Source organism: Bos grunniens, chromosome 14 (genome assembly GCF_055505025.1).
Source record: "Bos grunniens cultivar Pamir isolate PY7600 chromosome 14, Bosgru_T2T1.0, whole genome shotgun sequence".
Lineage (NCBI taxonomy): Eukaryota > Metazoa > Chordata > Mammalia > Artiodactyla > Bovidae > Bos > Bos grunniens.
In genome coordinates this window covers 60,799,823-60,944,001 of record NC_141178.1, presented here as the reverse complement: position 1 = coordinate 60,944,001, position 144,179 = coordinate 60,799,823, and the positions used below count along the sequence as shown (strand labels likewise).

Below are 144,179 nucleotides of genomic sequence, written 5' to 3'. Positions count from 1 at the left end.
TAACCATGGTCACCCTCTTGTCTTGCTGTTTAGACAGTGAGATGACTTCTGAGATATCATCTGAGATGCGACTTTACTAAATAAACATATTTTACCTCATTCAATCACTCATCTCCCCATGTGAGAAATTTCCCTCTGTGGAAACAAATTTAAAAGACCCTTTATCTCTAATTCCCCTCTGTCAAAGTCAGCACAGTGAGAAAATCATATCAAGTACAGTTGATCCTCAAACAACGTGGGGTTAGGAGTGTTGACCACCCCCCTTGCCCAGTCAAAACTCTGACTATAACCTTCAAGGCCATGGTTCCCCACATCCTTGGGTTCAACCACCTGGGATGGGCCGTGAAGACCGGCAGAGTTCTCTGCTGGAAAGAATCCACTGTAAGTGGATCCACACAGTTCAGAAACATGTTGTTCAAAGATCAATTGTAGTAATATAAATGTCAACTAGAGATACCTTCAGTCAATCTTTGTAGGTTTTGAGTAGACATATAGCATAGCATGGGCCTCCCAGGGGCTCAGATGGTAAAAAATCCACCTGCAATGCAGGAAACCCAGGTTTGATCCCTGGGTTGAGAAGATCCCCTAGAGTAGGAAATGACAATCCACTCCAGTATTCTTGCCTGGAGAATCCCATGGACAGAAGAGCCTGGAGGACTATAGTCCACGGGGTTGCAAAGAGTCGGACATAACTGTGCAATGAACACACACAGACACACACACATATGGCACAGACTGTTTCTGAGTGAGGCATGTTAGTCATCCATGAGGATGTTTAAAATCTAATTTCTTAGTATTCCATCTGAAATTACCTACCTGATTGAAACCATACCAATCATACAGCTTGTTTAGGCTGTTTTCTGTTTCAGCCAACTATGTCTCACTAATAACTTCTCATTTGCCACCATCCAATCGCCTCTTCGCTTGTAAAATATAGAGGACACCAGCTCTATAGAGATTCATGAGTAAAGCTTTCCAGGACTTCCCTGGTGGTCCAGTGGTTAAGAATCTGCCTCCCAATGGAGAGGACACGGGTATGATCCCTCCTAGTTTTTCCTTCAGGAAACTAAGATCCCACATGCTCCAGGGCACCAAAGCCTGTGCGCCACAGTGAAGACCAAAAATAAATCAATAAACTCATCCTTTAAAAAAAAGATTTCCAAATGTTTCCAATATTATAATCACTATGTAAATGCAAGGGACTAAAACTCTGGTATTCTTCTCATTCTTCCCTACATGGCATTACAGCAGAATTTCACACACACCAAAGCTTGTTTTGTGTCTTTATTTGTCCATCTTTGCCCAGAGGCCAAAACCAATAAAACTGAAAATGTAGCTTCACAATATCCTTGCAACCAAAGGGGCCCTCTGCACTTGTGTTTCTGATGGACAAAGACGTGTGTGTGTTTCAGACACAAACAAACGTACGGACAGTTACGGGAGGGACAAAGGAGCTAAAAATGGAAGCAACGGCCAGTCCGGAGCCCCGTCTCCATGACACCAGCACAAACAGGGTAGAAGCCTTAAAAAAGCTGTGACCATACTGCGATGCATTGTTAAGCAAATCATGTTTTGCCTTCTCTGAAAGGATGGGGTTTCCTATCGTCTTATTTAGGTTTCTCATTTTTCCACTATTGTTTTTAAGTGAAATGGATGAATTGTGTCAGGGTATGTTGTTTTCCAAACAAAGCCCCAAGCACAGACACGTTCTTCTCCCCCACGAGGTTCATGCGGACTTTTTATTTAAGGTGGCAATACCATGGGCTTCCCTGGTGGCTCAGCTGGTAAAGAATCTGCCTGCAATGCGGGAGACCTGGGTTCGATCTCTGGGTTGGGAAGATCCCCTGGAGAAGGGGAAGGCTACCCACTCAGTATTCTGGCCTGGAGAATTCCATGGACTGTATAGTCCATGGGGTCACAAAGAGTCAGATACAACTGAGCGACTTTCACTTCACTATATGCTCCAAATTCAAAAAAGGTCTCAGGATCCTAGTTATCAGTTCAGAAAATGAATATGAACAATATATATAGAGAGAGTATCATATTTCAATAATATGACCTCTCCTACAAATGCCTTTAATTCAAAGAAAAACAACACAGATTTTTTTCATATTTCAGTTTTAATAAAATTTACAGCTCAAATTAATGCAAATAAAAACAAATTCTGAATAGATGTATTAAATATTATTAAATTATAATTATAAAAGGGGACTTCATACATGATTATTCAACAAGCATGTTATGAAAACTCATACCCAAAATATCATTTCTCTTTGGCATGATCAGACATAATTTACATAATTAAATATATAATTCATACATATATAGAATGTTAGCCATATAATAAAATAACACATATATAGCAAAAATAAAGTATAATAGCGTAAATTTTAATATTCTATTTGCAATATATGAATTGAACTTTGCATTCAACATTTTCAAATTTCTGTATACACGAAGATAAACCAGGGAAGATCTTGTCTTACGCTTGGACACAGATCACCAGCTATTTCTGAGAAGTTTCTTATTTCACTCATCTTAATACACCATAAAATTAGAAGTTTCATCTCTTTTTATGTTTAGTATGATCCCAGATACTTTTTTTCTTTCAAATTAGATTTACATTCTTAAGAAATGCCTGTGAGAGGGAAGAAGAAAAAATGTTATTTATGACCAGGTTTTTATCCTACTTACACATATGCACAGTTTTAATATAGCTATATTTTTTTTTGCTTAAAGAATCTGTGGACTCTTAATTTATAGTGTAACCCTGAGGGTGTACATTAAAGTGTGTGTGGAGCAGGCGAAGGGTTTATCCGTACTTTTAGAAAGTTCGTTTTTTTATTTATTTTTCAAATTTGTTTCTTGTCCATACTGCACGGCTTGTAGGATCTTGGTTTCCCAACCAGGGATTGAACCAGAGCCCTCGGCACTGAAAGCACTAAGTCCTAACCACTGAACCACCAGGGAATTCCCTAGAAAGTTTAAATGATGACTTCCAACACTGAAGTTTTAATGAGACACCTGCATCAGCCAAAAAATGAACTTGGCATCACCTAAATGACGCAAAAATATTCCTAAAATGTATTCATCTGTAATACTCTAACACCTTGTTAACTCCTTGGAGACAAACCATCAGAGATGACTCCTGCAGAAGACCTCACTAAATCTCCAAACTCTGCAATTTCAAAAGGGCCTGTTTATCAGCTCTGTCCTCTATGAACCTTGTCCAAGGAGAATGTAAGTTTGCATTTAATATTTTAAATTATAATACTTGTTTCTTTGAGAACTTTTCCAGTTATTATGTTGCCTTTTGGACTTTATATAAACTTACTCATAAGAATTATTCATAAGCTCGATTTCTTAATCTAAAAAAGGGCAGCTTTTTAGTTCAGCAATTTTCAATATGCAGAATTGAGTGCCAATTATTATTATTAATTTATCACTGCTTTTAAAATAAGAAAAGCAACAACAGTAGGTCAGAATTGTCTCAGTAAAGGTCACCACAAAACTATCAGATGGAGAAGTAAATTCCCATATAGTTATTTGAGATAGAATAAGTTATGATCAACCTAGACAGCATATTAAAAAGAAGAGACATTACTTTGCCAACAAAGGTCTGTCTAGTCAAGACTATGGTTTTTCCAATAGTCATGTATGGCTGTGAGAGTTGGACTATGAAAAAAGCTGAGTGGCAAAGAATTGATGCTTTTGAACTGTGGTGTTGGAGAAGACCCTTGAGAGTTCCTTGGACTGCAAGGAGATCCAACCAGTCCATCCTGAAGGAGATTAGTCCTGATTGTTCATTCGAAGGACTGATGTTGAAGCTGAAACTCCAATACTTTGGCCACCTGATGTGAAGAGCTGACTCATTTGAAAAGCCCCTGGTGCTGGGAAAGATTGAAGGTAGGAGAAGGGGACAACAGAGGATGAGATGGTTGGATGGCATCACCAACTCAATGGACATGAGTTTCAGGAGTTGGTGATGGACAGGGAGGCCTGGCGTGCTGCAGTCCATGGGGTCACAGAATCAGACATGACTGAGTGACTGAACAAGTTATACTGGCCAGATTAAGATATTCACTGCTGCTGCTGCTAAGTCGCTTCAGTTGTGTCCAACTCTGTGCGAGCCCACCAGGCTCCCCCGTCCCTGGGATTCTCCAGGCAAGAACACTGGAGTGGGTTGCCATTTCCTTCTCCAATGCAGGAAAGTGAAAAGTGAAAGTGAAGTCGCTCAGTTGTGTCTGACTCTTAGCGACCCCATGGACTGCAGCCTACCAGGCTCCTCCGTCCATGGTATTTTCCAGGCAAGAGTACTGGAGTGGGGTGCCATTGCCTTCTCCAAAGATATTCACAGATACTTCTAGATTACAGGTTCTCCAAGACGCAAAAGCTGAGGAGTCAGTGGCTTTAAAAGGACTTGTCCATGGTCCTGATACACTGACACCACCCCCCGACACACCCCCAAAATGTTGACTTTGTATTACACTGGAAAGAACAACAAAGATTAGAAAGATCTTTGCCCGGAAATGAATACCTTTCAGTCTTTCCCATAGATTCTATGAAAGTGAAAGTCGCTTAGTTGTGTCTGACTCTTTGCGACCCCATGGACTACATAGTCCATGGAATGCTCCAGGCCAGAATACTGCAGTGCGTAGCCATTTCCTTCTCTAAGGAATCTTCCCAACCCAGGGCTCAAACCCAGGTCTCCCTCATTGCAGGCAGATTCTTTACCAGCTAAGCCACAAGGGAAGCCCTGGTGGGGCTTCTATAATTGTAAACAAATGTTAGAATTTACATTTGATTTATTTAGGTCATACCAATACTTTATTGCTCTAGAGCTCCAAGGGTAATTTAGCCAGAATGAAAATTCTGACTTACCATTTCACTCTGGCAAAATATATACCAGAGCAAACAATGCCTACATGTTCATCATGTGTTTGATTATTTGCTTTTCCTTCTATTCTTCTAATACTGTGTCTCTTATCTTAACCTGTATTGTATAAATCAAAATTCTAGGGTCCTACTTTTATTATACTGTGTCTACTTTTAAATTATGACTGTATCTATTTTGACCAGTTTTTTTTTAAAGGTAGACCGTTAAATAGTTTTGTTCATCTCATGTATATTTGCATGTGATATGAAATAACATCAAATTTGAAATATTTTTAAAAATCACTCAGGAACAGTAAGGTTGCCAAAAAATCTGTTTCTATTAATTCAATCATTGTTGAGGACATACTTTTTTATTAATTTAATACACCATTTAGACCAGACTTTAACACTAAGTGGAAAATCCACAGATTAAGTTCACTAGGTGGTGCTAAAATCAGCTTCCTGGGGTTTTTTAATTGTTCAAAATTTCTTAAGAAATCAAGCTGTTAAACAGAAAAAGGAAAATTGATAAATACATACTCACACGTAGGTCTTCTCTGTCTGCGAGCACAGAGGACTCACTGCTAGTCTTTTTAACAATCTAGCACATCTTTTGTAATCTAGGAAAAACATTTAAAAGACAATTATGTGTACAGTTACTACAAACGTGGGAAAAGCTGTGTTAAATTATTGTCACTAGTGCTTAGTAATGATAGCTATAATTTAATAAGCATCTAATAGAGCAAGGACTTAACTGGATTTTCTCACTAATTCTCCTACTGATGTAAGCAGCAGGATGCTATTGCTGTCTTCACTGTAGAGATGAGAAAACAGCCTGAAAATGTTAAGAATCTCATAGCTAGGATTCAGCTTCATTCCAAAGCCCAAAGTTTCTCCACCAGGCTGAGCTACCACTTAATCATTCTGCCTAGATGTCAACAGGACTCATCCTCCCTAGTCATCAAACACAAGCATTTTTGAAAAACTTACAACAACTCTGACTCAACATCCTGGGTAAAATTAAATATCCCTCAAGATGACCAATTTAGTTTAAGAAAAAACTACAAAATGTTTAAAGTTCATTGTCTTTGAAAAGTAAGTTTAGACTGAGAAAGGAATTTAAAAACAGGCAACGAGTTACCATACTTAATCACGATTTAGATAAAGGAGAGCATTTAAATATTATGTTTAGAATTGCTACTCAGTTCAGTAACTTAAGTATCAAAAAAAATTCATTAGACAACCTTTAAAATACATGCTACCATTATTCAGGTAAATATCTATTACTTGTTATATAAATGATGTGATATGAAACTATTTACTTTTTTAAAAACTTATGAGGAAATTTTTACTTATACTTTATGGTCATTTTTTTTTCATTTATATGAGACTGCCTTATTTGTGCCAAGGAATTTTTTAAATGATAAAATGTTTAAATCCTGACAAATACCGTGGTCCTTAAGGAAATCTGGCTCTTTTCAGATTTGTCTGAAATAGTCCCAATTAGAATGTGGTTTCATTCCTTTACAATGTCAACAGCACATACACACACACACGTTAAGTGTGAGTACCATCAATATTATAAACAGCACGTCTTACAATATTTAGTCTATTATTTCCCACTCATAGACAGTTGAAGTTTAAGATTACATGCATCTACAGTTGGATAAAGTTTTTTGGGGGGCTGTGCCAGGTCTTAGTTGGGATAGGATCTAGTTTCCTGACAAGGGATTGAGCCCCAGACCCCCTGCACTGGGAGCACGGGGTCTTAGCCACTAGGACTAAGGAAGTCCCAAAGAATTTTTTAAAAGAACGAAAACGACCCGAGCTACTTACAAGCTGGCGTCGAGCAGTCCCTGGTGTTATGATACAGCCTGTGGAAGTGTTTGCTGCACTCAGCTGAAAACGTGACTGGCCCTATCGGACAGGAAAAGAACGGTTATGGTAAACGTGGTGTGTTTTCCAAACAAACTCCCTAGCACTTTCTGCATAGTGATGATATCCCTGGTTTACATCTTCCCATGCCCTTAAAAGACCTTGCCTAAGAGCACATCTTCCCCCGACCCAGACTCTGGAGGAGGCAATGAGGTGTGTCTGTAAAAAACAATCAAAATTCACTTCACAGTCTCAACAACTCACATAAGAGAACCTTCAATTTCAGAAAAACTCTTCAGAATAATTAAAAGACAAAAGCTCTAGATAGGAGAGGGAAAAAATCTGCAGAGAGCAAATTAAGAGGACGTGAAGAATGAAAAAATAAATATCTCTGGTTTCTACTTCATGCTCTTCAGTTTTGTATTTAACAGGAATGAAGTTTCTATGCAGGGACATTTATTCCACTTTCTACTTAGATTGATTTGTGTCTTATAAGCGACAAGGACTACTGTAAAGTGGACAGGGTATTGAGACTTCCCTTATCTTTCCCCACAAACCAAGACAGTCCACACCAAAATTCATCCCTATGTCTGAAGTCTGCTTTTATGGAAGTGGTAGAAGGAGAGCCCAGAGTGCCGATAGAGAAAGTTGCTCAGTTGTGTCCAACTCTTTGTGACCCCATGGATTGTAGCCCACCAGGCTCCTCTGTCCATAGGATTCTCCAGGCAAGAACACTGGAGTGGGTTGCCATTTCCTTCTCTAGTGGATCTTCCTGACCCAGGGATGGAACTCGTATCTCCTGCATTGGCAGGCAGGTTCTTCACCACTAGGAGAAGACTAGGAATGGAGTGAAGGTGGGGTGCACAGTTCACAATGATTAGGTGACTTGCTAGAATGTGGGGCACAGGATAACTGTAATGATTCACCAAGTTGCATGAAGAGCCCAGGAGTGCCGTGGGAGGGAAGCCACATGTACTGACCAGGTGACAATGGGCCATCAGGAAGTCTGCTCTGCCCTGAGCGAAACACCTCCACTGTGCTGCTGGCCGGGCAACATGACTAGACCCCCAGTGTATCACGGAGAGCTCGTCACATGACTCCACCCACCGATCCAGCCATACTCTGCCCCTGGCCACACACACTCTTGCCTAAATGGCCCGGGTCCTGTCCCAGATCACACCACGTATTCAAAGGATTCCTTCTGACCAGAATGCCTCTCTGGTAAGGGAAAATTCTACTCATCCTTAAAGCCCACCTTACACGTTGTGTCCCCGACAGCTGTTCCTCATAGTCTTTGGCAAAACCATCCACTTCCTGTGTCTCCCTAAACTCTGCTTACACTTCTATCACTCACCCAGATCTGGTTTATATCGCATTAATACTAGGTAATGGGATTTGTCCACCTTCCTGAACCAACTGTGAGCCTCTCACAGACATTTATCTTCAAATCCTCACTGCTTCATGAAGTAATCGGCATACAGTCTTTTTATTTAATTGAACCACTGATAAAGTTCATGCTTACCTGTGAAATGCTTGATGAATTTGTCTTTTAAGTTCAAATCTCTTGGGAATATTTCTGAAAATAAAAAAAGAAAAACTTTAAAATTTCTCGAATGTGTCTTCTTCATTAAAAATAACATTAGAACCACTAATTCAAAAGAATAATTTAGTAATTTTAAATATTTGAAAATAGTGATTTAAAATTTTAAATATTTTGTAATATTTAACAATGCAAAATATTGATTATATTTTTTAAAGTAAAAAAAAATTAGGTGAAATTTTAATACATTGTTCAACCTGCTGCTGCTGCTGTTGCTGCTAAATCACTTCAGTCGTGTCTGACTCTGTGCGACCTCCTAGACGGAAGCCCACCAGGCTCCCCCGTCCCTGGGATTCTCCAGGCAAGAACACTGGAGTGGGTTGCCATTTCCTTCTCCAATGCATGAAAGTGAAAAGTGAAAGGAAGTCTCGCTCTGTCGTGTCTGACTCTTAGCGACCCCATGGACTGCAGCCTACCAGGCTCCATTGTCCATGGGATTTTCCAGGCAAGAGTACTGGAGTGGGGTGCCATTGCCTTCTCCATCGTTTAACCTAGTAAGTCCATAATATAATCCTTTCAATGTGTAATCAATGTTTCCCAGGGGGCACTAGTGGTAAAGAACCCATGCCAATGCAGGAGATGTAAGAGATGCCGGTTCAATCCCTGGGTCAGGAGGATCCTCTGGAGAAGGGAATGGCATCCCACCCCAGTATTCTTGACTGGAGAATCGCATGGACAGAGGAACCTGGAGGGCTACAGTCCATGGGGTCAAAAAGAGTCATACATGACTGAAGTGACTCAGCATGCATGCACGAAAGAAGGTGGTCTATGTTTTTTATACTAAATTTTCAAAATTTGAGGTGTATTTACCACTCACAGCACATGTCAGTTTGGACCAACCACCCTGCAAGTGTTCAGCGGTCATAAGTACCCAGTGGCTACCATGCTGGACAGTGCAAAGATAGAATGTATCCTTCATTCCTCTGGTAGCTAATGACAATGGTATAAGAGATTCCATGTACAGATGGATTAACAATAAAAAGATCCCTAGGTAATGCATGAAAATTATCCTGGAGCAACTTGAATAACCTCTCATCTCATTCATCCAATTTATGAAAATTTCTAGTTTTTATTTAACCAAAACAGTTACCATCTGCCACCCTCATCAATTTTAAGTTTACAATAATATATTTTTAAAGGAACAGATTTGCATATTATGTATATAATGTTGGCAAGCTTATCTCTTGTTCCTGCTTCTTATTTAAAAATGAGCAGAGATCATGTGAAATAATAAAAAATCATAACACAGAACAACTAGAAAATAACAAAAAATGTGTTTTAGTGATTGCTTTTACCTGCATATAACTTAATATCTTACCAAAAAGATAATTTGCTCTGCCATGATCAATTCCATACAAAGCCGTGTTGGTGGATCCTTGGTACCTTCTGAGGTGCTGAAGGGTGTTACTGTGTGCTTCAATCCACCATTTTTATGAACTTGAACTGAAATATTTGTTATATAGTTCCTTGAGTTACCATTTCCTTTAAAGAGATGACATGCTTATTCTGCTAAGTCACTTCAGTCCTGTCCTATTCTTTGAGACGCTATGGACTGTACCCACCAGGCTCCTCTGTCCATGGGATATTCCAGGCAAGAATACTGGAGTGGGTTGCCATGCCCTCCTCCAGGGGATCTTCCTGGACCAGGGATAGAACCCCCATCTCTTATGTCTCCAGCGTCGGTGAACAGTTTCTTTACCACTAGTGCCACCTGGGAAACCCCAAGTTTCTTCTCTTTCCCAATATATTGGGTTGGCCAAAAAGTTCATTTGGGGTTTCCCATACTAGCCAATGGAAAACCCCGAATGAACTTTTTGGCCAATTCAATATTAAAACAATTATACTTTCAAAAATAAGAACTAGATTTATTACATCAGGGCTGAAAGAATCACTGAGGGAAAATATAAGTATTTAAAACAATTCATATGTAGTAGTAGCTCAGTTCCATGGATCTCTGGGAGTTGGTAAGAAATACAGGATTTCAGGCCCAGATCTAAGAGTCACTTTAACAAGAACTCTTAGGAGAGTCATTTGCATGTTTGAGAGCTGTACTCTAGATCTTCCAAAAAAGACAAAAAACGTCTTGAATCCTCAGCACTGAGTTCCTTCATAATCAATACGATATAATATTACTAACTAATGCATTTGTCGTTTGTGCTTAGTAGAAGACAAAAGACAGAATTCTTTCCAGTAAAAATCTGCCATCATTGGAGGGAGGGGTTGTTGATGGTGTTTTGAATTTTTATCACTTCCTTACATTCAGGTACAAACAGATGCTCCAAGCTCATCCCGAGTCATCTCCTGTCCTGTGTTAGCATCAGTCATTTCTCCGAGGAGCCCCAGTTCCTCTTACAGAGCATGGTATCAGAACCAAAGTCTGGACACCGGGTGATGTACTTGCTGCTACTGGGACGTGGCTGCTCCCAGGCCCTCACAGCTGACAGTCCAAGGACACATGTGTGTCATATGTGTGGGTGCCCTGATTTTTAATACTTTGTTTCTTCAGTTGCTCAGTAGTGTCCTAATCTTTGTGATCCCATGGACTGCAGCCCACCAGGCTTCCCTGTCCTTCACTATCTCCAGAAGTTTGCTCACACTCATATCCATTGAGTGGTTGATGCCATCCAACCATCTCATCCTAGTGTCTTTTTATACAGTGGTTTTTAATATACCTAGTGTTCAAATTATTTAAAATTGTACCACAATACTTAATGGATGGAATCCCAGCTGAGCTATTTCAAATCCTAAAAGATGATGCTGTGAAAAGGCTCAATATGCCAGCGAATTTGAAAAATTCAGCAGTGGACACAGGACTGGAAAAGGTCAGTTTTCATTCCAATCCCAAAGAAAGGCAATGCCAAAGATATTCAAACTCATGCACAATTGCACTCATCTCACACCCTAGCAAAGTAATGCTCAAGATTCTCTAAGCTATGCTTCAACAGTACATGAACCGAGAACTTCCAGATGTTCAAGCTGGATTTAGAAAAGGCAGAGGAACCAGATATCAAATTGCCAACATCCGCTGGATCATAGAAAAAGCAAGAGAATTTCAGAAAAACATCTAATTCTGCTTCATTGACTACAGCCTTTGACTGTGTGGATCACAACAAACTGTAGAAAATTCTTCAAGAGATGGGAATACCAGACCACCTTACCTGCTTCCTGAGAAACCTGCATGCAGGTCAAGAAGCAGCAGTTAGAACTGGACATGGAACAACACACTGGTTCCAAATTGGAAAAGGAGTATGTCAAGGCTGTATATTGTCACCTTGCTTGTTTACCTTATATGCTGAGTACATCATGCAAAAAGCCGGAATGGGCGAAGCCCAAGTCAGAATCAAGATTGCCAGGAGAAATATCAATAACCTCAGATATGCAGATGACACCACCCTTATGGCAGAAAGTGAAGAGGAACTAAAGAGCCTCTTGATGAAAGTGAAAGGGGGGAATGAATAAGCTGGCTTAAAACTCAGCATTCAAAAAACGAAGATCATGGTATCGGGTCCCATCACTTCATGGCAAATAGATGGGGAAACAATGGAAACAGTGACAGACTTTATTTCTGTGGGCTCCAAAATCACTGCAGATGGTGGCTGCAGCCATGAAATTAAAAGATGCTTGCTCTTTGGAAGAAAAGCTATGATAAACCTAGACAGCATATTAAAAAGCAGAGACATTACTTTGCTGATAAAGGTCCATATAGTCAAAGCTATGGTTTTTCCAGTAGTCATGTATGGATATGCGAGTTAGAGCATAAAGAAAGCTGAGTGCCAAAGAATTGATGCTTTTTAACTGTGGTGTTGGAGAAGACTCTTAAGAGTCCCTTGGACTGCAAGGAGATCAAACCAGTCCATCCTAAAGGAAATCAGTCCTGGGTGTTCATTGGAAGGACTGATGCTGAAGCTGAAGCTCCAGGATTCTGGCCACCTGATGCAAAGAACTGACTCATTGGAAAAGACCCTGATCCTGGGAAACATTGAAGGCAGGAGGAGAAGGGGATGACAGAGGATGAGATGGTTGGATGGCATCACCAACTCAATGGACATGAGTTTGAGTAAGCTCTGGGAGTTGGTGATGGACAGGGAAGCCTGGCATGCTGCAATCCATGGGATCGAAAAGAGTCAGACATGACTGAGCGACTGAACTGAACTGAACTTGATAGAATACGTTTTTGGAATGTACAGCATCTGTAATATTTCACTGATGATACTGCAAAGAATTTAGGATTCAGATTTGTTTTGTCTTAACAAAGAAATAGATGCAAAGACATCACAGAGGAAAAGGGCCTGTGAGAGGAGGTGAATTCTGACAGTCAGAGGCAAGAGAAGTGTGTTCCTGGGGCTGGTGGCAAGGCAGAGGCAGCAGCTGCCAGTCTGTGAGGAGCAGGACCAACCCATGCAACCTGAATCCTGTGAGAACCCCAGAAAGGAAGAGAGGGCAGGTCACAGGGGACTTAATGTCCTGCCATCAAGAGAAGTTAGGACTTCCCTGGAAAACCCAGAGAAACCGCTGCTTATCTGTGACAGGAGGAAATAGTCTGGTGCTACAAAGAATATTCATTTGTAATTGTTCATAAATGGCCTTTACATCCCTGCTGTAAGCCTCATGCCAGCAAGGTTTTATACTAAAAAAAAAAGTTGTAACACAAATCTGGTTCCATCAGTCTGCAGAAGAATGTACTGTCACCTCTTGAAAAGGCAAAGCCTTTCTATCAAAACTCTCAAAAAGCCCCTCATACTTCTGTTTCCCGTGTGTGTACATGTATGCATGCATACTAAGTCGCTTCAGTCGTGTCCGACTCTTATACGACCCTATGGCCTGTAGCCCACCAGGCTCCTCTCTCCATGGGATTCTCCAGGCAAGAACACTGGAGTGGGTTGCCATGCCCTCCTCCAGGGGATCTTCCTGACCCAGGGATCGAACCTTTGTCTCTTATGTCTCCTGCCTTGGCAGGTGGGCTCTTTACCACTAGCGCCACCTGTTACACATTGCACACCAATTCTTTCTCCCAAGTTCCTCCAAACTCCCTCTAGTCCCACAACTGCCCACTTTCTCAGTCAGCCAACCCTGTCTTTATTTCAGTAGAGGATACCCCAGTGCTCCCCTTCTTCTGCAGAATTCTGGGCATGATGCTTTGCTCCATTCTGCTGGCGTGATGGTGGAACAGTGGAGAAGCCAGGATGCCAGTAATGAAAGCCCACCGTCTATTCTGAGGCCCCAGCAGGGGGCACTCCTGGCGCTAGGCAGACAGCCTGTCTTGAACCAGGGTGACTGATGGGCAGGACAAGACAAAGGCAGGACCAGACTGCTGAGACGTTCGGGGTGGACAAGTCTAACACGAGTTCCTTCAGCACGAGAACCAATCATGTTGGTTCGTTGTGTTCCCACACCCATCAAAGTACGTCCGGTGTGTGCTGAGCGGCTAAATGACTGCAAGACTGCCGCCCTGTGCTCCGACCTCTCAGGGGGTACAACCCCCAGAGGCGCCTCTGCTCCCAGCCTAGGCGGGCATCTCCACGTGCGCACAGGCTCCAGAGACACCTCTGAGGGGCTTCCTCTTCCTCCCCAACCCCCCACCTACCCCCTCACTCCCACACACCCCCGCCTTCCTGCCCTGCGCGCGCCCTGCATCCCAGCGCCCGGTCAGTCCTCCTAGTCTCAGGCTTCTCACGTCTCCTGCTCTTTCACCCGCCATCCTCTCCACCTCGGTGTCCCCCGACGTTGGCTGCTACTTCTCCTTCCCCATCCACCCATCACTACTCCATCACTTGTTGGGCAACTAAGTGGTCAGGATCCTGAGCGCCCAGAGCTGATTCGGGAGCCGTGGGCAGCGTGGGAGCGGGGAGGGGGACTCAGCTAAGCATCCCCAACCAGCCCCCTCGCCAGCTCCAAGGGGCTCAGAAGAGCGTCGGGGCTCCAGACGCCGGTGATCTGACTTTATTCCCAAACTCGGAGAGACCGGCACGAGGCCCTGCGAGGTGCTGACCTGTCCTCCGGCCTCTGCCTCTGGGACGCAAAGGCAGGTCCTCGGGCTGCGAGCCCGCACCCCCAAGGCCTCCCACACCGGGAAGGGCAGCTTCGGGCTGGTTCTTCTGCCAGATGGGTTTCTGGTCACTAAAGTCTCGGCTGCGGTACATCTAATAATCTCATGACCTCCTTCCCTGAGCGCCAGGTACCGGCAGCGACGCCTATTCTCCGAGGTGCACTATCAGGCTGCCCCAACCCAGCGCCGCTCGGGGCCGTCGGAGCCCCCCCGCCCCAGGCTCGGCGCGCGGGGCTACTCACCTGCGCTTCGAGAGGCCGCGGGGAGGGACGGCTTCGGCTCCTCGCCCGCGACGTGCGCGCCCCTGCTGCCCCCGGGCCTCCCCTGCGTCCCTCGTAGGGCCAGGACGAGCGCCAGCAGGAGCAGCGCCGGCACCGGGGCGCCTGGCCTCGCCGGTCGCATGGGCGCGCGGGAGCGGCCGGAGAGCAGGCGGGTGCCGGGCGGAGGGTCTGCTCCCAGAGGACAGACGGCGGGCGACACCTGCGCGCCTCGGGGAGGGACGCAGGGCGCGGACGCAGGACGAGGACTCGGGGCTGCCGAGGGGAACAGGGCAAGTCCCAGAGCGCGAATGCTCACGGGTACGCGCAGCCTCTCCGACGACCCAGCCTTGGCTCTGCGGGTGTCCGGGCTCCCTGCGCAAGGCCCACTCTGTCTACCGCCGCGTCCAGCCCACCCGGCTCGGGACAACCGGCAACTTCCCGGTCTGGACCGCGGAGAGTAGCGCGGGAGCGGCGCGCGGCGGCAGAGACGCGGCTCCCAGTCTGAAAGGTGTGGGTCCCCGGAGCTTGAGCCCCGCCCCCAGCCCCGCCCCCAGCCCGGAGCCCCGCCCGCTCCCCCGACCTGGGCCTGGGTTGGGAGAGGGTGGAGGACAGCGGCTCCTTCCCGCCCACCGCAGACCCGGGCCCTCGGCCCAGCATGGTACCCCTTGCCGCCACCTAACCGTGCGCTCGGGAGCGCAGTCCGCCGGGGTGGTCTCCTTAAGACAAAGACCTCCTTTCCAGCCTCTGGTGGATGCCCACGAGAGAGAATGAGATTAAGTCCAGCTGTTTTTATTAAAATAAAATGGGCATCTCTCATCAAGGCGTGTCCCGTGAATTATAGAGGTTCTAGACATTTCATTAGCCCTCTTTATTGCTTTATATTATGTATGTTAAAAAGTTTTGAAATCGCTGGCTAATTAGTTGGTTGCTTATTGTCTCCTCAGACGCAAAGTGCACACAACTGGTGGAAGAGGGGAAGAGTAACATTAAACATTCCTGCAAAGACATCTTGTCACTCACAAATCCCCAAAAGTAATCCCAACTTTTTCAAGTGGTTTTTCTAGACTTGGTGTTGCCAAAATGTCCGGAAAATCACGAAAACAAAGCAAGCCTTACAGTTCAGTTCAGTTTAGTCCAGTTCAGTTGCTCAGTCGTGTCCGACTCTTTGCGACCCCATGAATCGCAGCACACCAGGCCCCCCTGTCCATCACCAACTCCCGGAGTTCACCCAGACTCTCTATAAAATCGTGGCTTTGAGTGAAACTCTTGAGAGCACAGTGTGTTTTCCACTGGGCTCCATCTCTGGATGGGGAAGATCCCCTGGAGGAGGAAAGGGCAACCCACTCCAGTATTCTTGCCTGGAAAATCCCTTGGACAGAGGAGTCTGGTGGGCTACAGTCCACGGGGTGGCAAAGATTTGAACACGACTGAGTGACTGAGCAGGCATGCACACACGTGTTGCAGGTGACGACTGATGCTTCCTGTCACTTTACTAGTAAAGAGGCACAAGAATCTGGTATTTTCACAGCAAACACAGCAGCGAGAGAATCCACCGTGGGACACATGGCCAAAGGATCTCAGTGAAAAAAAAAAAAAAGAAAAAACAGGGTGTGGTCAGGCCCTGGTGAAGGGGAATAAACTCACAGCTCTACTCAAGGGAAATAAGACAACATTAGCAGTGCAGAGATATTGACAGGTGTTAATATTGCAAAAATTAATTTTAATCAGAAATACAAGTTGAGAATGACTGTGAAAATAGTGGGAAAACTACAGTGTGAAATGTCGCTGGTGGAAGAAGAGACACAGAACCAACAGTGAGACAGGGAACCCATCACCTATTTGTCAGTGAAAAATCACTCGCCAACCTTGTTCATCTTGTAGCTGAAAGTTTGTACCCTTTTCCCCAACCTGTCTCTATTTCCCCCAGCCCCCACCCCCTGGCAACAACTTTTCTACTCCCTGTTTTATGTGTTTGACTTTTTAAAAAATTCCACATGTAAGTGATATCATGCAATTTTATCTTTCTCTGCCTGGCTTATCTGACCTAGTGTAATGCCCTGCAGATCCATCTATGTTGTCATAAATGACAGGGTTTCCTGCTTTTTCATCTTCCTTATCCGTTCATCTGTTGTTGATGGACACTTAGGAGGCTTGAGATCTTGGCTATTGTGATTAATGCTGCAGTGAATATGGCAGTGCAGACCTGTCTTTGAGATACAGCTTCATTTCCTTTGAGCGTATACCCAGAAGCAAGACTGCTGCGTCACATGGTAGTTCCATTTTCCATGCTGGCTGCACTTATTTTGAACCAACTGTGAACCAACGGTGCACAAGGATTCCCTTTTCTTCATATCCTCACCGACACTGTTTATTGCCCTTCTTCCCTGATAGCTCAGTTGGTAAAGAATCCGCCTGCAATGCAAGAGACCCCGGTTCGATTCCTGGGTTGGGAAGATCCCCTGGAGAAGGGAAAGGCTACCCACTCCAGTATTCTGGCCTGGATAATTCCATGAACTGTATAGTACATGGGGTCACAAAGAGTCGGACACAACTGAGCAACTTTCACTCACCCTATCACAGCCATACTCACAGCTGTGAGATGATCTTTCACTGTGGTTGTGATGTTAAAATTTTCCCTGATGATCAACAATGAGCATCTTTTCATGTATGTGTTGACCATTTGTATGTCTTCTTTGAAAAATGTCTATTCAGTTCCTCTGCCCATTTTTATTTTTTTTTTTGTAGGTTCCTTCTATGCCCATTTTTGGAAGAATTTTAGTCATAAATAGGTGCTAAATTTTGTCAAAGGCTTTTCCTGCATCTATTAAGATGATCATATGGTTTTTATCTTTCAATTTGTTAATATGGTGTATTACATTGATTGATTGCGTATATTGAAGAATCCTTGCATTCCTGGAATAAACCCAACTTGATCATGGTGTATTAGCTTTTTGATGTGTTGCTGAATTCTGTTTGCTAAAATTTTGTTGAGGATTTTTGAATCTATATTCATCAGTGATATTGGCCTGTAGTTTTCTCTTTTTTGTGTTGTCTTTGTCTGGTTTTTGTATCAGGGTGATGGTGGCCTCGTATAATGAGTTTGGAAGTGTTTCTTCCTCTGAAATTTTTTGAAAGAGTTTTAGAAGGATAGGCATTAGCTCTTCTCTAAATGTTTGATAGAATTCTCCTGTGAAACCATCCGGTCCTGGGCTTTTGTTTTTTGGGAGATGTTTGATGACAGCTTCAATTTCAGTGCTTGTAATGGGTTGTTCATAATTTCTATTTCTTCCTGGTTCAGCCTTTTAGATTGAACTTTTCTAAGAATCTGTCCATTTCTTCCAGGTTATCCATTTTATTGCCATATAGTTGTTCATAATAGTTGCCAAATAATATTGCCAAATAGTTGCCCATTTTTAAATCAGGTTGTTTGGGGAGCAGGGGGCGTTGGTATTGAATCATGTGAATTTTTAATGTATTATGGATATTAACCCCTTACCAGATATATAGTTTGCAAGTGTTTTCTCCCATTCCATAGATTGCCTTTTCATTTGGGGGGTGGTTTCCTTTGCTGTGCAGAGCTTTTATATTTATATAGTCCCATTTGCTTAATTTCCTATTTTGTTGCACTTCCTTTTGGTGTCAAATCTAAAAAATCATTGCAAAGACCAATGTCAAGAGATTTTTTTGCTATGCTTTCTTTTAGGAGTTTTATGCTTCCAGATCTTACATTCAGGTCTTCAATCCATTCTGAATTGATTTTTGTATATGGTGTAAGACGGTAATCTAATTTCATTCTTTTTGAACATGGCTGTCCAGTTTTCCCAACACTATTTATTGGAGAGAACATCCTTTCCCTAGTGTATATTTTTTGCCTCTGTACCATAAATTAACTGACCACATATTACTAACGACCCTTTATTTATAGGTTCTCTATTCTGTTTCATTGACTTGTGTGTCTGTTTTTATGTCACCACACACTGTTCTGATGACTATAGCTCATAATAAAGTTTTACATCACATCAGGAAATGCGATGCTTCCATTTTGTTTTCCTTTCTTTATCTTGTTTTGGCTATTCATGCTCTCAAACATTTTTAAAAGATAGATTTCTAAAGGCACTAGTTGTCCAGTGGTTAGGACTCAGAGCTTTCACTGCCAAGGGTCCAGGTTCAATCTCTAGTTAGGGAAGTAAGATCCCACCTGCAAGCCATACACTATGACCAAAATAAAAGAAAAAAGATTAAGTAAAAGACACAATTGAAAAACTCATTGCTACACTTTCCCAAAATGATCAATAATGTAAACTTAAAATCATCATCTCTATATGTATTTTGTACCTTCTTTTACAACAAGGTTGTTTTTTTTGACCAAAGTGAATAGAAATCCTACTTCCGGTCAGCTGATATTACCGATTCAGGGTTGTCTGTTAGAAATTCAGGACCTCGATTCAGTTTTGAATTCAGGGAACACAAAAATCTGGGAGAACTTCCAAGACAAAGCATGTCATGGAGTTTGTGGACCCAGTGAAGTGAAAGTCGCTAAGTCATATCCAACTCTTTGCAATCCCATGGACTATACAATCCATGGAATTCTCTAGGCCAGAATACTGGAGTGGGTAGCCTATCCTTCCCCAGGAAATCTTCCCAACCCAGGAATCGAACCAGGGTCTCTTGTATTGCAGGCAGATTCTTTACCAGCTGAAAAGAAAAGGCTACTAGGGAAGCCTTATGGACCCAAGCCCCTTCCTATAGAAATAAAAGCTTTCAAGCTCATTTCTCTCTAGAACGAGGTGTATTACATTTCATACTCACCTTTCTCTTTTTAACTATAATCCCTTATACAACTCAATTTCTTTCATAGCTTCTTTTCCTGCCTATATTAATGGAATTCTGTACACACACATACTCTAGACTTTAAGACTGTTACATAATATTTTACTGTCTGACTTGACCTAAACTTCATTCAATATAAATATAGTTTGAATTGAGCAATAGCATATTCTGTAAATATGATGGAAGTATGCTCCTGCAATGCAGGAGACCCAGGTTTGATCCCTGGCTTGGGAAAATCCCCTGGAGAAGGGAATGGCAATCCACTCTAGTATTCTTGCCTGGAAGATTCCTTGGACAGTGGAGCCTGGTGGGCTACAGTCCATGGAGTTGCAAAGAATCAGACATGACTGAGCGAATAACACATACACACACGCACGCGTGCACTTTTGCCTACCTGTGTGAGCAACATTAAGAATTCACGATAATCTTCACAAAATGATTGATTTATCTATCTGATGCTCGAACAACACAACTTGGTCAGCTGCAAGTATGTCAGCAGTCTCCTTTCCCCTCCACTCTCCACGAACACCTGTGACAGCACTGAACATCCTTGTTTACCAGCACCAGCGAAGGTGCCCTGACACATCTTAAGTTCTCTGATCCTTCTGTGTCAGGGAGAGACCTGGAACCAGCTGTTTCCCAGGAGGCTTTGATGGAGATGAGCCATCTTGCTCCACATGAGCAAGCATGGCGGGTGGGATGACACAAGCTGAGTATCAAAAACCTAAGTTTCAGAGGTCAGAAGTTCAGGTTGTTGTTTCCACTCTAGCTATAGTAACTTTAATAAGTTCCTTAAACTTATTCTTCAAATGTGTGCTTAATTTTGACTTTTCATCTACCAACCCTTCAGAGTTTTTGCTGTGGTTCATGCAATTATATAACAGGACAAGGAAGACAAAAAGGAGAATATCAGTAAGGTGATTTATACCAAATGAATAAGTAAGAGGCATATTTATGACTAAATTTCCTGTAACAAACTAGTCTTGTGACAACATGCAGTTTCTATCAACCATTTAAGCAATGTTTATAATTAACAAGCTTTGGCATTAATGAGTTAAATTATGGACAAAGACTCTCCCTTCAGTTCAGTTCAGTTGCTCAGTCGTGTCCGACTCTGCGATCCCATGGACTGCAGCATGCCAGGCTTCCCTGTCCATCACCAACTCCCGGAGTTCACCCAAACTCATGTGCATTGAGTCGGTGATGCCATCCAGCCATCTCATCCTCTGTCGTCTCCTTCTCCTCCCTCCTTATCTCTACACAAAATATCAGGAAAGTAAGACAAAGAATCCATAGCCTGTGATAACTGTGACAGCCAATCTCATTTACCATCACAGAGTCAGATGAGCAGACAGGTAACAGCAGGCTTTTTGTCCATCTGCTGAGTGGCAAGTATTCCATATTTCTTATCATCTTTGGAACAAAAACAACTTACAGCCTAGCACATAGCACAGCAACAAAATAAAGAAAAGACATATAGGTCTAGGGATATTGGAAAATTGCTTTCTCTCTGTGATTTCTCTCAGGTCTCTCTACATACTTTGCCCATACATACCTTTATTTTTATTATTACTAATTTTTTTGTTGCGCTCACTCTCTGTTGCTCCACACAGCATTCTCTAAGGGCTACTCTTCCTTGCAGTGTGCGGGCTTCTCAATGCTGTGGCTTCCTAGTTGCAGAACACAGGTTCTATGTGTGCGGGCTTCAGTAGTTGTGGCTCTCAGGCTCTAGAGCACAGGCTCAGTAGCTGTGGTACATGGGCTTTGTTGCTGCACGGCATGTGGGATCTTCCCGGACCAGAAATCGAACCATGTCCCCTGCATTGCAAGGTGGATTCTTAACCACTGGACCCCCATGGAAGTCCCCATGCTGCTGCTGCTGCTGCTGCTAAGTCACTTCAGTCGTGTCCGACTCTGTGCGACCCCATAGACGGCAGCCCATCAGGCTCCCTCGTCCCTGGGATTCTCCAGGCAAGAATACTGGAGTGGGTTGCCATTTCCTTCTCCAATGCATGAAAGTGAAAAGTGAAAGCGAAGTTGCTCAGTCGTGTTCAACCCTTAGCGACCCCATGGACTGCAGCCCACCAAGCTCCTCTGTCCATGGGATTTTCCAGGCAAGAGTACTGGAGTGGGGTGCCATTGCCTTCTCCGGGAAGTCCCCATACATACCTTTAAAATCAAGGCAAGGCCAGAAGAGAATTATCCAGTATATTGGTACCACGTGATTCTCCTGGGTGATATAGGCTTCCTGACTGCCCGCAAATGGTCTCCACTGAAGAGTGGACCTCACAAGATGTTGCTTTGAGGACACACAAACACATATGACTGTGCTGTCCTAAGTGGCCACCACTCTGGACACATGGGGCTCTTTAAAGATGTTACTAAATGATGTCAGAATTATGAAAAGCTTAATTTGTGTGACTCCTCTCACAAGTGTTTAGTCTGAGCCACCTTTATGTCACTTTTATGATTCTGAATCAGCTAAGTGGCATACTTAAATAAAGTGGGAGGACAAAGATAGTACTTATAATTCTCTAGCAAGGGCATCATCATGAGCTCTGTTCATACTTTTGAGCTGAGATACACAGATACAAAGACACAGAAACAAACTGCGATGCTCTTAGGCGAACATTTGAAGCATTACAAACTCTGAAACTGTTTATGTCCTGTGCTGCGTGCACATAAACCATCCAAGTGATTGGGGATAATTCAAACCAAGTAAAAGATTGGAATTTGAAAGCATTTAATAAACTTTTATAATGTGCAATGTCACACAGAGCAAAATGAATTACAAGACAGTGCTCTGATCCTGAAGGAGAAGCAACATAGTATCTGTTAGACTGGACTTGAAGCAATAAACATTAGTCACGGGTCATGCATGGTACCAGCAGGGAGTAGCTGCAGTTAACTGAAGTAAAACTTAGTTGGTGGAACGGTGGATAAGACTCCACCAGCCAATGTGGGATGACAGGTCTGATCCCTGATCTGGGAAGATCCCACATACCTCAGAGCAGCTAAGCCCCGCAGGCCACAACTACTGAGCCTGTGTTCTAGGGCCCAGGAGTGACAACTACCGAGCCTACACACTGTAGGCTCAGCCCACACACAGTAAGCTCAGCCCACATGCCCTAGGGCCCATAATCTGCAACTAGAGAAGCCTGCACACTGCAGCAAAGAGCAGCCCCCACGTGCCACAACTAGAGAAACCCCATGCAGCAACAAAGACCTAGTGCGACCAAAAATAAATAGAAAAAATTTTAAAAACTGTTAGAGCTTAAAAAAAAAAAAAGAAGAAGAAGTAGACTATAAGATAGAGTCTAACGTGGCATTTCTAGGAAATGGGCTCCCCAGGGAATCTACCTGGATGTATATCCCAGCTCTACACTTCATAGCCGGGTGACCTTTAGGGTACCTCACTCTCTCCAAGCCTCTGGTTCCTCCCTGCATAACAGGAACAACCCACTCACACACTCACCCACCCACAATTAACTCAATTTAATTTTAGTTTCCTTTAAAATAAATACAAATGTAGAAATCCCAGGATGGCCAGAGGCCAGCTGCCATGCGATCCTGTAGTTCAACAAGAACAATTTTCAGTCCTCTGCTGGCGATGTGAATGATGTTTTCATTTCTTTGGATGAGACTGATCTCCTTTTGAGGAAGTGGCCATAGCAGGCTCTTGATGGCAAATAATGTCTGCTGGGCTTCCCAGGTGGCTCAGACAGTAAAAAATCTGCCTGCAATGTGGGAGACCCAGGTTCAATCCCTGGGCCTGGAAGATCCCCTGGAGAAGGAAATGGCAACGCACTTCAGTATTCTTGCCTGGAAAATCCCATGGACAGGAACCATGGTGGGCTACAGTCAAGGGGGTCACAAAGGGTCGGAAATAACTGAGCGACTGACACTTTACGGAAGGGAGAGGTTGGTTCCTCTCCTTAAGATTCCTCAATTAACTCTCAAACCTGTGTGTTAGAAATGCCACTGACATGTGAGGCTGACGGCTGTCTTGAGCACACTGGACCTGGGAGCCCCTCTTCAGACCCTGTGTAAAGCTTCCTCTGTGTGTGTGTCATTTTTGTGTGGACCACCTACCACCACCATCTCAGCCAGTGACAAGCTAAATTCAGTTCAGTTCAGTTCAGTTCAGTCGCTCAGTCCTGTCCGACTCTTTGCGACCCCATGAATCGCAGCACGCCAGGCCTCCCTGTCCATCACCAACTCCCAGAGTTCACCCAAACTCATGTCCATTGACACAGTGGTGCCACCCAGCCATCTCATCCTCTGTCGTCCCCTTCTCCTCCTGCCCCCAATCCCTCCCAGCATCACAGTCTTTTCCAATGAGTCAACTCTTCACATAAGGTGGACAAAGTACTGGAGTTTCAGCTTTAGCATCATTCCTTCCAAAGAACACCCAGGACCGATGTCATTTAGAATGGACTGGTTGGATCTCCTTGCAGTCCAAGGGACTCTCAAGAGTCTTCTCCAACACCACAGTTCAAAAACATCAATTCTTCGGCACTCAACTTTCTTCACAGTCGAACTCTCACATCCATACATGACCACTGGAAAAACCATAGCCTTGACTAGACAGACCTTTGTTGGCAAAGTAATGTCTCTGCTTTTGAATATGCTATCTAGGTTGGTCATAACTTTCCTTCCAAGGAATAAGCATCTTTTAATTTCATGGCTGCAGTCACCACCTGCAGTGATTTTGGAGCCCAAAAAAATAAAGTCTGACACTGTTTCCCCATCTATTTCCCATGAAGTGATGGGACCAGATGCCATGATCTTCGTTTTCTGAATATTGAGCTTTAAGCCAACTTTTTCACTTTCCTCTTTCACTTTCATTAACAGGCTTTTTCGGAGAAGGCAATGGCATCCCACTCCAGTACTCTTGCCTGGAAAATCCCATGGATGGAGGAGCCTGGTAGGCTGCAGTCATGGGGTCGCTAAGAGTCGGACACGACTGAGCGACTTCACTTTCACTTTTGGCTTTCATGCATTGGAGAAGGAAATGGCAACCCACTCCAGTGTTCTTGCCTGGAGAATCCCAGGGACGGGGGAGCCTGGTGGGCTGCGGTCTATGGGGTCGCACAGAGTCGGACATGACTGAAGCGACTTAGCAGCAGCAGCAGCAGCAACAGGCTTTATAGTTCCTCTTCACTTTCTGCCACAAGGGTGGTCTCATCTGCATATCTGAGGTTACTGATATTTCTCCCGGCAATATTGATTCCAGCTTGTGCTTCTTCCAGCCCAGCATTTCTCATGATGTACTCTGCATATAAGTTAAATAAGCAGACAAGCTAAATTAGTCCCTTCCAATTCTCCTCCTAGGACCTCACGTTGCATTGAAACAGGTGAGCAGTCAGCTGTCTTGCGTATAGTATCTTTTAAACCATATCTTCAATTTTTCCAGCCTGAAGACAGGGCATTTACTTTTTACTCCCCTGGTTACTCTGAATGGAGCTCAATACATATTTGGGGGTGGGCTGATTGGAGCAAGTGAGAAAGATCAACAGGATTCCTCCCAGTCTGTTTCTGTGCAGGACGAGGTTAGAATGGGCAGCTTATTCACCATTAGGTGGCAGTGGTGACTTAATTTCTGGACAGATGATTAGACCAGAAAGGCAATAAATTGCCAAAAATGCCTGATTTCACTTTTCATCCCTTTATTGTGTTTTCCTTCAGCCTCCAAGGCCCTCCCCAGCTCTCTGAGCTCTCTATGCTGCTTTCACAACTGTTGTAGTTGAAGGAGCTCCCTCAGCTAGAATTCTCTGACTCTTCCAACTCTGGGGTTTCTCCGAAATCATGTCCATCAGGACTTCAGTGGTGGCTGAGACGTTAAAGAAACTGCCTGCAATGAGGGAGACTGGGTTTGATCCCTGGGTCAGGAAGAACCCCTGGAGAAGGGAATGGCAACCCACTCCAGTATTCTTGCCTGGGAAATCCCGTGGACAGAGGAGCCTGGTGGGCTACAGTCCATAGAGTCGCAAAGAGTCAAACACAGCTGAGCGACTAACACGTCACACTTTCACATTCATAGAGGCTATAAACTGGAAGAGGTCTCTGAAATCAAGATACAGGGGAGCAATTTTATTTCAACCAAAAGAATTCATGTAAATTCTCTTTGTTATTACAAGTCATAAACAAACTCATTGATTGTCATCCTTAGCAATGAAGGAGATTCATTCTTGTTACTTGAGTCTCCTGAAGAAAATACTACCTTCTATTTAAATTAAAATGCTTAAAAATGACAGGAACAATGGGGGAAATGACTTTTACTGCCTCAAAGGACTATCAATTTACTTGCTGTTTCTAGTTTTATTCTATTTCGCAGCAGAAAGAATACTCATTTACCTTAAAAAAATTGAAAAATATTATTTGTGGTATATAGATAGAAATATTATTTATGGCTTTAAATAAACCATTCACGGGATGGTTTATTTCTTATGAATGGACTCAGTGCCACCAGTTAAATTAATGAATGTTTTCTGAGTGAGGTCGATGGTTGGGCTGAGAACACGCTTAGGGGGAAAATCTCCAGCCCTCCGGGGATGCTGTGCTCGTTAAACCTACTGTAAAAGTTTGTTTAAAGTTCCATCTTCTATCTTCTTAAGCAGTCTTAACTATAAAACCAATCCAAACCCTTTAAGGAAAAAAGGGACCTTATGTATCTGCTAATCTCCATGTAAATCTCACAAGGGTGATTAATATGATTACTTAAACCCAACTGTCCCAAAAAGGGGTTTTTGACAGTTTTACGAGGGAATTAGTTACTCTCTATTTTACAGCCAGTCTTGTCCTCCCAGCTGCTCAGTGTCTTTCTGGGGTGTCTGCGGGCTGGTCCTTCCCTCCCAGCCCGGGGCCAGAACCTGAGCTGCAAGTCCCCCACAGAGGACACCTTCACCCCAGCCTCGTCCCCTTCACAGGTAAATCCCAAGGTCATGCCATGGACATCTCACCTGAGAAGAATTTCCTTCTCTGCTCTGCTTCTCATCTGCAATTCTCTGGGTAGATAAAACATGTATGGAGTGAGGATAGTGTTTCTGTCCCTTGAGCTGTGTTACTGCTGAATAGCCTTATTCCTTTCATCACCCTGGACAGGTGTTCCTGCATCTCTCACCCTGCCTGGAAGCCTCAGCACTGAGGGTTGAGACATTCATTCCTCTGATCTGTTCAGACATTACTTTCAGAGTAAAGATTTACACATTTTCAACTCTGTCCTGAGTGGTAGTAACTTTTTCCCTCTCTGGAGCAATCCAAACATCAGGTTGATAGCCCCAGGAAATTCGTATACACTACAGACAAGAAGCATTGTTTCAGGTTTTCATGATGATGGCTATGGCAGCCTCTGATAGCTTATGATTTTATACAACTCTATGGATGCTTTTGAACTGTGGTGTTTGAGAAGACTCTTGAGAGTGCCTTGGACTACAAGGAGATCAGACCAGTCAATCCTAAAGGAAATCAACCCTAAATATTCATTGGAGGGACTGTTGCTGAAGCTGAAGCTCCAATACTTTGGCCACCTGATGTGAAAAGTGGACTGATTGGAAAAGACTCTGATGCTGGGAAAGATTGAGGACAGGAGGAGAAGGGGGTGATGGAGGATGAGATGGTTGGATGGCATCACCGACTCAATGGACATTAATTTAAGCAAATTGCAGGAGATAGTGAAGGACAGAGGAGACTGGTCTGCTGCAGTCCATGAGGTCACAAAGAGTTGGACATGACTGAGCCACTGAACAACAACATTGATGATTAATAATAGGCTTGGATTTTAGAACACTGGAGCCAAGCAAATGTTTGAATTCATGCTTTGTATCCAAATCACAATGGAAAAACTTATATGCTATTCAAAGAAATCATCTATTAAATTTTGAGTTTCCAAGGAAGTGGCCTGCTAATGAAGAGAATAGATTTTAAGTCATTCATTGCAGGAAGAACTCTGTCAAATATCTATTGCATGAATAAAATCTGCAGAGTTGAAAAAATTATGTGTTTGTATTAGATTTTTCATACATTATTCCTCAGGTCAAAGAGATTTGAATTTAGATGTAGGATAGAGACTTGCTGCACTCTGCATGTAAATAGTAGCCAAATTCAAAGAAACAAGGTTAATTTCATATGCTCTTTTGGTGACCTAATTATTAAAGCAATTGCTACCTTTGTAACCGGTACTCATCGATATCAAGCAGATGAGAGGAAACAGCATCTTCAACTTGGTTACCCATCATGGAAACACCACACTCACTTTGGCAAGATGGTGATTGTTGTTTTCAGTGGGACCATCCCTGACAATTCTGAGACTGTGCCTAGTCTCACCTTCTGCCACTAGGAAACACGTCCAGGCATATTTTACAGGAGCAGATGGTCAGTAGTAATATTCGTTTCCTAAGTGTGTCACTCAAAATCGACATGTCCTTTCACTTATCTGTGCCCTTATTGTACCATTAGAGGAGTTTAGACTGCTCAGTTAGGGCTAGGGTTAGGGTTTGGGTGTGAAATCCATCATTGAAAGCACCTCTCAGTCATGGGATATTGTTTCCACTGCTAATACCTGAGCTTTTTATTTTTTCTGACATCGTCAGCAATTTGTGTTGAGGCCTTTTTGTACCTCCAGATTAACATACCTCAGAATGTTAATAATGTTAATAAGGCCTTTTTAATAAATTGATCTTCAGGAATTTAGGAGAAATTAGAATTTTTAAAAAAAAACACCAGTCTTGGAACTAAATATAATCTTCTTGTATGAAAATATCATTCAACTGTGATGTTATCCTTGTACACTAGATGTTTAGCCATTATTACTACTACCATTACAACTAAGCCCATGCGCTACAGCTACAGAAGCCCGCGCACCCTAGAGCTTGCGCTCCAAAACAAGAAAGCACCCCACTCACTGAAACTACGGAAAAGCCCTCGCAGCAACAGAGACCCAGCACAGCCAGAAATAAGAAAAATAATAAATAAAATTACTTTATAAGGAACTTTAGTCTTAAACATAAGGTAATTTAAAAATTGCTCATGAACAACACAGGACATGTAGAAAACAGACGTTCCTTGGATGCGTTCAGTGTTAGCCTTGCACACACACGGCCTGCTTTGGCCACAGAAGATAAGCGCAGGCGTCTGTGATGTTTAAACTCAGGGACCCCTTTCTGGAGGTGCGGCCCATGGCCACAGTGAGCTGGACCATAGGAAAAGTGAAAGAAAGTGAAGTCGCTCAGTTGTGTCTGACTCTTTTGAGACCCACGGACTGTAACCCACCAGGCTCCTCCATCCATGGGATTCTCCAGGCTAGAATACTGGAGTGGGTTGCCATTTCTTCTCCAGGGGATCTTCCCAATCCAGGGATTGAATCTGGGTCTCCTGCATTGCAGGCAGACGCTTTATCATCTGAGCCACCAGGGAAGTCCTAGACCATAGGGGCAGGCTGCAAACCATCTCTGCCTTCCAGGCTTCCTTCCTCAGGGAGGTGGCAGCCAGTGAGCTCACGGAGACAAGATGAATTTGGAAGAAGACACCGAGGACTAAATTTCCAAGGACAGAGCAAACAGGGCAGCCTGGGCGGAGTCACCCAGGACATCTACTACAGTGCCTGACACCCGGGAGAGTCAGTCACAGGAGCTCAGCACACAGGCCTGCAATGGCTGTTCCTGTAAGTTCAGAACATTGGATGCTTGAAAAAGGATAGTTTCCTGAAACTCCTCAAGGGCTCTGCCCAAACAACTGGTCCTGGACAGATTAATCCAAATTTGAGGAGGAAATTCCCTGACGATCCTGTGGTTAGGATGCCATGCTTCCACTCATGGGAAGTGGGTTCGATTCCTGGTTGGGAAACTAAGATTCCTTGTGCCATATGATGTGGCCAAAAAAAAAGAAAAGAAAGAAACCCAAGTTTGACAAGATTGACCCAATACTATTGAATTTATTAAGATACTTAATTATACTTTTTTTAATATAAAGAAGGCTGAGCATCAAAGAACTGATGCTTTCGAACTGTGGTGTTGGAGAAGACTCTTGAGAGTCCCTTGGATAGCAAGGAGATCAAACCAGTCAATCCTAAAGAAAAATCTACCCTGAATATTCATTCGAAGGACTGATGCTGAAGTTCCAATACTTTGGCTACCTGATGCAAAGAGCTGACTCATTGTAAAAGACCCTGATGCTGGGAAAGATTGAGGGCAGGAGAAAAGGGTGACAAATGATGAGATGATTGGATGGCATCACCGACTCAATGGACATGAGTTTGAGCAAACTCTGGAAGATAGTGAAGGACAGGGAAGCCTGGTATGCTGCAGTCCATGAGGTCACAAAGGGTCAGACATGACTGAGTGAGTGAATAACAGCAGTTACACTTTTTGCTCTCCAAATTCAGGGTCGGAGCCCTGAGAGTTCCCACAAGCATCCGCATGTGATGTGACTAGCATGTTCATGCAGTAGGTAGCTCTAAAACACTAAACACTAAATGGAAACACACAGAGCAGAAGGAAGAAATGAGAAAGAAAATGGTAGGTGAAGGGCAGGCTTGGATCCATCTATAACAAAGAATGATTATCAAAGGTTTCAAAGTCACAAGCAGAAATAAAACTAAACTTTGTGAGAGAACAATTTAAATGCTTCTGAAAAGCTGAATTCTCCTGGAAGACAAATTAAAATCCACCAAGAAGTGGATGGAATTAAACTATTAAGTAGGTGGAATTAACTATTAAGGCAACTGGTAGAGGCCATCTATGGGGTCACATAGAGTCGGACATCATTGAAGTGACTTAGCAAGCAGCAGCAGCAAAGGAAATAATCTGTAATTTAGGCCAGAGAATAAACAGCCTGCCTGCCAATGCAGGCACATAATGAGATGTGGGTTCAATCCCTGACTTGGGAAGATCCCCTGGAGAAGGGAATGGCTACCCACTCCAGTATTCTTGCCTCAAAAATCCCATGGAGAGAGAAGCCTGGTGGGCTATCGTGCATAGGGTTGTAAAGAGTTGGACACGAATGAAGCAACTTAGCATACACACGAACAGTTTTAGTTTCACCTTTCTCATTTAATACCCTCTTTGCAAAACTTAAAAAATAAAACAGGTTCCAATTTGTTTAAAAAATTTCTTGGCATCTGTTGTAGTAATTGAGCTCAGTCATGTGATGATCTTAGAAACTTTCTTATTAATTTGTAATTATTTTTAATTGTATAAAATAGTAAGCCTTCATCATAGTTGTAGAAATATTTCTTTGTGAGCTGTTGGCCATTTTATTTTGGTTATTCCATTCACTGAAGAGACTTTTTCATTAGCACAGACAAGTTTATCTTTTTCTCTTCCTTTTATAATTTCTTTTTTGTAAGATTAGAAAGTCTCCCCCTTCTGGGTGGTGACAAACATTTAACTGCTTCACTGGGCTTGTTTTTAAATGGCATTTGCATTTTCTATTGGAGAAGGAAATGGCAACCCACTCCAGTGTTCTTGCCTGGAGAATCCCAGGGACAGAGGAGCCTGGTGGGCTGCCATCTATGGGGTCGCACAGAGTCGACAGGACTGAAGCGACTTAACAGCAGCACATTTTCTATCCTCAGTTCATCTAGATGTTATTTTGGGTGAGAAACAAGGTTGATTTTTTTTTTTTTTTTCAAGCAAGCTAGCTGTCTCCTCTGACTACATGTATGAAGTGTGTTGGTTTGGCTAAACTGGCCTGTTTCCTCTGCTGCTTTAGAAAGATCTGGGATTCCGCTTGTCCCTGGGGTGTGTTGCGGGCTTGGGTGATGGGTTTAGCTGAGGGCAGGGAGAGATGCTAGAGGTCTTGTCCAGGGTTGAGATAGGAGATGCCAGCGAGGGGCACTTTGTGGGCTTCCACCAGTGCTACCAGGCACCCGGACAGTGACCAAGGAGGCCCCTCAATGTGGGGAGGGGGCTGCTTTAAAAATGCAGATTAAACCACCCCAACTTCTTGTCCTTTCTCCATCATCAAAGACATGGATCTGCCATTCTCTTTCATGCACACACCTCCTAGGCTACACACTACATCATTTAAGTTTCAAAATTGGACAGATCATCTGTCCTGAACCCCAAGTTTTTCTGGCATGTTGTTAACCACGGGCTGCACACTTTAAAGTGCCAGCAATAAGAAAGCAGAGCCTTCCCATTTTCTTGCTTTGAGTTCCCCTCTTCAAGCATGTTTATCTTGTAAGAAGACAGGGACCAAGAGTTCTGTTGTCTAAAACTGCATCAGACTTCATACCAAAGGCCAACAGGCACATGAAAAGATGTTCTACATCGCTAATAAATAGCAAAGTGTGAATTAAAACTACAATGAAGTATCAGTTTGCACCAGTCAGAATGGCCAGGAACACTTCTACACTGTAGGTGGGAATGTAAACCAATGTAGGTGGTACAACCACAGTGGAGAATAGTATGGAGGTTCCTTAAAAACTAAAAATACAGTTACCACAGGATCCAGCAATCCCACTCCAGGGCCTATATCCAGAGATACATGGTCATCCCATCCCTTTTAAATAAAACAGTGTATGCCAGGAGCCGGCATATTGCATATTGAGTGCATATTGCATATTGAGTGCAGCACTTTGCACAGCATCATCTTTCAGGATCTGGAATAGCTCAACTGGAATTCTATCACTGCCAGCGTGAGGAACTCCGCCCGCGTGGCAAAGGTCATGAGGAAGGAGGCTCGTCATCCGCAAAGGCGGGATCGAGCCTCAGGAGTCCCCCTGGAAATTCTCGAGTATCTACCCCCCCAAACCAGAGTCTGCCTACTTTCTGCTTTGTGCTCTCACCTACACCTCTGACTTTACGGGGGGCTGTCCCCCACTACCTCTCTCTGAAAAAAGAGTTAGCTTACAGCTCCAGTTAATAATTCCTGGGTGTGACAGTGTTTCAACCTACAAACTCCTTTGGAAATCCTCTAGCCTGCCTGAATAGGTTTTTCTGGCCACATGTGATTGTTCAGAGCCTCCCAACTGTGAGAGGCAGGAGATGTTCTAAACTGTCTAAACACAGATTCCTTTGAGTAGTTAAAAGACTGATTAGAAATTGTATTGGTGAAGGGTTTTTCACTTATTGGGCCAATGTTTGCTGCTAAGTCTCCATACTCCTTACCTACTGTGTCCTTGGCAGTGTATTGATTGATATAATAGGTGTATAGAAATGTAAATAGTAGCCTCAATGTTTGTAACCTTGGACCCTTGAGTTAATTCTTTTCTTGATTGAGCCCACCACACCTTTGCCCTATAGGAATGCAGCTTTGTCCAGTGCTTTTTTGGAGGCTGGTGCCTGACTTTGGAATAATCACCTTTAGAGAAAAATAAGTTTCTTAAAATGTTAACAGGCCTCCTGGCCAGAAGATGATGTAAATCACCTGAACTTTTGCATACGATAAGTTTGAAAGTCTGGCTTCGATTAGAACCAGGAACTGCTGTCCTTGCATGACTCCACCCCTTCCCCCATTATCCTCTATGCATAACTTAAGGTATAAAACTACTTTGGAGTGTGGGCCTTGTTCACCGAAACTTGGTCTCCCCATGTCGCGCTCTCTGTCTCACTCTGGCTGAGTCTCCATCTGGAGCGCGGAACCCACCATGCTTACTAATTATGCTTGGGCTTCTAAGATCCGACTGAGGAGGCCTCAGTGTCTCCTCTCCTTCGGGAGAACGGAAGGACACCTGCGGCCTACGTAAGTGGTGCAAACTTCTTGTCTTGAAGTTTTATTGGTCTCCCGCGTAAACCAAGCTACTCAGCCTCTTTTCTCCACTGAAATTCCTCACTGAGCTATCCTCATTCTATTACTCTTTATATCCTTAATTAATGTTTAATTAAGCAGTTGTTTCCTGATCCTCGCCGATGCTGTCTCTCCTTCGAATACCCTGGATCAGCCAGGGCTGGTCCTCGGCAAGTGTGTATATTTTAATTTGGTCATACTTGAACTTCATTTAAATGGAATCACTCATATGTAATCTTTTATATCTGTTGTTTTAATTCATTGTTATTTCTATGATATTTCTTTATGTTATGTGTACCAACAGCTCATTCTTTTAAGATGCTATGTAATATACCACTGTGGGCTTCTTGGGTAACTCAGCTGATAAAGAATCTGTCTGCAATGCAGGAGACCCTGGTTCAATTTCTGGGTCAGGAAGTTCCCCTGGAGAAGGGATAGGCTACCCAATGCAGTATTCTAGAGCTTCTCTGGGGCTCAGACAGTAAAGAATCCACTTGCAATGAGAGAGACCTGGGTTCAATCTCCAGGTTGGGAAAACCCCCTGGAGGAGGGCATGGCAACCCACTTCAGTACTGTTGCCTGGAGAATCCCCTGGGACAGAGGACCCTGCTGGGCACATACCACTGTGTGAATATACCTTGATTGATTTATCCATTTTTTATTGAAAAATAGGTAAATGTTGAAAAATGTTTATGGAAAAACATTTTGATTGTTTCCAGGTTTTATCTATTTACATTATCTTGTGCATCTTTGAATAAACGTACACACTCATTATTCTTGGATAAATCCTAAGGGTGAGATTGGGCTTCCCTGGTGGCTCAGACAGTAATATCAGCCTGCCAATGCAGGAGACCCAGGTTCAATCCCTCAGTCACAAAGATCCCAGGAGTAGAAAATGGCAACCCACTTCAGTATTCTTGCCTCGGAAATCCCATGGACAGAGGAACCAGGTGGGCTACAGTCCATGGGGTTTCAGAGTCAGGCACGACTGAGCGACTAACACACACAAGGGTGAGATTGCTATGCCAGTAAGGAAGAGTGTACTTTCAAAGGATCCTGCCATGTTTTCAAACCCCTTCCCCACTTCTCCCCCCAACAGGGTTGTTGCTGTTGTTCAGTTGTGACCCCATGGACTGAAGCATACCAGGATTCCCTGTCCTTCACCATCTCCCAGAGCTTTCTGAGACTCATATCCATTGAGTTGGTGATGTCCTCCAACCATTTTGTCCTCTGTTGTCCCCTTCTCCTCCTGCCTTTAATCTTTCCCAGCATCAGGGTCTTCTCCAATGAGTTGGCTCTTCTTTTCAAATCAGGTGGCCAAAGTATTAGAGCTTCAGCTTCAGCATTAGTCCCTCCAATGAATATTCAGGACTGATTTCCTTTAGGACTGACTGGTTTGATCTCCTTGAAGTCCAAGGGACTCTCAAGAGTTTTCTTCAACACCACAGTTCAAAAAGCACCAATTCTTCAGTGCTCAGCTTTCTTTATGGTCCAACTCTCACATTCATACATGACTTCTGGAAAAACCATAGATTTGACTAGATGAACATTTGTCCACAAAGTAATGTCTCTGTTTTTTAATATGCTGTCTAGGTCATAACTTTTCTTTCAAGGAGCCTGCAGTCACCATCTGCAACGATTTTGGAGCCCAAGAAAATAAATGATCTTACTGTTTCCATTATTTCCCCATCTGTTTGCCATGAAGTGATGGGACTGGCTGCCATGATCTTCGTTGTTTGAATGTTGAGTTTTAAGATGGCTCTTCCACTCTCCTCTTTCATCAAGAGACTCTTTAGTTCCTCTTTGCTTTCTGCCATGAGTGGTATCATCTGCATATCTGAGGTTATTGATATTTCTCTTGGCAATCTTGATTCCAGCTTGTGCTTCATCCAGCCCAGCATTTCTCATGATGCACTCTGCATAGAAGTTAAATAAGCAGGGCAACAATATACAGCCTTGATGTACTCCTTTCCCAATTTGGAACCAGTTCGTTGTTCCATGTCCAGTTCTAACTGTTGCTTCTTGACCTGCATACAAGTTTCTCAGGAGGCGGGTAAGGTGGTCTGGTATTCCCATCTCTTGAAGAATTTTCCACAGTTTGTTGTGATCCACAGTCAAAGGCTTGGCATAATCAATAAAGCAGAAGTAGATGTTTTTCTGGAGCTCTCTTGCTTTTTCTATGATCCAATGGATGCTCACAATTTGATCTCTGGTTCCTCTGCCTTTTCTAAAATCCAGCTTGAACATCTGGAAGTTCACGGTTCTTGTATTGTTGAAGCCTGGCTTGGAGAATTTTAAGCGTTACCTTGCTAGAGTGTGAGATGAGTGCAATTGTGCGGTAGTTTGAACATTTTTTGTCATTGTTTTTCTTGGGACTGGAATGAAAACTGACCTTTTCAAGTCCTATGGCTACTGCTGAGTTTCCCAGATTTGCTGGCATACTGAGTGCAGCACTTTTAACAGCTCAGCTGGAATTCCATCACCTCCACTAGCTTTGTTCATAGTGATGCTTCCTAAGGCCCACTTGACTTTGGATTCCAGGATGTCTGGCGTTAGTGAGTGATCACACCATTGTGGTTATCTGGGTCATTAAGATTTTTTTGTATAGCTCTTCTGTGTATTCTTGCCACCTCTTCTTAATTTCTTCTGCTTCTGTTAGGCCCATACCATTTCTGTCCTTTATTGTGCCCATCTTTGCATGAAACGTTCCCTTGGTATCTCTAATTTTCTTGAAGAGATCTCTAGTCTTCCCCATTCTATTGTTTTCCATCTATTTCTTGCATTATTGGCAAGATGGTAAAGTAGAAGGGTGTGTGCTCATCTTCTGTGAAAACTCCAAAATTACAACTCGCTGATAAACAACCATCAATAGGATAATGTTGGATCCCACCAAAAAAAGATAACTGACATCCAAGCCCAAAGGAGAAGCCCCAGCAAGACAGTAGAAGGGGCAAAATCATATTTAGAATCAAACTCATACCTGCCAGAGATGCTTGGAAGGCTCAAACAAAACCTTGTGCACACCAGGACACAGAAACCACACAGAGACTGAGTCAGACCTGTGTTTGAGTCTCCTGTGAAGAAGTTTAAGCATCAGCAGTGGCCTGCCGCAGGGGCAGGGGCTCTGGGTGAAGGTATCTGGCCACACAGCCTGTGGCATAAGCCCTCTTGGAGGTCGCCATTAACCCCACCATAGAGCTGCCGAGCAGATGATCCAGAAACAGCAGAACAATTATACTAAAGAAATTCTTGCACTGTGAAGAAAGTTCTAGGACCCATAACAAATTTCCCAACCTGGGAATCTGGCAAAAGGACTGTGAACTCCCAGAGAATTTGACTTTGGAGGCCAATGGGATTTGATTACAGAACTTATACAGGACTGGGGAAACAGACTCTTGGAGGGCACAAACAAAACCTTGTGAGCACCAGGACCCAGGAGAAAGGAGCAGTGACCCCACAAGAGACTAACCCAAACTTGCCTGTGAATGTCCAGGAGTCTCTGGTAGAGGCGTGGGTCGGTGGTGGCCTACTGCTGGGTCAGGAGCACTGAATATGGCAGTGCATGCAGGGGGCCTTTTGAAGGAGGTCATCATTATCTTCATTAACTCAACCATAGTTTGGTCTCAGGTCAAACAACAGGGAGGGAACAGGCTCCACCCATCAACAGAAACTTGGACTAAAGATTTACCGAGCATAACCTTGCCCATCAAAACAAGACCCAGGTTCCCCCCCAGTCAGTCTCTCCCATCAGGAAGCTTCCATAAGCCTCTTATCCTTCTCCATCAGAGGGCAGACAGACTGAAAACCACAATCAAAGAAAACTAACCAATCCGATTACATGGACCACAGCCTTGTCTAACTCAGTGAAACTATGAGCCATGCTGTGTAAGGCCACCCAAGACAGACAGGTCATGGTGGAGAGTTCTGAAAAAAACATGGAGAAGGGAATGGCAAACCACTTCAGTATTCTTGCCTTGAGAACTCCATGAACAGTATGAAAAGGCAAAAAGATATGACACTGAAAGATGAACTCCCCCAGCCGGTAGGTGCCCAATATGCTACTGGAGAAAAGTGGAGAAATAACTCCAGAAAGAATGAAGAGGTGGAGCCAAAGTGAAAACAATGCCCAGTTGTGGATGTGATGGGTGATGGAAGTAAAGTCCGATGCTGTAAATAGCAATATTGCATAGGAACCCAGAATGTTAGGTCCATGAATCAAGGTAAACTAGAAGTAGTCAAACAAGAGATGGCAAGAATGAACATCGCCATTTTAGTAATTACTGAACTAAAATGGACTGGAATGGGTGAATTTAATTCAGATGACTATGATATCTACTACTGTGGCCAAGCATCCCTTAAAAGAAACGGAGTAGCCCTCATAGTCAAAAAAGAGTCTGAAATGCAATCTTGGTGCAATCTCAAAAATGACAGAATGATCTCTGTTCGTTTCCAAGGCAAACCATTCAATATCACAGTAATCCCAGTCTATAACCCAACCAGTAATGCTGAAGAAGCTGAACAGTTCTATGAAGATCTACAAGACCTTCTAGAACTAACACCCCCAAAAAGATGTCCTTTTCATTATAGGGGGCTGGAATGCAAAAGTAGGAAGTTAAGAGATACAGTAACAGGCAAATTTGGCCCTGGAGTACAAAATGAAGCAGGGCAAAGACTAACAGAGTTTTGCCTAGAGAAACGCACTGGTCATAGCAAATACCCTCTTCCAACAACATAAAAGAAGACTCTACACATGGACATTACCAGATGGTCAATACTGAAATCAGATTGATTATATTCTTTGCAGCCAAAGATGGAGAAGTGGTAACTCCAGTCATGAAATTAAAAGAATGCTTGCTCCTTGGAAGGAAAGCTGACAAACCTAGACAGCATATTAAAAAGCAGAGACATTACTTTGTTGACAAAGGTCCATCTAGTCAAGGCTATGGCTTTTCCAGTGGTCAGGTATGGATGTGAGAGTTGGACCATAAAGAAAGCTGAGTGCTAAAGAATCGATGCTTTTGAACTGTGGTGTTGAAGAAGACTCTTGAGAGTCCCTTGGACTGCAGGGAGATCAAATCAGTCAGTCCTAAAGGAAATCAGTCCTGAATATTCATCAGAAGGACTGATGCTGAAGCTGAAGCCCCAATACTTTGGCCACCTGACCCAAAGAACTGACTCACTAGAAAATACCCTGATGCTGGGAAAGACTAAAGGCAGGAGGAGAAGGGGGCGACAGAGGATGAGACGGTTGGATGGCATCACCAACTCTATGGACATGAGTTTGAGCAAGCTCCGGAAGTTGGTGATGGACAGGGAAGCCTGGCGTGTTGCAGTCCATGGTGTTGCAAAGAGTAGGACACGACTGAGTGACTGAACTGAACTGATTTCTTTGCATTGATTACTGAGGAAGGTTTTCTTATCATCTCCTTGCTATTCCCTGGAACTCTGCATTCAGATGGGTATATCTTTCCTTTTCTCCTTTGCCTTTCACTTCTCTTTTCTCAGCTATTTGTTAGGCCTCCTCAGACAACCATTTTGCCTTTTTGCATTCCTTTTTCTTGGGGATGGTTTTGATCACCGCCTCCTGTACAATGTTAGGAATCTCCGTCCATAGTTCTTCAGACACTCTATCAGATCTAATCCCTTGAATCTATTTGTCACTTCCACTGTGTAATCATAAGGGATTTGATTTAGGTCATACCTGAATGGTCCAGTAGTTTTCCCTACTTTCTTCAATTTAAGTCTGAATTTTGCAATAAGGAGTTCATGATCTGAGCCAGGGTATGAGTTCCAATTGTCCCACTTCTTTGTAAACACTTCTTAGTCTTTTGAATTTAAGCCAGTGGACTGGGTGTGCAGTGGCACTTCATTGTGGTTTTGGCTTGCATTTTCCTGATAGTTAATAATTTAAGCGCTTTTTTAGTCACTTATTGGCCACTGGTTATCCTCTTGTGATGATCCCATCTAGTCTTTTGTTAACTTTTACATCAGTTTTTTTTTTTAATTGCTCTGTAGTTCTTTATATAATCTAGATATGAGTCTTTTGTTGGATGTAGGTATTGTAAATACCTTCTCCCAGTCTATGACTTGCCTTTTTACTCTAATTAAGAGTTTTGTTTGTTTGTTTTTTCATGAACAGTAGTTCTTAGTTTCAATGAAATCCAATGTCTCAGTCTTTTAATTGGTTTTTTTCAGTCCTTCCCCAGAGGAGATAAGATATTTTTCTATAGTGTTTTTCCTAAAAGTTTTATTGTTTTGCCTTTTACATTTATGATCCATTTCAAATATGTTTTTTATGCTTCAAATAGATTTTGTGCATCATCTGCAGTCAAGGCCATGATGCATCTATTTTCCATGCAGGATCTTTTGTTAAGAAGACCACGCACAACTGTAAGAAGGAACTTACAGTGACCTGGGATAGTTAGGGAGTTTGGGGTGGATATGTACACACTGCTGTATTTAAACTGAATAACCAATAAAGACCTACTGTACAGCACGGGGAACTCTGCTCAGTGTTGTGTGGCCACACGGATGGGAGGGGTGTTTGGGAGAGAATGGATGCATGTGTGTGTGTGGCTGAGTCCCTTTGCTGTGCACCTGAACCATCGCAACACTGTTAATCAGCTGTAATCCAATACGAAACCAACAGCCTAAAAAAGAAGACCGCCCTTTCCGCACTGAGCAGCAACGGCGCCTTTGTTGTAAATCAGGTGACTGTATACATGTGCGTCTATTTCTGGGCTCTGTTTCTTTTCCACTTTATCCTGTGAGCAGAAACCGGGACTGAATTTGTGAGGCCAGAGATAGGCATTTCCCAAGATGCTATTTTTAGGAGAAGACGTGAATGCTTTTGCTTTGGTAGAATTCTTTGGATTCTTTTCCCCAACTTACTTTCCATCTCTTTATAAGGACAAAGGTGGCAGTGAGCTCCAGGCCAGGCACTGGCAGGCATTTTTTATTACGAATTTTATTACGTCTACTTTTTCTAACAGAAAAAAAAAATTAACAATATAAAGTTTAATATGTCCCTTAACCCAATATCCAGAAAGCAAAATGAAATTACACAAATGCCTGTGGAACTTGTATTTTGCATTATTCATAATTCATTTTCTATATTCCTGATAGTGGTGGATCAGACGTTAAAGAAATCTGCCTGCAATGCAGGAGACCTGGGTTCCATCCCTGGATTGGGAAGATCCCCTGGAGAAGGAAATGGCAACCCACTCCAGTATTCTAGCCTGGAGAATCCCATGGACAGAAGGGCCTGGTGGGCTACAGTCCATGGGGTTGCAGAGTCAGACATGCCAGACTAACCGTTTCACTAGAAATGCTGTAAAAATGTCTTGAAACCTCAGAGAGAAAACAGCTAGTGCTATAACGTGGGATTTAAACTTTTCCTGTTTTTTTATGAGTAAAAATATCACTACATCAGTTTATCTTTAATCCTGGCATTTAATACAGTGTTATAGACAGTCACGCTATCTCTGTTTGCAAATTATCTTTTAATGAGAAAAGCACACTTTAAGCTCTTGCTTGTGAATGGCAACATTAGCTACAAGAAATATTTGTATGTATTTTGATTGTGACATATATATTTTGTGAAATATTTGTAAGAAATAAAATTCCATGCACTTTGTAAGATGAAAATTAAAAAAAAAAAATTGCATGATGCTCACAATTTCTCTGGTGCACCCAGTGGAACTAGTTTATCAAGTTCAATTTTCTACAAGTTCTGGGTCACTCACACTTCATATCTCGTGAAAATGTCCAAGTCCATCTCAGAATGTGCCAAGTTCCAGAGTAGGTTCAGCAGTATGCGCAGCTTTAATGGAGAAATGACGGATTTCTTTTTTCCTCCTCTCCCTGTGTTTAATTGAGACTCCCTGTAGCAGGACAGTTCTTCCTGTTAGAAGAGGCTCACTAAGCAGGCAACAGTGAACACACTCCTTGCCTGACAATCCCTACGCTCACACATGGTCTGCCTGCACTGTCTCTTACACAGATCAAAATCCAGGATTCAAAATATGGCTTTTACTGAATCACAGGGGAGTCCAAAAGTTGAACCATTGTAAATCAAGGCCCATCTGTATACTCAGCCACTACAAATCAGCATGGGTTTTGCTTTATACCAGAACCACATCTGCTCTCTGCCTTTATTTATGAACATGGAAGAACCGTGACTATGGATTTTTTTTTTTTTTTTGCCATACCTCGAGGCTTTCAAGATTTTAGTTCCCCAGCCAAGGATTGAACCCACACTCTTGGCAGTGAAAGCGTGGAGTCCTAACCACTGGACCACCAGGGACTTCCCTTAGGAAAAAGCTTTGTGAGAAGTTATTTAGAAAACAGAGCAGCACTGACACACCTGTATTAAACAGAAGGAAAGTGATAGTTCAATAAGAAGGCAGCATTTATGCTTGAAAGTTGAGAAGCTTTTTCAACATTTGTTATATCCACAAGTCTGCTCCTTGTGGGTGTGCTCAGTAGTGTGCGACTCTGCAACCCCATGGACTGTAGCCCACCAGGCTCCTCTGATCGTGGGATTGCCCAGGCAAGAATACTGGACTGAGCTGCCATTTCCTTCTCCAGGGGACCTTCCTGACCCAGGGATTGAACATGCGTCTCGCATTTCCTGCTTGGCACCACATGGGAATTCCCACTCTACTCACTAGGAATTATCATTTCATTCATGTTGTGAAGTCTCAGCTATCTCAGCTAATACTCTGATCACTGATGACAGTAAACGGCCTGTTAGTTTTTCAAGAAATCAAAACTTTGTAAGTTTGAAAGCCTTCTGCTGTTACAAGGAGTGCATGGTGTCTTGTGTTATAATGCGTCAATGTAGAAATGCTTTGTGGAATATCAGGTACTACAGTTAGAAGGTGACCTCTAATGTTCTTACTTATTACATGATGATACTTATTTATAAGGCATCTCAAAGTATTTTTAAATTATGCACAATTGCTTTTAGTTCTAATTGGTAACAAAAAGAACCATCTGTCTGGTAAGATTTTGAGTGTCACAGAAGACAATGGCTCATTGCTCTTCCATGTTCCCATGTACTCCTCAATGTTACAAGCTAAATCTGAGGGATATTCATGAAAATGTTGTTATTTTTTTAAAAAAAGGATCTAATTAAGTGTACGGTGGCATGAAAATAAAGGGGAAAGTATGCACTTTTGCTGACCATGAGTTGTCATCGCTAAGTTGTATCTTACTCTTTGCAACCACATGGGCTGCAGCATGACAGGCTTCCCTGTCCTTCACCATCTCCCAGAGTTTGCTCAAACTCATGTCCATTGAGTCAGTAATACCATCCAATCGTCTCATCCTCTGTCACCCTCTTCTCCTCCTGCCTTCAATCTTTCCCAGCGTCAGCGTCTTTTCCAATGAGTCGGCTCATCGCATCAAGTGGCCAAAGTATCAGAGCTTCAGCTTCAGATGAGTCCTTCCAATGAATATTCAGGTTTGATTTCCTTTAGGATTGACTGGTTTAGATAGACGATGTACAACTTGTTTTAAAAGTGATACCTATTAATACATAGGCGGTGACATCTCCATACTTCCCAAACAGTGAGGAAGAAGAGAGAAGCCTGGAGCTTAAAATTTTGACTGAAATTGCGGAAAACTCAGGCATCACATAAGCTTGTGAGATTAGGCTTTCCAGTTCCATAAGAGTTCACTTTAAGAACTCATTCTTTAGGAAACCAAACTCATGGAAGATGCCTGGGCTGGTTAAGGAGACACCTACTGGCCAAACAGAATTCCAAAGAGATTACAAATGACAGCCAAATTAATTATCCACTATGGCCAGTACAGGAGTTAGTTGGGGGCATTTCTAAACTAGCCTGAGAAAAAAGCATTACAATATGGGTTTGGAATCAGACCATCAGAGAAGCATCTGTACCATTAGGGTCCACAACACTGCAGAGACCCCTCTGAAGCAACACTTGACATTTGTCAAAGTGAAGTGAAGTCGCTCAGTCTGACTCTTTGTGACTCCATGGACTGTAGCCCACCACGCTCCTCCATCCATGGAATTTTCTAGGCAAGAGTACTGGAGTGGGTTGCCATTTACTTCTCTAGGGGACCTTCCCAATCCAGGGATCGAACCCGGGTCTCCTGCATTGCAGGCAGACGCTTTACTGGAGTTCCCCAAAGTACTGACACTTCCTAAACTGCCTTAAACCCTAGTGATGGTGAAAACCCTAGGACTTCCCTGGTGGCTCAGACGGTAAAGCATCTGCCTACAATGTGGGAGATCTGGGTACATTAGAGAGGACTGGTTGTATATATGTGTATATGTACATGTCATATGGAGGTTTGTTTCCGCCAACACTGGAAGTGATGCTGCTATGAAGCCTCACCTATTTTAAAGTGAGACACAAACAGGTGGGGCTCAACCTCCCTGGCGTCAGAAGCACCAAAGAAGTCTATAAACCACATAGCTTCTAGCTGATAGCGTGTCTCACCAGTGATACGCCAGGAACCATTTGAATTTCCATTTTACCCATGAACACTGTAAACTGTGTAAAGTGTTCTCACAAATTGTCCAAAGATGGCTGGTTTATATTCTAAGAGGATGGCTAACATAAAAGCTGTCAACTAATGGACATTAGTAACAGTTTAAACTGCTTCCCAGTTATTAATAGTAAGTAAAAGGGTACATTTATGAAAATTAGATTTTAAAATCATGTGCTTTAAAAAAAATCAAGGATATTTACACCTAAACATTAATGGCCAATAGCTACTTCAGTCTTAACTTCAAAAATACATGTGATGCTTTAAAGATTGTATGTATGTAAAATACATGCATAGAAAAAAAAAATATATATATCTCCAAGTCACTGAGCCAACTTGAAGCATAGGAGTAGCTACACACACACAGACACAACTTCCTGATGGCTCAGCAGGCAACGAATCTGCTTGCAACTTGAAGCACAGGAGTAGCTACACACACACACACACACACCTTGAAGCACAGGAGTAGCTACACACACACACACACACAAACTTGAAGCACAGGAGTAGCTACACACACACACACAAACTTGAAGCACAGAAGTAGCTACACACACACACACACACACAAACTTGAAGCACAGGAGTAGCTACACACACACACACACACACACACACTTCCCGATGGCTCAGCATGTAACGAATCTGCTTGCAACTTGAAGCACACACACACACACACAACTTGAAGCACAGGAGTAGCTACACACATACACACACACATTTTGGGCTTCCCGATGTTTCAGCAGGTAACGAATCTGCTTACAATGCAGGAACCACAGATTTGTGTTCAATCCCTGGGTCAGAAAAACCTCCTGGAGAAGGAAATGGCAATCCAGTCCAGTATTCTTGCCTGGAAAATCTCAAGGACAGAGCAACTGTTAGGCCAACGGTTCACAAAGAGTTGGACATGACTGAGTGACTATTATTAATGTATGTGGACATATATTTACATATAAACTTATTTTTGTAGTATATATATTTTGCATATTACAAAATAGTTATATACTATACTAATTTTGAAGTATATAAATATATAAGTATATACTTTGAATTTATACTTAGTTACATATATATGTACTTATTTTATACTTAAGTATACATACACTTACTTACATAAATATATATTCATACTTGTTTTTAAAGCATACATGTGGCGCTTTAAAGAGTGTATATAAAAATATTTTTATTAGATTTAATTGGAGGTTAATTACAATATTGTATTGATTTTGCCATACATCAACATGAATCCACCACGGGTGTACACGTTCTCCCCATCCTGAACCCCCCTCCCACCTTCCTCCCTGTACCATCCCTCTGGGTCATTTATATATGTCATTGGCCCAACTTGAAGCACAGGAGTAGCTGTGCACGCACACACACACACACACACACATATATATATATCAAATATCTATAAACATACATGGATATTATATCTATGCAGCTACTTCTGTGTTGATTGGCTCAGTGACTCAGGGTGACCAAAAGACTGGTAGAAGTGATGTGAAGTCTTCTAAGCCTCTGACTCTGCTGCCTGCCCCCTGCCACTTTTAGGAATTCTATGGCCACTGCTCAGAAACAAGGGTACTCTGACAGGACATATAAGGAAGTAAAAGCACCTGGAGGGCCTGAGCAATGTCATGGAGCTCCCAACCCAAGGTGAGCTGACAGATGAGCACACCCACGTGAAGCAAATCAATGTTATCATAAGCCACTGTTCTGGGTGAGCAGTCACCAAATACTTGACACAGCAACCAGCAGCCAGAGTGAGGGGCAGAGCACTTGGCACTGCTGCCTGACGAGGCTGGGAGAACAGGGAAGTGCCTGAGAAGGCTGGAAAAGAAAAACTGCTACTGGAACAGAAGATGGAAAGATGCTGACTGACGTCTTTTAGCAGCAAGGTAACTGGCAAAACTAACAAACACGTTTCTGGCTAGGAAAGCTTTCCAAGAAACATTTGCAAGTGTCCACTGATTTCCTTCAGTTGTGCCCTGGAAGAGAGATGAAATAGAGAAGCAGTTCCTTTGCAGGAACAGTTCAACAGAGATACAGGCAACTCAGGCTCTGTAAGGGGTGGTGGTGGTGGTGGGTTCCACTTTCTCCAGAGCTCAAAAGTCTCAAAGTGATAACAGGTTTCAGAGCCATTCTAGCTGTGCATCAAAGGAGATTTTCAAGAAACTGACAAGATGACCTACCAAATGGGAGAAAATATTTATAAATCATCTAAATGTAGAATCCAGTATATATGAAGAACTCTTACAATAATAAAAAGAAAACAAACAAACAAAAATGGACAAGAGTGCTTGAACTGGTATTTCTTCAACAAAAACACAGAAATTCCCCACAAGCACATAAAACACCCACTTAGAATGGCTACTTAAAAAGAAGTCATAACGTAAATGCTAACCAACTAAAAAGTAATGTACTACACAGGAATGACAGCAGAAAAGGTTCTTGTAAAGTAACTACATCTTCCTTTCATATGAGAAAGTAAACTGACATTATAAAAATGCTTTATCCAGAAATACCAATTTAGTCATATAGCTTAGCACATCAAAGTGGCCAAACAAGCAAAATTACCTCTACCTGGCAAAGTTGGGAAACAGGACAGGGGTTTAAGGGCTTCCCTAGTGTCTCAGACAGTAAAGAATCAATCTGGAATGTGGGAGATCCAGGTTCGATCCCTAGGTCAGGAGGATCTCCTGGAGAAGGGAACAGCAACCCACTCCAGTATTCGTGGCTGAGAAATCCCATGGACAGAGGACTTGCCTAGCAGGCTACACAGTCCATGGTGTCACAGACAGTCAGACATGAGTAAGCGACTTTCACTTTTTTCACTTTAAGGGCATATTTTTTTTTTTGAAAGCATGTGCATGTTTTACACCATGATGATTTTTAATAAAAATAAAATTTGTGTAATTTTTGCTCATTCTGGTCTTAGTATATCCAGGTACCTTTACAAAAATAAAACCATCCACATAATTCTTATGTGCTTGAAATATACTGGCATCTAAATGTGACTTAAACTTTCATTCTTACAATAAAGCTACATTTCTATTCAAGTTTGAATAGTGAATTTGCAGGTTCTGATTAGACAAAGAAGAAATCTTTATAATAGCTAACATATATAAGTACTTAGTCTGTTTATCTGAAATTGTTCAAAGCCCTTTACATTTATCATTTTCACCACTTAATTTTCTAAAATAACCCTGAGGCAGGTTCAGAGTTTATGCAGCTTGCCCAGATAAAGTCAGACCTGGGACAGAAGCTTGGGCACTCTGATGTCATGGCTGGCCTCACCCACCCAAAGAGGGTGGAAACCCAACCAGGCTTCATTTCTCTTCTTTGTAACTAAGAAAACCATACTTTCTTTTTGTTTGCTTTATGAAGGCATAGGTAACCGCTGATAGCATGGATAAAGAATAGGATGTAAGAAAAATGATAAGCAACAAAAGTTGACATTAAAGAGTGCCACTCAGGAGAGATCAGGTTCAGCCCGCATTCCACAGCATGACTCTGAAATTTGAAGTCAAAAAAGCCCACCGGGCAGATTCACTCAGACCCAAGAACACCTTGCTCAGCAGACCCACCCTTACACAGAGCTCTTTGCTGGTGATGCTGTCTGCGTGAGGATGCAATGGAAGGACTGAAGAGAAACGTGAAATCATTTGTCCATTTATTCATTAATATGTTGTCAAATTCAGTTTTCTATACACTATGGTGTTTATTCCATTTTCTGTACTATTAGATATACATATTTAAAAAAATATTTAACTTATTTTTATGAAGAAATTAAATACTTTCTGGAAAAAAAAAAAAGCCATTTTATTACTGTTCTCTAGCAACAAACCTGAAACAAGTCCCAATCCACTCAGGCAGCTCACTTAGATGCCTCTGTTCGCGGCATTTATCTGAAGACCGGGTTTATACAATTCTACTCTACAGAAGGCTGTTTGACCCTGTTACATAGCATACAGTTAAAGAACATTTTTGTAATAAACATGTTTCTCTTCGATATGATACAGAACAAGTTTTTCACACTTCCCAGCAGTCACTCAAATATATTAAAAATGTTTCCATCTTTAAAAGGCACACACATTTACAGGTTCAAATCTTTATTGTTTTAAAATTCTACATGTCTTTTACAATACAACATTTTGTTATTTAAATGACCTCTAAATGGTTAATGTACAATGACTATGCTTTTTCTGAAACTGAACCATGAATTACGACCTCGTCGATATGATTCTTCTAAACAGAGTACAAAAGTGTTGGGAGGGGCTGTGTGCCACTTGGAGACCACCCCCAGCACACACCTCCTTGGAAAACCCAGGCGACCATCTGCTCAAAGTGCTTCTCAAGACTGTAGATATGCCTGATCTTAAAGTCAGTCAATTGAATTAGAGTTCCTTTTTGTTTTGAAACATCAAAGGGCATTTAAAAAAATAAATGAAACAATTTGCTTTAGTAATCTACAGAGGCAAACAAAACCATGATTATCTGCATGCAGGAACACTCCTCTTTAAATAGTTCTGAAGAATGTATACATTTTATAAAGAATGTGTTAAAGAGTGCAAGTCTTCTGATATTGGCTTCACAAAAAGACAAATGCTGGTACAGTAACTAACACGGACTATCTAAGTTCAAGCTAATGTATATGTAACAGGCAATTAGCATGGCTAATCGTAGGCCACAATGCACAGGGTATGCCCTTTGAGATAATGAACTAGTTTGGTCCCCATTTCTAGAGTTACTTGGGTAGAAAAAAACAAAACCATTTTAATTCAGCTCAGAGTTTTGATGAATTTATTGTTCCTAAAGTGTAGCCAGGTAAAAAGTAAATGATATACACCAATGAAGTACATTGTCCTGTTGACTTTTATATAAAAAGATGGCCTGCTGTTTTTGGAGTGATGAAAGAGCACTGTTGGACAAACCAGGAAAACGTCACAGAAGGTCTCAATTTCTTCCGCAAATTATACTTTCTTATTCCATGACACAGCTTTCACTCTGTAAAACTTTGTCCCCAAAGGAACTTTAAATCTGTTTTGTGCCTAAGACAGAAAGAAAAGGGTGATTAAACCAAAGTGCCTAAGTTCCGTCCCATCACACTACTCAAAGCTGAATTACTGGGGGGTCTTTATTAGAGGACACCTGCCTCCTCCCCATATGAGTGGAGACTCAGCCACTAATACTGAGGCAAGAGTCAGTGATCACTGATAAAGATACGGTGCCAAGTGAGCTGTATGTTATTACTATGAGCATCAAAGAGAAGTCCAGCACCACCCGGCTCGAGCCCTGCTGGTACACGGGGCACAGAGGAGGGTCGGGAAGCTGCTCACTGGAGGTCACTGAGCCCACAGCACTGACACTGCCCACATCACAGTCAGGCGCATGCTGAGCCAGCAACACTTCACTTGTCTCTCCTCAGTGAGGGGCACTGAGAGTCAAGACGCATCAGCTCTGCCAGCAGACAGATTCATCACCAGCTCCTTTACTGCACAAGAAGCACCAGCAACTCAACACAGAACAGTAACTTGCTGTAGTTTTCCTGTACAGGTTGACCGTTTGTTGGTAATCTAGCTCTATTTTCAGAAGGCAAGTAACACAAATATTCATAAAACTGCTGGTGCAAACTCACATTCACGAAATTCAAGGCCTGACTCAAGTGAACTAAAAGGCCAGGACTAGCACTGCTCCTGACTTCTACATGACACAGCCAGAGAACCTTCTTTCAACTCCAGGGTCTGCATCCCACCATGAAGCTTACCTTTTTGGCCTGGCAGTACTCCTTTTCCATCACTTTCCCAAGGACCCACGGTCTTCGAGACGCACCTGAAGCTATGGAATCATATCATTAATTTCTTTTTGAAAGTACTATTATAATTACTCATGAAAACCAAACTGCCAGAATTAAAACAGACTGAGGACCTTCTCCCAAGTGAAATCACAGAAATGCAAAATGACTTATAAAACAAAACTGGATTCATTTTCCTTTAAGTGCAGATGGTAAGTAAATCAGAAGCAAACAATCTGAGTACAAACCAGGAACAAATAAATCCAGGTATTCTAAGCAGCTCAGCAGTGCCACCTACTGTAAGTGCAGACACATGACCTGTTCTGCTGCTGAAAAGAAAACTGATTTTCTAGCTTCAAAGCAAAGCACTGCATTTTTATTTCTGGCACCACAACACAAACAGTCAGTGCAAAATAAATACCTAAGAATGAAAGAACATCTGAAGGGACTACTTTTGTGAAGGGAAGGAAAAAAATGTGGAAGGAAACAGGATGAAAAAACTCATGTCACAAGCTGAGAGATGCAAGCTCATTCTCTTAAAATTCATCAGAAGTTGTCATTAAAAAAGTTGATTCCAAAAATATTTGACCAATAATTTATCTGTTTAGAGTAAAACCTCTGAAATTCCCAAGAGAAGATAAAACTGATTTTATTCTATAAACATTACTTGGCAAGACGTAAATTAACAGATCTCCTGAATAAACCATCAGAAACAAACACAGACACAGGGACTGGTTTACTGGAAGACAATTTTTCCACAGACAGCGGTGCAGATGGTTTCGGATGATTCAAGCACGTTACATTTACTGTGCACTTTATTTCTATTATTACTGTACCAGCTCCACCTCAGATCAACAGGCATTAGATCCCAGAGGCTGGGGACCCCTGGTCTGACACTAAAGTCCAAGGAGTGACAAGTACCCCTGGTCAAGGCCATAATACCCTGGTCAAAAAACCACAAAAAAAAAAAAAGAAAGAAAGAAAAAACTTAAGTTCACGGTTTTCCACGTATAAAACTAGTAAACTAAACTGCAACTGCCTTGTCTCACTTTCTGTGGTTACACTCTATATAACCCACCAACAACAGGCACAGAGGCAGTGGCCAAGTTAAAGAACTGACATCTGACCGCTCCAAACAGGAAGGGAAGGGAAGTGAAGTGAAAGTTGCTCAGTCCTGTCTGACTCTTTGTGACCCCATGAACTATACAGTCCATGGAATTCTCCAGGCCAAACAGGAACATCAAACCAAATGGATACAGTCTTTCTATTCAGGCAAAGTATTTCAGGGTGTCTATTATGTTCTTTTTGAGTTCTTTTAAAGGCCAATGTACCAGATAATTGTACATTATACCAGACAATGTACCAGATACTAACCGCAACTTGGTATATTTTAACAAAGCTCATTGCTTTGAAAAGAAAATGAAAGTACTGACAATAACGAAAAAGAAGGTAGAAACACAGAATGATATATTGCACAGAAGAGACATTTTATAATTTAAAAGAATTTATTGTCGCCAAAACAAGCAAAGTGCCCTTATAAACCAATGAGCACGTTATATTCAAGCTTACATAGGTATGAGCATTTTAACAGTACAATCCTGCTGTCGCCAGGGCATGAGATAACTGACCCGACTGCGTTAGCTGCACTCAGGCTGAACTGTCAACAGAACCCAGAAAAATAATCTGGATAATGCAGACCGAATACAAACAAACAAACAAAAAAGCAGATGGAAGCAGAGCTCTCTCTTGCCTGTGTAACTGACACAGTTAGACAAGCACACACCGGGTTTATGTCTCAGTGTGACACTTACCGCCCTCTCCCGGCCTGAGGTCCAGGGCGGGCAGGGACTCCGCGTGCAGGAAGTACAGGGTGGGGCTCACCGTGAAGAGCACATAGTTGTCGTGGCGCTCGTCCAGGATGATGAGCACCAGGTCGCCCACCTGGAAACTGAGCAGAGGAAAGCTTCAGTCACCTGAGAAGCCACCATCTCCCCCTCAATGCTCTGCTCGCGGACTCTGCAGGGCCCAACCAGTTCAGCTATCAATGCAACAGCAGATGTCTCAGCTACATGACTGCTCACACAGCTGCTCACAGGAGTGCTGGACATACACGTATGTTCAAAGGGTAACACGAGCAACTGTCAGAGACCAACATAATCTACTGGTTAAGAAAACAGCCACACACCCACCCACACACACACACACACACTCTCACACACACACACACAGCTTGGGTGAGGAGGAAAAAAAATACCCAAGTTCACCTAGTTATAGGAAGAAGGTACTCATCCAAACCCACCATTTTACAACCACGCACACAAGTAGACGGAGCAAACGCACAGTCACGTAAGGAGGGAAGCGCAACTTGTCCAGCAGTGCTGCTCCAGGCTCTGAGGAGAGTCCCCTCAGTCTGGAAGGAGAGGCAAGGAAACCAGGTGTGACGGCCTGAGGTTTCAGATGGCTTCTGTCTGTCTCCTCAGGGTCCTTCAGAATTGTCTTCGCAATACCAGTTCAAAGTTAATCTGGATCTCAGACAATAGTGGTCCTGAACCTGATAAATCATTAACATCACTAGGGAAACTCTACAAAGATAACAGTCTCTCCTTCATTAACTGTTTATCTCACAATTAACTGCCTGCCTAAAAGAATAGGACCAGATACGTTCTGGACAAACATCAGAAGACAACGCCTCTAAAGGGAAGGTGGGCTTCTCGGAGATGGTTTTTGTGTTAAGCTCATCTCTCTCATTTTTGAAAGACTGTAAGTTGATTTGACTTGACATACAGCTGGTAGGGAAAGACAGATACACCCAGCCCTTTCAAATCACTCGGTTTAATGTCAGTAACCCAGACACTTGGTTGATAGATCCATTACAGAGAAAGTCTTGTTTATTTTTTAAGTCAATGCTGATAAGCAGTGCATTATTGATGTGTAGCATATCAATAAAACAAAGTCTGAGAAATAAGCAGAAGAAGAAACACCGCAACTTAAAAAATCAAGAGTTTCCCATCTAAAATGAAAAAGATGAAGGTGGTAAAAGGGATTTAAAAGAGGTGGCAGCAACTGAAGAGGCTTCAGGAATGCAATGTAAGTGACAATTAAAGCTAGGACAGGAAGGACTTCCAATACGATCCCAATGTCCTCAAATCCCAATGCAGGAGACACAGAAGACCCAGGTTTGATCCCTGGGTGGGGATGATCCCCTGGAGATGGAATCCAATATTCTTGTCTTGGGAAAGCCCATGGACAGAGGAGCCTGGTGGACTACAGTCCAAAGGATCAAGAAGTGTTGGACATGACTGGGCACAACAACATCCCCAAAATAACACAGAAAAACCTTGCTTTTCAATTAAAAAAATATTAATTATGAATGAATGTATAACACTCTGCTGACTAAAACTGAGGTTGAAGGGCTACAGTCACTGAAACACATTTTCATGAACAATTCAGTACTATTCAATTTGGCAATTTTTTTTCACAGAAAAAAATCATAAAAAACAAAAACAATACTTACTCTCTAATGGCTATCTTCTCAGAATGCCTCGAGGATACGGAAGACATGCTCTGAGACATCTGGAAGAGAACAGTTCAAAGGTTATATGAGTCAAGTGCTCTCTCCGGGCACTTTCTAGGCCTGACTGCAGACACTTCTTCCACTATGATGTGTGGTCACGTCTGCATCCCAGCTTTCAGGGCCCAAACTCCCACGCTTCATTAACGTAATGCCTTTCCTTTAACAGTTACTATCAGTGTACAAATTTATCTACACTTCTACTTATGCTATTCTTAATCAAATTTGGCTGGATTAAAAACTGGATATAGAATTATTTTATCAATAAACAGACACTTAACCCTAACAAATATCAGAAGGAAGAAGCTGATGATTTCAGTTAAGAGTTTACAGCCCACGATTCTGAGCGACCAGCAGCCCAGGAAGGGCTGCCGACCATCCTCCCCTGCAAGCATCCAGGTGGGAGAGGGCGGGGCTAACCGGTCTCAGTCAGGCTTCAGCCCACTTCTCACACTGTTACTTGAAACAGGGGACGTGGGTCCCAAGGTCTGGGGGCCAGAAACGATGGCAGGGATACCTAACTCTCCCAAGCAGAGTGGCCCAACTCTAGTCACACAAACCAAGGACAGATAAATGGCTTTCCGTCTTAAACACTTAACAGCACCTACAGTGTCCTATGCACTGCCGACTGCTCTGGGAGCACAGTGCACGGTGACAACGCCCTCCAAGCAGAGCGTCCTCCCCCAGGGAGGCAGCCCAGAGCACATGGGGAGCCGCTGTGGCAGCAACTTCTCCATGTCTTCCTGAAAGGATGTGCTTCACTTACAAACAGCAAATAGCCTTAGAGCTGCTGTGGTCATAAGTTCAGGACTGACAGTTTGCAAGTTGTGGAAATAACGTGGAAGTTTTGCTGCTCGAGTTAAGATAGGCACATGCAAGAAACTGGATGCCTCCTTACAAGACACTTTACTTTAAAATAACTCCACTCTAATCAGTGCCTTAAGGTTTTCAACACAGGCCTCAAAACTGCTCCCACTTCCTCATAAATCGTAATCATTAGAGTATGAAAAATGAAGCAACTGGTTTATGAAAGCACGTAAGACTGACTTGTAAAACTGATTAGTCAACAAAACCTACCAGGCATGAATTAATAAACCATACAACTTTCTGATCTTCTTAATGAAATGTGACCCAAACAGTTTAAATGTCAAGATCAACTGGGCGAGAAACCTTACCAGTCTCTGATTTAACCGCTTGTTCTCTTCTTCTTTCAACTGTAGTGTCTGCAGAGAAGAGAAAAAGAGATGATGGTTTATGCTCATAAATACTCAAATCCAAACATAATGGACTAACGCTGATCTCTAGTATAAAAAGATCTTGGGGACATTCTTTTCTAGGGAATCTCTCCAACTGTTTTATTTACTGGCATAAAAGACAATTGGAATAATTTTTAGGTATACTTCCTTAAGTCAGGTGTTCTCAAAGCTTAATCTACATTAGAAGCCCTTGAGGACTTGCAAATACACACTAACTATCGAGATCTGTCCCCAGAGGCTGTGTTAGGAGGTGTGGCCCAGGAGGTGGGACCCACAGTTACTACACACAGGCAAGCAGACGTGATGACCCTTCACTAACAATAGCACAGGGGAGACCCGAGCAGCGAGAGTACATGTCTGTACAGTTCAGACTCCGAATCCTCAGCAGTTATCTTGTGGAGAGCAAAAGAGACTGTAAAAATCTTCAAAGCCTAAGCAATGAAAAGTGCTCTATGAACAAAGAAAGGCAAGTCTGCAATTAAGAAAGAACCCCTATTGCCATTTTTTTTTCTCTTCACCTCAATCAATCCCTATAAAAAACCTAACTTTTCTTCATTATTCACATATTCTATTTTTGCCCCATTTTGGAAAATACTTAATTTTTGAAAATTAGTATGCAGAATTCACACTTAAACTTTGTTGCTGAATCCTGAACTGTTACCAGCCACTAGGATCAGAGATGACAGAGCTTCTCAAAAATAACCACAAAATAACCATTAAAAAGATCTAATATATAAACACAACAAATCCTGTTCTCATGTAAGGTTGCTTCACTGTGATCCAGAGTGAAGGTCTTTACCCACTATGCTTCAACACAGACAAAATGCACTTACTCGTTCCAACAGCATTATCCGCTGTCTTTCTTCAGAGAGCACGTGGACGTTTTCTCTAAGAGAAAATGACTTACTTTAGCCATATTGATAAATAAAACTGTAACATACTTAGAATGCACAATGAGGTGGTCTGAGACACGTGTACTGTGCACCGCTAATCCACACCCCCCTCACCTCACATGACTACCTCCTCCCTGCGCCCACAGTCCTGGGGAAACCATGCTCTTCCTCTCCACTTCTACCTGTATGACTTTCATTTCAGATTTTATGTGTAAGTGACCACTCCATCTACCACGGCCTCAGCCCCATGAACACACCTGAGCCTCTGGTAACCCCTGCTCCCCGAGGCCATGGGCTCAACCCTGGAACCCCTGCCGACACCAGTCCAGCAGCCCTTCCTGGCTACCCGTGGACGCTGCAGGGACACCAAGGCACCTCATGAAACACGCCCATATGGGCTCCCACAGATAACCAGTGATGTTAACACTCACTGTGCTATAAACAATCCACCGGGTCCAGCTCTCAGGTCCGTGGGCTGCGGTCACCACCGGGGCTGCCCAGCCCTCCCACCCTCAGTGCTGGCTGGCCATTCTGAACAGGAGGATGGAGCACTCACTGGACAGACATCGTGCTGGTCTCCATGGCTGAGTCTGGCCTCCCCTCGGCAAAGGTGTCCAGGGCCTCCACCGGGGGCTCGGGTGCACAGGCCCCATACAACTCCGGGGCTGCAGCCACGCCCGGGGAGGGCACGAAGGCGCCGCCCCGCAGCCGGCTGACTTCCTCCTCCAGTCGCTTCTTCTCCTCCAGCAGACGCGCGCGGTCCTCAGACAGGGACTCGATCAAATCTGCAGCCGGGGTTGGGACAGAGTTAGCCATGGCACACATTGGTCAGAGCCAAAGGTGCCACACTCCTGAGGCCCGCTCACCTTTGTCCCGCTCCTGCTGCTGCATTGTGCTCTTGAGCTTATCACTGAGATCATTGATTATGTTTTCTTTCCTCATTTTCTCTCTCGTTAAAACAGTGTTAAAATTGGTCTGGAACAACAGAACAAGAACCACTCACATGATCTGTACACACAGCGCAGTGGCAGACACAAAAAACACACTGCATCTATTTCTGGTGGTACGTCTCAACATGGAGAAGAAAAGTATCATACACAAGGTGACATTTACTTTTAAATAAAAATGCCAGCTCATCACATGGATAAGAATTAACAGCACATAAATTAGAAGAAAATTTCACAGCTTAGAGAAAAGAAACTCAAATGTTACCCATGTAGTAGTATCAACACTTTCATTTGCAAAAATTAATGTGATGTGAAGACATTAAATGATTTTGACAAGATCAGGGAGGAAGCTAGGAAGTCAGGAACAGAATTTACATTTCTTCATTTCTAAACTAGGACTGTTTTCTTTTTGAAGTACTCATGTGAAATAATGACTGTTAAAAAGAACATGCTTTTAAATATGAAGATACGTAGCAAATACTACCAAGATCAATGTAGGAAAAGTCACACTTAAGACAGCAAAAACCTCAGCTACACAGACACACTTGTTAACCTTCTCAGTCCGGGAACCCACACACCTGCTGCTCAGCGATCAAAGATGTTCGAACATTCTGCATCTCCTCATTCTTCCTTTTCTCCTGCTCTTCAAGTTGTTCTAGAAACTTAGCTTTTTCTTCCTGGAGCTTTTCTTGAAGTTCAGCAACTAGGCTTGAAGAATCTTCTCTGGCAGATTCCATGGCATGACTTTAAAAATTAAATACAGTATTACATTTTCCCCCCAGTATTACAGATATAATCACAAGTATACCAAGTATCATAATTAGATGACACCAGAAATGCTAAACATCTTCCTTTAACCTAACAGTAGTTAACTGGTGTTAAAAGATCTTTCTATGTCAACTCTCGCTTTTTATCCACCAGCAAAAGAGAAACAAGTGCCAGGGAAAAGCCTAATACAGACCACATCCTCCCAGCAGTGGGGTTGAGTGGTTATAATCCGATATTCAGGATAATCAGTTTCTACAGCAAAAGGCAACACTGTCAATATAAAAATCAATATACTTCAAGAGCTCAGCTTCAAATTCTAGTTTTACTTTTCCTGTAACTGCCAGACACAGGACTGAGAGTTGAATTAAAAATACACCTGCAGAACACATCTGTTGAAGAGCTTTCATTTTTTAAACAGGCTTTGGTTCATTTTGTTAGCTAATGAATAGGTAACCTTAAACTAAAGTGAAACTTAAATGTGTACACAGCAAACTGACATACGCCTAAATTCAGATTCACTTCTCTCAGAACCTGCTCACCTCCAAGGGGTGCTGAGGGGCTGAGAGGCGAGGTCAACGAGAAAGCACAAGCCCAGGCTGCTGCTTATTTTATCTGCTTTCAACCTCACAATCCTCTACATCCGAATGCTTGTCAAGAAGTAGATAATCTCATCCAAGGTGTTAAAATATCCCCGGCTCAGGAGAAAGACTGTAAACATTCCCACACTATCTGAGCAACCAAGTCAGTGAAGGGTTTTAAATGTACATTTATTCAATTTAAAAGGACACTTCAATGTTTTTCAATGTTTCTCCTTCGGGGCTGGGGAGGAGGGGATTAAAAATCACAGGCAGCGTCATTTCAAGGTCACTGAGGAACCACAATGAAGCCAGGGACTTTGCTCACTAAGAAAACGGACTTAGGATAAAATAAGCCGAACGCAGGGCTTACATGTGAGCAACTCTTCATACTGTCTGCCTAATGTCTACTTTGTGCAGGTTTAAGTGACACGCCTTGAAGAAGTACCCCCTACAGTTACAGGGTAAGCCAACTACTGTGGGGAAAACAAAAAGCCAAGTTCCAGGCAAGTAGGCAGGGCAGAGGGAAGAGAATGAGGTTACAGGCGAGGGGGCAGCAGGTCACAAAAGTCTAACTGGACTACTCTAATATACAAGATGAAGAAGCAATAAGGTCCTGTTGTACAGGGAACTCTATTCAATATCCTGGGAAATGCCTTAATGGAGAAGAATATACATATGTTTAACTGCATCACTTTGCCACACAGCAGAAATTAGGATAACAATGTACATCAACTATTAAAATGCTAACTGTGTCCGACTCTTTGTGACTCCATGGACTGCAGCCTGCCAGGCTCCTCTATCCATGGAATTCTCCAGGCAAGAATACTAGAGTGGGTAGCCAATCCCTTCTCCAGGGGATCTTCCCGTTACTGTAGGCAGATCCTTTACGGTCTGAGCCATGGGGCTTCAGATTATACTTGTGTCAATGAAATACATTTTTTAAAGTTAAAAACAAAGTAAGTCCCTGGCAATCCAGTGGTTAAAACGCCATGCTTCCAAAGTAGGGAGCATAGGTTTGATCCTTGATTAGAGAACTAAGATCTCACATGTGCTGGCATGACCAAAAATAAATTTATTTTTAAAATTAAAAAAAAAAAAAAGGAATTAGCAACTACTTGAGCTATCAGGGCAAGACACAGTGGGTGAGCTATCAGGGGCATGAGCCATGATAACCCACAGCTTGTCTGTCAGTACAACAAGATTTCTAAGTGTACAGCAGTTCAGGCACACGGGACAGCCTGTCCAAGGTGAGGGTCAGGATTTCTGAGACCCAGAGGCAGGACAGAGCATATCTGAGTTGCTGCTCCAGCTACTCCACCGAATACCTGTGCAGCCCCTGCTGTGGGAGCACTCCCCGCCTACCCTACCCCACCACCACCCCCCACCGTGAACCCATGCAGCTGCTCTACCAAAATGGACACTGAATGGAGCTTTGGCAAGTCCTACGGGAGAACCATGGTTAAGGCCCTTCGGATTCTGAAGCAGGGAACCTGGCTTTAGGCTTTTGTACCTGGTCTGTGGAGACTTGACCCCTGCCATGGTCTCCTCAGTTACCATAGAGTGGACACAGCCTCACTCCTGGAGCTAGGACACTCAGGTGACACAGTGGACACAAGGTGTGGTCCACACGAGTCCTGACAGCACTGGGCAGGTACGGAGGGGCTTCCATTCCCCCACAGCAGCCACGGCGAGCCTGCAGGAAGGATGCTGCAGGAGGGCCCGGTGTCCAGAGGATTCTCAGAGGGCTCCAAAGCACGATGAGAAGGGGTAGGATGAGAGGGGGTGCAATGTCTGGGCAGGACCCCACAAGGACCACAATCTCTGACCGAACACTGTGCACCATACCCATCACTGGCCCCTGGAGGACCCTGGTGCCGCCGGCCTACCTGGCCTTCTGCAGTGACTGCCTCGACCTCTGCATCCCCCAGGCTCTAAGGACACTCAGAGGTCCAGTTCCTCTAAGAGCCTCCAATCCCTCCAGAAAACATTCTGTTTTCAAAACAGACTTGGAGGTTCAATTGTGCGCCAGGTTATGAACAGTATACAGCAGATAGTCAATCACAAGAGGCTGGGTAAAAGTGATAAGCAGCAGCTGGAGGTTAAATTACATAAAGCACATACACCTATACAGATACTCTCTTGGAAGAATTAATGATAGAACCAACTAATGATGCTCTAGAAATTGTTTATTAGGCCACAAACCCCCTCAATAAATTTTAATGAGTAGGAATACCAAAGTCCATTTTCTCCGATCAAAGGCAGTAACATCAGACAACAACAATAATAAAAAAGCAAAAAAACCCACCACTGTATAAAACCCAGAATTTAACATTATCTTTTGAATCACAGAGGAAATAACTGAGATTGTAATATCAGAAAATAACAACCAGGAAGCTGGAGTCCTAAACGTTACTAACTGCTGCTCTTTTATACATTGTACATGATTTTAAAAGAATGAAAATCAGTAACTTTCAAATGAAGAATTCAGGGAACAAACTACAAATAAACCGAAAGGAAATTTATATGTTAAAAAAGGGGGAAAACGATCCTGAAAACATTTGAAATTTTCAAAACTTATTTGTCTTGAAATCCAAAATACGAATCCATTTTTAGAGGCCATCCCAGTGGATTTACAGTCTGTTATTTCTTTCAAATGTTTTTAAGTAACATGGACTATTTTAAAAAGGACATTTTTACTTCACAAATATCTCAATGGTTACTTTTACCTGAGGTAAATGAGGAAATTAAGGTACTGTGATTACAAACACAATTAAAATTTGAATCACCAGACTTTAATTTTATGATTACAGACTGAAGTTCTTTCTTACCTTTTTGCTAATTGACTCTCAAGATGTTTAACTTTCTCTAACAACTCTTTCTCAACAGCTTCTCTTTCCAAGTGCATTTCTTTTCTGGCAGTCTCAATAGCAGCTTCTTTTTCACAATTAAGCCTCTGAACTAGCTGTTCTCGGTCCTGTTCCTGTCTCATGACAAATTCCTCTTTGTCTTTCTCTAGCTTCTGGATAATAGCTTTGTACATATCCTCTTGCTGGGAGATTTTCTCATCTTTTTGTTTTTCAAGAGCACTCAATTCTGAGTCCAATTTACTCTGCAGTTCAGCTAATTCTTCTTTCAGGCCTTTTTCTATTTCAAATGCTTGCTGATACAATGATGTCATTTTGTTTAAATCAGTTGTAAGCCTATCAGATTCTTCTTCATGTCTACTAATTAACTCGGAAATGCACTGATCTTTTTCAACTGTCATTAAAGTTCTCAGCTCTGCCAAGCCCACCTGATAATTTTCATTATTGTCGTGAATCTTTTGGTTTAGTTTACTGATCTCTGCTCTCAACTGTTCAGTCTCTTTTTCGAAGAGAGACTGCAAGGTCTTCTTCTCCTGGGTTCTGCTTTCTTCCAGCAACATTTTTATCTCATCAGTTTCTGCTTCCTTCAGAGCCAGCTCCACCTCTAACTTACATCTCATGTCCGACAAATCTGAAACCTTGAGCTTTAACTCCTGGAGCTGCTGCTCCTTCTCCTGGATGACTGCAGCATGAGAATCTTGGATCTGCTCGATCCTCTGCTGGTTTTCCATCTCTAGTTTCTCCAAGCAGAGCCTGTGCTCGTTCATGGCCTTCTCCAACTCCTGTGTGTGACGGACCTGCAGTGTGTCCTCCAGCTCCTTCAGATGACTCTGCTCCAGGCGCTGGAGCTCTGCCCGCAGTAGCTGGAGCTTCTCGTCATTCTCCACGTGGAGCTTCCTCAAGTCCTCCAGGGCAACCTCACGCGACTGCCGAAGTGCTTCCATCTCACAGTGCTGGGCGTGCACTGTGCACTCCATCTCGAGCAGCTTCTGGTCCTTCTCTTTCTGCAGGCAGATGACAGCTTCCTTCTCATGCTTGACCAGAGCAAACTCATTATCCTTATTCTGCAGCACCTCCTCCAGGCATACCAGGTCCCCCCGCAGCTTGGTGATCTTGCTCTTGTTCTCTTCACTCTCCTTCACCAGGGTAGCGAGCCTGCCCTCGTACTCGCTTTTTAAAGACTCTAGTTCTTTTTGATGTTTTTCATATAGTGTTATTTCCAAAGAGTGCTTTACTTTGTCGATAATGCTTCTTATTTCTACTGCTGTACACTGCAAGGAATTGGCAAAGTCGCACTGTTCCTTCTGCACGAACGTCCGGAAGTGGCAGAAGTCCTCCTTCAGGGTCTGAATGCTGAGGTGCGAGTCGTGGGCGGACGCGCGGCACCTCCCCAGCTGGACACTGAGGGACACGCGGTCGCCCGGGTCCTCCTGACCAGGGGCACTGGTGTCCTGCATCCGCCTGCTGTCAATGGCGTTGATGACAGAGGAGTAGAGGGACTCCACCATCATCTCTGGGCTCTGCGGGTCACTGATGGGGTTTGGAGACGATAGCTGCTCCTCTATGACAAACTCGTTCACCGCAGACATAAAGTCCGACTCAGGACTTTCTGCTAGTGAATCCAAGTCTAAGGAGGCCTGGTGGAGAGTATGCTCTATATTTGGATGGGGGATAGTCTCAAAGTCGAACGTGTGGGCATCAATGCTGTCTGGTGACAGCTCCTCTAAGGGGCAGACTGCAGGACACAGGGGATCCTGCACGGCGAGTGGAGGCGGTGTCCTGGGTGAGGTAGTGGTTGTGATTCCTGTCGCGCTTTCCAGCCGGGGCGAGGAAGCCGACTGCGGGGACGTCTGACTCGCAGAGGCCTGGAAGAGAGAGGGACAGGCTGACCGAGCTGCGACACCACAGGCATGCATGCTAACGGGGCGAACCACTGCAAAGAACTGGATTTGCCTTTTGTTCACTCAGCAGGTCTGTAATGGTCTGTGACATTTCATCCAAACTTTGTGCTGCTTTTACCAAATTATGCAGAGCAAGTACATGCTGGTGGAGAGGTTCAAAGTCACAAAGTAAGGGAACCCTGAAACAGAGCGCAACCAAATTAGACTTCTAATTTCTTAATGAGAAAGGGATAACTACAACCAAACATTGTAATCTGTGCCCAAAATGATTCTCTATCAATCAATACCAAACAAGCTGAAGAAGACTAACACATACCATGCAACAACACAGATTACTATCAGAAAAAACTAATTTCATGTACGGCATTTCTTTTCTTCTACTTTATCATCTTCATTTTCTGATCTTTATTTTCTAATCATTTTTATATTCCCCGCAAGCTTCCCAAAGCAGCCATGGAAGAACCAGACTATCATGAAATCCTCCTGTTCTGGAGTACCCTGCAAGCACTGGTGCTCTTCCCACCACCCAGGGCAGCGAGAACATCCCAAAGTGGGAACTACAGGCATTTACCTGAGGAATGGCTGAACTTCAGAAGGACAAAATGATTGCAGAAACTGTAAATCTTTTAATGAAATATCTGGAAGTTCACAGTCAAACTTTCGAGGCTTCTGTGTCTATATATATAAAAAAAAATTACCAAAAAATATACAGGATAATTTTGTATATGATTTCTTACTATATACTGACTATACTTACTATATTTCTTGTTATAAATACTGTATTTCTTACTATATAATTCAATACAATAAGTAATTAAAAATGCTTCAAGTGATCTACTCATCCCATAGAAACAGAGTAAGATAATCAACTACAAATGAAGGACTGCTCAATGAGAAGACCATCTCCCGAGTCTGAAACAACAGGGATGCCGGGCTTGCTCCCTCTCTTGTCTGCTCTCAGCATCTTTTCACAGAACACTGCTGTTCCCAACCTACATTAAAGGAACCCATCTGTCTCGCTACCACACAGGCTGGTCCCAAATTTCCACGTGCCCGACTGCTCGGTCAGCACAGTCCTGAGGCCCACCCTGGCCCTCCATCTACTTTTGTCACCACTGGTGTGTGGTGCTGTTTTAAGGCAGCAAAGACTTTCTTTCTAACATAAAACTTCCTTCCATACCCTTGACTCCAACTTTTCATTACATTTTCCAAAGTATGAAATCTTAGTCAATTGCAGCTTCTTAAAAAAAAAACAAACATCACCTACCATTCTTTTTATTATTGCTGAGAAATGCAGCTTTTAAGACAAGGCCATGGCCTTAGTCATGACTTATGCAGGGTTCCCCAGTGAAGGCGTGTGTGTAGGAAACCCTGCCTGTTTGCAGACACACAAAAACACAACGTCTGTAGCCCTAAGGAATCCTGTAGCACGAAACACGTGTGACCGTGAAACAGCGTGTGTGAAGAGAAAACGTGTGTGAGGAGAAAACAACGTGTGTGAAGAGAAAACGTGTGTGAGGAGAAAACAAACAGACAGCACTTCTAAAACTTATTTGACCACGGAATCGTTTTTTGTTTTTTTTTTCATATAATAAAACTAGTGGTCCCATTCTGGTTTAGAAATACAGGGACCTTATATTTCATGGCTTCGATGAAGATGACCTGATTGGGGATTGTCCAACATGAATGAAAGAAAGAGAAGGGGGAGGGGGAGGGGAGGGCGGGAAGGAGAGGAGGAGGGAGACAGATCCAGTGAGGGGAAGAGACTCCGTTCCCACCCATCTCAACAGTGTCCTACGACGTCACCGTTCTGAGCAGAGAAGACTCCTGACCAAAAACTATGAATTCATCTTAGAGTCAAAAACACCGTAATTTTGATTAAAAATCTGTTTCTGATAAGTATCTCCACTTCTGAAATAAAGGTCTGAACACACAGGACTTAGTCAAGTTAGAAAATAAATACGTACACAAAAGGATGGGGGCCAGGAGTCCAATCCCCTGAACAGACGATTTCTTAGAAAAGACTTCCCTGTGTAAAGAGATTAACATGCAGTTACTCTACAACTTCAGCTGCATGATGTACTCATAACTACAAAATAAAACCAGCACTTTTTCTTAAAAAATGTTAAGTTATTAATAAAGAACACTTACTAAATAATTTCCCAAAGGATTCCCTTTTTGACTTCTCAGCCTCATACAATTGCTTTCCGTCCTTGACTAAAGCACCGGCCCACTGAGGAAAGGAGAGCACGTATTAGCATCAGCACCAACTCACTGAGGCCCAGACACAGTAAACACAGCTCAGCCTGCGTACCTCCCTGTAGTGTTTTATGAACATTTTTCTCCTGACAACCTCAACAACAGCTAAGCAGTACATCTGAGGAACTGTGCTCAGAGCTTCTACGATCTTGACTCTTTCTAAGAGCTCGATAACCAGGCGGAGCAAAGCCTGCAACTTCTCTCCATCCTGATCTGCGTGGAGCATCACAAAGCAACACCACCTGCAGAATGAAATCGAGATGCAGAGACTCTGAAAAACCATCCATGCCCATGGTCGTCAACCGACAAAGAGTCAGTATGGTAATAAAATCACACCATCACTTCGGAGAAATACAAAGCATCAACTCTCAACACCCCAAACCAGCTGCCTGAGAACGACTTACTTGAGTCTGACATGAAGATTATTTGCGAGCTCCTGTTTGGCAGTGGTGCACTTCTGTTTAATGTCCAACAGCTTTCTATGGTTTTGCAACATAATCATCAACTGATTTGCATGACTCAGACACAAATCAGGTAGCACAGATGCATCCTTCAAGTTTTCAGCTCTCATCTGATTAGCTAAAAATCCCTTTGAGAGAAAACATTTTAAAGGATATAAACTTTCATTAAAAACATGAACATTCGTTTAAGAGGAACAGCTTCATATTAGACACAAACTGTTCTCTCAAATAAGATTTTAAAATCTCCTACTTTTCCGAATGTAGTAGATTGGGTCCACAGCAAAAGATTCAGTTTTTAAGAAATTTATGCTTATCTAATTCTGTTCAATTTTCATGCTTTAAAAAAAAAAAGAGAGAGAGAGAGATCCAGGAAGATAAAGTAACCTGTCCAAGGACACAGCAGGCAGATGAGAACCAGAACCTGTGTGACTGTATACCCCTGCTAGGCCGCTGTGCAGTCAGAGTGCAAGGAAGTCACACAGGGCCACTGACTTTACAACAGATTTAATCTAATCAGTGATACTCAACAGTATACACTTCTCCCAATAAAGTAACAATCTTTGATGTTGACTACATCACTCACTGAAAAGCCATTCCCCACTCCAGTAATCCTGGGCTGTTGTACCTTATTCCACTGACCTGTGTGCATGTCTTCAGAACAATGATTTCCACAGTATTATTTTGTAGGAAAAATAATGATTAGACTCTTTTCTTAGCTATCCTTATTTATTTCCACAAGGGAGCCTTGCATCTTTTTGTTAGGTAAGGATTGTGCTTAGGCTGTAGATTAATTCAGACACACGTGTCAAATCCAACAGCAAACAATTAAAAAAAATAAGTCTAAAGACATCTTGATGAGTCAGTATAGTGACAGCTTTCTTCTTGCTCTATTTACTGAAAAGTTAACATGCTAAGGAAGTTTCGGGGTATGCACATCCATGTTACTATCACACCTGCCGCCGTACACAATCGCATTTGTAGGGCTCAGGCTAGGACAGCACACGTAGCTTCTTTCTGTAGTTCTCTCTCTTTACTATTTGATGTTTTTCTAAACATCATGAAGGTAAATTTAGGTTTAAATGATTTGTTAAAGTCAAGACGGTTCAATATCTGAAAATAAGACAATTTTAATAATAATAACGTTATATGTTATTTTTCTTCCAATATGTTGCATGATGCTTTTTCTGTAATTTAGTTAAAAAAAAAAAAAAAACTTACTGCTTTAATCTCCTTTGATAAAATCTTAAGAGGTTTTCAATGCTTTTTACTGAATCCAAGGAAAATACTGCATCAATCCACAATCCATGGAGTGCAAGCTCAACGCAGGAGAAATACAAAGAAAGCCACAACTCGCCACGTCACAAACTGCTAAAACCCAAACCAAAGGCAAACGGCTACAAGTGAATTACTAACAGCCTAGAATTCCCTATCAAGAGAAAATATCCTTGAGAAACAAAGGATTTTCCAGTGACAAAACCTGAATTTACCACAAGCTAGAAAACACTAAAGAATACTTTACTGTAGAAAAGTAGTGTAAGTTGCTCAGTCATATCTGACTCTGAGACCCCATGGACTGTAGCCTGTCAAGCTCCATGGGGATTCTCCAGGCCAGAATACTGCAGTGGGTAGCCTTTCCCTTCTCCAGGGGATCTTCCCAACCCAGGGATCTAACCCAGGTCTCCCACATTACAGACAGATTCTGTACTAGCTGAGCCACCAGGGAAGCCCATTTTTAATGTATGATAGACTTTAATACATCAAAGATAAATGTGTCATTTAAAGGGAAGACTGCTAATACATTAAAAAGACTATATTATGATGTATTCCAAGAATCCAAGGATGGTCAAGATTAGAAATAGATTGTACCTTCCTTAACCTTATAAGACTTTCTAATAAAACAAGGGGAAAAAAAAAAAACCAACCTACTACAAACATTGTAATGGTGAAATGTCAACCATTTCCCACAGATCAGGAATTAACCAAGGATGGCCAGTATAACATCTATCAATACTCAGCACCGCACAGGGTGGGGGTGCCGTCGGGTGGGGACCCACTCAGTGCAAACACAAGATGGAGAAATCAGTTAAGGAGGCTGGATCCAAAATTAAGGGAAAGGAAAAGAGAATCTGGTAGTTACAAGATGAATTCAGTCTGTAAACTATAAAAACATTATAAATATTTCAAACATGTTGAAAACTTACAGAACATCACCACATGGAGAAAACTTCCAGGTCAGTCACTCTCCACAATCCCACCACCTTCTCATGGCTATAAATCTAATCTGGTACCAGAGTTTTTGGAAGTGAAAGTAGCTCAGTTGTGTCCAACTCTTTGCGACCCCCATAGACTATACAGTCCATGGAATTCTCCAGGCCAGAATACTGGAGTGAGTAGCCTTTCCCTTCTCCAGGGGATCTTTCCAACGCAGAGATCGATCTCCCACATTGCAGGAGGATTCTTTACCTGATTTCTTGGAACACGGCATTGAACTAGACCTCCTAAGGCTCCCCATTTTCCTGAGGCGGGAGCAGGAGGTGCTCAGGGATCACGGACAGGGGCTGTGGGCGTGTGCAGGGCTCCCTACCGCCCAGTGCAGCCTTAGCTCAAACCTCTGAACATGAGGAACCGGCCTCCTCCTGTCCTACCAGAACCAGTAATACCACAGTTAACACTACTCACGGGTGACATGGAAACACAGGGCACAGCAAACGAACAGTGCATATAAAAGACTAGTCTAGAAACCACAAATCCCCTTTCCCGAGACAGGTCTGCAGTAAGCACCTGAGCGAGTTCTTTCTGCTCATTGACCAGTCGGCCGCAGCTGGCAATCATCTGGTCCAGGGCGTACAGCCGGTCCTCCAGGCCCTTGATGGCTTTCATGTTCTGATTATCGAGATTGGCAATAGTCTGACGGCATTCGGCCATAAAGGGTCGAATGATCCGGGGATCAAGCTGAGTGACATGGAAATATGTATGAATGAAATTTTCAGCCAAGAGCTTAAAATACATTTCACACTATTTTGATCTACAACTTCAAAAAAAAATAAAAAACAGTGATAGTAAAAATTATAGAAAAGTGGAAACATGAGAAATCAAGATTATATTTTCATAAGGTTAAGAACAGGGTAATTACAATGTTATAAAACCACAATTATTACTGATTATGTTGGGATACTTAAGCAATCTAGTTCCAGGCATACACCTTTCAACTCAAGCCACAATTCATTCAATTCTCAACAGCCCACCGAAAATGCTATTTTCAAGATCTTATGCAGTAGGGCAAAATTAGTAACAAAAACATATTCTTTGGTCATTTCCTATCTAATCAATCCAACCTCCCCCCTAAAACATATCAACATCTTCAAACTCCCTCCCCTTGGCAATATCTTTATTTTCAGGTTGTACTCCTCCAGCAATCTGTTTCATCACCTATACTTTCTTGCTGTGTAATCTCCCCTGTTGCTGGACTTTAATTCTGCAAGTTTCCTGGAATTTGTGTAATTCAAGGAACCCAAACACTTCTCTCCACCTGCTCCTCTCGCCTTGGAATAACACTGCACACTGGTGTCTTCCATGTAGACGGCCCTGCACTGGCTGCTCTCAGGGCTCACACGTGGCCCACTGGAGACCACCTTCTCCGGGACCCTGCTCCTCTTCTGCCTCCTCCATAAACAGGCGATCCCAGGGGGTTCTGTGCTGTGGCACATTTCTACTGCTTCTCACAGGGTTTCAGCAGTAGCTGCAACCAGAATAAGTTAACTCCCAACCTTTTCAACCCTTTATCTTCCCACCAGTGTCCAGTTCATGTTTCTGCCTGTCTGCTACCATCTCCACGTGGACATCAGCCACGATCACTGGCTCATTAGAGCTGTCCTCTGCTCAAGTTCCTAAACAACTTCCTTCTGCCCAGAGACACAGAACTGCAGATGAACGAATCCTGAGTTTCTCCAGCTAGGTCTCTGTTCATGCTGACTGACCTACCAGCTACTGAAGCACACCTCTGCTTACTGTGAGCAGTCCCGTCAAACACATCTTCCCAGAACACTACCAGCTGAGGGACCATAAATTATTTATTTTTGGTACAGTGTTCAGCACGCTGACAACACATGTAAGCAATTAAAAATGAACTATTCCACAGTTACCGAGAATTCAGCTGCACTTCTAAGATCATGCAGACGTCAATAGCCAAACACGGGAGGCACCTGCCTTGTATGACAGCTAACTAAAATGTGTGCATATGTGAACATTTTCTATTTTCATGGTGAGTCCAGTGCACACATTTCCACCAAAGTACTGACTAGCTATAAATTATTAGGGTGACAAAAGGCTATAGAAGATGACTAAAACAGATTTCATCTTGGGCAAAATTACGACACATAAAACAGCAGTGACTTAAGGAAGAAAAAAACTCCGGACCATATGCTGTTACGATGTTCCTGTATTTCCTAACTCACTGAGAGAACAGCACAACTATACAGACGAACATGGAAGAGTGTCTTGAGACTCACTCAATTCTGTAGGTGTAAATGAATATGAATTTTCATCAAGCCAGACAAGGACTACTGTTTCTTCTCCCTTGTCATATAAAGTGAATAAAACTTGAGGCTTTGCTAGATTTCATTCAAACATGCAAACACACAGCCATCTGTAAGCCCTTTAAAAAGAGGTTCCCATGGCCTAGAGGCCTGTTCTCTGAATGATGTAAAACTACAAAAAATGACACTTCACTCACTCTATCACAAGCACATGACTGATTTTCCATAAAAATAATTTTCAGGCTACTAAAACGTCAATAGTTTGAATAGAACACTAGCTTTCATTCATTTCTGGCAGTAATCTTTGCATAATATATTCCACACTTCTCTACCCAGGCAAATGTCTTAACTGAAGATTTCTTTGACAACAAATAATGAACGGCCAAAATGAAAGCCACGCCCACAGGATGTCATCAAGGATGCGGGTACTGAGAGAATGGCGACTCAGACTGCACTCCGCCTTCAGCAAGAACAGAACGCTGCTGTTTCCAGGCACCCAGATCCGTGTGGCCTTTCTCCCAAGAGCCAACCACAGACCAAGCCTCTGTCCAACCAACTGAGAAGTTCACCTTCACACTGTTTCATCTGGTCTGTCTCATTGACACACGTGCCCCACCAACTTCCTCTCAGGCAGCCAAGATTTTCTACCACTTACTGATCAGGTCTGAAGAGCTTTATTCCAGATTTATGCCCCAAGTTTAAAAGCTTTTATAAGTGTACTTGGGGAGAGCATAACCCTAAGCACAAGTCACTATGATTACAAAATACGACTAAAAAACAATGTCTAAGTTCTGACTTTTATCTCAGGTGAATCTAAAATCACTTCTTTCAAACATCAGAGGCCAGTTGCGAAGGTAGGGTGGGGACCCGATTAGAAAGAGGCCCACAGGGTTTTCTGGGAGGTAGAAAGGTTCAATGTTGTCCTCCTCTGGAAGCTGGTTCCTAACCACTCAAGACTTGTGTACTTCACTGAATGTAAATCATTTTCAGAGTAAAACAATTTAACTGTTAAAGATATAAGCAAAATTATATCTACAGCATAGCTGCAGAGACAAATTACATGAGCTATTAAGAAGTCCAAGTGATACTACAGGACCATGAAGAAAAAAATTCTAAGTACCACCACCACCACCCAAACCATCCCCATTGGAATGGACACTTCAAGGCTCAGCCCTGCATAGAGATTTTACCTGTATTACCTCTAGTAATCTTCCCAAATTTGCTGTCAGTTTCCTAAGTATGGTTACATTACCCGTTAAATGATTTGGTTTGTCCAAGGTCCTTCCTACACGTGGTTATGAAGTTTCACTCCAAGGCTCAAGGCACCCTTTCTCCCATTACTGTACAGGAAATACTTAGTGTAGGCAATGTAACTTCAATTGGCGAAAACAACACAGTGACACAAGAAAGATCAGACTAAGACTCCTCACCCTGCTCATGGAATCAAAGCACTTCCTGACCAAGGACTCGACATCATTAGGCCTGTCCTGCACGTTGATCCAGTCCAACAGAGAAACATTAAAGAAAGGCAGGTCCCCCTCTTTAGCCTCTATTGCAGCTGCGTCCTGCTGGGCAGGGCTTGGACAAGGCTCCCTCACATCTTTTCCACTTTCAGCATCTGCGGCGTCTGAGGCTACGTGCTCCACAGACATGTGAAATGAGGTGAACGAGGGTTTGCTCGTTGCTGCAGGCGTATCAGGAGAGAGCACCAGTTCAGTGGAGGTCTTTGTCTCAGACTTTTCTGAGCCTTCGCGTTCAGGCAAGGAATCCACTCTCCCCAGACATTCCCTGTAACTGTGTCTGGTGAGGCACTCCAGCAGTGGAATCTTGGCCATGACTGAAACCGCAGTTCCTAAACTTAAAGTACAAAAGACCTGTCAGTAAATCACGGACTGCTCAACTTAGAGGTCAGCATTTTGAAAGGAAGAGGTTATCACGAAATCTCACCCCCTCTCTCTTAGGCTACATGCATCTGAGCAGTCCATGAGGTGTCCGTTAAAGAAAGCAGAGAGGAGAGTACCTTTACACACTGAGACCCTCTAAAGTAAAGGTACCAAGTCCACACTATACATATGGACACTCAGTTTTTAACTAAACTTAAGGTATAAAAAATTCAAACTTATTAAAAAGATTTACCATAGCAGTCTCTTAAAGTTTAATGTTTTGTCTCTAAGCTAATCAAAGATTTTAGATATAATGACAGCAGAGGATAAAATTAACAGTTTTATTAGAGATTAAGGTTAACTCTTGGGTTTATCACACCCTGAAAATACACAGGCAGGCAGATAGATATATGTTGTCAAAAAACATGAAGGAAAGATGAAATCTTGACAATTTAACGTCTATAAAAATATATATAAAATCATTCACGCTCCTACATTAACATGCGAGATGACTAGCTCCTGCCTTGTACCCCTGAACAGTTTTACTGGGAAAGGTTATTACAAAAACTTTTAAAAGCTCTTCCCAGTCTTAATCACTCTCTTCCTTCCCAGGATGTGTCCCACTGTCATCTCAAAACCAAAATGTTCCTAAATATTCAGAATACAGAAACCTGAATTAATAAGGCCCACTTGATTTCAAAAAAGAACGTGCTACTTCCCTCCAACTCTAATAAAAAATTTAAGAAAAAACAAACAAAAAATGAATACAAGACACTGAAAGCATACATGTACACACACAACAAAGGGCCACATTTGTGCAGAATTATTGCCATATTTTTTACATTCATTGTAGCCCTTTTAAAAAAGAACCAATGGGTATCAGATGCTTACATGCAAAGAACAAAAAAAAAAAAGAATCTAAATGAAAACTAGAACACAATGGCTCTTTTCCATCTTAGCAAGCCTATATCATATGGCAATATTAAAAAAAAATTTTTATTTGACTACCATTTGAAAACTTTTCATTTGCATTTTGCCTCACTTTATTGGTAGCAAGGCAAGAAACAAAGATTCTTGGGTTTATAAATAATTTCAAAGTATAGAGTCTTTTACATAAAGAAAATACAAGAAAACAAAATGTGGTAAATCTATATAATATGTGGAAGATAAAACTAACCATAGTTTTACAAATTTTACACTCCATGAAAGTCATTATAAAAGTCTCAAAAAAATAAACCTCAATTATAATAAATATGTGGCCTACTAGAAATGAAGTGACCATTACTAAAAGTACTGATAAACTGCAAAGGTATTTTAAACAAACATGTTATTATCCATTTTAATGGCAAACATACTGAGTAAGTTTTAATTTGATGTCTTCTACGGATTGCAGATAATTTGAATAAATACTTTCAAATTTGAAAAGCAGCTTTTGGTAGGAATTTGAGCAATCTTCCAGATTGGCCATAATTGCAGCCCAGCCTTGGTGCTGAAGATGTTCATCATGGACCAGACCTTCACAGAAAGAGCAGAGTTTCTTGGCAACTTCATACATTTCCTATGTTGGAAAAGAAGAAATAAATGGTAAGAGAAGGTAATGCCTATGCACACGTCTGCACACGTGTACTTAAGTGCATGCATGAATGTGCTCTGAACTCATGTCAAAGGGAGCACTGTTCTGGACTGTTCCAGGTTATGGCTCCTGCCTGCTGCCATGGTAATAAGGAGGAACTCACACCTGGGGGAGGATAAGGGGCTGGAGATCCGTGCAGAGTCAGGCAACAATAACCATCAAAAATAAAACTGTGAATTCACACAAGGGAATACTACTTGGCAGTTAATACAAACCTGCAACTACACAACCAAGTCTCAGGAACATTGCACTGACTCAGGTCAGTCACAAAAGGAGTCAGGACACTGATCAACTTCACGGAAGAGAAAAATGGGGACTGAAAGCAAGGGAACACAAAGGACGGCTGTGGCTGATGCCATATTTTAAAATCTGTTCACTTTGTGAAAATACAATGACAATGAATATCTAATTGTGATACATGCATTTTCAAATATGTACGTTAATAAACAAAACTCTATTATTAATTTTACTAATAGTAAAGACAAAAGTCTAAGGTCACACAAGTAACTGGGAAATGTGACTCTGGAGATGGCGCTCTGGATGGTTAGAAGACAGAGCCTAGCGGTCCGGGGATGAGGAGTATAGGCTCTCACTGTTGGGAGCCCAGGTTGCATCCCTGGGTAACCAACTAAGATCCCACGGAATGGCCCAAAACACAAGTCTCTAATTGCTGATGCAGTGGACAGTCTGAGCCGCAGGTCACAGTCTTGGTTTCGTATAGCAGCTTTTGGGGGAATGCTACAACCTGAGGTACTTTCTTCCCTCCACTTCCCATTCTTATTTCTCCTTATTTTCTTACCTATACCTGGACAGTGATCTTTCCAAGCAAAACAAATAAAACCCCCCAAACTCTCATTCCCCAGAAGCAAAAATGCTTCATCACAGCAATTAACTAATTAAGCTAGTGAACACTGTGATTAGAATATGATCAAGAACATCTTTCCATTTGTTTATAATGTTTTATGTTCTAGAATTGTATAGGCTTTTGTTGATACTGTTATTGAAAATGCAATATATTTCCCATTTCTATTCTAAAGGAGAACCAATAAGGGAAATATGAATAATGTCTACACATTTTTATCACATACTCCAATCAACCTTACAATTCCTGCTGATGGATTTATTAAATTCTCTCAAATTTACCAAATATGCAATCACCTAAAATGGATGTTTTTAAATGGCATGCAACTGTATAACCTATCTTTATTTATTTGTAGACCAATAATCAGAAAACATATCTAAAGAACTTTAGTAAATAAATTCAGTTGACAGATTTGCCTTTTTAAAAATAATGGTGCCTTCTAAAAATCATTTCCAGACCCTTTAATGTTTATTAAACATATTTCATAAAGATGAGAGATGAGGTTCTCTTTTTTATGTTGCATCTCATGTGAATGAGCCAGTTTCACAAATGCATGTACTGCATTAAAACAGACTGCTAAGAAATATATTTTAGAAAGCAAGTATTCATACTACTTAGTAGTTTAATATTTTACTAGTTTATCTTCATAAAAGGTAAATACTTTGGGTTGATTCTAAGACCTTTTTTATGTCTGAAAGCAAAATGTGTCCCCCTGCTGATAGCTTACAGCTAGTATTACAGCAAAGTACTAGCAAGTCAAAAACAAACACAAATAAACAAAAACAAAACCAAATGACTGGGAAACAACCCATAGGGTTTGCAAGCAGCAATACGAGTATGTATCAGGAAGAAACTGGGTTCTCCTCCAGGACCTGACCATGGATACAAGAAAGAACCACACTCTAAGAGGTCCTTAAGCTCTCTGCCTGTGTCTGTCTACCTGAACACAGGAACTTCACTGATCCAAGCAATGTTCTAAAATTATCATCTGCATATCATCCTCTAAGAAAGATGGTAAAAACATGTTTCAGATAGTTGTTCTGCGCTAAGGTCCTGGAACTGTAGAATGACTAACAAAGTGTGCACTTGAAATTATAAATCAGACAGAGTCATCACAAAAGTATCTTTTTAAAAAGTTTGCTATTTTTCATGTTTTGGGCATGCTTCTTCTATAATTTAGACTGCTATGCTATTTAGATTTGAATGCTTTTACAAGTAATCAGTTTTTTAGATCACTTGCTGTTGCCTAATTGTCCACAAAAACATTACCAATCATTGTTTTGTTAAATACACCAGTTTTAAATTTTAAACTGTACTAAGTATAAATAATATTACAATTACCACTGCAAGTTGTGTCCTTGAAGCAACAGTGTGAAAAACGGCAGGCATCATAAGGGACTCTTCAACTTTTATTTCCATGTCATTTTCTGTTGAAAAGGTAGTTTTAGGAATAGCAGGTAGACGCTCAGACAAGATCATTTCCTTGTTAAAAAGAAAAATTGGATTTGTGTCCTAGAGAAGTAAAAAACAAAAAGAAGAACCGAAGTAAACTGTTACAGACACAGAATATGCACACTGCCCTCTGTAGGAGTCAGACCCCAGTTCCCAGCCGCCGGAGAGCTGGAGCCCGCCCGCATGGAGGAGGTCGGGCACCTACCGTCCCAGCGCTGTAGGTGCACACCCTGCGGTCAGCAGCCATGCACTCGCCCCCGTTGACCACCAGCACCTGGTGCTGAATGGCGATCTTGTACTTGCTGTGGATCGCATGCTTCAGGTCAGCCACACTTCAGAGAGGGAGGGGGGCAAAATCCGTTATTTACATTTGCCTGAGGATGGCCTTTCTCATTATCAAAGTCACTCTGTGTAAAAATATCTGACAAATGAACTTCAATTAAAAAGTTTCCCCCTAAACGGTAGTAAAATATATAAGCTTATTGTTTCTGCAACTGGATTCCACAATCAACAAGCCAATCATACATAACTACAAGGTCAGTAAACCACCCGTGTCACATCTAACACTGAGCCTATGAAGTGCAGCCAGCAGAAATATTTATTTCTGTGATCTTTACATAAGTAGCAAAGCTGCTTATATTAGCATTTGTTAAAATCCTCATGTGATGGAGATTTTAATATATATCCCGTTACATAAAACACATTAAGTGGATACCATGTGAAAACTCCCATTTTCTCATCTGTCAAAAAACCATTCAATTACAAGTCAAATCATATTTTATAAAAAACAGAACTCTCAAAAAGTAATTTCATCCATTAAAAAAGATAAGGTTTATCCCAAATTTTACTCTATCATTAACAAAACAAACACTACTGGCTTTATTCATTAAAATAATAAAAACAATGATGAAAAACCATAGGACTGGAATATGCTGGTTTATACAGCTAGCAACAATACCCTCAGCAGTGCACTGTGAAATTCAGGAGAACAATCAGCTATGAAAACTATTAGACTGCTTTGGTTTGAAATCAGTTTGTTTACTGTGAAAATAGTCACACAAACAACAAAGCACAACTTAACAAATTTAATGTTAACATTTTAGAGGAAGATGACAATTGTACATGTGAACAATGATTTAAGACTTTCCATATTGCCACTCTTATTTAACAAAGGAACAGTATTCTCAAAATAAAATCTTCACCTTTCTACATGTACAAAATGCAAAACTGATGAGAATCAAGGAAAACACAGCTCACGTTTGCACTGTAAGTTCAGTGTCAAATGTCAGGGTGGTTCCAGTGTTCACCAGAAATACATACAACTTCATGATGGTTTCCTGGATTCTGTAAGCTTACACCTCACACTCTGATACGGTTACTGAAAGAAACAGACAAGAGAAGTCATCAATTTACAAACACATGTATAAATGTGGTTATGTTCCCATAAGACAGAGCACAGTTATAATACACAAGCAACAAAAAAATAATAGGATTTGATGTCTAACATGGCTAACTGGACAATTCAGTAAACCTGGTGCTTAAAAAATAATAATGAACAGTAATGAGGCTAATGAGAAGTATAACTTCTATCATGAAAAAAAAATAATTGATTTCAGGAAGAAAGAGGCCAGGAGTTAGAATAGTTAGGTGTATATTTCACACTGTTCTCATGTACCACACAACATTAAGAATAAAAATTAAAAATGTGATCAAACATTTTTCTAACTCCAAAACTTCCCCCCACTTTTTCCTTGGAACAACAGCAACAACAAAAAAATAGTTTTAAACTTACTAACAGCAAATAAGAGCCACCACTTGCAACAGGAGGGACAGACTTGGTTAATCCAAGTTCCACCTCCACGCTGAGCTAGAAACACTCCACACAAGAAACTCTGGCCGTAAGAGCTCATCACTTTGTGGAACAGCAGAAAGTGCATGGGATATCTGAATATTTAAAACAACTCTGCCATTACCCAGTTATCCAAGTCAAAATCCTACATATAAATAAAGCTTCCTCATCTATGAATAAAGGGGCAGATGTCAAGAGCTAGTATTTTATTTTTTAACAACCAGAGGTAAAACCCCCCAAGATCAATGTAAGTGATGAAAGATGACAAAAACTAAATTTTCAGAAACTAGTAGCTATCTTTCTTTATGCTCTTTCCACATGAGCTTAGAGTAGAATTATGAGGGAAGAAGGGAAAAGAAAGGAAGCAGGGCTTTAAAATTAACGTTTCCAAAATCACTATTTTAAATGCATTACATCAAAACTCCGTTATAAAGGCAGGAACTGTGACTCACCGGCAGGCACTGTTAAAAAGGACTACCACTGTTCTTAAGAAGCAGATTACAAGTGGCTTATGTTTGCTTTGCTTGATATTGGCAACTGAATGGCATTACTGGTTAAACTAGAAAAGAAAAATTTCTGATTATAGAGAGAAATAATTCAACAATAACAACAGCATGCTCTTCCAAAAGAGTGGTCTCTACTCCTCTTCACTGAACCACAAGCACATGACCTTAACCTAGACCATCCCATTAAAAAGATATCAAAGTCCCCAGAGAGCTCCCCAACACTGTCGAAGCCTACAGTCCCTTTTGTCTTTAATACACAATGGTCCCCATTACTTGTACATTTAATACTTACAGTTTCTTCTGTAAAACAGGAATAAAAGGGTATCATGGCCCCAAGCCTCAAAGCCAGCCCCTTGGACATGGGCAGGGCCTGGGATCTGTCAGAACCACTGAAACTCGGCCAGGGTAACAGGAGGTCATTTACACGATAGCACTTCCTCAACTTAACCTCTACCTTGCCGGGTGACTGTTCCCGCCCGCCAGCTTCACAGGACATGCTGTCATATGGAGAGGCCCACGTGGCAAGAAATGGAAGCCAGAGCCAGCAAGAAGCCTCCGTTCAAGAACCTGCAAGGAGCTGGTTCTTGACAAGCACGGCAATTCCTGCTGAACCTCAGACAAGACTCCACTCCTGCCAGAGACCATCACCGAGTCTACTGAGACAGAGCACCCAGCAAATGTGAAATAATATGTCTGTGTGTTTCCAACAGCTAGGACTGTGTACTTCTCACATACAGTACCAGCATCGCAGGGGCACTGCGGGAACACAGTGAGTAGAGACCATCAAATCGCTGGACAGATAGGAAGCACCCTTGCTGGGCGGCTGCTCCTCCTCCTCCTGGGCCTCCTCCCCAGTTCTGGCTGGGACCCCACCACCTCCCGTGGCACCAGTGCTGATGACCAAACCTGCCGGCATGCCTCCCTAGGCGTTCTCTATATAACCCCACCCCCATCTGCTCCGCCACCTAAAACCTAAAACCTCTCTTTACTGATGGAACCAACAAACCCCCTCTCTCACTTGCTGTCTTACAGACCCCCCTGTCTTCCTCACAGGTAGGTTAACAGCAGTAACAATCCAGTTAATAGTATTCTTATTGCCTACTGACCACCGACTTTGACTCCTGAGGCTCCTGTGTTCATCAAACCCTCACTTGTCTCTGATCTCCACAGTCTCTCAACCTGCTCCCTGCATCCTCGACCCCTCACCTCCCTCAGCATTCTCCCACTGTCCTCAGGGAGGATGGGGGGGGGGGGTGGTGGTGTGTGTGTAAGATGGTTCCGCTCCTGAACACCAACCACCATCAGGATGACCTTCATAGCAGCAGCCACCATTCATAAGTATTTACTATGCTCTAGGTCACTGTTCTAATAAACGCTTCACTAAATGAAATGTTTCATTTGATCCTCACATGAATCCTTTAAGCTGAGCTTCCCCGGCGGCTCAGATGGTAAAGAATCTGCCTGTTAATGCAGGAGACCTGGGTTCGATCCCTGGGTCAGGAAGATTCCCCTGGAGACAGGGTATGGTAGCCTGCTCCAGTATTCTTGCCTGGAGAATCCCATGGAGAGAGGAGCCTGATGGGCTACAGTCCATGGGGTCGCAAAGAGTCAGACATGATTGAGCAACTAATACTCACACACACAGAGAACCCTTTAAGAGGGATACTATCATCATTCTCACCTCACAGATAAGGAAACTAAGAAATCAGGGCTTCAGTAACATCACAGGATCCAAGCCCAGACAGTGCAGTAAAACGGCAGACACTGTACGGCTTCTTCCTCTCCTGCCCTCCCCAGGTTTCACTCCCAAACACCATACGGCTTAGCTCTCTGAACAAAATGAGCTACTTCAAGTCTCTGAGGCTCTTCCCCAGCCTGGACCCTCCTTCCTCTGCCCACTGTGATCATCACCCACCATGATCTACTGCAACCTCCCCTCCCGCCGCTCCCACACACACACACACACACACACATTCTCTTTCATGGAGTTAATCACACAATCCTGCCATTCGCTGTGCTGACTTTATATCCACGTGTGCTTCTCTGCTGCAGCTACTGGGATGTTTCTGCACACAGTTCTCACCTCTCCTGAATAACAAGCTTCTTTAAAGCAAGCATACTGCATTCCTGGAAACCAGCTCTAAAATACTTTCTCAATAAAATGAATGAATAATCCCACACTAGCGAAGAATTATCCCATATGCCTGTGAAGACTGCGGAGAAGTCACATGAGTAACACTGACCACAGGATTTCTCAGCTTGTTCCCAAAGAAAAATCTCTAAGGTTTTCAACGCTGTCATCTCCACCAAGGATAAGTAAGGCTCCACTTCACCTACAATCACCCCACTACTGATTATGGGGCACGCAGTTACTTTCCAAATGCACCCCAATGGCTCTGCACTAACACTGAGACGTGTTCCTGTCCCACTGCAGATCAGAACCAAATCTTTTAATGAATGAAGGGCAAGAAGCCAGCAGACTGAAGTGATAGCTGACCGTCAGGAGCTCCCAAGTGGCAGAGCCGGTCCTGGGTGAGTAATGTCAGTGTAGACTCCTGCCCACCCTGGAGGGCTTGTGGTGTGAGAGAAAAACTGAACCATCACAAAAACTCTACATGAGGATTTCGTACTAGAGCATCATCCAGTACATCCTGACTCATCAATTACTTGTCCACTAATAACTGTCTCTCCACATTATTACAGATACTTCATAAACAGCATTACTGACGCCCAGAATGCACTCCACATACGAGTGTGCAGTGGTTTCAGTCAAACCCAGATTTAGAGGCACCAAGCTCCACAAGACCACTCTCCACCTGGGATCCCAGCCACAAGTCTGGTGGTGCCCAGGATCACCCTCACTTCAGACCAGCGGACTACAAATTGAGGCGTCACCTAAGCTCACAGAGTTCAGGAAAGTGCTGTACTTTGGATTACCGTTTTATTATAGTGAAAGGATACATGTTAAAGGTAAAAGCAGACAAAGGAAGATTTGCATGGCAGGGAGTCTGGAGTGCTCCAGGTGCAGGGCTCTGGGGGTCCTCTCTGGGGTCAGGAGGGACAGTCTTACCTCCTCCTGGTGGGGATGTGTGGCCCACCCACATTTTATTGTGTTTTAAATGTGTTTAAAATGTTCATTAAATCCATACCTATAGATAAGTGACGTATTTATCATCATTCAGCTACAGAATGTACCATGTGATTCTATTTGTGGGTTTTAGTCTATTAACTAATACTGAGGGATGTATACGAAGACACAAGCATTAAAAAGTCTGGAACAATGTAACGTCAATTTTTTTAAAAAGGCTCTCTCTGGATGCTGGACTTCAGTCTCTTTAAAAATTACAATTGGGGGTTAAAAATACTTGTTTCCATTTGTGAAAAAGAAAAAAAGAACATCACACAGTTACAAAGAAATAAAGGACCTGAAAACCCACCATCTCAGCTGGTGCAGCTAAGGGATGGACAAGGCTCCTCACCTGCTGGTCCTAGGCTGGCCCCCATCAGGCTCCCAGTAAGAACTACCCCCTCACTCCACACACTTCCCTAGATACACACATAAGAGGGAGGAGAGCACTGTGAAAAGAAGGTGGATCCTGCGTCAGAAGACCTATATTCAAGTCCTGTCCCTACTACTGACTGTGTGACTGATGGACCTCAACTAACCTAAATTATTCTGATACAACAAAGCAGGAGACTTCCCAAGTCACAGGGCTGTGAGAACACAGAGAATGTACACATGCAGAGAAGGGCTATGCCAACCAAAGGCAAGATGACCGCCACATGAACCCTCCCAGATCTCTGCCCTCAGCTCAGGACTGGTGCTCAGCCACTGCACTTATCTCCAACCAGAAATCACACTGTCTCTCAAACTCAGCAGGTCTACACTTCAATTTGGTACTTTCCCTTTAAAACTGTTCCCTAACTTCCTCTGTGAACAAAACTATCGCTCTGTTGCTACCCAAGACGTCAGTTATTTCTGTCTGCATCCTATCCCTTTTTTCCTATATAATCCAACCCCTGATTTTCCAATGACATAATCCTTATTTTAGAGACTGGAAACTCTCCTCTATCCTGCTCCAGCCCTTCCTGAACACGCCCACCACTTACAAGCACCAGACGCTCCGCCCCCCTGGAGCCTCACTGTGGCCACCGCAGGCCACAAACCTGTCATCTGTTTCTTCACAGCCACTGCCCCGCTGACCTCAGGACAGGACCCACTCGGTACACAGTCTCCTTGAACTCCATCGTCTGCCCGCCCCTTTAAAGAGAAACCACCAACTCTGGCTTAAGGCTAGATGAGCACTGAAATGGCGAGTCACCTGTATTTGAATGCGACTCTCCCACGGAGACTCAGATGACCTCTGCACATCAAGAACTGAAATAATACCTCTGCAGAGAAGGACAGCAATAATGCATCTCACATTACCACACGGTGCAAGGAATATAATAACAACTCTAAAAATGGTGACAACCATAACTTTACCAACATTTCAGAACTTCATAATCAACCCGTTTGCCTTTCCAAAAGTATCTCCAGCTATTTCCCTACATGAAACCCATCCTCTCACTTTACACAGTCTTCCCATACTTGCCATTTCTGCTCATTTGACAGTTACTCATTCAAGCGTGGTCAGAAAGCCCTTCTGGGTCCATCAGCCCTTTTAGAAGTCGCCCCTGGTCACAGATGGCCCTCGGCCTTCTCTCTCTGACTCTGAACTTACAGAGCTCTCTCGAGCTGTCAAGTCATATGAAGGATCTCATTTGGGGAGAACAATCTCACATCGTGAAAGGACATCTGTTCCTCCTGGGTCCTGGGATACAGTAAGCTATAAATGAGGCGGTATTTTTAAAAACACTGATTCCAATGCATTTACTCCCAGAGATACAGGTGTTACAATTGTACTTTAATGCTTGTAAAAACAAGAAAGCATCTCCCATATTCACACAAGTGTCTATCATTTATTACTGGATATCTGCAATTTGTTCTTTGAGGCCTTACCACCACAACAGTCAGGTTTGTCACTCTAGCTTACTGTCAACCTGTCTGATCCATTCAAAACTCAGAATCAGCTTCCTTACACGGGGAGACAAAGGGAAAGCCCCAGACAACAACTGACCTCCCAAATGGCACACTGCTGGTCATTATTCACCCTATGTTTACTGAACACCTTTTGGCTCAGATGGTAAAAAAGAATCTGCGTGCAAGGCAGAAGACTCAGGTTTGATCCCTGGTTGGGAAGATCCCCTGGAGAAGGGAACGGCTACCCACTCCAGTATTCTTACTTGGAGAATCCCATGGACAGAGGAGCCTGGCGGGTTAAAGTCCATGAGGTCGCAAAGAGCTGGACATAACTAAGCAACTAATACTTCTATGCCAGGTGTTGGGAGTCCAAAGACCCTCGAGTTGCTCTCAGGTCTAGCAGGCCACATGAAATGTGGATGATGCTGGACAAGGCAGACGAAGAGCTTCAGAGAAAGAATAAGGAGTAGGAAAACTTCTGTCTGATTTGCAATTTTGCAAACTGTAACTCAGCAACTGAACCTGAGGGCCACGGGTGCTGCATCAATGAAACTAGTGGTGTTCACCACTAATGGGAGTGTCCAGGTCATCCAGGACTGAAACTGGGCTTCAGCCTCTCCAGATCAGATTTATTCCCATCTGATCCTCCTCTTTCTCTGCCAAGAAAAGAAAAAAGGAGGAAAGAAGAGTAGGTCAGGCATCTTCCTGACACTCCCCAGAGAGCCTTTCCAGAAAGATCCAGGGTGTCTGTAAACAGACCTGATGGGAGGACAGCAGGACAGGAATGGAGCGAGAGGGAGACCCCTGACAGTGTGGATAGCGCTGGGCCTTTGGGGTCTTCCTCCAGATACAGGAAGTACACCTGGACAAAGTAGTTTCTCAAAAATGAGATAACAGCATGCATACATGCAATCTGTTTTGAGATGAATAGCATAATAACATGGGAGTCTCTCCATATCAGTACATATAAACGTATTCCACACTGTGGTGTCCTGACATTCATAAAAGCTGTGTAAAACACATGACTTTACATACACAGTCTAAAATATGTGTCCCAATAAAGATTATTATTACTTTATCCTTAATGCAATTTGAAAATTTGCATGTCCTATGGCTGATCCATGTTGATGTTTGACAGAAAACAAAATTCTGTAAAGCAACTGTCTTTCAATTTAAAAAATAAAGTTTTTTTAAAATTTGCATGTCATCTGATAGATTCTCAGAATAACTGTTAAAAGATGCTACATCAGGGCTGCGCACGATAGTTTTTAAAACAATCGCAAATATGAGCTTCCCAGGTGTCTCAGTGGTAAAGAATCTGCCTGCCAATGGAGGAGACCCAGGTTTGATCCCTGTGTCGGCAAGATCTCCCGGAGGAGGCATGGCTACCCACTCCAGTATTCTTGCCTGGAGAATTATATGGACAGAAGATCCTGGTGGGCTACAGTCCACAGGGTTGCAGGAGTCGGTCACGACTTAGTGACAAAACAAGGTATGACACTGTCCTTAAATGTAAATGTGAATTCTGCTTGTTTAAAGTCTAACATCTCACACAATAGTATCTACAACAAGATTTTCTAATCTTTCATAGCATGTAAATACACAGCAATATCAAAAAAGGATGTGCACTGCTGGAATTTGCAGTATAATGGTTAAGAACACAGTCATGGAAATATTAACTGCACTGATTGACTAATATTTCAGTATTCTGATGATTACTAGCCAATTATGTGAAGCATACAAAAGAAAAATATAACCTAGGTAGTCCTAAACCAGTCACGTTTATGTCCATCTCTAAGCACAATTAAAAGCCAATAAAGTGAGAATTTAGGGACTTCCCTGGTGATCCAGTAGTTAAGAATCCACACTTCCACTGCAGGGAGCAAGGGTTCCATCCCTGGTCTTCCAGGGAACTAAGACCCCACAGGCTGCATGGGAGGACCAAAAAAACATTAAAATAAAAAAATTTTAAAGGAGAATTCAACAGAGAGCAAAATTGGAGGAAAATCCCATAACCCTCAGGGCAGCCAATAAATAGCTGGAAGAAGGGGTGTATAGAGGTACTCAAGCACTGTGCCTGCAAAGAGTCACTTAAGAGAACAGCAGCTTCACTGAGGGATAGAGAAAGGCCAACCTCCCAGGGCCCTGCACAAGAAGCCCAGGTTACAGGTTGCTCAGGACCACAATAATGGAAGAGCCACAGCAGTGTAATCATGACATGTATAGCAAGTATGGACCTTCAACCCAGCACTCCACAATCTGCTCCTCCAGCACTGTGTCTATTTCAGCACATCTCAACGTAGTGTGAACTTGCAACTGATCTTCCTTAAAATTACCAGTGTGTCACCGCCACTTTCTACAACATCATACAAAGCTTACATATAAAGTTACCCTTGTTCACTGCTCATTGCTAGAGTTAAAACTGGGTCTTGCTAGGGTTTAACATTTCATGAAAAAATGAATGACTCTCAATCCAAACTGCTTCCCAGATTCACCAGGTTTACTGAACAAATCACTGTGCCTTTGAACATAGCAGTTTACAAGACGCTACTCTCCTCTAAGTATCTGTTGAGCCTCCAGGACACCACCTCTTCCTACTGCTCTCCCCTCACTCCTGTCCACCCACCTTTTAGTGATCTTTTCCCCTATATATGCCAAGGACCTCAAAGCTGCTGCAGTTTCCTTCTATTCCGAGACAGTCAGAAATAGTCAGCTTCCTCACTTCTCTTGGATCTTTCCTTCAGATTTCAGACAATGCTTAAATAGTAGTTGACTGTATACAGGACTTCAATCTCCCTTCTCTTACTGGGCAAAAACAACATGGTACACATTCCTGTATTCCCTGCAGAGCCTGGCTCCATGGTCTACCTCCGTAAGGAAGTAACAACCATCTGAGGGAGTGAGTGTGGAAGGGGGCTGCTAGACTTTCACTGGAGGTGCCTGAGCCAGTGTTTTCTGAATACAAAAAGCTTACTGGGGTTACCAAACAGTACTATCTGGATGAGAACATTTTACTACCCACTGCTTTTTTTTGAAAAGTTACACACATCTGCAAAGTAAAGCATAAAGCAGGTGTTCAAACATTTGCTGAAGGCAGGAGAGTTTAAAGACAGTCTCAAAATCAGAGGCCCAATAAGAGCTCCTCTCAAGCTTCTGACTGAAATGAACAAGCTTACATAATAAAAATTTAGGTTCAGAAGTGTGGGGTTTTTTGTTTGTTTTTCCTCCCCAAAATACAAAGGTCTTGTGCCCTCTGCCCCTTCAATGAGTTTCATTTGTTGGAAGTAAACCTGCCCTCTATTCTGACCGTGTGTGTGTTCAGCATGGGCCAGAAAAATGCGGTCCTCCTCTCCTATCATCCAACATCTCCACACAAGAATCAGGCCAGAAACAATCCTAACTGTGACAAACATAAAGCATTCCAAACAGACGAAATTAAATTACTCTTTTGAAAACCGTGTCTGAGTCCATATCTGATTTCCATCACCAGGCATTTACCAACACAACCGTTTATCAACATAAAGCACCCTGTTTTATAAAACTCTAGGTTTTAGACACAATGTTAAACACAAATGTTGAGAAAATATGCTCATTCAGACCATATTCTGTTGTTAAAACATTAAAAACAGAAAGGAGAAAACCATCTTCAGATCCCCAGCAGGGCCTGCTGACAGATCCAATCAGCCGCCTTCCTCGACGGCCCCTTGCGTCTTTCCACAGAAACACCGGACCTGGAAGAACCCTGTGTCTATCAAACATGGAAACGCACCAACGAGACTCATCACACAGGCTGTCTACCTCAAATTGAGTACCCCTCCTAAGCTGCTAACCTCCCCACCCTGCGAAGAAACCACACACACACAAGCACCACCCACACAAGACAACCGAGAAACTGTACAATAAGGCGGCTAGCAAAGCAGGCCGGTCCTCCTGCGGCCCCCATCGGGCCTCCCCTCTCCGGCTTGAGGTCTCTCAGCCTCCGTATCCACCGCGAGCACCTCGGCCCGCCCCGGCCCGCAGGCCCCGCGCTATGACCACACGGCAGGAGCACGGTGCGGGGACTAGGTTACCAAACAACCCCCGGCGCCGCGGCGCGTCCAGACGGGAGCCCGCGGAGATGCGCCGCCCGGCTCCGGCCGGGGAAGTTGTGAAATCCGCACACACGCCCCGGCCCGCACCCACCCGCGAGCCGGCGGAGGCTGAGTCATTCCCAGGAGTAACTTTATCCGGACGCTGCCCTCGGGGAGCCTCGAGCTCCGGGGTCCGGACAGAGCCGCGTCTGCGACCCTCGCCCCGGCCGGCTCGCCGTCTGACACCTCGGGGCCCGACCGGGCGGCGGCAGGAGAGGCCGGCGGCGAAGGTGCGTCTCGGACCCCGGCGCTCCCGACGCCGGGTGGGAGCACCCGGAGGTCGGGGGTGCACTGGGAGGTCGGGGGGCACCTTAGAGTCCGGGCCGCACAGGCCCAGCGCAGCCGCCCGCCTCCGCCTCCCGCCCGGGGACCCGCGCCCGAGGGGCCCGACGCCGCGCTTACCGGGCAGCGCCTCCTCCTCCGCCGGCGGCAGCAGCAGGGCCCGCGGACCCCGGCACCATCTTCCGCCGCCGCCTTGTCCTCGGCGGCGGCTACCAACCGCCCATCCGCGCCGCCAACCGACACAACCGCCGGCGCCGCCGAGGCAGCCACCTCCAGGCACGGGGACGGACAGGCCCCTCGGCTCTGCGTCAGGGGCCGGGGAAGGGCGAGCCGCGGCCGGTCAGAGCCGAGGGGCCGGGCGACGGAACCAGAGGCAGCGCCGGGCTCGGTAGGGCCGCGGACACGGCCGCCACGGGTTTGTTATTGTCGACTCCGGCCCTTCCTCCGCGGGGCACGCCGGGAAGCGGGCGGGGGAGGGGCGGGCGCGCTCAGCGCACCTCCGCGCAGGCCCGGAAGTCAGAGGGCTGCCGGAAGTCGGCGTGCTTCCGGGTAGGGCCGGTTCCAACTGCCCCGCCACCTGCGGCTGCGGATGCCGGGGCTGGTGACCTGGGAGTCCTCTGGTGACCTCGGAGACTCCGCCGGGCAGTCTGGGACGGTGCTGGCTGCCGTCCGGCTCGAGTGCCTCAAGGTGAGCCTGACCTTCTCCACTACAGCGAGTGGCCCTGCGCCCGCCTACCCGCCGAATCCTGAGTTAGCCTGGGCGAAAGAGCTCGACCTGTCGAGGTGGAGGGCAGCCGAGGGACCACGACCTCGTTTGAGACCGGACCAGGGCCTGTGAGGGGACTGGGCGCCGGGAGGGCTGTCCCATGCCGGGTCCCACAGTGCGGGCGGCGCTCTCAGACCAGGAACGGGGAAGAAGGGAGCTAAGGGTGGGTCGGGTGGAAGAGGTCGAAAGCGTCGCACCCACCTCTTTCAGCTCTACCCTGAATTCTGTAGCAATCCCCGCGAGCTCTTGATTCTGTGAAGGTGACCAATCATAGGCAATGGCATGAAGCCGCAACTTTTAAGTATTAAGTTGTGTTTGCGTAAAAATGGGTATTAACACCCTTTTCAACGGCTGCCAAGCCGAACACACGCTACTGGGAAGCAGTCTTCGAACCTTTACTTGTCATGTTGGGAACTGATAAGCTCTAAACGGCTGGTTAGCGTTACGAATTTTCAATTTCCGTCTCACTGACCCGGTATCCGAAAGGTGGAGAAGGACCTACAGGGTACGACTTTATTTTTTGTTTGTTTGTTTGTTTTAACACTCCTACAGATCCCACAGAAGCAAGTCATTTTACTTTTTTTTTGAAGTGGAGTCTTATTACACCACGCCAACACTGTACAGCAGGGAACTGAAAACTAAGAGGCTAAATTGTTGTTATGCCTTGGGGGAAGGTGGAAAGACTGAAGAAAGGAGCTAATTCTATCAGGCACAGCATAGTAATAGGCACAAAGAGAGTAAGCGGTAAGAAAGAATTCAGCCAGAAAATTGGTAAGCAAAGCACAGTCTTAGGCCTTTAAAGAATATATTGGTACTTGACCTTCCTCTTAGACATCAGTGACACTCATCATTACAAATTAAATACACCTTAGTGTGTAAAAGCATGACTGGAATATGCCGGTGACAAATCTAGTGAATAAAATGTTTTAAATGTTTGTTGTCTGACTTCTTTCTTTGGGGAGGGAAGGAGAATAAAACTAATTCAGTCCTCATCTTCGCCTTTTCCAGAGTGTAAATAGTAGGAACTTATATGTCCAGTATTCTTTCCTAGTGATAAGTGAAAATGTATCAAGATTAGTTTTTTGACATATGCACATATCTAGAGAAAGACCCTGATCCTGGGAAAGATAGAGGGCAAGAGGAGAAGGGCATGACAGAGGATGAGATGGTTGGAGGGCATCACTGACTTGATGGACATGAGTTTGAGCAAACTCTGGTATATGGTGAAGGACAGGGAAGCCTGGCATGCTACAGTCCCTGGCATCACAAAAAGTTGGACATGACTTAGCAACTGAACAATACCAACAGAGAAAACACTACTGCAGTTTCCTGATACTTCATGTGTCTATAATAAGTCTCAGCAAGTTATATTTCCCTTAAAGCCAAGGATATTGACAACCCTGTGCACTCTCCCTTCCTTAATAAATGAAAACAAGAACAAACAAAAAATCCAAGGACCAGCCCCCCAAGTTACTGTATTAAATGGACAATGCTGAGACTTAATTTGAACTTTCTAAACCAATGCTCCTTTATGTTTTTAAATCTTTTTCTCTCCCTGCTGCCCTCTGTAGTGTCTCCCTCTTTGCTCTTAAATCTGTTATTTAGGCCTCTTCCAAATTCTTAAAAGTAATTATAATACAGATACAAATGGTAAAAACATGAGGTGCTGGAGGAGCAGAGAAGAAACTGAATCTTGTCCTCATAACATTATTTCATTAATAAACATTTTAGGTCCTTCTGTAAATTTCCCATGCGGGCAAAAGATAGTGTTTCTTTTTAGGAATCCTTAAGAGGCTACTATTAAAACACCCAAAGTACTTCAGGTCAGTCCCGTTGTTAAAGCTTTTTTCCCCCACCAGGTCTCAACTTGAGTGTCACCTTCTCAGGAGTCCTTCCCTGACATGCCCAGAGTTCACCTAGATCCTTCTGTTGGGTTGGCCAAATGTTCATTCAGGTTTTTCCGTGACATCTTACAGAAAAACCCAAACAAACTTTTTGGCCAACCCAGTACCTTTTAGTATCTGTCTGACCTGCCAAAATGGAAATCCTTCTCTAATAAAGCTATTTGCCCAGTGCCTGCTGGACACTCACATTTGTTAACAGCACCCAAAACGTTTTTCAGTTTATTGCTCAGCTTACCTCCCAACTCATCTTCTGTTAAATACTTTATCTCAGACCATTCTGATCCTATCTCTTACCTACCTATAAATGACCTTCGCTGATTTTGTTTTGTGTGTTAGATACAACTTCTCAGCCTAAGAATCTCCTAGGTACCAGCACACCTCTAGGTTATCTTCCGGCACTTCTCACCTCTACACATGCCTGGTATGAGTTTCATCATCCAGAAACGTTCTTCAATCTTGTTCATCTTTCAGAGTCATCCTTCAAAGCAGAACTGGCACCTCAGCCAGCCTCCAGCTTCTAGATAGTGACTGCTCTCCCTTCCACCACCTCTGCTTCATGTTACACAAGTAAACTGTCATCTCCCCATCTAAATCTAAAACCATTAAGGAACTATGAATGACTTGTTTCTAAACTCCTAGAACTTTGTAGAGAGCTTGGCACTTAATAAAATGTTGAAAGTAATGAATTATTCAAGTTGAAAGTTGACTAGGTAAGGTACTGTGGAAAACTTCTGCCCTCTGCCCTTAAATATGTAAAAAACTTGGATGGGGGACCGTTCAAAAATCACTCTAGTGACAAGTTTATGACATCTTTTAACCAAAAATGCATCACATTATCGGGAAGATCACAGTACACGGCTTGATTTTGTTAACTCTACCTGACTGGGGATTTCATTCCCCATCTGCATTAGATATTTCTCAGACTTCTTAAGATTATGTTCAAACAGCCAGCAACCACGACTGACATGACTTTACTCACAGTATGAATCATAATTTCCCATTTTTAAAAGTTAACTCCTTTTAAAAGCCTTAGACTTTGTCTTGAAGATCATAGCTAGTTTAGTGTGTAACGTGTGGTCATGTGCTACTTAGAGGCTGCTGGCACGTGATTATCAAGTTAATTAGTCCGGTACTATTTACAGACCTTACAGCTGCCCTACTCAGCTGGCCTGTTGTTATTCACACATATTATTAATGATAATGGTGATAGTTATGAGTGACTGTCTTCAAAGCTAATGAGCTTGACGAGCTGGTGAGCAACACTGTTTCTAGTGCTGCAACACAAAATGCAGCACGCTTCATTTTCCAACAGATTTACACCAGTAGATCGAGACAAAACAGTCATCTTTCATGTCAAGTTCCTGTCTCATTTTGAAAATGTGCTTAAAATGTCAAAAAGTAGAACTGGGATGTCTTGATCAGAAACTACTTCTTCCACTCCTCCATTTCTTTCAGTAAGCCCTCCCTGCCGCCATGCAGGCAGAATACCTCCCGGCTGTGTAGTTGCTAAGCCATGCCTGACTCTTTTGTAACCCCATGGACTGTAGCCACCAGGCTCCTCTGTCCATGGGGTTCTCCAGGCAAGTATACTGGGGTGGATTGCCTTTTCTGTCTCTTGGGCATCTTCCTCACTCAGGGATCGAACCTGTGTCTCCTGTGTTGGCAAGCAGGTTATTTACCACTGAACCACCAGGCATCCTTTTTAATGTGGTTTATTAAGAGATGCACTGAACTGGGTGTCTTACTGGTGTCTAGTCCTGCCTCAGTCTACTGTGCTGTGTTTCCCTAGTCAGCTCTCAACCCTCCATCAGATTGTATTGCTCTTAAATCCCTAAGCCCCACCTCTTTCCAATCCCTCTTTCTTGGTCAGTAATCTTACCTCCTACATCACAAGGAAGTTGTGAGAAAGAATTCCTCCACCCTTCCTTGCTTTCCTTCATCTGCAGAGCTATCCACGCCTCCTGTTGGTTCCCCCTCCAGGCACTCGGCCCCTTCCAGTGAGGGGCTCATGGCTCTTGACTTGGTCATCTGTCAGTCCTTCTGTGAGACCACTTGACACATGCCAAATTCAGTGCATATGCAGAACGTTTTACAGAATTTAAAGCATCTTTTAAAACGAATTTATCCTTAATTGCTTATTGTTCCACTTAAGATTAAAGTAATAAAGCATTACATCAGCAGTATGATTTAGTACGAAGGTAAATTTGGCTCTTTCAGGTTTATTAAAATTGATTTATTAATTGCTAGACAATTATTTACATGAAATCTCATGTTGATCTCTTAACAAAAGATTAGAATTAAAACTCTTAGGTAGATACAAAAACTATAGAGAGATTGTTTCCCATTTTGTTTCTGTAATGTTTATGCTACTTTTAACTTAGTTTTGACTGCTTTGATTATGTGACTTTTCAATAAAAATTTTCAGTCTTTATTTTTTGGCCATTAGTGCATGATTGTTACTTAAATCAATTTCATTGTATAGAAGAATGGACTATTGGAAATTTATCCACTTTTTAGTGTGTCAAGTACACTGGATATATACCATTGACGGCCCAGGACTCTTAACACGTTGTAAAGGGAATTCTGCTCAGTGGTAAAGAATCTCCTGCCAAGAAGGAGACATGAATTCAATCCCTGGGTTGGGAAGATACCCTGGAGAAAGAAATGGCAACCCACTCCAGTATTCTTGCCTGAAGAATCCCATGGATAGAGGAGCCTGGCGGGCTATAGTCTGTGGGGGTGGCAGAGAGTCGGACACGACTTAGCAACTAAACAGCAGCAAGGGAATTCTAATACAGATGATGGCCTTGTGAAACAAAGGACTAAATCTTTGCAGATCTTACCATCCTCCTAAATCTTCCTTCTCCTTTTCATCTGTACTGCTATCCTCTCTCTCAAGGTGAATTTATCAGGTAAGTCCTAATCCATTCACAACTTTATATATCTTTGTACTTTTAAAGGAATTTATTTGAAATCATTTGTTATTCTCAAATGTGCCCTAATTTTAAAAAATATGTATACTTATACGTAACTAGACCATAAGTTGTTAGCATTTAGGAAAACCAGAGGTCTCATTTGGATTTGGAAAATCTATGATTTCAAATTCCTCCTGTTAAAATGGTAGCTGTTGTAGCTACCTCACATCATTCTCTAGGTTAGGATAAAAAGTACCATGGAGGGACTACCCTAGCGGTCCAGTGATTGAGGCTCTGCATTTTCGCTGCTGAGCACCTGGTTTCAATCTTAGGTCAGAGGAACTAAGATCCCACAAGCCAGGAGGCATGGCCAGAAAAGAAAAAAAAAGCATGTAAAATACACTACGACTCAGACATTTTGTGTGGTCCCAGAACAATTATTGGCCACTCAAAATACTTTTTTTTGAAAAATGAAACTCCATCAGTTCTTGAAATTAATGAAGTGTTAGTATGTATTTCAGTACACACATTTAGCTACATTTAAAACAAAAGAATTTCAAAATTTTTGTAGTTTTACATCTTTTTTATCACATTCATATTACAGGCTTTTTATCTTTTCCTCTTTCCCCCTTCATTCCTTTTTGCCCCTAAATTTCTAGAAACCTACCCAACAGAGATCTTTTTGTGAAATGCTTTTCTTCTTTCTATACAAGTCTCCCCAAAACACTCCTATTTCAAGGAGATTATCTTTTTGAAAAATGTCCAACATCATCAAGGAATAAACTGAGAATCACAGGTTTCCTGAAAGGAAGTTCATGCAACCTTTTAAAAAAGTTATGGAATGGATGCCTTCAACAGAGCAGATAGTACAGATTCAAAAAATAAATAATTAACAGCAAAAGTCCACACCAAGTGATTTCCTACTTCAGTGGTGGTGTTTACTTAAAGCATTTTTATTAGAGATCTGTAATGTAGCAATAAATTTAAAATGTGAAAATTTAAGAAATGAAAACAACTCCTTTAACAGCATCCATCTTAAAAGCCCATTCTAGGAGTAAGCTTAGCCAAAGAATTGTAGGACTTGTACACTGAAAATTACAAATGTTGAAAGAAATTAAAGACATTCCCTGTGCATGAACTGGAAGACTTACTAAGATAGCAATGCTTTCCAAACTGATATACAGATTCAACATAAGCTCTCCAAAGATCCTAGGTAGGTTTTTTCGTTTTTTGTTTTTTTTGCAGAAACTGGCAAGTTCATCATAAAATTCATATGGAAATCCAAGGGACCAGAATAGCCAAAACAATCTTGAAAAAGAACAAATGTGGAGCATTTGCACTTCCCAAATTCAAAACTTAGCACAAGGCTACAGTAATCCAGACAGTGTATGGGGAAGGAAAAAGCAACCCACTCCAGTATTCTTGCCAGGAAAATCCCATGGACAGAGGAGCCTCACAGGCTACAGTCCGTGGGGTTGCAAAAGAGCCAGCCACAACTTAGCAATTAAACAACAACAGCAACAATACCAAGTTTGGCAGAAGCAAAGAGGTTTTGATGAAGTTGAAAGAGGAGAGGGGAAAAACTGGCTTAAAACTTAACATTCAAGAAACTAAGATCATGGCATCCAGTCCCATCACATCATGGCAAATGATGGGGAAACAATGGAAACAGTGACAGACTTTATCTTCTTGGGCTCCAAAATCACTGTGGATGGTGACTGCAGCCATGAAATTAAAAGGTGCTTAATCCTTGAAAGAAAAGCAATGACAAATGTAGACAGCATATTAAAAAGCAGAGACACTACTTTGCCTGCAAAGGCCCATCTAGTCAAAGCTGTGGTTTTTCCAGTAGTCATGTATGGATGTGAGAGTTGGACAATTAAAAAAAGGCTGAGCCCTGATGAATTGATGCTTTTGAATTGTGGTATTGGAGAAGACTCTTGAGTCTCTTGGATAGCAAGGAGATCAAACCAGTCAATCCTAAAGGAAATCAACCCTGAATATTCACTGGAAGGACTGATGCTGAAGCTGAAGCTCCAATACTTTGGCCACCTGATGTGAAGAGCCAACTCATTGGAAAAGATCCCGATGCTGGGAAGGATTGAAGGAAGGGGAAGGGGACAACAGAGAATGAAGTGCTTGGATGGCATTGCTGACTCAGTGGACATGCATTTCAGCAAACTGGGAGGACAGGGAAGCCTGGCATGCTGCAGTCCATGGGGACACAGAGTCAGACATGACTGAGTGACTGAACAACCACCAACTTTGGGACAATGACCAAATATTTATTTAAAAAAAGAAAAGACAGTGTGGTACTGACTATATTATACTGATTAAAGGAAAGGAATTGAGAGTCCAGAAATGAAGTGTTAAAGTTAATTGATTTTCAAGAAGGGCATCAAGATGCTTCAATGGAGAAAGAATAGCCTTCTTAACCAATGGTGTTGGAACAACTGGGTATCTACATTGAAAAGATGAAGCTGGGCTACCACCTCGTACCACTTAAACAGCTCAAACTGGATCAAAGACTTACAGCTAAGTCTTTGGACTTCCAGCTTCTGGAAGAGCTAGAAGGTAAAACTCTCAGGAGAATGCATAGGAGAAAATCTTTGTGACCTTGCATTAGGCAGCGGTTTCTTACGTATGCCGTTTCAGTCATGTCCAACTCTTTGAGACCCCATGGACCATAGCCCACCAGACTCTTCTGTCCATGGGATTTCCCAGGCAAAAATACTGGAGTGGGTTGTCATTTCCTTCTCCAGGGGATCTTCCCAACCCAGGAATCAAACCCACATCTTCTGTGTCTCCTGCATTGCACTTGAATTCTTTGTCACTGAGCCACCAAGGAAGCTCTTTCTTAGGTGTAATACCAGGCAATTCATACAAATTAGATAAATTGGACCTCATCAAAATTAAAAACTGCTTCAAAGGACACTATCATAAATGGAAAAGATTACACAGAAGGTGAGAACATAAGAACAAGTACCCAGACTATATAGTGAACTCCTATGACTCAATAAAAAAGAACCCAGTGTTGTAAGTAGGCTGAGATTTGAATGTACATTTCAACAAAAATATTCACTTATCCAATAAGCATGTGAATATATGTTCAATTTCATTAGTTATTAGGGAAATGCAAATCAAAATTGCAACAAGATACCAGTTCACATCAGTTAGAATGGCTAAAATCAAAAATAATAACAAGGGTATGGAGAAATTTGGAACTCTTAAATATGTTGCTGGTGGGGATCTTAAAATGATGCAGCCACTTTGGAAAACCGTATGGAGGTGTCTCAAAAAACTAAAAACAGAAGCATTATATGACCCAGCAATTCCACTCCGGGGTACATAACCCCTGCAAAAAAAAAGACCCGAATTCAAAAAGATATATGCACCCACATGTCCATAACAGCATTATTTATAATTGCCAAGGTACAGAAGCAACCTAAACATACACCAATAGATGAAGGGACAAAGACGTGGTATATAGATAAATGGTATAGAGAAGACTATATGGTATACAGAAGACTACCCAGCCATTAAAAAGAATGAAATTTTGCCATTTGGAGCAACAAGACTCAGGTATCAGGCTAAGTGAAATAATTCAGACAGGGAAAGACAAATACTGTATGATATCACTTATATGCGGAATCAAAAATACAACAAACTAGTGAATATAACAAAGAAGCAGCAGACACAGATGTAGTGACTAGTTGTTACCAGGAGGAGCTGGAAGGGAGGAGGGACAGTATAGGGGTAGGGAAATAAAAGGCACAAATTACTACATATAAAATAAACTACAAGGATATATTGTACAATAGAAGGAATATAGCCAATATTTCATAATAACTATAAATGAAGTATGTTGTGAGTCACCATGCTGTACACATGTAACAATGTAAAATTGTACATCCATTATAATTCAAAATAAAAAATAATTTGTAAAAAAAATGTTTTTAATAGACACACCCCTGATTTCAGAAAAATGGAGCTGATAAAATGGAATAAGCATGTATGAGGTATCACACTGAGTGCTTTATATATAGGCGTAGGCTTAAGTGGCTGTTTTTCCTCAAATTCTGTTTAAAATTCTAAATAGCATGAAAAATTTGTATTGGCACATTTTTGCTGTCTCAGTCTTGGGCTGATTATTGCTCTCTCAAAACCAATGTAATAGCATACTATTTATATAATTAGTTAACTTTTAAACTTTTGTTAGTTCTTGATAAGAATACCTTTCCAGGACACTAGTACAAGCCATGGCAAGACAACGGTCTCAAGATAAAGGGAATTATTAGTAGATGCATATTCTTTAAAAGGAAACTTTTTAGGGACTTCCCTGGTCCAGCTGTCAAAACTCTGCATTTCCAATGCAGGGGGCACAGGTTTGATGTCTGGTCAGGGAACTAAGATCCTGCATGCTTTGCAGTGTGGCCAAAAGAAGAAATGATAATGTATTAAATTTGTAGCTTTGTAGCTTGCCTAGTCAACATGAGCTCAGCTCAAAGAAAAATTGTCCAGAAATGCTTCTATCAGCAAAGCCTTGGTGTATAATTTTATTTTGAAAGGTAAATAATAAAAGGAGATAGAGTCATTAAGATAAGGTCCATGTCTAAAATATAGGACAGGAGAGAAACAAACCTATTGTCTTTAAACACATTCATAAAATGTTCTCTCTTGTCTGCAATTGAAAACCTTTAGGGTGAGGATGTAGAAGCTGGATACCAGGAGAAAGTATTGTGGCATTTTGCCAAAAATCAGAAATTTCTAATCATGGTTTCAGTCAACCACATTTCAGCATTGCTTTGTCCCAGCCACAAAATGCATCATCCCCAAATATTAAATAATGAATGTCCTATGCCAAAACTTTGCCATCACTGCATAGTCAGTGTTGTCAAGTTCTTACATGGAAGCTGCCCTCTGTCACAATATGAAAACCAACTGAGGAATCAGAGTATCTGAACTCAAACTTGAGCATTAAATAACTGGTCTCCTTGTAACAACAAAGCAGCCTAGGCAGATTTATTCTTGACTCAGTAAATATAGGCCACACTCAGGTTGTGATGGCCTGTAGCCAGCCAGCTGGGTGTGTCCCTACAATTCGAAAGGTGGCTAACAGAGTGCTTTTTGAATTCAAAAGTAGAAAGATCATCCTTGAGATGTACTGTTTCTTCAGCTGAGAGATAATTGAAGATATTAATGCCAATTATGAAAACTGAAAAACTATATTATACAGAGCTTGAAAGCAGTAAAAGGCTATTCTTTCCCAACCCTGTCTATCTGCCTCTAAGATCATGAAAACAAAGCAAGGGGCTGGGCTTGGCGCTTCCTGGGCATCCTTTTGACACTGCAATTTCTAGTAGCGATTCTCAACTACAGTCCATACCAGAAGTCTAACATGCTTCACAGTAAGCTTCCTTGTTACTCATGGATGATTCATTTAGTTTATTCATTCACTCAGCAACATTTATCAGGGACCGGGCACTCTGACATGACTAAGCAACTAAACAACAACAGACACTCTGACAAGGATAAAGTGATACGGAAAAAGCATAATTGCCCACTAGTGGGGATGCAGATAAGTTAAGTAGCAGTATACTCAAGTTATACAACTGAAGACTACCCAATAGTTTAAAGTACATGAACTAGAGCTATGTATGTCTCCAAAATGTGTGTGCATGTGCATACTAAGTTGCTTCATTCATGTCCAACTCTGTGCGACCCCATGTACCGTAATCCACCAGGCTCCTCTGTCCAAGGAATTCTCCAGACAAGAATACCGGAGTGGGTTGCCATACCCTCCTCTTGCCATACTCTGGATCTTCCTGACCCAGGTATCTAATCTATGTCTCTTCAGGCAGGCAGATTCTTTAGCACTGAGCCACCTGGGAAGCCCCAGCTAACATCAGTGGATGGTCTTAAAGATGAGATAAGAATAGCAAGCTGCATGTTTTTCAAAACAACACCAGGGGTCACTATAAGCTGCTGCTGCTGCTAAATCACTTCAGTCAGTCATGTCTGACTCTGTGCAACCCCATAGACGTCAGCCCACCAGGCTCCCCCGTCCCTGGGATTCTCCAGGCAAGAACACTGGAGTGGGTTGCCATTTCCTTCTCCAATGCATGAAAGTGAAAAGTGAAAGTGAAGTCGCTCAGTCGTGTCCGACTCTTAGCAACCCCGTGGACCACAGCCTACCAGGCTCCTCCATCCATGGGATTTTCCAGGCAAAAGTACTGGAGTGGGGTGCCATTGCCTTCTCCACACTATAAGCTAGAAACCTTTAAATGTTTTTAAATGTTGAGTTAATATCAATCACATGGTTTTATTTGAATACTAAGCAACAACAAAATTAATTCAGTATTTATTATTCAAAATAGGCAGATGAAGGATAAAGACCTAAATGCAGGTTGAAGTTTAGGTAAAAAACTTTCAATTTTCTGGTCGGGTGGGACACCCTGTATCTACAGAGATAGAGTTCCTGTTAAAAACTCTAGATTTTACCATTTTAAGAAATCATTCCCTCCTTCCAGAATTTGTTTATAGCTACAGACACTCTGACCCAGAAAAATGCACAAAATTCAGTGTTTACCAATAAAGAAGCAAGGATCTCAAGTTGAGAAACTCTACCAAAGACATTTCAGTCTGTTTTCTCTTATTTTACAGGATAAGTGAGGCTAAGCTGTGTTTCAGGCTTGCTTTCAGCTACAGTTAGGTCTGTGCTGGCCTAGTTCAGCATGCAGCAAACCTGCCCTGCAGAAGCCATTAGCCATTCCTGTTAAGTGCAGTTCTGCTTATCAGCAGCCTAATGGCAACCCACTCTGGTATTCTCGCCTGGGAAATCCCAAGGACAGAGGTGCCTGCAGGCTGCATACAGTTCATGGGGTCACAGAGAGTCGGACGCAACTGAGCAGGCAAGCAACCACTACCTGCATCAGTACTTTCACCCAAGAGCCCTTCTTGCTGGGGTTGAAGGCTTGACCTCATCCTTTGAATTATTTGTGAATTGCCCCTCTAGAGTTTGTAAGTTAGGGGGCAACAAAATTATAAACAAAAATGTGTGCAGTTTTCAGTCACAAATAATCTTTACCATGAAGTTCATTCTAAGAATGTGACTTTATTTCATTTGACTTGCTACGTGGTTGTGCGTGCGGAGGCTCCAGTGGTAAAGAACCTGCCTGCAGATGCAGGAGACATAGGAGACGGGGGTTTGATCCCTGGGTTGGGAAGATCCCCTGGAGGAGGGAATGGCAACCCACTCGGGTATTCTTGCCTGGAGAATCCCATGGACAGAGGAGCTTGGAGGGCTACGGTCCATTGGGTCATATAGACTTGGACAAGACTGAAGCGACTTAGCACACATGCATGTGGAAAGAATTTTAAAAGACACTGTAGGAAATTTCCTCATCCAATGTTTAGGACTCAATGCTCTCACTGCCTAGGGCTTGGATTCCATCCCAGGTGGGGGAACTAAGATCCCAGAAGCCACGTGGCATGGCAAAACCAAAAGAAAATAACTGAACTCATAGAAACAGTGGTGGTAGCCAGTGGCTCCTGGGTGGAGGAAATAGGGAGAGGTTGGTCAGAGGGTACAAAGTCTTAGTTATAAGATGGATAAGTTGCATCTCTAACTAATGTAGATGCATTTAGAGCATCTAATGGAGAGCATGGTGACTACAGTTAACAGTATTACGTACTTGAAAGTTGACAAGTGAACTTAAGTGTTCTCATGGAACTGCTATCAAAAAAGATATTGGATGAATTTCTACATCTGGCCATGACTGAATAAAGGGAATTGGATTTGCTCTCAAACCCACTTTTTTTTTTTTTTAAAGGTATTTGGTTATAATTGAAGTCAGATTAAACAGACTATTTAGCTACTTACACTGATAGAGCTATAAGCCTCAAAAAGATCAAATGGATTTCAAACAATTTAACTGCATTTTAGAACTGAAACCCAAACATATTTAAAGAAATTTTTAAAAATTCAAACATCCAATAGCACATAATTGACAGCACTGGTGTCTGATCATGAATTACCAGACAAACAATTAAGCAATAAAACATGTTGTCTCAGTACCAATAGGAAGAAAACAAAGATGCAGATGCAGAAATGACATAGTCAGTAGATAAGACATTAAAACAACTGTTAAAAATATACTTAATATGCTCAAGAAGACTGCAGAAAAGAAATGTAAATTGTAGAAAGAACCAAGTTAAATTGCTAGATGTGAGAAATACTACATCTGAGATGAAAAAAATATATATATATAATATATGAAATTAACAGTGGTAAGACATCACAATGTGCATGTATGCTCAGTCGCTTACTCAGACTCTTTGGGACCCCATGGACTGTAGCCCACCAGGCTCCTCTACCCATGGGATTCTCCAGGCAAAAATAGTGGAGTGAGTTGCCATTTCCTCCTCCAGGGGATCTTTCTGACCCAGGCATCAAACCCATGTCTCCTGCATTGCAGGCAGATTCTTTACCTCTGAGCCACCTGGGAAGGCCAGACGCCCTTTGGGGAACAGTTACTAAGCTAAGAATAATTCTAAGATTACTGTTTTTGACAAATTAGAGATTTAACTCACAACAGTTATTCTTCTGGAATAATCGTTTCTTGTAGAACTCTCTTAAGTATTGACTTTCACAGAAGTTTCCAAATCAGACATGCCTGTTTATGTTACATTTACCCAGACAGACAAATTGCCAAGGCTAAGAAATTGCATAACCAAGACAAACAGGAAATTTTTAAAGTATGTGTTCTTATCACAGATAATGTCTTTCAATTGTCAAAAATCTTACATTTCTCAACTGCATGCATACATACCTTAGCACATTTCCGCTAAAAGCTGTTCCTCTCTAATTAGCAAATTTTCACTTTGCTTTACTTCCAGGTTTGTTCAAAGACTGAAGAATTTTATTTTGAAAATGTTTTTGGTTTGAGTAGGCTTTGATCAAGAAGTTTCACTCAAAGAATAGTTTTATTTAAAAATTATCTAATTCACAGTTCAATAGAATCTACAAGGTAGAATGTTTGTAAAGTATTTGCTTTTTTTTTTTTTCAAATTCATCTGTCTTACTGGCAAACTAAATGTTCATAAAACAAGTATTTTCACTATTTAAGCTGGCAAAAAAAATCAGTGCTTTTTGTTTAGTACTTGAAGTATATATTTTTAAAAAGCAATTAGAAAAACCATGTTATTTACAATTTAAAAACTTGGTCTCACTCACGTTCTCCTGGTTGACCCGTACAGGCAGAAGAAAGCAGATATTGTGGAAAGGTTAATGTCAATTCACAGATAATCTCTGAAATCTCTTGGGGTATTTATACTTATGCCCCTCCCCTAACCATCTAATTTAAATTTAAAAGAAGACTGAGGAGACTTTTAGTCTTCAGGTAGGAATTACCTCTGTCCTTGACGAGCTGAAAAGTAGAATTATCCCTGGAGGTGAGGAGGCTGTGAATCTTTGTGGCAGAGTTTCAACTTTCAGGCTGGAAGAGATGATGAGATTGAGTCACTGGTTCAGTTAGCAGTTGTTGGACCCCTCCTGTGTTCCAGGCAGCACTATGTACAAGAAAGTTAAAAAAAAAAAATTCCTATCAGACTAAGTCTTGTCCTTAGAGGACTTAAGATTTCTGAAAAGGAGTGAGAAGAAAGCCCTCGGGTGCAATTTCACCTCAGTTTTGTGATCACTGCCTTGATCCAGAAACTGAGCTGGACAGCGGGACTTCACAGAGGGACACTGACCTTCAGGTGACACAAAGGGAAGGGAAATGAGAGTCAGAGAAGGGTCTGGAAAGCAAAAGTATCCTCTATGCAAATGAAAGGTGAGCAGGAGCTTCTGGCCTAGAAGGAAGAAGGGCCCCTCCCCTTCCCATGCTCCAAACTAAGAACCATAATCTGAAACTGCCCAGGCTGGAAAGACAGAAAGAGTAAGGTATCCTTGAAGTTTGGGTTTCGAGGGTATAGTATCTGTGGGTTGAGATTAAAGAAGAAGAAGTACATTAAATCAAGATTGTGAATTTACTCATGACAAGCTAAAGATGCTGAATTTTACTAGGTGAACCCTTGAAGGTTTTTTAACTTATTGGTTCCCAACCCTTTTTTGGCACCAGAGACCAGTTTCATGGAAGACAATTTTCTCAGGGATGGGGGAGGGGAGTGTTTGATTTTGTCAACTACGAATTGGCACTTGCCAAGAGCATTTGCCAACTACTAAACAACCGTGACAACAAGGGCATTTGCCATCTGCCTCTGTGGAGATTGAACCCTGTGCTGCTGCAGCTGTTGACCTTTAACACCCCCCTGAAGGAGTTCAGGGTAAAGTGAGGTGCTCTGTACTCCAGGGAATCTGATGGGACAGGTCTTTCAGTTCCGTTCAGTTGCTCAGTCGTGTCTCTTTGCGACCCCATGAATCACAGCATGCCAGGCTTCCCTGTCCATCACTAACTCCCGGAGTTCACTCAGACTCACATCCATCGAGTCAGTGATGCCATCCAGCATCTCATCCTCTGTCGTCCCCTTCTCCTTCTGCCCCCAATGAATCAACTCTTTGCATGAGGTGGACAAAGTACTGGAGTTTCAGCTTTAGCATCAGTCCTTCCAAAGAACACCCAGGACTGATCTCCTTTAGAATGGACTGGTTGGATCTCCTCGCAGTCCATGGGACTCTGAAGAGTCTTCTCCAACACCGCAGTTCAAAAGCATCAAAACAGGTCTTTAGATAGCTGGATATTTTTAGGAACAGATTTTATGATCTCCATCCCTGCATCTCCTCATATCTAGAAAAGCACTAAATCTGTTCATGGTGACATCAGATCCTCATGACTAGGAGAAGGCTTCTTGTAAAGGAAGCTTGATTACATTTGATAAGTAGTTAGAATAGGAAAAAGGAGTCCAGAATGGCGGTGGCTAAAAGACAAGGAAGGGAAAAGTCAATGAAAATAGAACAAAGGAAGGTCTAAGGACTGGAGTGAGGACCTCAGGTAAAGCAAACAGCACTCCTGACTAGCCCAATTTACATAGGGCAGGCCCAGGGAGAGGAGAAAAAACATATAAAAAGAGGAGCCAAAATTGAGCCCAGGGCCTCTCTTCTCTTTGTGTCTTTTGGGTCGGCTTGCCCTCACACCTCGAGGATGTATTTTCCTTTACTTTCTAAATAAAACTGAGCTGTAACACAGAGCTGTAACAGTGGTCGTCAGAGGGCTGTTAACACTGGTCTGTCTGAAGGCTGTAACGCTGGTCTGTCACTTCAACTTTTTGTTGTGACGAGACAGAACCTAGGAAATTACACACCCCCACACATTGAACTCCCTCTTCACCAAAACCTTATACATTGACCTTTCCACACTACCTCTTTGGAGCCATCTCTCAGAGCTATCTGAGGTGCTGCCTCCCTGAGTACAGTCCTCATTTTGCCGCAAATAAAACTTCAGTCTCAACTTTCAAGTTGTACATCATTTTTAGTCAACAATTACACCCACTGCTCACCTCCTGCCACGCAGCCTGGTTCCTACCAGATCAGGTATTGTTTTAATTTGGCTGATGGCATAATCAGACTAATACTTCAGGAAGATCACACCTCAGTTCTGATCCTCAGAGAGAGCTTGGATTAGAAGGAGAACACTGAAAATTCGCAACATGGAAGAACTCCATGTTGTTGCAGGAAAGAGTAGAGTGTGAGTGGAGGATCAGGCCCCGGGTGTCAGGCGAGACCCTCAGATGGGGTGGGCTGCCAAGTGGGGTCCATGGCTTCTAAAGTAAATAATTCAAGAGCCAGCCCTGGTAAAGTGAAAGCAGGTTTATTTAGACAGATATGAGATGGGAATACCAGACCACCTGATCTGCCTCTTGAGAAATTTGTATGCAGGTCAGGAAGCAACAGTTAGAACTGGACATGGAACAACAGACTGATTCCAAATAGGAAAAGGAGTTAGTCAAGGCTGTATATTGTCACCCTGTTTATTTAACTTCTATGCAGAGTACATCATGAGAAACGCTGGACTGGAAGAAACACAAACTGGAATCAAGATTGCCTGGAGAAATATCAATAACCTCAGCTATGCAGATGACCACCCTTATGGCAGAAAGTGAAGAGGAACTCAAAAGCCTCTTGATGAAAGTTAAAGTGGAGAGTGAAAAAGTTGGCTTAAAGCTCAACATTCAGAAAACAAAGATCATGGCATCTGGTCCCACCACTTCATGGGAAATAGATGGGGAAACAGTGGAAACAGTGTCAGACTTTATTTTTGGGGGCTCCAAAATCACTGCAGATGGTGACTGCAGCCATGAAATTAAAAGATGCTTACTCCTTGGAAGGAAACTTATGACCAACCTAGATAGCATACTGAAAAGCAGAGACATTACTTTGCCGACAAAGGTCTGTCTAGTCAAGACTATGGTTTTTCCAGTGGTCATGTATAGATGTGAGAGTTGGACTGTGAAGAAAGCTGAGTGCCAAAGAATTGATGCTTTTGAACTGTGGTGTTGGAGAAGACTCTTGAGAGTCCCTTGGACTGCAAGGAGGTCTAACCAGTCCATTGTAAAGGAGATCAGCCCTGGGTGTTCATTGGAAGGACTGATGCTGAGGCTGAAACTCCAATACTTTGACCACCTCATGCAAAGAGTTGACTCATTGGAAAAGACCCTGATGCTGGGAGGGATTGGGGGCGGGAAAAGAAGGGGACGACAGAGGATGAGGTGGCTGGATGGCATCACTGACTCGATGGACATGCGTTTGAGTGAACTCCGGGAATTGGTGATAGACAGGGAGGCCTGGCATGCTGTGATTCATGGGGTCGCAAAGAGTCGGACAGGACTGAGTGACTGAACTGAACTGAACTGAAGAAAGTGAAAGTGAAGTAGCTCAGTCGTGTCTGACTCTTTGCCACCCCCATGAACTGTAGTCTACCAGGCTCCTCTGTCCATGGGATTCTCCAGGCAAGAATACTGGAGTGGGTTGCCATTTCCTTCTCCAGGGATCTTCCCGACCCAGGGATCGAACCTGGGTCTCCCGCATTGCAGGCAGAGGCTTTACTATCTGAGCCACCAGGGAACCCCTAAGGTGGTCTCAGGAAGGATAAAAAAACTGCTGTAAGTCCCACCTTGGGGGGACTCTTTACCCCCTCTTAGTGTCTAGGCTGGGAGCTTTGTACTTTCCTCCTCTTTCAGTTCAGTTCAGTCACTCAGTTGTGTCTGACTCTTTGCAACCCCATGGACTGCAGCACACCAGGCCTCCCTGTCCATCAGCAACTCCTGGAGTTTACTCAAAGTCATGTCCTTTGAGTCAGTGATGCCATCCAACCATCTCATTCTCTGTTGTCCTCTTTATTCAATTACTACCATGAGTGTCTGCATGTTTATGGATTCCATTATTCTGCTCCACCAACAAGAACTCCTATACCTGTCTGAAGAGCAGCCCTGAAATACACACTGGGAAGTTTTTATGGGCTGGGTTATTTCATATGCTAATGAGTGGGAGGGTTATTTTACTATTTGGGGTAAGGGCTCCCCTGGTGGCTCAGTCGGTAAAGAATCTACCTGCAGCATGGGAGACTTGGGTTTGATCCCTGGGTTGAGAAGATCCCCTGGAGGAGGGAATGGCAACCCACTCCAGTATTCTTGCCTGGAATATCCCATGGACAGAGGAGCCTGGAGGGCTGCAGTCCATGGGGTCACAAAGAATCGGATACAATTGAGCGACTAAGCGTGGAGATTTCCTGGAATTGGGCCACCACCCACTTTTTGGTCTTTGGACAGTGCCTTGGAAATGTTATGGCACCTCTAGGTATGTCATTTAGCTTGCTGATGGAGGATCAAGGTCTAGTCTCAGAAGTTGATTTGTCTGCCATTTTTGACTCATATGATTCTAATCAGTTTATGTTTCATCCTCAGGCTATGTCATTCTTTCAAAGGTTGTGCCCTGCCCCTTTCCCTCCTATTTCAGAGCCACCATAATGCTGGCAGGAGTTGGGAAGGAAAGGCAGATTATGAGTCAAAGTGTTCAAGTAATCATAACAACAACAGTTAATAAGAATGGAGCCTTTGCTGTATGCTTGGCACTGTGCTAAGAACTTTATTAAGATTGCTATCTAATCCCCAGAACCCTCCATAGATGGTGGACATAATGAGGAAATCTACACTTAACTGTTTAGAAGAAGTAATAAGCACTAGACTCACTTGCCCAGGACAGCAAACAGACATTTGATTTCAATTTCAATCCCTCCCAGACCTCTGTAACAGTCCATGTGAAATTTCCTGGTTCACCAGAAAGACAGTCTACATGACAAAGACTCTGCTGTTCCCTCCTCCCAAAATAAACTGGCCCACCCTATCCTTTCTTTTCTTTTACTAACACCTTCTTGCCCGACCCTCCTCCTATTTATAAAATCCTCCCCTTTTGTACAACCCCTCAGTGTGCCTCAGCTTCCCCAGTAGCTCAGACAGTTAAGAATCTTCCTGCACTGCAGGAGAAATGGGTTCAATTCCTGAATGGGGAAGATCCTCTGGAGAAGGAAATAGCTACCCACTCCAGTATTCTTGCCTGGAGAATCCCATGAACAGAAGAGGCTGGCAGGTTACAATCTATGGTGTCTCACAGAATTGGGCAGGATTGAACAACTAACACACACTTTCAGAGTGCCTTAAAGCTGGGTGAGATGGTGCCTGACTCATGAGTCATTTAGAATAACCAATTAGGTCTTCAAATTTATTCAGTTGAATTTCTGATTTTTAATAGCAATAAAACTAGGAGTTGTGGAGTGGCTGGAGATTTTAAGTTTTTTGAATGTGGAAGCAGTTAATGATCTAAGAACAATTTAGGGAAGAGATGCTGCTTTCTGACCCTGTGATGTCTAAACTTAGCAGGCAGACCTTATCAGCAACCCCAAGCCAAATTCTTGCTACAGTAGTTAGCTGAATAACGACTGTGTGTCATGATCTGTGTGGCTCAAAACTAACATTAGCACAAAATAAGGCATATGCTTAGGGGCACACATTAACTGGCTGCTCCATCAAATCTGTTTAGGAAAAGGTGGAACATAAATGATTCATGATCTGTCAATGCTTTATTTTCACCATGTACTCTTAAATTGATGGAACAACCACCAAAATTATTATGAATAGTCGTAGCGCTGGTCTCTCCAGCAGGGCTAGGTGGTGACACAGAAACCAAGGTGCAGATATGCACAACAACTCCTGCAGAGAAGTGCAATCATTTTCTTGATCTTTTAACTTTGTTTGCAGCATACACACAATCATTCTAAAAATATCATTTTCTCTTGTGTTTGCAGAGCTGAAATGCCACCTTCCGAAGGACCTGTGTGTTGTTCTGCTGCTGGTGGATGGGGAGGACTGGTACCCTCCAGTCTCCTGGGGAATGCAGAGCCCCACACGTCCTCAACTGGAAGGGGAGATCCTGACAAAGTGTTGAGTATCAGAAAAGAATTTGTCAAAGATAAAACACTTCCTTCTGTCTGAACCTCTCAGTTCATCATTTATCTCTGCCGGTGATGTGTGAATGGACCCAGTCAAAATAACCTTTGTGTGTTGTTTGGTCGCTGATTCATGTCCAACTCTTTGTGACCCCATGGACTGTAGCCCACCAGGCTTCTCGGTCCATGGTGTTCTTGTCCATTCAAGAATACTGCAGTGGGTTGCCATTTCCTTCTCCAGGGGATCTTCCTGATTCAGGGATTGAACCTGCATCTCCTGCATTAGCAGGCAAATTCTTTACCACTGAGCCACCTGGGAAGCCCCCAGGAGATCGTATCTCCATACATTTGGCTGTCATGTCTCTGTTGAGTTTCTCTCATGTCTTTGTTTTTGGTAGTCTTGACAATTTCAAGGAGCAGTGGACAGGTATTTCATAGAATGCCCCTCAGGTGAGATGTGTCCCATGTTTTTCTCTTCATTCAAGTGGAATTCTATGTTTTGCGAGGACTGACAAGGTACAGTTTGTTCTTATCATCTGTAACCAGGATACACACCACCAACACAACTCACCACGGCCAGGGCTCACCTGGATTGACTGACTGAGATGGAATTGCTCAGATCCCCTGAAGTACAGCTCAGTCATGTCTGAATCTTTGTGACCCCATGGACTGCAGCACGCCAGGCCTCCCCGTCCATCACCAACTCCCAGAGTTTACACAAACTCACGTCCTTTGAGTCGGTGATGCCATCCAGCCGTCTCACCCTCTGTCATCTCCTTCTCCTCCCGCCTTCAATCTTTGCCAGCATCAGGGTCGTTTCAAATGAGTCAGTTCTTCACATCAGGTGAAATTTAGCATCAATCCTTCCAATGAATATTCAGGACTGATTTCTTCTGGTTGGATCTCCCTGCAGTCCAAGGGACAACGCTCGGGTCTTCTTCAACACCACAGTTCAAAAGCATCAATTCTTTGGCTCTCAGCTTTCTTTATAGCCCAACTCTCACATACATACATGACTATTAGAAAAACCATAGCTTTGACTAGATGGACCTTTGTTGGAAAAGTATTGTCTCTGCTTTTTAATATGCTGTCTAGGTTGGTCATAATTTTTCTTTTAAGGAGCAAGCATCTTTTAATTTCATGGCTGCAGTCACCATCTGCAGTGATTTTGGAGCCCCCAAAAATAAAGTCTGTCACTGTTTCTATTGTTTTCCCATCTGTTTGCCATGAAGTGATGGGACCAGGTGCCATGATCTTAGTTTTCTGAATGTTGAGTTTTAAGATGACTTTTCCACTCTTCTCTTTCACTTTTATCAAGAGGCTCTTTAGTTCTTCACTTTCTGCCATGAGTGGTGTCATCTGCATATCTGAGGTTATTGATATTTCTCCTGGCAATCTTGATTCCAGCTTGTGCTTCTTCCAGCCCAGCATTTCTCATGATGTACTCTCCATATAAGTTAAATAAGCAGGGTGACAATATGCAGCCTTGACATACTCTTTTCCCAATTTGGAACTAGGCTGTTGTTCCATGTCCAGTTCTAACTGTTGCTTCCTGACCTGCATATAGGTTTCTCAAGAGGCAGGTCAGGTGGTCTGATATTCCCATCTCTTTCAGAATTTTCCAATTTGTGTGGTCCACACAATCAAAGGCTTTGGCATAGTCAATAAAGCGGAAGTAGGTGTTTTTCTGAAACTCTCTTGCTTTTTCAATGGTCTAATGGATGTTGGCAATTTGATCTCTGGTTCCTCTGCTTTTTCTAAATCCACCTTGAACATCTGGAAGTTCACGGTTCACGTATTGCTGAAGCCTGGCTTGGAGAATTTTGAGCATTACTTTACTAGTGTCTGAGATGAGTGCAACAGTGCAGTCAGTAGTTTGAGCATTCTTTGAAAATGCCTTTCTTTGGGATTGGAATGAAACCTGACCTTTTCCAGTCCTGTGGCCACTGTGGATCAGGAAGAAAGTGGGCCAGGGGCTTCAGTAAGCACAGAGTAAGTTGCCCCAGTATCTAAAAGGAAATCAACGGATTGGCCCCCCACAGTTATTGATACCCAGGGTTCCTCAGGTGAAATTAGGACAGGAGCTTGTGTGGGGACCCCCAGGCACCTTCAGTCCTGATTGTCTTGAGTCCGACCCCTGAAACCTATGCCCCTGGGGGCAGTCTCTCTTCCAGAGTGGTCCTTTGCAGACCCGACATGGAGCCGGGGGTGGCTTAGATGCCTGAGGGCAATTCTGCTTGAAATGCCCCTCCTTTCCACAGTAATAGCAACCCCATCCCTTTTCATCTGGGTCCCTGTGGGCATTTTTCTCAGGCTGTTTAAGAACGGTTCTCATAGCCACTGCGAGGGTTTCCGCCTGTTCCTTTGTCTTTTTCTGCCTTTCTTTCTTTTTCTCATATTCCCTACTATAATAGATTGTTTGAGCCAGTTGTAACAGAGTATCTAAGGACTGATTTGGTCCATATGCCCATTTTAATAGCTTACGGAGCATATCTGGAGCCGACTGAGTGAGAAATCTATCCTTTTAAGATCCCTTTTCCCTCTTCACTTTCAGGATCAATCTCAGTGAATCTGCGAAGGGCTTCTCGCAGTCTATCTAGGAATTTACCAGGAGCTTCCTTCTCCTCCTGTTCTGTGTTTGCCAGTTTGCCATAGTTTAGAGGCGTAGAACGCGCCTGCCTGAGTCCTTCAAGAATACATCTGATATGGAAGCAACCTAGATGTCCATCAGCAGACGAATGGACAAGAAAGCTGTGGTACATAGACATAGTGGAGTATTACTCAGCCATTAAAAAGAATACATTTGAATCAGTTCTAATGAGGTGGATGAAACTGAAGCCTATTATACAGAGTGAAGTAAGCCAGAAAGAAAAACATCAATACAGAAAGATGGTAACGATAACCCTGTATGCGAGACAGCAAAAGAGACACAGATGTATATAACATACATATGTCTTTTGGACTATGTGGGAGAGGGCAAGGGTGGGATGATTTGGGAGAATGGCAATGAAATATGTATATTACCATATGTGAAATGAATCACCAGTCCAGGTTCAAAGCATGATACAGGATATTCGGGGCTGGTGCACTGGGATGACCCAGAGGGATGGTATGGGGAGGGAGGTGGGAGTAGGGTTCAGGACGGGGGGAAGAAAAAAAAAGAATACATCTGACAAAATGATTCTGATCCTATCTTTCTTTAGCTGTGTTGTAGTCCCATTCTGGTTCTGTAATTGGGACCTCCCGATTCCCAGTGGGGAGGGCGGTTATCTCATCCTCCGTCTTCCCTGCTGATTTATTACCAAACCATTCATCTCCATAAGCAACCACTTTTCCCCAAACTTGAGTTTTTAAGTCGGGAGTCAGCGTTTGCCCCAAGATATACATCACATCCTTCCAAGTAAGGTCATAAAGCAGAGTAAACAACTTTAAAGCTCTAATGTATTTTTCTGGGTCCTCTAAATAGTCTCCCAGATCCTCCTTGATTCTTTGTATTTGTTGATAAGAAAAAGGCTTATTAACTCTCATAGACTGATTATTTCTCCCGGAAGGTGCTTCATGAAGAGGCAACAGCTTGTGTGGCTGTTCCTCAGTCTCTCTGGCTGCTCTGCACATATGATCCCAGGGATAGATTGGAAAAACCTGCTTTTCTTTATCTCTTTGTCTCCTGTCCTCCATCTCATCTAGCAAAGTAGGAGGACAGGAGGGAGCTGAAAGAGTTACACCCAAATCTATACCTTTAGGATGTAAGTCTGGCATATTTCACAGAGAGAAAAAGGGCAACACATATGCTACTTCTACCCATTTCCCTTGTTTTCTACAGAACCAGTCTAATTATAAAACAGTATTATACTTAAGAGACCCTCCAACCGGCCACCATTCGCCATCCTCCAATGGATACCGTAGCCATGCAGTATCACATAGGAAGACCAGGTGTGTCTTCTTTAAACCCTGGGGATCAAATCTATCCCAGTTGTTCAGGATACAGTTCAAAGGAGTGAGGCTGGAATTGTTAGCTCCCATCTTGTCCTCAAGAATCCCAGACAAGCCCGCAGGATGAAAGGTTGTTGCTGAACCACGCAAAGACGCCGGGATTCTTGGCCTCTAGAGGAGAAGAATTCAATCCGGGGCCAGAGACGAGGCTTGATCGCTCAGAGCTTTGTGTAATAAAGTTTTATTAAAGTATAAAAAAGATGGAGAAAGCTTCTGACATAGGCACCAGAAGGCATCAGAGTATCCCTTGGGGATGGTCTTGATCCCTGCCTCCTGTACAATGTCACAAGCCTCCAGAGTTCTTCAGGCACTCTATCAGATTTAATCCCTTCAATCTATTTGTCACTACCATTGTATAATTATAAGGGATTTGATTTAGGTCATACCTGAATGGTCTAGTGGTTTTCCCTATTTTCTTCAATTTAAGTCTGAATTTGGCAATGAGGAGTTCATGATCTGAGCCACAGTCTGCTCCCGGTCTTGTTTCTGCTGACTGTATAGAGCTTCCCCATCTTTGGCTGCAAAGAATATAATCAATCTGACTTTGGTATTGACCATCTGGTGATGTCCATGTGTAGAGTCTTCTCTTGTGTTGTTGAAAGAGAATGTTTGCTATGACCAATGTGTTCTCTTGGCAAAACTCTATTAGACTTTGCCCTGCTTCATTCTGTACTCCAAGGCCAAATTTGCCTGTTACTCCAGATGTTTCTTGACTTCCTACTTTTGCATTCCAGTCCCCTATAATGAAAAGGACGTCTGTTTTGGGTGTTAGTTCTAGAAAGTCTTGTAGGTCTTCAGAGAACTGTTCAACTTCAGCTCCTTCAGCGTTACTGGTCAGGTATAGACTTGGATTGCTGTGATATTGAATGGTTTGGCTTGGAAACAAACAGATCATTTTGTCGTTTTTGAGACTACATCCAAGTACTGCATTTTGTACTCTTTTGTTGACTATGATGGCTACTCCACTTCTAAGGAATTCTTGCCCACAGTGGTAGATAAAATGGTCATCTGAGTTAATTTCACCCATTCCAGTCCATTTTAGTTTACTGATTCCTAAAATGTCGATGTTCACTCTTGCCATATCCTGTCTGACCACTTCCAATTTCTCCTGATTCATGGACCTAACATTCCAGGTTCCTATGCAATATTGCTCTTTACAGCATCAGACCTTACTTCCATCACCAGTCACATCCACAACTGGATGTTGTTTTTGCTTTGGCTCCATCTTTTCATTCTTTCTGGAGTTATTTCTCCACTGATCTCCAGTAGCATATTGGGCACCTACCAAATTGGGGAGTTCATCTTTCAGTGTTCTATCTTTTCGCCTTTTCATACGGTTCATGGGATTCTCAAGTGGTTTGCCATTCCCTTCTCCAGTGGACAACATTTTGTCAGAATTCTCCACCATGACACGTCTGTCTTGAGTGTCGCTACACCACATGGCTCATAGTTTCATTGAGATTGACAAGGCTGTGGTTCATGTGATCAGATTGGTTAGTTTTCTGTGATTGTGGTTTTCAGTCTGTCTGCCCTCTGATGGAGAAGGATAAGAGGCTTATGGAAGCTTCTTGATGGGAGAGACTGATTGAGGGGGAAACTGGGTCTTGTTCTAATGGGCAGGGCCATGCTCAGTAAATCTTTAATCCAATTTTGTGTTGATGGGTGGGGCTGTATTCCCCACCTGTTATTTACCTGGGACCAAACTATGGTGGAGGTAATGAAGATAATGGCGACCTCCTTCAAAAGGTCCCATGCAGGCACTGCTACACTCAGTGTCCCCAACCCTGCAGCAGGCCACTGCCAACCCATGCCTCTGCTGGAGACTGCTGGACACTCACAGGCAAGTCTGGGTCAGTCTCTTGTGGGGTACCTGTTCCTTTATCCTGGGTCCTGCACACAAGTTTCTGTTTGTGCCCTCAAGTGTCTGTGTCTCCAGTCCTGTGTAAGTTCTGGTGGCTCTATGGTGGGGTTAATGGCAACTTACTCCAAGAGGGCTTATGCCATACCCAGGTCTGCTTCATCCAGAGCCCCTGCCCCTGCAGCAGTCCACTGCTGACCCGTACCTCTGCAGGAGACACTCAAACACAGTTCTGTCTCAGTCTCTCTGGGGTCTCTGGGTCCTGGTGCGCACAAGGTTTGTTTGAGCCCTCTGAGTGTCTCTGGCAGGTACGGAGTTCGATTCTAAGCACAATTTTGCCCCTCCTACCATCTTGCTAGGGCTTCTCTTGCTTTGCCCCTCTCTTTCTCGAAGGTCAAAGGCCCTTCGACGTGGGGTATCTCCTCACAGCCATTCCAGCACTGCGTAGCCACCACTCCAGCACCTACCCTCTTGCTGGGGCTTCTCTGCCCTTGGACGTCGGGTATTTCCTCACAGTTGCTCCAGTGCAGATTTGTGCATTCTTCTTCATTAAAAAATTCAGTCGCTGATTTATGAATATATTCATGGATATAGAGTCTTGGATATTTGCCCACATAGAGTATAGACTCATGGGTATTTACTTTATATTTTAAGGTTTTATCCAATACTATGTTGTTTAGATAGTTCCAGCTGTGACCATTCGGAGCTCTTCCAGGGTACTCCGTGTCACACTGACACACCCCAGTCACTGTGAGTGTATGTGTATACTTTATTACTTTCTGGCACCACAACACACTCTGGCTACACCTTCCCCTGAGCCCCCTTCCCTTGGGAAATGTTAGTTATAAGTTCTGTCATGGCCTTGGCCCCTCTGTGTAGTAACTCAGGCACCTCCATATACTCTAATCCTATAGAAATGTGTTTGGGAAAGATGCAATACACCAGCATATAGGCCTTAGTGGTTTAATACACATACATACATAGTTCTTTATTGCAAAATTTTGGAGAATTTAGCTATATTGTTAAATAAGGAAAAAGTGCAAAAACAAACAAACAAACAAACAAATTAACTTGACCTATGAAGTTAGAATTTTTGAATAACACAGTAGAAAAAGACAAGATTATTAAGACATATTTGCAGAAACTTTAATGCTTCCCAAGCTACCATTCAAAGGACAAAGGAAATTAAATGTTATAGTAAACGTCAAACTTAAAGTAGAAATGATAAAGAAAAGTTGTGTGTGTGCTTGTGTGTGTTTGATTTTAGAAATCTAGCCAATCACAATTATATTTTTGAAACAAAAGTATGAAACCACCTAACTACAGGGAAAGAAGTTACTGGAATTTGGTTCACAGTGGAAAATTTTCAAGGCTGTCTGTAAGATTACTGATCATGGAATGCTTTTTGTGAGAAACATTTAAAATTGACTAACATCATCTCAAGGCCATGTCTGTTCACACTAAGTTTGTAAGTGAAAGGTTGTTGTTGAATCACGCAGACACCAGGATTCTTGGCCCCCGGAAGAGATGAATTCAATCCGGGGCCAGAGACGAGGCTTGATCGCTCAGAGCTTTTGTGTAATAAAGTTTTCTTAAAGTATAAAGGGATAGAGAAAGCTTCTGACATAGGCATCAGAAGGGGGCAGAAGAGTACCCCCCTGCTAGTCTTCAGCTGGATGTTATATAGTCACTAGCAGTCTGTTAATGAAAGAAAGGACTATCTTAAAATTCAGAATGGCACCAGGCCCCTCACCCATAAGATGTATTTTGGGATAATCTTGGCACCAAATGGTCTATCCTGGGCCATAAAATGATTAACTTGAATTTTGAAGAAGGGCAGTGAAGTGAGGGAAGTCGCTCAGTCGTGTCCGACTCTTTGCGACCCCATGGAGTGTAGCCTACCAGGCTCCTCTGTCCATGGGATTTTCCAAGCAATAGTACTGGAGTGGATTGCCATTTCCTTCTCCAGGGGATCTTCCCGACCCAGGGATCGAACCCAGGTCTCCCACATTGTAGACAGAGGCTTTACCGTCTGAGCCACCAGGGAAGGGCAGAAGAAGGGCAGACCACCATACAAATAGTTTCATTTACATAGATTAGGGGAACAATGTCTGAGTATAACATACTGGTTTGTCAAGTAGGTTCCGAGCCAAGAGGGGGAACCGACTTGAAGACAGAGTTTGGGGTAAATGCATAGTACATTAGCATAGCTTAAGACAAACATTTCCATAAGAAAAAGGCATTGGTTATCTCTAGGTTTGAGAATAGTTAACTTCAGGCGAAACCAGGTGTCATTATGGCAACACAGTATTTTAAGAGAAACCTCTTTTTAAATTTGTATAGAGAAGGAAAAAATAATGCTAGTTTGTTTCCTCCTGCCGCTTAAGAGAGATAAAATTGTGTGACACTTGCAAGCTATTTCCTCTGTTTGGAGACCCCTGGCCTTCCTGCCTGTTACCCTCTCATAAGTGTTTTGAAATTAATCACCCACATTACACCTACACTCAGGGTGACCATGTGTATTAGTGTGATTATTAATATCACCTCCTCTTGCTCTCAGAAGTGTGCTGGTTTGGACAGAAAATTACAACAAATTACACATCTGTCTAACCCTCACTTATCCCAGAGCTGACCTTTTTTTTTTTTTTTTTTAGCATGTAGTAAAAGGCACTTGTACTGAAAGAATGTTGATCTAAAGTGTTTACCCTGAAGTGTGGTGCTATGTGCTCTGTCGCCTCAGTTGTGTCGACTCTGTGACCACCAGACTGTAGCCCGCCAGGGTCCTCTGTCCATGGGTTTTCCAAGGCAAGAATACTGGAGTGGGTTGCCCTTTCCTCCTCCAGGGGAACTTCCCAAAAGACCTACAGTAAATCCTCTAAACCATTGCTTAATGTAAATAGTTCTTAAAATTGATTAAAAAAAAATTGCAGACATATATTATCAATAGTCACTAAATATTATTACCATCATCAGGCCTGTTTTCTTTTTTTAATTGAAGTATAGTTGACTTACAATACTGTGTTAGTTTTAGATGTGCAGCAAAATGATTCAGTTATACACATACATTTTTTTTTTTAGATTTTTTCCATTAAAAGTTATTATAAGATATTGAATATAATTCCCTGTGCTCAACAGTAAATCGTTGTTTTTATATTTTAACTAATCTCAAACTCCACATTTATTCCTTCCCCCTTTTCCCCTTTGGTAGACACAAGTTTGTTTTCTATGTCTGTGAATCTATTTCCATTTTCTTAGTGAATTCCTTTGTATCATATTTTAGATTCTACATATAAATGATATCATATAATATTTGTCTCTGACTCCTTCACTTACTATGACAATCTCTCGATCCATCCATATTGCTTTGTGAATGTGTGCTAAGTCGCTTCAGTTGTGTCTGACTCTTTGTGACTCTATGGACTCAAGCCTACCAGGCTCCTCTGGTCATGAAATTCTTAAGGGAGGAATACTGCAGTGGGTTGCCATGCCATCCTCCAGGGGATCTTCCCAACCCAGGGATTGAACCTGTGTCTCTTAGGTCTCCTGCATTGTCAGGAAGGTTCTTTACCCCTAGTGCCACCTGGGAAGCCCCTCATGTTGGTGCAAATGGCATTATTTCATTCTTTTTGATGGTTGAGTAATATTCCACTATATACATGTACCATTTCTTCTTTATCCATTCATCTGTTGATGGAAACTTGGGTTGCTTCCATGTCTTCATCAAGCCTGTTTCCTTGATATTGTTTTTTGGCTGTGCCATGTAGCATGTGGGATCTTAGCTGCCCAACCAGGGCTGGAACCCATGCCCCCTGGAGTGGAAGTGTGAAGTCCTAATCACTGGACTACCAAGGAATTCCTGTTTTCCTGATTTTACTTGTAGGTTAACTTCAGTACCTTTGAACTGCAATCAGATTTTTATTATCTAGAAGATGCTTTTAAGACATCTGTAAGCCTATAGAACTCTAGGGGGAACTTCTTTGTACAAAGGGGTCAGTAAAATGTGAATGATTTTGTGCTCAGAAATGTGCTAAAGGTAAATCAAACCAGCTAAAATTTTTCACGGAACATCGTGTCCCCAACACCTCAAGGATACTAACAATGGCTGATTTTGACATGTTTTTGATATTTTGATATGTTATTCAGCATATATCCTGTCTGCAGTCTCCTCTTTGTCCAGAACATCCCCTAGTTCAGCCTCAGACTAATCCTCCCCAAAGCCCACCCAATCCTGGCATCTTCCTTCCTTCCTTCCCCCTAACTCCCTAAAGTGAAGTCGCTCAGTTGTGTCCGACTCTTTGTGACCCCATAGACTGTAGCCTACCAGGCTTCTCTGTCCATGGGATTTTCCAGGCAAGAGTACTGGAGTGGGTTGCCATTTCCTTCTCTGGAGGATCTTCCTGACCCAGGTATCGAACCAGGGTCTCCCGCATTGTAGGCAGATGCTTTACTGTCTGAGCTACCAGGGAAGCCTTTAAAGCCTTTAGTCACCTAGTCGTGTCCATCTCTTTGTGACCCTATGGACTATAGCCAGGCTGCTCTGTCCATGGGCTTCTCCAGAGAAGAATACTGGAGTGGATTGACATTCCTTCTCCAGGGCATCTTCCTGACCTAGGGATCAAACATGGGTCTCCTGCATTGCAGGGGGATTCTTTACCATCTGAGCCACCAGGGAAGCTCTAGAGGTGACAAATTCCACAAGGACCTGTTCCCCACCCCCCACTGCCCCCAGCCTGCCCTGCTGCTCCTCCATCCCGGAGTCTCTTCACTTCAGGCACGCTGACCAGAGCAGCTCTCCAAAATGGAGAGCCTCAGTCTTCATGGTTTCTCTTTATTGGCATCGCTGAAGCACCAAAATCATGGAGGAATTTACATTACTGAGAGGTATTCATTTAAAATTTTTATTTGGTAAACTTCCTAGGAAAGTGAAAAACAATCACTTCTTTCCCCTGTTTTCCCTGCCTAGAGGCAATTTACTGTTACCCCATCTTCATCACTGAGGCCAGCAATGGGGTTCGTGTAAGCCTGTCCTTGGAGGAGTGGGCCTAAACCCTGCCATGCAGAGAGCAGTAAGTCTGAATCCACATTCAAAAACATCTTTGCAAGACCAGAGTATGGAGAAGGTGGGAATCTTCTAAGGAAAGCTCCTGGTCATTAATAAGATAACCCTTCAACATGATAAAATTCCAGAAAATGGCCTTACAGAACTGAAAAGATGACAGTGGCGGTTTAATCCTCAGTTTCATTGTTGTACTCCCTCCTCCTCTCCTGTCTGAGTTTCTTTCCATGCATGTCTGTTCACCTAGGAATCTTGGTGACACCTGGCTGTTGGCATTCAGACCATTTATTTCCTTGTAATCACAGCCTTCGTGGGCCACAAACATCCAACCTTCTAAGCACACAGATATCCTACTGTGCTTTACAAGAGGAAATGTATTCCTATAAATAATTCCTATTATTCCACAATTAACCATTGGAATAATATTTATATTTTCTGAATGAGTTGCATGAAGGCAAACTTTTCCCCTTACCTGTTCTCTTTTTCTTTTTAAAATGATATTAAGATAACTTAAATCACTGGAGGGAGCTTTGTGAAGTCAGAAAGCCTGGGTTTCTCTCTTCATTTTACCTCTGACTAGTTGTGATACTGTAAGCACGCCGTGTAATAGTCTCATTAGAAGATCCTATGGAGAAAGGCAGGAGCAGGAAGCCATCTGGTGTGTAAGGCATCTGCTGGTTGAAAAAGTTATGCAGTCAAAAATAATCTCAGTAGGACGACTCTTGAAATTAGGCATCTGGGCAAACACGCTGCCTAGTGGCCAGCCCAGGAGAGGGCTATATTCCCAGCCTCTGCACAAAGATCAGGACAGGGTAAAAAGCCATGAAAACCACAGCTCTGGTGTGGGGCTGATAGGAGAGGATTGACAGGTTTGGTTTCAAAATGACCTAAAGATAGAGGAATGATCAATAATTGTCATGATGCCTCTTGACAGATTTGAACAGAGTGTGGAGCGTGGGGGTGGGATGAAGAACCGTGCATGTATAAAAAGGGGTGCCTGGGTGAGAACATGATTGGCAATGCCAGCTATGGCCCAGGATCTGGAAGATGTAGACAATCCCAGATGGATGTTAATAATATAGTGCTGTGTTCATTCCAAACTACAAGAAGTATAAAAAAAAGCTTTCAAGTTCATTTTTCCCATCATTTAACTACAGAAAGTTTTAAATATACATAAAAGTTGAAAGAATTTTACAGTATAAACTTGTATACCCACAACCTAGGTTTTACCATTAACATATGATTATGCCTGCTTTATTGATGCCTCTACCATCCGTCAACCCATCTTATTTTTCGATGCATTTCAAAGTAAGTTACAGGAATCAGTACACTTTCCCTAAATTCAATATTGTTTACAGTTTTTTTAAGGTAGAATGTACACACAATGAAATGAACACTTCTGAAGTTCTATGAATTTTGACAAATGCATACACCTAGGCATTCCAGGGTGTGGAATATTTTCTTCACTTGAGAAACTCCCCTTACTCATCTGCAGTCAGTCTTTGTCCCTGCCCATCCAGAGGCAGTCACTATCTTTATTTCTACTTCCAGGTTATTCTTCCCTGTTCCAGAACTTCATGTAAAAGGAATCATACAATTTGTACTCTTCTGTGTCACTCACCATAATATTTTTGAGATCCGCACCACACCCCCACCAACTCCACCAGTAGTTGTGTGTATTCCTAGCTTGTTCTTTGTTGTTGTTGTTGATTAATGTTCCATTTTATGAAAACATTAAGCTTGTTTTCCATTCTCTTATGGATAGACACTTGGCTGTTTTGGGTTATCCTGAATAAAACCACTAGGATATACAAGTATTTTGAGGATGTGCATTTTCATTTCTCTTGGGTTATATGCAGGAGGAGAATTGCTAGAGTAATTCTGAAGGACACATGGAATCATTTTACAAAGTGGTTGCTCCAATTTCACATTCCCACAGCAAGGTCTGAGGGCTCCAGTTACTCCTCATGCTTGCTAGCATTCTCAGTGATACCTTGTGGTATGTGCTTCGTTCAGTTGTGTCCGACTCCTTTGCGAATCCATGGGCTGTAGCCCACCAGGCTCTGTCCATGGGATTCTTCAGGCAAGAATACTGGAGTCGGTTGCCATTTCCTTCTTCCAGGGATCTTTCCAATCCAGAGATCAAACCCAGGTCTCCTGCATTGCAGGTGGATTCTTTACAGTCTGAGCTACCAGAGAAGCCCAAGAATGCTACAGTAGGTAGTCTATTCCTTCTCCAGGGGAATCTTCCCAACCTAGGAATCGAACCAGGGTCTCCTGCTTTGCAGGTGGGTTCTTTACCAGCTGAGCTACCAGGGAAGCACCACAGGGACACCTTACATGATTTTAATTTACATATTCCTAATGACTAGTGAGGAGAAGGCAATGGCACCCCACTCCAGTACTCTTGCCTGGAAAATCCCATGGATGGAGGAGCCTGGTAGGCTACAGTCCATGGGGTCGCTAAGAGTTGGACACGACTGAATGACTTCACTTGCACTTTTCACTTTCATGCATTGGAGAAGGAAATGGCAACCCATTCCAGTGTTCTTGCCTGGAGAATCCCAGGGATGGGGGAGCCTGGTGGGCTGCCGTCTATGGGGTCGCACAGGGTCGGACACGACTGAAGCGACTTAGCAGCACCAGCAGCAATGACTAGGGACACTGGGCAGCTTTTAATGAGATTACTAACCAATCATATCTTCGTGACATATGTATTCAAACCTTCTATCTGTTTATTCACTGAGATATTTATATCCCAGTTGTAGATATAAATATGGAGTCTTTCCTTTATCCTTAATACCAGTCCATCCTCTGATTGATATGCTTCCTCAGTTGGTGGTTTGCTTATTCATTTTTTAAAAAATATATTCATTTATTTGTCTGCCTTGGGTCTTAGTTGCAGCATGTGGGATCTAGTTCCCCAGTTAGGGGATCACACCTGGGCCTCCTGAATTGGGAGTTCAGAGTCCCAGCCACTGGACCAACAGGAAGTCCTGCTTATTCATTTTTAAAAGGTGTCTTTTAATAAGAAATTTTTTATTATAATTAAGTCCAGGTTATCAGTTTTCCTTTTAACATTTTGTTTTTAATGATTACTTTTTTCCTATTATTATTATTGTTTCTTTTTTTTTTTTTTTTTTTTAGGAAACATTTATCTACCCTCAAGTCAGAAAACTAGCCTCCTATGTTTCCTCCTGAAAATTTCATGGTTTGAGCTTTTACATTTTGGTGTATGGTCCACCTCAAAATAATGTTTGTATATGGTGTGAGATAGGGATCACGCTTTATTTCTACCACCACCCCCCACCAAATATCAAGTTGTTTTAGTACCATTTGATGAAAAGATTGTCCATTTTTCCAAAGTTTTTGTTTTCTTTGCTGAAAATCAAATAAGCCTATAAGCTTGGGTCTGTTTTTCTTCTCTGTATTCTGCCCTGTTGGTATATTTATTGATCCTTATTTGAGTACTACAGTCTTTTGAAAGCTGTAGGTTTGCAGTATGTATTGAAGTCAGGTGGTGTAAGTTCTCCAGTTTTAGTCTTCTTCAGACTCTTCTAGGTCCTTTGATTTCCATATAAACTTAAGAACTTGCTGGTCAATTCCTATAAAAAAGACTATGAGATTATAATTAGGGTTGTCATGAATTTCATTTACTTTTTAATGCAAACATGTTGGATTTTTTTGAGTATTTTATTTTATTCTGACTTTGCTTTTAACTAGAACATAAAGAAAATAGAATATAAAATTTTAGAAAGGATCAAAGTGATTAAATGGCTTCACACTAAGAAAGAGAACAGAGTATAGGAATGGTTTGGGTTGTGTCCCTAAGATGCACATTTTCTCTCAATTTTTGCCTAGTAATTTGCTAACTGCTTGGTGATTCTTATATACATGTTATACAAGGCACAAAACAACCACCCAGCTCAGTCTGACTTTGCTTCTAATATTGTTTACCAATTCTCCCCTGGTTCTTATGCTAGGGATAATAATAGAGTGTATACCTACATGATTCAAACATAAATGGAAGGACTTCCCTGCTGGTACAGTGGATAGGAATCTGCCTGCCAATGCACAGGACCCAGATTCAATCCCTGGTCCAGGAAGATTCCATGGAGTCACAGAGTCAGACAGGACTGAGCGACTTTGACTTACACTTTCATTACAGGCCAGGGATTTTTTTTGTTGGTGTTGTTGAGTCACTAAGCTGTTTCCAACTCTTTTTGATCCCATGGACTGCAGCATTCCAGGCCTCCCTGTCCTTCACTTTCTCACAGAATTTGCTCAAACTCATGTCCATTGAGTCAGTGATGCCATCCAACCATCTTGTCCTCTGTCATCCCCTTCTCCTCCTGCCCTCAATCTTTCCCAACATCAGGGTCTTTTCCAGTGAGTCGCCTCTTTACACCAGGTAGCCAGAGTAGCCAGAGTATTTGGAGAAGGCGATGGCACCCCCCTCCAGTACTCTTGCCTGGAAAATCCCATGGATGGAGGAGCCTGGTAGGCTGCAGTCTATGGGGTCGCTAAGAGTCAGACACGACTGAGCGACTTCACTTTCACTTTTCACTTTTATGCATTGGAGAAGAAAATGGCAACCCACTCCAGTGTTCTTGCCTGGAGAATCCCAGGGATGGGGGAGCCTGGTGGGCTGCTGTCTATGGGGTCACACAGAGTTGGACACGACTGAAGCAACTTAGCAGCAGCAGCAGCAGCCAGAGTATTGGAGCTTCAGCTTCAGCATCAGTCCTTTCAGTGAATATTCATGGTTGATTTCCTTTAGGATTGACTGGTTTGATCTCCTTGCAGTCCAAGGGACTCTCAAGAGTCTTTGCCAGCACCACAATTCAAAAGCATCAATTCTTTGGCTCTCAGCCTTCTTTATGGTCCAACTCTCACATCCATACACGACTACTGGAAAAACTAAAGCTTTGACGAGATGGAACTTTGTTGGCAAAGTGATGTCTGCTTTTTAATATGCAGTTTAAGTTTGTCATAACTTTCCTCTTTTCATGGCTTCAATCACCGTCCACAGTGATATTAGAGCCCAAGAAAATGAACTCTGCTACTATTTCTATTTTTTCCCCATCTATTTTCCATGAAGCAATGGGACCGAATGCCATGATCTTATTTTTCTGGATGTTGAGTTTTAAGCCAGCTTTTTCACTCTCCTTTCTCACTGTCATCAAGAGGCTCTTCAGTTCTTCCTTGCTTCCTGTCATTAGGGTGGTGTCATCTGCGTATCTCAGGCTGTTGAGGAATTTTGGCATATACGTTTTTGCCTCATTTGACCTGCTGAGGATCATGTGGTGTCAGCATGATTATGAAACCCATTTTCCATTATAGGAAGCTGAGGTTCAGATATGAAGTGATTCACCCCTGGAATTTGAATCTCAGCTTGTTTGACTTCAGAGCCTGAGTACTGTCTATTCCATCACCCAATACAAAGAGGTTCTGTTCACAGAAGACCCTATCTCACAATATTATATGCAGGGCTCTCCAGCCTTCCAGGACCCCAAGCTTTGAGGAAAGACTCAACTTCTGTCTGAGATCTTGGAAACAGTGAATTTACCATCCCTCCTGCCTCCCACTAGATATCTTCTTTCTTTCTTAGCTACCTCCTCTCTCTGGTGAGTTTGGATCAGAGTTAGGGGGATCAGAGTTAGCGACAAGAGATAAATGAAATGATGCCAGGCAAGGGCAACCTTCAGGGTAGAAAACTGTTGTGTTTTGGAGGCAGTATCTAAGCCTCCAAAGCTGTTGGCCGGATCCCCAAGCATGAGGAGCACCGTGGCAGTGTGTTTCTCCCTCCTGCCCAGAGGAGCCCCTTGTCTTTCTGCTGGGCTGGGGCACCCTGGAGCATCCACAAGCCTACACAGAGGTGTCCAATTAGTCTTACTCAGTGTAGCTGGCATGGATCATCCAGAATTATTCCGCTTTGCTCAGCTATGGAATTACCATTTCTATTTCAACTGGCAGCAGCTTGTCTCCCTTCCCAGATACATTTCCATCTTAACAAAGCTCTTAATCTGCCAGGCCTTTGCCTAGCATTTTCCAACCTTCTCCCACTATAGGTAGAATAAAGCCCTACTCCTTGCCAGGGCCCTGCAGGCCTCCCGGAATCTGATCCAGCCCTCCCGTCCCCTGGCCCCTTCCTTCCCTCACTCTTTTTCATTTTCTGTGATCTGGCTCCTTCTCATCATTGGAGCTCAGCTTATCTGAATCTCAGCGGGCCTTTGCTCTCTCTCAGCCTTGCACAGCTTCCTCCCACCCTCTCTGGCTCCCATTTTATCACATTGCCCTTTCTAGTTTTCCCAGAGAAAGAACATTTCACAGGCAGAAATCATGCTTTAGATTGATGTGTTCATTTGTTCATTTTGTTTTCTGATTCTCTCCTGCCATCAAAACATAATCATTATTAATATTTGGGAGAGTGTTTTCCAGGATTTTTCTTCTTGGCCTCGAGGCAGGTGGGATCTTCTTAGCTCCCTGACAAGGGATCCAACCCACCATCCACTGCATTGCTGCATTGGAAGGCAAAGTCTTTTTTTTATGGTCTCTTATTATGAGTCTTTGGTTTATTTAATTCCAGATATTCTTATTTTAACATACGAGAGTCCTTAAAAAGATGGAATTTTTTATTATTGCAGGCATTTTTACCCAGATGAGTATTTTATAGTAGAAAAATGACCACTTGCACAGAGAGTTTAGCAGTTTAGAGTTTAGTAGTAGATAATAGGAGTACAATTGCTTCTAGTTAAACAGATAACTATAATACAATAGACTTACTTGTGAAGCTAAACTCATAATTGGTCTCAACTGTAGGGAACTCAATTGTTGCCCTTACGGATGTGCTCTTTAGTCATCTGTTATATTTCTTCCTCTGGGAAATGGACTCCATGAGTTTATTACTGGGATCTCCGATACTAGAACTGGAATGAGACCATTCTGGGAATTTGATGAAATCTATAAAAATTCTTCAGGAAAAATGTGCACATATAAATGCATTCATTTATATAAATATAAAATATATTTATATTCATTTCTAAATATAATTGGAAGGCAAAGTCAACCTGTGGACCTCCAGGGAAGTCCCCGGTTTTTTTCTATGCATATATTTTAATGAAATTTAGAGTATTCTGTACATATTTTTACACTGGAAAATTATTTTTACTCAAAATGTTATGTAGATGTTTAGATATATCACAGAAATGATGAATGATCTGAAAAGGAAAGAACCAATACATGTGTGTGCATGGGATGAAGCAAGTACCTATCAAGTGGGGAGTTGGTTTCATTAACCATCCAAGATAGTTTTACTGGAAATCTCATGCTGTTGGTGGGAGTGAAAATTGGATCAGTCTTTCCAGAAAATACTTTTTTAAAATTGATTAATCTATTTTAATTGGAGGCTAACTACTTTACAATATTGTGGTGGTTTTTGCTATACATCTACATGAATCAGCCATGGGTGTACATGTGTCCCCCAGCCTGAACCCCCCTCCCATTCCCCTCCCCACCCTAACCCTCTGGGCTGTCCCAGTGCACCAGCTTTGAGTCCCCTGCTTCATGAATTGAACTTGGACTGACCATCTATTTCACATATGGTAATGCCGGGAGCCGGCCTATTGCATATTGAGTGCATATTGCGTATTGAGTGCAGCACCTTCACAGCATGATCTTTCAGGGTCTGGAATAGCTCAACTGAAAGTCTATCACTGCCAGGAGCCAGCGTGAGGAGCTCCACCCATGACAAAGGTCATGAGGAAGGAGGCTCGGCATACGCAAAGGCGGGATTGAGCCTCAGGAGTCCCCCTGGAAATTCTTGAGCATCTACCCCCAAAACCAGAGTCTGCCTACTTTCTGCTTTGTGCTTTCACCTACACCTCTGACTTTACAGGGGGCTGTCCCCCACTACCTCTCTCTGAAAAAAGAGTTAGCTTACAGCTCCAGTTAATAATTCCTGGGTGTGACAGTGTTTCAACCTACAAACTCCTTTGGAAGTCCTCTAGCCTGCCGGAATAGGTTTTTCCGGCCACATATGATTGTCCAGAGCCTCCCAACTGTGAGAGGCATGAGATGTTCTAAACTGTCTAAATACAGATTCCTTTGAGCAGTTAAAAGATTGATTAGAAATTGTATTGGTGAAGGGATTTTCACTTGTCGGGCCAATGTTTGCTGCTAAATTTCCATATCCCTTACCTGCTGTGTCCCTGGCAGTGTATTGATTAATATAATTGGTATAAGTAGTAGCTTTAATGTTTGTAACCTGGGACCCTTGAGTTAATTCTTTTTCTTGTTATAGCCCACCACACCTTTGCTCTGTAGGAATGCAACTTTATCTAATGCTTTTGGAGGGTGGCTCCTGACCAATCACCTTTAGAGAAAAATAAGTTTTCTGAAGAAAGGGTCTTAAAATGTTAACAGGCTTCCGGGCCAGAAGATGATGCAAATCACCTAAGCTTTTGCATATGATAAGTTTGCAGGAAGAAAGCCTGGCTTGCTGCATGACTCTACCCCCTTCCCCTATTATCCTCTATACATAACTTAAGGTATAAAAACTACTTTGGAAAATAAAGTGCGGGCCTTGTTCACCGAAACTTGGTCTCCCCATGTCGTTCTTTCTCTCACCTTCTGGCTGAATTATTCAGCCTCTTTTCTCCACTGAATTTCCTCACTGAGCTATCCTTATTTCAGCCTCTTTTCTTCACTGAATTTTCCTACTGAGCTATCCTTATTCTATTACTCTTTATATCCTTAATTAACGTTTAATTAAGCAGTTGTTTCCTGATCCTCGCCGACGCTGTCCCCGCTTCAAATTCCCTGGATCCACCGGGGCTGGACCCCAGCATGGTAATATACATGTTTCAATGCTATTCTCTCAAATTATCCCACCCTTGCCTTCTCCCACAAAGTACAAAAGTCTGTTCTTTACATGTGTGTCTCTTTTCCTATCTTACATATAGGGTCGTTGTTACCATCTTTCTAAATTCCATATATATGCATTAATACACTGTATTGGTGTTTCTCTTTCTGACTTACTTCACTCTGTGTAACAGGCTCCGGTTTCATCCACATCATAAGAACTGACTCAAATGCATTCTTTTTTATAGCTGAGTAATATTTCTTTGTGTATATGTACCACAACTTCCTTATCCATTCATCTGCTGATGGACATCTAGGTTGCTTCCATGTCATAGCTATTGTAAACAGTGCTGCAGTAAACACTGGGGTACATGTGTCTCTTTCAAATTTGATTTTCTTGGTGTGTATGCCCAGCCGTGGGATTGCTGGATCATATGGCAGTTCTATTTCCAGTTTTTTAAGGAATCTCCACACTATTTTCCATAATAGCTGTACTAGTTTGCATTCCACCAACAGTGTAACAGTGTAAGAGGGTTCCCTTTTCTCCATACCCTTTCCGGATATTTATTGTTTGTAGACTTTTTGATGGCAGCTATTCTGACCAGCGTGAGATGGTACCTCATTGTGGTTTTGATTTGCATTTCTCTAGAGAATAATTTGAACTTGTATCAAAATTTCAAAAATTGACATCCTTTGAACCAGGGTAAACTCAAGCCTAGGAATTTAACCATAGGAAATAATGGGAAAATTACAAAATTACTCATCGTGTCTTGGTTTATGAGAGTGAAAATAAGAAACAACAACTTATTTACTTCACAATAAAGGATCAATCTGGAAAATTTTAATCTAGGCCTGTGTGTGTGTTCAGTCTTGTGTCTTGTCCGGCTTTTTGCAACCCTATGGATTGTAACCCACCAGGCTTCTCTGTCCATGGGATTCTCCAGGCAAGAATACTGGAGAGGGTAGCCATGCCTTCCTTCAGGGGACCTTCCTGACCCAGTGATCGAACCTGCATCTCTTGCGTTTCCTGCTTGGCAGGCAGATTCTTTACCACTAGAGCCACCTGGGACATCCGCTAGACAAAGCAGTGGGTTTTTGTTTTTGCTCATGAGTATCTTCTGACACCTAACGAGAACTTGAAAGCCAACATTGTTCTTTCTTCAGACTTTTATTGTTCAAGAGTGCTGATTTGCATTTCTGTTATTTATTATTTTCTCAAACCTATTTCATAAGAAAAATGAATGCTTATAAGCCAAGCATCTTCATTTTGTGACTTATTTCTGGAAGGCAAAGATATCTTCATCTAACCCTTGCCTTTCCTTATGAGTTTTTTGTTTCATTTTATTTTCTTTCAGTTCTGCTACATCAATAGACAAAGCTTGAAATATTAGATTCAGGATCTCTTTGTTGGAGAAACAAACTAAACATCTCCTTTAGCGCCATAGCCCATGAAGCCCCTTGGGGGACAATGTCACCATCTTCCTGCTCATGACTGTTGAGGGCAATAGTCGTATGTTATTACTAAATCTTCTGAGTTGACTGGTTCTGGGGAGGAAGAGAAAGGTGTAAATGTTTGAATCTTCCCTGCATCTAATGATCCAACAGTGTCACATCAGCTCAGTGCATCCATGAGTCAGTCCATTTGAATAGAGAATGGGGTTCTGGGAATTAAAGCTGTTGGGAGCGTCAAGTTTGTACATGAGAATAATCTTCTGAACTTAAAAATATGTCTAGAGGAATGGAGTTCACTTGTATATATCCTTGATGATTGCACTGAATGACAATCACATTTTCATGCTGGTATAGACTTGTGGGGACTTCCCTGGTGGCTCAGTTGGTAAAGAATCCACCTACCAATGCAGATTTGGGTTCAATCTCTGGGTTGGGAAGATACCCTGGAGGAAGAAATGGCAACCATTTCCTGATTATCCAGGTTGGAGGTCACCCAGGGCTTCTGCTTCTCCTCCTGGTTCTGCCTCTGTTTTAAAGCATTTGCCAGTTGTACCTAAGATCACTGGAAGGTGACTCATCAGCCAGTCAGTTTTGTCCTCTTTACTGGATTTAGAAGAGTCAGTGGGAAGGAGTTTGTTTGTTTTCCTCTCAAGTTAATTTATAATATTTCAATGTATATGTGTCTCTTCTCTATCTCACCAGCATAGATTCATAGCAATATATTACCAGAAATCTCACAATAATCTGATTCTAAATAATATTATTCATTACTGTTCTTCCTCCTATAAAATAAGTGAAAGAAATAGAAGATAGTATGCTGCAAGCTTGTTCATAAGTATATGAAATTGCTTTGCACCACCACAGCCTGGGGTTGGGAAGATTCCCTGGAGGAGGGCATGGCAACCCACTCCAGTATTCTTGCCTGGAGAATTCCATGGACAGAGGAGTCCATGGGGTTGCAAAGAGTCAGACACAACTGAGCGGCTAAGCAAAGCACAGCACAGCACCACAGCCTGGAGACTGTTTTTATCACTGTGCCCAGTAACTGCACGACTCAACAGATATGAGTATGAGTAAACTCCAGGAGATAGTGAAAGACAGAGGAGTCTGGTATGCTTCAAACTATGGGGTCGCAGAGAGTCAGACGGGACCGAGCAACTGAACAACAGCAATAGCTGCAGGATGTGAAACCAGTGGCCCTTCTCTGCCCTTCACGTTCTAACAGCGGATGAGGATGCTTGGTCACCTCCTTTCCGTGAAGCCCCTTCTTCCCCTGCGCTTCCAGGATGTCATGTCTTCCTCTCATCTCTTCTGCTGTCCCTCTTCATCTCTCTGAACTTGAATCACACCTCTGTCACACCCAGGCTCATTGGCATCAGACACCAGTTCCACAGTCCCATTCCCAAATCTTTATTTTTAGCTCAGACTTTTGTTCTAAAGTCTAGTTATATATTCAATGTTTTTGTTTTGTTTTAAATCTTGGTGTCACCCTTTTTCTAAAATTAGTTAACCAATTTATTTTGACTGTGCCACAAGGCATGCAGGATCTTAGTTCCCCGACCAGGGATCAAACCTGCTCCCTACATTGGAAGAGCATAATCCTAACCACTGGACCACCAGGGCAGTTCCCTATATTCAGTGTTTTATGTGAATTCTCAAAAATGTGCCCAAACACACTCTTGGTCCTCCAAAACCCCCGCACCCACCAACTTAATCTTCCAGTTGACTTTTCCCCAGACTCCACTGATCCTCTATTCTTTTTTTACTGTCACCCCTCAGATTCAATCACCAGGAGATTCTCTTGGTGCTATCTTCAAAAGATCGAGAATCTGACTGCTTCTCATCCCTCCCTTCCTATACTCTGGTCCAAGACACCACCATCTTCTTCATGAGACTACTGATGCTTAACTCTTCTGCCTGCTTGCTCTCCCCTGCTCCCCCAACCAATCTACTATTGATGCAGCAATTGAGTGTCATTTTATAGTTCTACTCTAAGTACCTGGTTCCTCTGCTCAGAGCCTCCAATATCATTTGTCTCAGAGTGAACTCTTCTCCGGCAAAACCCACACCACAAGATTCAGGTTAAAAAATATGTCACAATATGGACCCAAACCTTAATCCTGGGGTAGGTAGGGAGGATGAACGTGTCAGAGAGTGGAAAGTAGTGCTGGGTTAAAACACAGCTTCCAGCTGTTTGAAATTTTTTTTAAGATTGAATTTTTAAAAATTGGATGATAATTGCTTTACAATGTTGTGTTGGTTTCTCCCATACATCAATATGAATCAGCCACAAGTATACATATGCTACCTCCCTCTTGGACCTCCCGCCCCACGCCATCCTACCCCTCTAGGTTGTTTAACTCTTTGATGGTAGAGTTTTTATATTTCTAGCCAATGATTTTAAGTTTCCACCTGTTCTAGAACTGGGAATCATGATGACTTCCTCATCCCTTTGCTTCTTTTTCTTGAATTTGTCCTTTAGTGACCTAAACACATAGTAAGTCCTTGGAGCCAACCATTGGGTCAGACAACCCATCAGAACCTGTGTCTGGGAGGCATGGCCATGGTTGATGGAGTCACAGAGATTTGCTGTGGATTCTGCTGCCCTCTCTGGGATGGAAATGTTTCTGACTTTGTACGTGTTATTTATTTAATTTGGAATAACTCAGATTTTGCTAAATATGGTGGCAGCTTGCTGCAGTGATGGAGAGGCATCGAGGAAATGGAGCAGTCTTCTATTAGGGTCTTTGGACCTAAAATTACACTGGTGTGAAGTTTCTTTTTTTGAAAATGTACCTTCTGAAAGTAGAAGTGATATTATAAGTCTTTTCAAAAATACATACTCCATATATAAACTTTATGACATTTCTGTATAACTAACACAAAACGTACTGTTTGCATCTACTCTGTTTAAAATATCATGTAACGGGTGAAAGTCTTGCTTTGTGTGTATCTACAAATGTTCCCCTACTTGTCAGAGCAACCTTTTTTTCTTTTTTAACTACAAAAGATGGGGAGAATGGAATGAGAGGTTAGGGTTAGCAGATGTAAGCAATTATTATAGAATACATAAACAATAAGGTCCTACTGTAGAGCATGGGAAACTATATTCAATATCCTGTGATAAAGTACAATGGAAAAAATATGAAAAACAATGTATATATGTGTATAACTGAGTCACTTTGCTATACAGCAGAAAGTAACACAACATTGTAAATCAACTATAATTAAAAAAACTATGAAAGAAATAACTGTTCTCAACATTTCTAGCAACATGAGAGCATGTATAAAGGACTGTGAAGAAAGCTGAGTCCCGAAGAACTGATGCTTTTGAACTGTGGTGTTGGAAAAGACTCTTGAGAGTCCCTTGGACTGCAAGGAGATCCAACCAGTCCGTTCTGAAGGAGATCAGCCCTGGGATTTCTTTGGAAGGAATGATGCTAAAGCTGAAAGTCCAGTCCTTTGGCCACCTCATGCGAATAGTTGACTCATTGGAAAAGACTCTGATGCTGGGAGGGATTGGGGGCAGGAGGAGAAGGGGATGACAGAGGATGAGATGGCTGGATGGCATCACTGACTTGATGGACGTGAGTCTGAGTGAACTCCGGGAGTTGGTGATGGACAGGGAGGCCTGGCGTGCTGCTATTCATGGGGTCACAAAGAGTCGGACACGACTGAGCGACTGATCTGATCTGATACTTTATATATGTAGTAAAAGTACATATATATAGTAAAATTATACATACATATAATAAAGTATATATATAGTAATATATAAGTGTATATATATATATATATATAAGTGTATATATATAGTAAAAGCATATATGTATGTGTGTATATATATGTGTATTTAATCTGTTTCCTTTTTCCCCCCTCTTATTTCAGAGCTCCAGAAGTGACCTCTATTTTCAGCTGAGTGTGTACATTCCTAACACCCTTACTTGTTAGTATGAGTCAGCTGCAGAGTCTGTAACACACACCACAGTCCAGGCGGCTTAAACAACAGAAACTTATTTTCTCACAGTTCTGGAGGCTGGAAGTCCAAGATCAAGGTGACAGCAGGTCTGGCCTCTCTCCTTGCCCTGCAGATGGCCGTCTTCTGGCTGTGTCCTCACATGCCCCTTCTTCCCCCGGGAATCTTTGTGTGTCCACATTTTGTCTTCTTACAGGAACACTGGTCAGATTGGACTGGGACTCACACTAGCAGCCTCATTTTATAATAACTTATCTCTTCAAGGCCCTGACTCCAATACAGGTGGAGTCCAGTGTGCTGGGGGGCGGGGCTCCAGCACATGCATTTGGGGACACCAGTCAGTCCATGAAACTGCGTGTAGACTGAGTGTCTTTTTCCAACATGGGTAGGAGTACAGCCCACACAATCTCACTTAACAACGTACCATGAATCTCTTTCGATGTCTACAGTTTGTCCTTGGCACCGTCTCCAAGTATAGGTGATCAGTAACTTGCTTAACCATCAGGCTGTCAGTGAACACTTAGGTTGCCTCCAGTTACATGGTGTCATATATACTACTGCGTTGAATATCTTTGTAAACATACCTATTTTTTCACTTATGTGATTTATTTCTTTTGTTGTTGTTCAGTCACCATGTTGTGTCTGACTCTTTGCAACCCCACAGACTGCAGCACTCCAGGCTTCCGCATCCTTCACTATCTCCTGGAATTTGCTCAAACTCATGTCCATTGAGTCGGTGATGCCATCCAACCATCCTGTCCTCTGTCATCCCTTTCTCTTCCTGCCCTCAATCTTTCCCATCTTCAGGGTCTTTTCCAGTGAGTTGTCTCTTTGCATCAGGTGGCCAAAGTATTGGAGCTTCAGCTTCAGCATCAGTCCTTCCAATGAATATTCAGGGTTAAGCTCCTTTAGGATTGACTGGTTTGATCTCCTTGCAGTCCAAAGGACTCTCAAGAGTCTTCTCCAGCATCACAGTTTGAAAGCATCAATCCTTTGGCACTCAGCATTCTTTATGGCCCAACTCTCACATCCATACATGACTACTGGAAAAACCATAGCTTTGACTAGACGGACCTTTGTTGGCAAACTGATATCTTTGCTTTTTAATATGCTGTCTAGGTTTGTCATAGCTTTCTTTCCAAGGACCAATCGTCTTTTAATTTCAGGGCTGCAGTCACTATCTGCAGTGATTTTGGAGCCCAAGAAAATAAAGTCTGTCCCTGCTTCCACTTTTTCCCCATCTATTTGCCATAAAGTGATGGGACCAGACGCCATGATCTTAGTTTTCTGAATGTTGAGTTTCAAGCCAACTTTTTCACCCTCCTCCTTCACCTTCATCAAGAGGGTCTTTAATTCCTCTTCACTTTCTGTCATTAAAATTGTATAATCTGCATGTCTGAGGTTATTGATATTTCTCCTGGCAGTCTTGATTCCAACTTGTGATTTATGCAGCCTAGCATTTTACATGATGTACTCTGCATATAAGTTAAATAAGCAGGGTGACAGTATACAGCCCTGTTGCACTCCTTTCCCAATTTTGAACCAGTCCGTTGTTCCATGTTCTGTTCTAACTGTTGCTTCTCAACCTGCATACAGGTTTCTCAGGAGACAGGTAAGGTGGTCTGGTAGTCCCATCTCTTTAAGAATTTTCCACAGTTTGTTGTGATCCCCACAGTCAAAGGCTTTAGCATAGTCAATGAAGCAGAAGTAGATGTTTTCCTGGAACTCCCTTGCTTTCTCCAAGATTCAGTGAATATTGGCAATTTGACCTCTGGTTCCTCTGCCTTTTCAAAACCCAGCCTGTACATCTGAAGTTCTCAGTTGATGTACTGCTGAAGTCTAGCTTGAAGAATTTTGAGCATAAACTTGCTAGCATGTGAAATGAGCACAATTGTACAGGAGTCTGAAATTTTCATTCCAATCCCAAAATTGGAATGAAAACCAACCTTTTCCAGTCCTGTGGCTATTGCTGAATTTTTCAAATTTGCTGACCTATTGGGTGCAGCACTTTAACAGCATTATCTTTTAGAATTTGAAATAGCTCAGTCGGAAATTCATCACCTCCACTAACTTTTTTCTTAGTAATGCTTCCTAAGGCCTTCTTGATACCCTGCTCCAGATGAGTGACCACACCATTGTGGTTATTGGGGTCATTAAGACCTTGTTTGTATAGTTCTTCTGTGTATTCTTGCCAACTTGTCTTAATCTTTTCTGTGTCTCATCATAGAATCTTAAATGAGATCAAGGTTGATGTCTGCTCATTCCACTGGGTTTTTCCATGCAGAAAAATGTCTTAGAAACTTTAAATGTCAGTACAAATAAGTCTACTTTATTCTTTTTTAATTTCTTGGAAACTTTAAATGTCAGTACAAAGAAATGTATCTTACTCTTTCTGGTGGTGAAGGTTGTGGCATAGTGTTACACTGTACTTTATTAACTGTTTCTTTGGTGACAAATGTGCAGTGATTTTCAAATTATTTTACATTTACCATAATTTCAAAAAGTTGAATTGTTAGCTTTGTTTTTAATTTTTAGATTTTAATCTATCTGATATTTATTTTTATGTTTAGTATAATACGCTTACTCAGCCATACATTAAACAGCATGTCTTTTCTTTATCAGTTGAAATGCTACTTTATTATATTTTATAATAGTATGCCTAGTTCTTCTCATTTTCTTGTTTTTCTGTTGCTATTCCAAGACAACACTATTTTAATGACTAAATAATTATTAAATGTTTGATTATCTGCTGTAGCAAGTTTTCCCTAAAAGTATTCAGATTGTTCTTGCCAGTTGTTTCATATCCTTAATGAGCTAGACATCACTTGTCAAAATATGGAGTCATTTGAGAGTCTTTAGTTTGAGAGATTAATTTGTTAGAAGCATCGACTTTTTAGAGTATTGAGCCTCCTATAATAATACTGGTGTGTCTCTATTTTTTTTCTGGTTTTCTTTGCTGTCCTTCAATAAAGTTTTCTTTATAATGGCCTTGCAAGTTTATTTTTAGTTACATTCCTAGGTATACTCCTGTTTTGCTCTCATAAATAGGGTTCTCTTCCTATTACTTTTCATAGTAGGCTATAACTGTTACATGGGTTTACCACGTAGCTCAGCTTGTTAAGAACCCTCTTACAAAGTAGGAGACCCCAGTTCAGTTCCTGGGTCTGGAAGTTCCTCTGGAGAAGGGATATGTTACCCACTCCAGTATTCTTGGGCTTCCCTGGTAGCTCAGATGGTATAGAATCTGACTGCAATGCAGGAGACCTGGATTCAATCCCTGGATTGGGAAGATCCCCTGGAGGAGAGCATGACAACCCACTTCAGTATTCTTGCCTGGAGAATTCCATGGACAGAGAAGCCTGGTGGCTGCAGTCCATGAGATCACAAAGAGTCAGACATGACTGAGCGACTAAGCACAGCACAGCATGGCTGTTATATAGGAGGGTTACTGTTTTCTTTGCATGTCTATTTTACTTCTCATTAAGAAACAGACCTGTTCCAAAGAACTTCCTAATTATATGCAAAAAATTATATGGGTCACAAAGAGTTGGACACAACTGAGCAACTTTCACTTTCACTTTGTGTGATCTACTCTATAAATTACTTTCAAAGCTTTAAAAGTTTCAAGAAAGCTTATCATGGTCATTAGGGATCATCGATGGAGCAACTTCACGTGGTCCTTTAAGGAGAGGCAGCTCTCTAAAAATTGTTAGTTATTGTGACTGTTAAGGGACTTCCCAGGTGGCGCTAGTGGTAAAGGATCTGCCTGCCAATGCAGGAGACTCAAGAGATGCAGGTTCAATCCCTGGTGGGGAAGATCCCCTGGAGTAGGGAATGGCAAGTCACTCTAGTATTCTTGCCACATCCGGAGACACTGCAGATGAGATTGCATGCTAGGGGATTTCCTGAAGCTTCTGACAAGTCCAGGAGCTGCACTCACTATGTAGAAGGCCCTTCCCACTTCTCATCTTCTGCTTTCATCACTCCATCCCAACTTACTCTCTCCCTCTTTTTTCTTTTCTTTTTTTTTCAGTAATTTTTATAGGAGCATTCTTGCTTTACAATGCTGTGTTAATTTCTGTGGTACAGCAAAGTGAATCAGTCATATGTGTTTATATATATATTCTCTCCTTTTTGGATTTCCTTCCCATTTAGGTTGCCACAGAGCATTGAGTAGAGTTCACTGTGCTATACAGAAGGTTTCATAAGTTATTTATTTTATACATAGTATCAATAGCATACATGTGTCAATCCCAATCTCCCAATTCATCCCACCTCCCCTTCCCCACCTTGGTATCCATACATTTGTTCTCTATGTCTGTGTCTCTATTTCTGCTTTGTAAATAAGATCATCTAAATCATTTTTCCAGATTCCACATATACATGTTAATATATGATATTTGTTTTTCTCTTTCTGACTTATACTTGCTCTGTATAACTCTAGGTCCATCCACGTTTCTACAAGTGACCTAGTTTTGTTCCTTTTATAGCCGAGTAATATTCTGTTGTATATATGTACCACATCTTCTTTATCCATCTCTCCCTCCCTTTAGGATTCAGCTTACAAGTGCTGCCTTATGGGAAGCCCTCATGGTACTTCCAGAACTGAAGGGGTCAGCTGTCTTCTTTTGCACATACTAAGGAATTTATACACTGTCCATTCCTGATCACCACCTTCTGTAAGAGCTGGTGAGCTCCCACAAGCCTGCCTTTGCTTAGTGAATCTTCTGATCTTGACATTTTCAAAAGAATAACAGTGCTGTACCAGCTGTTATGTAAGTGCCATCTCCTAGCATAATGAACCTCAGAGATGGCATGGCAAATTCCTTCCACTGTTATGTTCAGTGGAATTCCTAGGGCAGTTGCCTTTACCTTTGGTTATCCATCAGTTTGGCTTTACGTAGGGAGAAAAATGGAAACTTTCCCCCAAAGTTCAGTACTGAGCTCAGAATTAACTAACTTTCAACAAGAACTTCCAGGGGAAGGAAGTTAATTTCACTCATTAAGTAGATGAGTTTCCTATAACTATATTTTAAAAATGGAAGACTTCTTTTCCCATGGTACCTAAATAAGGATGAAATGAAGCTCTTCGATCATTTAGGGTTGTCTGTGTGTTTGTTTGCAGGTTTCTGTTGAAAGAAGGATGCACTCTGACAAGCACTGAAAGCTATTGGCAATAGCATGAAAACGATGATTAGTTTTTGAGCTTTCAGGCAAGAATATTGTTGAATTAAAAAACCCAATGCATCACTGTGAGGAAATCTGATTGTTGGAATAATTAGAATAGGCTGAGCTGCCACCCAGCCTCTCAGATGTCCAGGGAAGAAGTGATTTTCCCTCCAGCCTAATTTTTGAATTGTTTTCATTTTTTTCCCCCATAAAACAAGAAACAATTGTGTGACTCAGTTCCAACATTCTTGTATTTATTATCAACATATTTCACCCAGTCTTACCTGGCAGTGTGTCAGATTTGTGTAATCAGCGACTGTCAACTCGTGTCAACTTGTGGAGCTTAGAACCCACAGTCTTCACTTGGTGTCCCCCCAGGGCACACGCAGCTTATTGCTTCCTATGTGTTATTGTTGGGTGCAAGAGAACTTGAACTGTGCTGTTGATTGGATTTTAATGAAAAAAAAAAAATACAATTGGAGGAAAAGGAGTGACTAAATGCACCACTGGGATTGTATGGGAACAGTCCCTATCCTGATTTGATTTCGCTTATTGCCCCAAATGTGCCACATCTCAAGCACATTCTGCTCAGATATGATTTATGAGGTCTCTTTTCATGCAGGGTCCTATCTTGGTGATTTCTTTCAAAGCATTCTTGTTTAATGGATTAAGAAGAATCATTGGCACTTAACATCCTCCTCTAGAGTTCGTGTAGACACACTAGGCTGCTACTGCTGCTAAGTCGCTTCAGTTGTGTCTGACTCTGTGTGACCCCATGGACGGCAGCCCACCAGGCTCCCCTATCCCTGGGATTCTCCAGACAAGAACACTGGAGTGGGTTGCCATTTCCTTCTCCAATGCATGAAAGTGAAAAGTGAAAGTGAAGTCACTCAGTCGTGTCCGACTCCTAGTGACCCCATGGACTGCAGCCTACCAGGCTCCTCCGTCCATGAGATTTTCCAGGCAAGAGTACTGGAGTGGGGTGCCATTGCCTTCTCAATATTTTCTGTCAAAAATGCACAGGAGGTGTTTAGCATTATATGTGGTGACTGTGTACTGCCTTCAGGGCAATACATGCCCAATACATGCCCCGTGCATGAGTTCACCATGATGCTGGGCAGTATTCAGTGTCCATACAGGACCTGGAACCAGGCTGACAGCTAACGATATAATGAGATGCCTTCAAGTGTATTGTAGGTGCTCTGTTTCTCTCTCAGCTACCCCATCCCTTCCCATATCCTATAGACCAGAGTCCCTGGAGGTCCCCTGAGCCCATCACCATGGTAACCCTTGGGGACCCAATTGCTCCAACTTATTCTCTCTGTGTGACCTCCTGTTTCCTCCCCAAGAAGGTGCAGGCAGCCTAAGTTGTGTGTTTTCAGCTCACTTGATGCTTCTTCACACTTCTGTAACTCTGAAGTAGAGGACAGAGGGTTGTTGGTAATTCAGTGGGAGAGACCTATTCTATTTCCTCATGTTTTTATTTATTTTTATTTTTTTAGGCCAAGAAACATTTTTAATACTTAACCCCATATTGTTATATAGTAGCAACAATGGTAAAGTGAAATATATGAAAATATATGTTTTACAATAACTTAAAAAAACATCTAATGCCACATAGTGAGAAGTTTCCTTCTGTTCCTTAGGCTACACATCCTTCTACATTTGGAATCTTTTTTTTTTTTTGGCATCCTCACGGTACTAAGGGTACCAGCAAGTGAATACTCATCTTCTGTGAGAATATACCTGACTCTGTTCACACGGAGATGGTTCCATAAATGACAGACAATGAAAGTTTTTAGGTGCATGTATTAACTCTAACCTTCAAATTAGCTCACCTACTTTTTGGCACAGATATCTTGATCTAGGGATCAAAAAGAACCTCGGATGTAGTTACCTAGCAACAAGCTTTAAATTAGAATTAGGCTAAGTAGTTTGCTCAGAATCCAAATGGTATCAGGAAGAGACACTTGGCCAGGATTAAACCAAAACCCAATAGCTTGAAAAGTCCCATAAGTCTAGATTGCTTTCTTGTGTACAAATAAACATAATGCTTCAAAGAGGATACATCATGTTGATGCCTGCGCCTTTACTCCATTTGAAACCTTCTCTGTGGTTGACTGTGTTTCTTTTTCTCATTGTCTCCAGTCTACCTGACCCACTCTTCCCTCTGATTCCTACTCCCTCCTCTCACATTGGTTCATCCTTCCAGCTTTGTCCTCAGTCCCTCTCATTTATGCTGCCACCACCTCTCAGCACACTGTCCTCCGTATCTTTAAAAATCAGTCCACAAAGATAAAGTGTAAGCTAACTTGGCTTAGACTTTTAAGTTCCTATTTCCAGTTCTCCACACATTGACATTTCCAGTGAATGTAATTCTCAGGTTCCTAAAGTTCATGGTTAAGACCACAGTGCCACCAGGAGCTCAGTGGGATTGAGAGGGCAGGATTCATGAACATAGTCATAAGCTCGTCTGCTCACCTGTGACCTGGAACAAGTCATAAGCTCGTCTGCTCACCTGTGACCTGGAACATGTGTTTCCTGAGAGCTGTTGAGGTAGGATGCCCTCTTCTCCCACGTTTCTGCCTGTGCTGGGTACCCAGGTGTGTGCAGGCAGACATGCAGGAAGAGGCTGCAACCTTCCTTTTCCTCTGAATTGTTCTCAGCACCAGCAGGGGTACCTGTTCCTTGTGAGAACTGGGGAAACATGATCACTGATTCCTTCTGAAGGTGCAAAATTGGAGTTCTGGTTATTTGACCATGTTCTTTGCCCTGTTAATGGAGTGATCTAGTGTTCTCATTGGAAAAGAGCCTGATGTTGGGAAAGATTGAGGGCAAAAGGAGAAGAGGGTGGCAGAGGATGAGACGGTTGGATGGAATCACTGATTTGATGGACACGAACCTGGACAAACTCCAGGAGATAATAAGGGTCAGGGAGGCCTGGTGTGCTGCAGTCCATGGGGTCACAGAGAGTCAGACACAACTGAGAGACTGAACAGCAACAACAGGATTTCATTTAGGCTTCCCGAGTGGCTCGATGGCAAAGAATCCGCCTGCCAATGCAGGAGACACAGGAGATCTGGGTTGGGAAGATCCCCTGGAGAAGGGAATGCCAACCCACTCCAGTATTCCTGCCTGGAGAATCCCATGGACAGAAGAGCCTTGTTGGCTATAGTCCATGGAGTCGCAAAGAATTGGACACAACTGAGCGACTTCAAATACACACAGGTTTTCCATTGTATAGGTATACCACTGCTTCACCCACTGACGGACATCTAGATCATTACCAGGTTTGGGCTTCTGCAAATCCAGCTGCCACAAATACCTGTGTACAGCTTTGGTTTGAGCACGATTTTCTGTTTCTCTGGGATAAATACTCAGAAGTGCAATTGCTGGACTCTACGATTGTGGAATGTTTTGTTTTTAAACTTCCAAACTGTGTTTCAGAGTAGCTCTACAATTTTACATCATCCCTGCCCCCCAGCAATGTATGAATGATCCAGTTTCCCCACATCCACATCAGCATTTGGTGTTGTCATTATTATTTATTTAAGCCATTCTGTGTGGTGCGTAGAGATATCTCATTGTGGTTTTAATTTGCATTTCCTAATGGCTAATGATGGTGAACACATTTCCATGTGATGATTTGCCATCTGTGTATTCTTTTCAGTGAAGTGTCTCTTCATGTCTTTAAACCATTTAAAAATAAATTGTTCTAATTTTATTTTCTTTATTTTTTGGCTGCACCTTGCAGCATGCAGGATCTTAGTTCCCCAACCAGGGAGCGAACCTGTGTTCCTTACATTGGAAGCTCAGAGTCTTAACTGCTGGACCACTCAGGAAGTCCCTCAATCATTTTCTGACTCAGTTGTTTATTTTACTGTTGAGTTTTGAGAGGGCTTTATATATTTTAGGTACTTGTCCTTTGTTAAATACGTAGTATACAAATATTTTCTCCCCATCTATAGTAGCTTTCATTCATTCCTTTCATTCTCCTGATGCAGCAAAAATTTTGATTTTTATGAAGTCCAGTTTATTAGTTTTTTGTTTTTTTTTTTAAGTATTGTGCTTTTGGTGTCTTAGAACTCTTTTTGCCACTGTATCCCAAGATGTTCTCCTACTTTTTTTCCTAAAACGTTTATAGTGTTATGCTTTACTTTAAGAAATCAGTGATCCATTTTGAGTTAATTTTTGGTAGGAAGTGAAGTTTAAGTAAAGGTTCATTTTCTTTTGCCCATGGGTGTTCAGTTTTTTTCAGTGGAATGGTAACTGTAGGTTTTTTCTAGATGCTTGGACTAAAGTAGACTCTTTCCCATATAGGCCATTACAGAGTTTTGAGTAGAGTTCCCTGTGCTCTACGGTAGTTCCTCATTATCTGTTTTATATATAGTAGTGTGTATATGTCAGTCCCAATCTCCCAGTTTCTCCTTCACCTCTCCTTTACCCTTGGTAACCATAAGCTTGTTTTCTACTCTATTTCTGTTTTGTAAAAGTTCAATTGTACCATTTTTAAAAAATTCTGCATATATCATATATTTACCTTTCTTTGACTTACTTCACTCAATAAGACAACCTCTAGGTCCATCCATATTGCTTCAAATGACATTATTTTGTTCCTTTTTATGACTGAGACGTATTCCACTGTGTATATGTACCACATCTTTACCCATTCCTCTGTTGATGGACACTTAGGTTGCTTCCCTGTCTTGGCTATCGTGAATAGTGCTGCAATGAACATTACGGTACATGTATCTTTTCAAATTATTTTTTTAGAGTTTTTAAAGTAAGATATAAATTTCATTAATCATTCTAGGCTATTCAAATTATTTTTCTATATTGAGTGAACTTAATCATTCCAGGCTATTCAAATAATTTTTCCATATTGAGTGAGCTGTGATAATTTGTTTTTGAGGAAGTTTCATCTAAGTTGTCAACTCTGTCTACAGAGTTGTTTGCAGTATTTCCTTATTACCCTCTCCGTGTCTTAAGAGTCTGTACTAATGTCTCCTGCTTCATTCATGAAAGTTGTTTGTGTCTTTTCTCTTTTTATTTTGTCTGTCCTGCTAGAGGTTTTTATTGATTTTTTAATGAACCAACTGTTTTTTTTTTTTCATTAATTTTCTCTTTTTCTGCTTTCAATTTCACCAGTTCCTGTTTATTACTTACTTCCTTAAGCACCCTTTATGCTTATTTTATCCCTCTTTTTCTAGGTTCTAGAGGTGGAATCTTAGATGCTCAATTTGAGACACTTACTCTAATGTAAGCATTTTGTGCTATTTCTCTCTGTACTAATTTAGGTGTGTCTTATGAATTAAAATATAGTGTTTTCATTTTTATCCAATTTAATGTATTTTTTAATTCACTTAGACGTCTCCTTTGACCCACGGATCATTTAGAAATTCACTGTTTACTTTCCACAGGCTTCCCAGGTGGCACTGCCGCTGCTGCTGCTGCGTCGCGTCAGTCGTGTCCCTCTGTGCGACCCCATAGACGGCAGCCCACCAGGCTCCACCATCCATGGGATTCTCCAGGCAAGAGCACTGGAGTGGGTTGCCATTTCCTTCTCCAGTGCATGAAAGTGAAAAGTGAAAGTGAAGTCACTCAGT

General features: G+C 42.5%; 3 protein-coding genes across 8 annotated transcripts; 1 reads left to right on the top strand and 2 right to left on the bottom strand.

The window, feature by feature from the left end:
* Window positions 1-2,100: 2,100 nt before the first annotated feature.
* On the bottom strand, window positions 2,101-15,172 carry ALKAL1 (ALK and LTK ligand 1). 2 transcript variants are annotated; one of them, XM_086335478.1, is made up of 5 exons: window positions 14,639-15,172; window positions 8,273-8,326; window positions 6,712-6,792; window positions 5,420-5,495; window positions 2,101-2,638 (listed from the first exon to the last, which is right to left on the bottom strand). In XM_086335478.1, the coding sequence occupies exons 1-5, from the start codon at window positions 14,796-14,798 to the stop codon at window positions 2,620-2,622; spliced, it is 390 nt and encodes a 129-aa protein (XP_086191604.1). In that variant the 5' UTR covers window positions 14,799-15,172; the 3' UTR covers window positions 2,101-2,619. The 2 variants fall into 2 exon arrangements, with proteins under 2 accessions (XP_086191604.1, XP_086191603.1); XM_086335477.1 differs by having other exon boundaries at window positions 5,416-5,495; window positions 14,639-15,153.
* Window positions 15,173-47,394: 32,222 nt separating this feature from the next.
* Window positions 47,395-87,640, bottom strand: RB1CC1 (RB1 inducible coiled-coil 1). 5 transcript variants are annotated; one of them, XM_086335473.1, is made up of 24 exons: window positions 87,306-87,640; window positions 77,697-77,803; window positions 76,598-76,773; window positions 75,601-75,727; window positions 75,285-75,455; window positions 72,804-73,006; window positions 70,996-71,422; window positions 67,812-67,982; window positions 64,974-65,158; window positions 64,625-64,811; window positions 64,462-64,543; window positions 64,278-64,339; window positions 62,882-62,985; window positions 62,363-62,489; window positions 60,374-62,274; window positions 56,778-56,943; window positions 56,119-56,227; window positions 55,809-56,037; window positions 55,193-55,247; window positions 54,279-54,326; window positions 53,047-53,105; window positions 51,344-51,480; window positions 49,506-49,576; window positions 47,395-48,789 (listed from the first exon to the last, which is right to left on the bottom strand). In XM_086335473.1, exons 4-24 carry the CDS (start codon window positions 75,640-75,642, stop codon window positions 48,712-48,714), a joined length of 4,614 nt encoding a protein of 1,537 aa, XP_086191599.1. In that variant the 5' UTR covers window positions 75,643-75,727; window positions 76,598-76,773; window positions 77,697-77,803; window positions 87,306-87,640; the 3' UTR covers window positions 47,395-48,711. The 5 variants fall into 5 exon arrangements, with proteins under 5 accessions (XP_086191599.1, XP_086191600.1, XP_086191597.1 ...); XM_086335474.1 differs by having other exon boundaries at window positions 75,601-75,816; window positions 76,653-76,773; XM_086335471.1 differs by having other exon boundaries at window positions 76,653-76,773.
* Window positions 86,804-108,254, top strand: LOC147359510 (uncharacterized). The gene is made up of 3 exons (XM_086335651.1): window positions 86,804-86,825; window positions 86,978-87,873; window positions 108,067-108,254. Exons 1-2 carry the CDS (start codon window positions 86,804-86,806, stop codon window positions 87,736-87,738), a joined length of 783 nt encoding a protein of 260 aa, XP_086191777.1. The 3' UTR covers window positions 87,739-87,873; window positions 108,067-108,254.
* The last annotated feature ends 35,925 nt before the right edge of the window (window positions 108,255-144,179 follow it).

Bases quoted from the DNA above. Each gene is read 5' to 3' on its own strand.
- ALKAL1 (XM_086335478.1), bottom strand. From the start codon at position 14,798: ATGCGACCGGCGAGGCCAGGCGCCCCGGTGCCGGCGCTGCTCCTGCTG. The intron at 6,793-8,272 runs GTAAGCATGAAC...CCTGTCCGATAG, and splicing joins ATTCATCAAGCATTTCACAG to GGCCAGTCACGTTTTCAGCT. The intron at 5,496-6,711 runs GTAAGTAGCTCG...TGTTTTTCCTAG, and splicing joins GGACTGCTCGACGCCAGCTT to ATTACAAAAGATGTGCTAGA.
- RB1CC1 (XM_086335471.1), bottom strand. From the start codon at position 76,723: ATGAAGTTGTATGTATTTCTGGTGAACACTGGAACCACCCTGACATTT. The intron at 56,944-60,373 runs GTAAGAAAGAAC...TAATTTTTAAAG, and splicing joins GAGAGTCAATTAGCAAAAAG to TCATGCCATGGAATCTGCCA. The intron at 48,790-49,505 runs GTAAGCTTCATG...TTTCTGTCTTAG, and splicing joins AGTACTGCCAGGCCAAAAAG to GCACAAAACAGATTTAAAGT.
- LOC147359510 (XM_086335651.1), top strand. From the start codon at position 86,804: ATGACCACACGGCAGGAGCACG. The intron at 86,826-86,977 runs GTGCGGGGACTA...GCGGAGGCTGAG, and splicing joins GACCACACGGCAGGAGCACG to TCATTCCCAGGAGTAACTTT.